General features: G+C 41.9%; 3 protein-coding genes across 10 annotated transcripts; 2 read left to right on the top strand and 1 right to left on the bottom strand.

Moving 5' to 3' along the window:
- Positions 1–6,233: 6,233 nt before the first annotated feature.
- LOC104055251 (tropomodulin-2) lies at positions 6,234–41,393 on the bottom strand. Of its 3 annotated transcripts, none has more exons than XM_054077772.1 (10): positions 41,375–41,393; positions 32,214–32,422; positions 30,324–30,480; positions 18,419–18,541; positions 16,212–16,298; positions 13,504–13,634; positions 12,769–12,876; positions 12,357–12,500; positions 11,886–12,030; positions 6,234–9,817 (listed from the first exon to the last, which is right to left on the bottom strand). In XM_054077772.1, the coding sequence occupies exons 2-10, from the start codon at positions 32,337–32,339 to the stop codon at positions 9,783–9,785; spliced, it is 1,056 nt and encodes a 351-aa protein (XP_053933747.1). In that variant the 5' UTR covers positions 32,340–32,422; positions 41,375–41,393; the 3' UTR covers positions 6,234–9,782. The 3 variants fall into 3 exon arrangements, with proteins under 3 accessions (XP_053933747.1, XP_053933746.1, XP_053933745.1); XM_054077771.1 differs by lacking the exon at positions 41,375–41,393 and adding an exon at positions 41,198–41,222; XM_054077770.1 differs by lacking the exon at positions 41,375–41,393 and adding an exon at positions 40,582–40,677.
- A 7,866-nt stretch (positions 41,394–49,259) lies between these two features.
- LOC104055240 (tropomodulin-3) lies at positions 49,260–74,425 on the top strand. Of its 5 annotated transcripts, none has more exons than XR_008451882.1 (11): positions 49,260–49,326; positions 55,681–55,867; positions 57,296–57,452; positions 65,217–65,339; positions 65,903–65,992; positions 66,501–66,631; positions 67,807–67,914; positions 69,341–69,484; positions 69,830–69,974; positions 70,998–71,139; positions 72,128–74,425. XR_008451882.1 is itself a non-coding variant. In XM_009556346.2 (10 exons), the coding sequence occupies exons 2-10, from the start codon at positions 55,742–55,744 to the stop codon at positions 72,157–72,159; spliced, it is 1,056 nt and encodes a 351-aa protein (XP_009554641.1). In that variant the 5' UTR covers positions 49,410–49,596; positions 55,681–55,741; the 3' UTR covers positions 72,160–74,425. The 5 variants fall into 5 exon arrangements, 1 of the variants encoding a protein (XP_009554641.1); XR_008451881.1 differs by lacking the exon at positions 49,260–49,326 and adding an exon at positions 49,408–49,596; XR_008451884.1 differs by lacking the exon at positions 49,260–49,326 and adding an exon at positions 50,034–50,235.
- Positions 74,426–77,043: 2,618 nt separating this feature from the next.
- Positions 77,044–110,626, top strand: LEO1 (LEO1 homolog, Paf1/RNA polymerase II complex component). Of its 2 annotated transcripts, XR_008451880.1 has the most exons (13): positions 77,044–77,149; positions 79,136–79,861; positions 80,123–80,227; positions 80,965–81,059; positions 82,082–82,227; positions 83,672–83,756; positions 84,095–84,189; positions 84,470–84,604; positions 85,201–85,336; positions 85,614–85,800; positions 86,046–86,143; positions 89,142–89,327; positions 109,609–110,626. XR_008451880.1 is itself a non-coding variant. In XM_054077766.1 (12 exons), the coding sequence occupies exons 1-12, from the start codon at positions 77,092–77,094 to the stop codon at positions 89,244–89,246; spliced, it is 1,971 nt and encodes a 656-aa protein (XP_053933741.1). In that variant the 5' UTR covers positions 77,044–77,091; the 3' UTR covers positions 89,247–93,975. The 2 variants fall into 2 exon arrangements, 1 of the variants encoding a protein (XP_053933741.1); XM_054077766.1 differs by lacking the exon at positions 109,609–110,626 and having other exon boundaries at positions 89,142–93,975.
- The last annotated feature ends 11,270 nt before the right edge of the window (positions 110,627–121,896 follow it).

The raw sequence follows: 121,896 nt of genomic DNA, 5'->3' as shown, positions 1-121,896 counted from the left end.
GTCTGAGGAGAAGCAGTTACAAGGTGGTTGCTAACTTGGATGGGGATGAGGTTAAGCTCTGGTTGCACAGTACCACATTCCTCACAGCTGGGAACCTTTTGTGGTATCTAAATTCTTTTGGGGGTAAATTTCTCTTTAATTTCGAAGCAGCTGTATTCAGGGGAGGAGATTCAAAGGGTCATCCAGAGGGGTGATGAGCTTGGCACTGGTTTAAATATTTTCAAGTAAATTAGCCTGCTGAGGTCTGCTTTGTTAAGTTCCAAGCAGAATGAATGATTGGGCTCAATATGAACATCCAGAAAAGGATGGTGCCAATGCACTTTTTTAGTATCTCTGGCAGGTCTTGTGTGTCAGACTGCTTATGTGTCCAGAGGTAAACTTAATCACCAGCTTTGAGCTGATATCCCTCCAACCCAGCTGAGCTGACAGAGACCTTAGGCTTTGCACTTCCTTTGTACTCGGCAGACTTGACTTTCAGCACATGGGAATACCTCAATATATTGTACCGCATTCTTTTTTGCCATTGCATTACTTGTACTCTGGAACACAGTTCTAGTGCCAACTTCCTTCTTTTATTCTAAATGATGCGAGTACTTGGCCTGATTAAATTATAGGCTGGGTACTGGCATGCAGTTTAAGGATATGAGATAAACAAGAGGCCATACTAGGCGGCCCCATCGCCAGTCTTACAGAAAAATGACACTTGATAGGATCACCATTATAAAGCAACAAGCAGTACCAAAGTGGTAGGAGCTGCCAGTAACTCATGGGCAAAGCTGTGACCTGTACCACCAGGGTGATTAAGTTACTTAAGTACGCTGATCTGTGTGGCGTAGCTGGATGCTAAAATGGCTGTGTGCATCACTGGAAAAACAAGAAGCAAACCAACCTTTTGGAAGTCTCCTCCTCAGCACCCAGTTATTCTCCTTGGATATTCTTGCAGTGGTTCATTCTGACCCCAAACTAGCAAGAGAGCCTTGTGAAACCTTCACAGAACTAGCAAGTACTTCTGCTGGTGTCTCTGGGGATTGCTGCTCTTCTCAGACCTGGCTGCTTGCAGGTTTGAGTCCTGGCTGACATCAGGGTATGCAGGATCGTGCCCCTTCTCCTTGGAAACAGTGTGCGTTTTCCATTGTGCAGATATTAAAAGTAACTTGTTCTGACTTGTTCATTTAATTATGGAGTCAGTTCAAAAGCTTCAGAAGAGTGAAGGGAAATCACATTTTTAGTTGGATTTTCTTATTGTTAAAAAAAAATTTAATAGGAAATAACTAGAAGGTATTAAATACCACTGTCTCATTTTAGTGAAAAATGCACAGCAAATGGAAGCCAATGTGTTTTCATTTAAAAGTTATCATATATTTTGTTTAAACCTTCAGTCTTTCTCATGGTGGAAATGGTCTTTCAAAGTCTATGAATCTTTCATGCTGGATGGGATGCCAGCTCTTGGCAGGTGGCATAACCGCTTATATCCCTACTGGCTGGGTTTGTCACAGCTGCTGAGCACTCCTGTCCACTTATGACCATAAAACTTAGATTTCCCTCCTGTCAGGCATTCCGGTTTTTTCTCCACAAATGCATATATGAGATCAGTATGCTGCAAAAATCATGCTAAGGGGAGCAACTTAAATGTCAGGTAACCAGATCCAGGTTCATAAGAAGTGCTCTTGATCTTATTCCAGGCTCAGCAGATATACCGTAAACTTCCTTGTGGTGCATTTAAGAAGCTGTCATAGCAGTTAACTTGGATCAGCCGGTGCATTTGGAGTGTAAAGGAGGGGAGAGCTTAACTGAAGATTTAATCAGACACTGCAGAGCAATCAGTTCTGAAGAGGAAAATTTAAAGGAGATTATTTTTAGGGGCTATCCTTATTTTCTAGTAAGCTTGACACATTTAATGTAACTTTTTTTTTTTTTTTTTTTTTTTTAACCCCAAGCAGCCTAAAAGCATGAAGATAAAAATACAGGAAAGGAAAAGAGCAACTGTGCTGCCTAGTGGGGCTGGGCAGCTGGGGAGGCAGGCTGCTGGGGGAGCCTTGCTAGCAGCTTCTGCTGGTCTCTCTATTTTTTTCTGTTCCTGAATGCAGAGTTAAGTGAACCGCTACAATGACAAGAAAACAGATTTGACCTCGAAGAGTTAATGTAGCTGGCAAACACTGGTGTGTGCCCTGTGCCAGCACTGCTGGAGTACAGACTAACCAAGCATGCCCCGACCTTGTTCACCAGACACTTGAACACAGTGACCTCTTTCACCACCATCATCATCTGAAAGCTTTAAGATTTGGACAGATGATGAATACATAATCTTCTGATGGACAATAGGCAGAATTAATGCCACATTCTCAGATTTGAGGAGTTCTTTCTATGCAGCGTTCACCAATATAAGTTGAGAGTCCAGGCAACTTTTAAGTGACCTGTACCTGCAGTGGCAGCTGGAAAACAAACACTTTGCAAGAATGAAATTTTGCTTTCAGCTTCTCTTCAATATATTATCAGTGTGGTCATTATCAGAAAAGGTCAAGTGAAATAATACATGCAATTGTTTTATCTGACAGCCTTGTTTTCTCCTCCCTTGCTCATTGAACAAGTTTACCTAATGTCAGATTCAATGAAGTCAGGCAGCTGGCTATAAGAAACAAACAGAGCCTCATTAAGGGAGGCCCCTCATGCTGCTTTTGTTTGTGCTTATCTGCTTTACTGGAATGGACAAGAAAAGCATGAATATTTAAAGCGCTGTGCTGTGGCTGGGAACCAGCTGAATACAGTTCTGCTGGTTTTTTTCCCCTCCTCCTCTTCCTCAAAAAGGAAACCTCAAATGCCATTGACCATTCTGCTCCATTCATACATTTGCTATAGCTGGAACAGATTAGAATGGCAGAGATTCCTTGGTGGTTGTTGGTCTTAATTTGCGAATGCTGTCCTCTATTAAAATAACTAAAAAGTTGATTTGAGAGCTACGTGGTGTCGTGATTGCTCTTCAACATCCTCACACCCAGCTGAGTACTTTCCCTATGATTTCTCTTTCCAGCAGTTGGTGCTCTCCATGAGCTGCATTCGGATATCAGCCTTCTGCAAGTCTGGCAGGAGCTCGACAATCGGGCACAGAGTGCGAAGCTCCTGGCTGTGCTGTGGGAAATACACAAACAGGCAGAGCAGAGCTACTGCAATACAGCAGAAAAACTTAATCAGTTTGCACCTCTTTCTTTGTTGTTGTTGTACTCCTTAGAGTCTCTGTATCAGTCAAAATTGAGAAGATATTTTACTTTTGGGTAGAGGCATCAAAAGAACACAAGCAAGGGACCTTCTGTGTGGCAGCAGCAGGAGTTGGATGACCGGTGGTAAGTACCCAGTTCAGGCTGTCACTCCACATTATATTCATGGTCAGGGGAGACTGACCTTGTAGAAAAGGGAGCACCTAGGGCTTGCACTGCTGTTGCTAGGGGTGAAGAGATTGGAATAGAAGAGACGTGAAGATGCATGCAGACAGATGAAGAATAGTATGATCCTTTTTGTAACTAAGTTGTCTTTCTGCCGTTTGTATATTCAACTTTCATTCTGAAAAGAAAGAGGAACAAGAAGAGAACTTGATTCCTAAATAAAGGTTCAGAGTGAGCAGGGAGCGTACAGTGTCTGTGTTTCTTGGAATATGTTGCATTCATAGTTGAAATCCAGAGGGACTTCAATGCAACGTCTGTAATGAAAGGGATGGAGAACCAAAACCAGTCTTTTTGCAAAAGCTATGATGTGTAGAAATAAAGCCATCTCTTGGAGGTAGAAAATGGAGTGCATGACCTCACTAGCTTCTCTGCAGCTGTATGCCGATTACCTTATGACTGAAGACCTGGGAATTGTGCTGTGTGGTTTCCATGAGCACTCGTGTTAGGCCCTGTAAATCCCCGCAGAACCATATACTGGGACACAGATACTTCCCCTTCTTTCACTGTGAGACTTCCTCATTTTCTTGAAGTCACTCATCCATTTCTTGATATGAAAGAGAAGTAGAAAGGTACTGTGAGATTGCAGGGTTAAAGTATTGACACCAGAAAAGGTGGTCACTAAATGGATAGGGAAGATGTTTTGTGTCTCTGGGGCTGAACTGTGAACTTTCCTGGGACTGCAGGAAGCATATTGTTTGTGGTGAGATGTTCTGAGGTTTCTTTTTTAACTGACTTTAGGATTTGTAGTTATGTGTATTTTGCAGGTTGTTTTAATGTGCAGCATAGGCTCCAATGGTCAGCTTAATCATTTCATTAATTTGGTCTGTGCCTTTAGGCACTCTGCAATGCACTTGATTCCCTTGAAGCTTAGAACTGGGTATACCCTGGCAGAAATCAGTGAATGTTCTCAGTGTCAAATTCTAATGAGGTGCCATATGGAAAATTGCTGAGACACTGTGCAGAGAAGAGGGGATAGGAAATACGTGTCTCTACCTGATGCTCATGGAAAGCTCATTTTGCAGTCTTCATGAGTAGAAACTAGCTGAATGAGAGATAATGTGATATAGTGCATTTGCTACATTTTAGATGCAAGTTCATGATCAGACATTAATGACTTTATTAAAAAAAACCCAAATGGTGTGCATAAAACCACATGCAATTGAATTGTATTTTAAATTTTATAGAACAGTGAAATCTTTCTCTTCCCTCAGCTAGTGATGAAGAAAACGTGAAATCTAGTCTTTGCAGTTGCAATGGCAACTGCTTTTTGTAACTGTTCATTTTTCACTTCAATAATGAAAAGCAGCCTGCAGAGATCCATTACTGCTTTGTCACAGAATTTCAGAGCTGCAAAAAGTGAAAACAGAATCACAGAATGACTAGGTTATAAAAGACCTCCAGGATCATCAAGTCCAACAATTCCTATCAACCACTAAAAGGAGCTTAAGAAACTATTAGGTGTTGTAGACTAAGTTCCTGCTTTGCAGTTGTCTTACTTTTCACTGTGTGCTTATTTTTAGAGCTGTGGCATATATTAAAAAAAAAAAAAAAAAACAGAATGCTAGTAAAAAATAATGCTAGGAGATTCTGCCCCTCTTCCTCTCTTGTGAGACCTCATCTGGAGTATTGTGTCCACTTCTGGAATCCTCAACATAAGAAGGAGATGGAGCTGTTGGAACGGGTCCAGAGGAGGCTACAAGGATGATCAGAGGGCTGGAGCACCTCCCATATGAGGACAGGCTGAGTTGGGCTTGTTCAGTCTGGAGAAGAGAAGGCTCCAAGGAGATCTTATAACAACTTTCTAGTACCTAAAGGGTCTACAAGAAAGCTGGGGAGGGACATTTTACAAAGACTTGTAGTGATAGGATGAGGGGCAATGGGTATAAACTGGAGAGGGGCAGATTTAGACTACACATAAGAAGGAATTTCTTCACAGTGAAGGTGGTGAGGCCCTGGCCCAGGTTGCCCAGGGAAGCTGTGGCTGCCCCATCCCTGGAGGTGTTCCAGGCCAGGTTGGATGGGCCTTGGGCAGCTTGGGCTGGTGGGAGGTGACCCTGCCCGTGGCAGGGCGTGGAACTGGATGATCTTTAAGGTCCCTTCCAACCCAAACTATTCTATGATTCTAATACAATCTACTTATGGGATATGGGGCATAATTTTCAAAAGTATGTAAGTCCCCAAAAGGGTGTTGGGTGCCTGGGCCAGGTTCTTACAGTATGTAGCTGTCTAAGGAAAGGAACTAATGTATCTTATGTTTCTAAACTTAAATTGAAGCTGGCAAGAGTGAATACCCAGTCACTCCTGAAAATACCATGGGTTTTCATTTGCAGATGCATCACGGAAATCTGATCCAAAACATCTTGGATAGTGACACATTTTGAAAACTGCCCCATTTATTTCCTTTAGAGAGAAGTGCGTGTCTTGCTGCATCTTCCTCTGAGAAGCACAGAGCATTCACTGAGTTGGGAGGCAGGGAAGTATTAGGCTGATATTAGAGTGTGCAAGCTGAGGCATGGACAAGTATGATGGACTTGCTTTAAATCTGAGAGGTCTAAACCTAGGAGGCGAATGCAAGTTTCTCTGTTCCCAGTCCTGGTTCTGAGCACCTAACCATCATTCACAAAGCTCCAACCCAGTGCATGTAATGTGGGGTGAAGAGAAGGTGAAAACTGGCAGATAATCCAGATGAGTGAAACCTGCAAGAGCCACAGTGGCAAAAGCTGCTTAATTTGATGTCAGAGCATCAAGGGAGGCTTGACTGAAGTCACAAAATCATGAGAAACTGCAAAAGCCAAATCATTTAAGATTATTTATTTAGAAAAAACAAAATGCTGGGGAGTCACTGTTACATAGCGTGGTAATTCCCTTCCTCTTGAGTAATATGCACCAAACCGTGCGCATGCAATTGCTTTTTGTTCCAGAAATAACATCTTCATCTAGAGTTATACATGTACACATACGGTCCTTAGTGCACGCTACAATTCACACATATGTTAGGATGCACACAAAATTGAGCTTTTGAATGAAAAAACTGTATAAAAAATACAAACCAAACTGAAGCTGTCAACACAAGAAGCGATGTGCAAAAATAGACAGTTACTCCTGAATGTTTGCTTAAGAAAAAAGGACTCTTCTGTCCCTGTTCCCCATTCAGCACTGAGTATGCCAGATGTTGTTTGAAAATAATATTTAAAATCTAGTCACATCCTGCCCCCCGTCATGTTAGTTGCAGAGATTTTAACCATCTAAATAATCCTATATTAATATGAAAATCCGCCTTCAAGCATCACCATCATGTGCTGTTGTTGTATTGAACAGCATTTCATATTGTTGCAGTATTGATTTGTGGTGCTGCAGGTCAGGTGACAACCAAGCCCTGTGTGGAGCACACAGAAGAGGCAGGACAGATGTTACTGGTCACCCAGCTCCCAGGCAGCAGCTGCCTGGAGAAGATGGCAAGGGATTAGGAGTTCTCCTCATGCTGGAAGGAGCCAGAGCTCCCAGGTTCCCACCACGTAGTGCACAGCTCCAGGCGCTGTCTGCTAGCGCACGGTGGGGATGGTGTTCGAGGTGATCCTCTCAAGCGCCTGAGGAATCCTCCCTTCAGAGGAAATGTGCCTGTGCAAAAAAGCACGGCAGATGAAGGGACAGAGAGCCCGCTGGGCCTTCCCCAACCACATACCTTGGTCCACGATGCAAACTAGAGCTGATAGGAATGGAGCCACCTGACTGTACAACCACTTATGTGGCTCTGAGCAAAGCTGTACAGGATGAAATGCTGCAGACATCATGAAGCAGCCAGAACAATCCATCCTTGTAAAAGCACTGCATGCAAATACCAACACTTGAAATGGCAATTAAGACTAGAAATGGATTGCACTTGTTTCCCTTAAACACAAATATGTACCACTCTTTCAAAAACAAAAAGTAACCAATAATAATTAAAAAAAAAAATCTTCAAAATATATTTTAAAAAAATTGATTGATAGTTGAGATTCCCTTGGTTGGATCAAAGGAAAAGAAGAAAAGAGGGGCAGCGTGATTCTAATCACTGAAGTTTGTCAGCAACTATAATCTTTTGGTTCTGTGGACGAGGATTCTTCCTGCCCATGAGATTTGATGCTGCAAAGCCCAGTATCCCTCTGGTAATCCACATGTTTTTTAAGGATTGTTTATTTAAGCCCATGCAGAGTTATGGCTGCATTACAGAACTGGTCATTTTTTTAAATAGGATATCAAAGTTTTTCATAGCAAATCTTGCATGGATCCAGGGAAAATCTCAGCAAGACTCCCCTGTGTGTTTTGTTTCTTACTTGCAAAGCGAATGTTTCAGCTTTATTCTGAGGAAGGGAAGGAGAAGTGGAAATGCTAAAGACTGGGAACTCTCCAAGGAAGTAAACTGGGGATACTGTGCTTCAGATCCCAGCTCAGCAGACCACTTAGCAAACTATATTTTGAGTGGGATTTAAGTGTACATTATTCAGTTTGCACCCCAATATGAAGACCAGTATCCAACTTGAAGAGTGTTGCCTTGGACCTACTCATTTCCATTATAAAAGGCACGGAGGGAGGGTTCATCCTGTTAGTTTGCACTCCAACTCTGGCTGTGAAAACATCACTCAGACAAGTATGTCAAACATTTACTGATTGGTCCCGGGGCTCCCCCAGTTTCTAATCCCTGGATGCCCAGTTGCACAGTGGCTCACAGCTTCCCCCCTGGGTCAGGAGTATGCTGCAGTGACTGTGACCTCCAGTGTTGTCCCATCACCAGGGTGAAGGCAACAGTGCTTTATTCCTGTTCTGAAGGAGCTCTCGGAGGAGAGGCTGGTGTTTCCTGGGTAGCAGTGCTAGCCCTAGGTGTGTTTCTGCACATGTGAGAGACACATTGGTATGTGTGAGACACATTGGTACGTGTGACACACCTAACCCCAGCCTCCCTGAGCTCCTACGACATGCAGACATGTAACCAAAATGAACCTCTGGCTGTTAGTCAGAGGCAGCTGTTGGCAGTGATAAAACGGTGGTAAAGAATAATTTCAGACTGCAAAATAGACAAAATGAAACATTGGAATGAATTCTTGCTAAAATTTTGATGCTGTTGAGCATTGGGGTTAGCTGCTGCTTCACAAGTGTCTTGCACCAGGTTAAGATTATGTCCAGCATCTGAGTTAAGGCCCTGATTTAGCAAAGCATTTGTGCATATGCTTAAATCTGCCCTTGTTCAGCTACGCACCGATGCGAGTAACTACACGCCTTATGATACAGGGACAAACTTGAACTGGAGCCTGTATAAGTTATGTAGCTGTGACAATTACCCTCTTAATGTACTTTCCTGGTAGCAGAGCTGCGCTCCTGGAATAACTATTTAATTAATCTTCATCTAAAATGTCCTGAGAACAGTTCTATAATACTAACAAATGTACATAAACACCAGAAATAAAAAAAGTCAAACACATGGCTCAAAGCAAAACAAATATTGCTCAGAATACTTGTTTAGATTAAGATTAATAGCTGTAAACTGTGCATTCTAGTAGCAAATAAAAACCTGTTGGCCTAGGAAAAAACTCAAAACATTCAAAGTCTATAGGATTGGCAGCACTAACATTAATTTACAATGTGGAGTAAGGATAACAAATACCAGTGTAACATTGCGAAATGATCCACCTAACCTAAGCTTATGTAAACAAGTAGGCTTTGACAATGTTTATACGTCTAGGCGTGATCCTGCACTTGGACCTGGACGGGTGGAGACCAAAGAAGGTAGAAGGGCACTGTGCCTCTTCAGTTCCAGCTGCCCAGATCTTGCTGCAGAAGAGAGGCTCAAGGGTGTGATCCTGCAAACCTGTACCAGCATTACTAGTTCTACTTCTGGGAGCATCCCATTGCAGGATTCAGTTCAGCAGGACTATATCCATATAAGTAAGGAATATTCACAAACATAAGGCATTGCAGAACGTAGGCCTAAAATTTCTATTTTCAGCAGAGAATCCCTTATCCATACACAAGACCATATTTTAACATATCAAAAAGTGTTTAAAATAAGGGTCAGAGTCACTATATGTTGTGTTCAGTAGCACAGTAAGATTCTGCATATTAGCTTCAGGTACTGCAAAACATTTTTTCCATTATAAGCAAACCAACTATGAATCTTTCCCACAAAATTAAATTAACTGTGAAAGTTAAAAAAAGAACAGGTTGTGTTTTCACAGTTAAAAAGAGGCATTGACAGAAATGAGCAGCTCTCATTGTAATGGTTTTCCAGTGCCTTCCCTTCTGACCAGTGAACACTCTGAGGCTACAGTTGGTGGTGGCTTCCAATCTTGCCTTGCATCCTCTATGGCGTGGCTACTGCCGCTCTCCTTCCACCCGCTTTTTACGAACTAGACCGATAAAACAAGAAAAGAGCAGTTATTATTGCTTTCCTGAGAGTCTAAGCACTTTTCTTAACTGACACATTGCCTTCCCAGTAATATGAACAGGAAGGAAGGAACTTCCAAGAAATACTCAGCAGGAGTATGTCTATAAATGCTGTAATTAACAGTCCTTAATGCTAAACAATTCTATCTAAACTGCACTCTTCTATATCAGACTGTAGAATTTCAACAAGGTTTCATATCAATACATTTTCTATAAAAGTCAGACTCTGAGCTAAAGGTTTTAGATGATAAAGAAATCACCATTTCCAGTGCTTCCTCCCAGTGGCTCTGTTTAGATTTTTGTTACAGTTTTATTGTTCTTTTAAAAGCCACTGTATTTCACCTAAGTTGACACTGGTCTTCCCTAGTCTGTATGGCAGTGCTCTGGATTATTTAAGAATTAGGCATCAAAAATCAATAACTTTTGTAATTGCATAAGTGTATATCACAGGTAAGCAATAATCATAGAAAATAATCGGAAGTGCTGTAAAGTACTGATATCAGTGAGTACTGGCAAGAAGGAAAATATCATATCGGACCTTAAATTACCCATTTAAACTTCACATACTCTGATTGCATCAACCATCTGACAGCAGGTTAATTAACTTTGGATTCTCACTAGAAATCAAGTAGGTTGAAATTGCTACTTGGCAAAGCAGAGAGTGATGAGCTTTGTGTTATGGGCAGGATTATTCTGACAAGCAGCTCCATGCGAATTTTTACAGGACTTGGGATACATTACAGCCTGATACACAGCAAGTCTACTTGGGCAGCATTTACTACTCCACACCCTAACAAAAATGCATTGAGTCTTCTCTAACGTGGCCAGTTAAGATTACTGAGGTTCTATTCATGTGATAGGAAATTTGGCGTTACATCATACTGTCATGTCCCATTTCTGATCTCGAACTGCTGAAGCACAGAACAAAAGCAGAAAAACTGGATGAATGAATGCTTTTCACTACAGAAAGTCAATAGAAACAATATACTACTACAAACATCCCATTACTTTAGTATCAGGAGGTTTGTTCCGTAGTGCTTTCTTGGCAAACAGACTGCATTGTTCTAAAGCCTATGGTGTAACATCAGTCATTTATGTCTACCTTCAGTGTTTTGCTGCTTCATTTATTTCATTTTATTGAATTCTTTTAGGTATTCTTTCCTACTATATCTTGAACAGAACCATACGATAGAAAAGCAGGGAAATGAAGATTAGGTATAGGACATATAAATAGTGGGGAAAAAGGTCTTTTTCTCTTGGGTGGTGGGATGTTTCTAATGCCATTCCAGGACACTAACAGTTTCAGGATCAATACTACATCATTGGAATGCTTAGGTACTGCTAAAAACTAAAATTGCAAAAAAAAAAAGATAAGTTCTAACTCAGCTACTATCTTACTTTTCACAGAGAGAAACCCAAGCTGAAACCAGCAAAGGCATCATGGTTTGACACCCCTCTTTGAAGTAGAATTGATTAAAAACACATAGTTAATCTTCTTGGGATTTTTTTCCTTCTTACTGTAAACCACCCCCACCCTCCTCCTTATTCTGTGTACTGAGACCACACGGCAGAGCATCAGGTAAAACTGGCAAAGCTTTATTGCCTTTGCCTGTACTTGGTCACGCCAGCAGGGAAGTCTTTTTCATTCCCTTGGTTGGATGGGCTTGGTCTGTCATGGGCAGAGCAAAGAATTGAGGACTTCTGTGTCCAAAACAGGATGAGTTTGACTCTCTACTCACTGGCCAGAATAGTTGATAAGGCAGCAGGAAATCCAGGGTGCTGTATGGAAAAGGCTGAAGTAACTGCCTTCCCCAGAAGGAGTGGGAGAAGGAGAATAATGGCTTCTAGTCACAAAAAGATCTTTGCTGTTGTCTACTCTAGAGTCTGTGGAGCTGTGCTTTGCCCCTCACAAATAGATTGAATGTTATGGAGTTAAAATTCAATCTTATGTACAGACAGGAAGAGTTGTGTCTAGGAGGGTTAGGGCTTCAGTCGCACAAGCAAATGATGAATAATGTAGTAGTATCTTACCCAGATCATTGTTTTTAGTGATAGCTGCTGCTACCCTGGTTCTCGGACCTTGCTTTGTGAACTGGTAACCAAACTTGAGAATCCTGAAGTTCTCCTCCAGCATCTTGGCAATCTCCATCTCTACAGCTGTCCCAAGCTGCTGCCTCTGTTGGTGGCGTGGTGAAGCGTCCCCAAAAGAAAAGAAATTTATTTTTTCATATGAGAGAGAAATAAGTGGTTCTATTTCAGCATCATGCTGCAACTACAAAGAGAATCCCAGCCCTGATGATTTTACTCTGGGTTTTGTATTTGGCTTTGACTAGTTTTAATTAGAAGTTTTCTACTGTTTGGTTGCATGGGCATGGGACATGATCTGCAGAATGACTGAGCCACAGAGGCAGCCTTGACTTTGCCAGAGCTTTCTAGGAGAACCCTCTATGTATCCATACAGAAGGGAAACATAAGTGGACTCACTCAGAGGTCTCTCTTTACCTGGTTGTCAATTTTAATCTCTGTCAGGGATTCATTCTGTTTCAGTGCATCAATCAATGCCAAAATACCCGTCCCAGTGATGAAGTTGGATTCTACATTCAGACTCTTCAGCGTTTTGTTCACTTTCAACATCTCTGCAAATGCCTGAGGGGTCAAAAAGAAGGAATATGAAATAACATCTTGAGAATTTCAGGGAATAGCTGGGAATTTGTGAAACATAGCTTAGTACCTACAAAGATATAAAACATAAATAGGCTTAGAAGAACATGGAGGTAGATCAGAAGAAATTACAATTCTGCTTTGCATAGTTACAGGGAAATTCTGTGAGGGAAAATGAAGAATGCATTCTAAAGCAGACACAGACCTATTTAAAAACTGTTGTGTTATTTTTCCAAACAGTGTTTAAACTTACAATAGCTACAGGGTCATTGCTTCGAGTGGCTGCAAGGCTGAACGTCTTCACATGTGTGTTGCTTTCCAAAGCTTTTGCAAATTCTTTCAGTGTTGGAATAGGAATATTCTACATTAAGAAGATAAATCCAGTAATTAGGAAAGCCAGTCACATCGCTAGATGCTGATTTTAATTATTATCAAACTGCGCGATTAATAGCCACAGTCTATGCAATTTAAGCATTTTAAATGTATCTCAGAATGGACAAAGCATCTTCTGCTTATAGTGGCCTACAGAGACCTGAGGAGGTCTGCACTAGGATGCGATGTCAGCACTGCCTTTAATTGGGTCAGGCCAACATGAGCACGTGACCCATCTCTGAGTTACTTTCCTATTTTGCTGCCAGTTTTTCAACCTCCACATGCCAGCTCTTCCTCTATTTGCATGTGGGTTTTTTGCAACTGAATTTGGCTGCTGATGATTACATATTACACATGAGATATGTTGCTTTACAGTCTCCTAAAGAAAGGCAGCCAGAGAGAGTCCCCCCCTTTGGACTTCTAGTTGGCATCTAATTCAATATCAAGCATTGATGACCTTGGAGTCTCTACAACAGCAACCTCCACACCTCTTTCCTGTGTGTCCTGCTTTTCCTGAACAGTAGAAAGAGATAAAATTTAAAGATAAAAGGCAAGGGCTTTGGATATACTTGAATAAACTCTCCTATGATGACATAAAGAAAACCACAGCATCTACCTTTATGTTGTTGAGATTAACTTCTATGAGACTAGGATCATTTGCTTTTATCCTTTGTAAACTTGCTTCCACATTGGTTGGATTAGGTGGCTCCTCAAAGATGGGCTTGACCTTCTCTCCTTTTACGACATCTGCAACACAAGATCTCATGAACTGTTGATGTGAGGAACAGACATCATCAATAACAGTCTGGCCTTTCAATTCCCATCTAGGTTTGTACTGTAGCATTCAAGAAAGGGTTCAGATGAACCATAAAACTTAGAAACAGGAGATTTGGTCCTGTTATTCCTATCATGTCCTTTGCACCTTTTGTCAGTGGAGGCTGAGGTCACAGCAGCCAGGCAGTATCCTCACGGGCAAATGCGTCCTTTCTGTACAGAAGTCCCAAAGCAGCTTTAAACAGTATTGCACAGAACATAATATACTGCAAGGGCTGTTTTGTCCTTTGTTTAACACCTGTAAAGGAAGATGTGCTCTGAACTTGACCGTTATGTTAGTGAGAAAATGACATTAAATCTTTGTATAAAGACTGTGCTAACATAAAGGAATGTGATCTGGAGGCCTCTCCGTTTCCTTCTCTAGGATGATGCTATCCGCCTCACTATAAACTCAATTACCTCTTATAAAACTGCAACATCTGCTCTTTCTAAATAATAAAGCTATCAAACCAGGAAAAGCAAGTCTGTTTACCAACGCTAAGATTTATGAAGTCTTTGAACATTCATGCTCAAAGAGATAGTTTTTAATGTTGGCAGCTATAAGCTATAAATATTGTGAGATGCATAAAAACCATAGCTTCGAACACAATTAGTACTTCTAATTCCCACACATATAGTTGTGGAGATAAATTTATAATCCCTGACCACCCAAGCCGGTAGAGGAAAGAAGGGAATACGTTACTGACCACAAGTATGTTTAAACCCTTTTATTTTATGTCACAGACAGGGAGTTATTTTGAAGACTTGTGCTCAAGTCTCAATGGTCTACGTATTTCTGTTCAGTGCAATGGGCAAAGTTCATGCCATCATCATGGGCCAAAAGAAAAATAGTTTTTAGGACTCATACTTCTAGTGGAAATGAAGTCACACAAACCTTAAGCTGGTTTTCACTCTGTCTCCCTTTTGCCCTGAACTTTTTTATTGACTAATTCTCTAAGAGCCCTCACATGTGCCTGAATAACACTCCAGCCTTCCTAGAGAGTAGGAAATTGAGAACTACTGGTAAAACGCATACAGAGAATTCACTCCATCTTGGATGTGAGGATGGAAAGTAAACAAAAAGCAGCAAAGCATTTGTGGCAACATCCTGCAAGCTGCGAGCTGAGGAGAGACTTAAACCTGCTCTCAGGTTAGACATCCCAATGTACTCAGTATTTTTCCCTTTCTACTTCTTTTTGATTTCCATGAGTTTTATCTTGTTTCTTTAATAATGGTGCTGTTTGCCACACTGATGGGCATCTTTTGAGATGTCTCTTTCTTTTGCTGAAGTATTTCACTTGGCTAAGGAAAGGTATTGCTTTTGGACCAAAGAATAAAGCGTTCTGATGGTGATTTTCTGGGTCTTAAGTTCGTGATTGGAGCATAGTTTAGCTGACTCACATAGCTGACATTTTGACTTAGTACAACAAAAATAATCTGAAATCTATGTGGATTAGTAATGCATGCAGTTGCCTGTTATGACATACACGGCAGCTCTCACAGGCCCCACTGGAGAGGCTTGCAGAGCAGTCTTAGTCCTGAGAAAAATTAAGTAACACGGTGTCCTGTCTACTTTTCCACCTCCTCTTTAGTAAAGAAGGACGGAAATGAAGTCCTTGGTAAAGACAGCTGCTGCTTTTATGGCCTTACAAGAAGAAAAAATATTTCTTTAATATTGATTCCCTAGAAAAAAACATTTAATAATTTTGACTTAAAAAGCAAAATTTAATTCACTTGATATCCTAGAGCCTGGAGGTGATGAGTTCTGGATCGAGGCTTGGCAGCTCTCAATAAAAATTTGGATTCAGATGTACGCATTTCTCCCCCCATCCAGCCTCTTGTCAGCTGCTGACTTGATTCACCAAAGGTCTGTTTATTTAGTGCAAACATTTTTAAGTTTATTTTCAGTAACTATAGATGTTTCTGCTGGGGGATTTCCTGAATGATTACACTTCCCATGTACCTAAGGAGCCATATAATAGAAAAGTTTAAACATGCTGCCACAGGACTAAGGTGGAGGTAGTAAATTAGAGTAAGTAGCCAGGGCAGGAGCACATTCATGCGGTCTTTGCCCCCCTGTGAACGCAACTTGATGAAACTCCGATCACAGATGTGACTTTGCCAGGGATTCTGCCATGTTCGAGCCCCATTTTGGGGTGAGATAGCCTGACCTGTGCTGTGGCCACCTCTTAGCTACAAGTTACTACTTTATGTTCTGGAATGAATATATTTATGTCTTGGCTTCTTAAATACTCTCATCCTTTCAAGCACCTCTGCGGAGCCAGATATTGCTCTCTAGGAAAACAAAGTTCCTTAGGAATGATTTATTTGCATAGTAATTAAAGATAATGAATTTTAAGATTCTATTTACTTTAAGAGCTCCCCTTCATGATTAATTAGATCAGTCAAGGTAAGGCCCAGTTACTTTACACTAAATTAGAGCAATGCACCCATCCTATAGGTGTACAAGTCCCTAAAGACGACACACAGCCCACAAATCTGCTTTCTTACTTCTCACGGTTCCTTTTCCATCCTTACTGTGGGCTCCTCCTTCATCAAATTTTGGGTTGTTGACCATGTTGTGCACTCCAAGAACAGCTGAAATATGTAAATACCAGCAAGAGGATACAATGTTATTGGCAGGAACAACAACTGCAGAAAAATATCTAGGTTAGATCCCCAAACAAAACCCCCTTTATAAAATGTTAACTCTGAAACATGCTTGTTTGTAGGGACCAAATACTGGAGATACAGACACTCTTAGTAGAAGTTTTTGAACAACTGAGTCAATGTAGTATGCACATCACAGAAATGCCAGCTGGAAGGAACCACTGCGGGTCAGCTTGTCCAGCGTCCCCGTCAAGCAGGAGTGTTGCCAACATTAACCAGGTCAGCCATGGCTTTATCTAGCTGGAACCTGAGAACAGCCAGGGATGGAAATCCCACAATCTCTTCGGGTAACTTGTTTCAGCACTACATTCCTAATGATTTCTCCCCCAATATACAACCTGAACCTGTCATTGCATTGTTGTATTATTTGGCATATCCAAGAAAAATTAGACTGTATGTGTAGTTAGCTTAATAAACAGACATTCACACTGGGGTTTCCTATAGAAGCATATGGATGCTAATGTGCTTAGGTATAAAAAATAATATACTCCTGGACTTCAAAGTAAATAGTGAGGATATAAACTATTATCAGAGAAATGACAAAAGAAACCAAAACTCTGTAAAAGAAGCTGCCGACAAAGTTATCTTTTGTGCAAATGAACTGCCATAGTGTCAGCGAATAAGCTGTGCAGTGTTTGCTGGTCTTTCTCCCATAAACTACTTGGACTTTATAAAATCATGCATGAAATAAAAGTTATTAACTTAATGTAGATATCTACTTTATCATCAGGTTTTTCTTATGGAAAATGGTCTTTGTTCTGTAATCAAATTTCTCTTTAGTTGCTGTTAGAGACTACTTTCAGAACTGTCAGCAGTAATTGTGCTATTTGCTGTTTTTCATTAGACTTTGATACATACAAATTCTGTCATGAATGGCTGAGCACTGACCAGGGCAGAGCAAGACTTGGAACTTTATTCAGTGAGCTTCCCGAGAAGTGCTAGCTGTGATTTCTGTGATACATCACACTTCACTCAGAGCCAAGGCTAATGCATCTAGAAATGTGGGGTGTAGCCAAGAAGTATAGAAGATACTCTATACATCCTTCAATAGGGTTGCGTAGTATCTACAAGAGTTTTGATTTTAATTTTGATTTAAGCCAGATTCTGATTAATCTAATATGTTGAAATATTTCATTTAGATTTTCCTAATGAAAACCAAAAAATTGTCTTCCACCAGAATTTCTTGATAGACTAAAGGCCCAGGAAAGGATAGGATTCACTCTGAAGTGGGTGGAAAAGGCAGAAGATGTCAATGGTTCCATAGGGATGTCTTGACACTAGGTTCAGTAGGGTCTTAAGATGACCCATTGACATTAACCACACCAGCTCTGGCTAGTTTGCATCTTCCCAAATTAAGAATTCAGATTACAATCTTTTACCATAATAAACATGTGATATACCCATGATAGAAATTGCTTGAAAGTCTCAGGTAGCTCAAGAACTACAGATTGTTCTTTGTTTTACTATAGGTTCAAATGTTTCTTAGGCAAGCAGATACATGTTAAAATTATTTCCCTTGTGCACTCTCCAGAACACGAGGTTATACTCTGGATTAAAAGAAAAGAATTAAAAGTGAAGATAGCCAGGTCTAATCAGATGGCAACCAATTTTCTGATTCAAGGGATTAGATTCCAAATTTCGCCCTGGATGCAGGATCTTCATCCACTGCATTCTCTAACCACTTCCTCCTACCGTTTGAGATGTCAGAGTTGAGAGGGGTAGCAATAGTATGCTATAAACAACATGGATGCAGTAAGATCAGTGGTCTCCACTGCAATGCAAACACTCTAGCCTGCAGTCTACCATCTATGCTTCCTTTCCTCCAGTAATGTTAGCTGGATCATCTTTTCCCCTTGCCTGCCACATCAATTAGAAGTAGATGAGGCAAGCCGAAAATGCATGCTTGAAGTCCTCATGGGCAATGCGTGGCCCACAGGCTGCCCACTTGTCTGTATAGTGAAACAGCAGTACTGGAGAGACGAGACAGTCCTCATCTAGGCAGAGAAGTACTGGACATGTAGGGGGATTATACCCATATATTATCTAACCTGCAAGGTCATAGAGCTCAGTATCTGAAGCGCTGGCCAAGGCTTCTTCTAGTTCTGGATCCAGGGTCACTTTCTCTTCTGTATGGGTTTCTATGGGCTTTTCTTTCGGGATAAATATTTTTCCTGAAAGAAGAAAAAAGCCAAAGTGAGTAATGACTTAGAGGAACAACTGTCTGCCTCCTGGCAGGAGAGGAATAGATCTGCTGGGAAATATATCAAGTGTATGTTTTCATCTTTCTTATTCGATGCTACGTATACTCCATGCTAGGATCTTTAAATTAGAGTCCAAAAATAAAAGGTGCAGACTTCTGTTCTTGTTAATATGGAAGCAAATTTCCTAAAATAAATCCCAAGGAGTAGTAACAGCTGGGATTTTTCTGGAGTTCCTGTGACCTTCAGAAGAAGGCAGAAACAGGTCTACACAAAAAGCTCAAACCATATTTAAATGAGACACCAGAAGCAGTTACAACCATCCTACTGCAAGAACCTTTCCGTCTACCAAATTCCACGCAAGAGCCTGAAAAGTCTGAACTGAACTGAACCACATGTTCCCCAAGAAAGACTCCTGACCTATTTGTCTCTGCTTCTATACAGCTGTTCCACTGAGGTTAGCAGGTGTGTCTTTCCATGAGATATTCCCCCAAGACTGATATCATCAGCCCATCTGCTGTTAATGAGAAAACTGTAGGATAAATCCAGAAACAACACAACAATTCAGACGGCGTCTTCAGCCTGCCGTTACAGTTAACCGCATCATTAGGGTGATGATGTAGCTGTGAATTCTGGGAGAGAGGCCCTTTAGATTAGAGTTGGGTCTGCGCTTTAGTCGCCAGCAGGGCTGGGGGCTTTCTCCCACTCAACACTGTCATGTACCAAACCCGTACAGTCAGTAAAACATTAGATGATGCCACATGACACAAACGGCGTCATTGCTTTGAGAATTCTGTGAATTGCCATGATCCACTGCAGAGCGTTTCCCCTCACCTTGTCTGTAACAACTATTTCTTAAGCAGGCTTTAATCTCATTGTCATGAAGCTGTGATGACCTTTGGATGCAGGTGGCTTTGGCCCACTGTCAACTTCAAATTATCTTATTGGTACATTCCAGATGTAATGCTTGAAGCACATTGTGTGGCTTTCTGAAAAGTCTCATTAATTTAAACTGTCTCAGTGGTGTTATTTTGTTACCATTTATAACTACAGTTCTGATATCTGGTGTTCAATTACAGACGCTTTGCCTCTGGTGTTTCGACATGGCATCCTTCTGTGATTTAATTTTTTCCGATTATGGTCCAAAGTATCAGTTTCATGTAGACACTACCCAATTCATTTATCTCTTTCAGACAAGTTTGTCTACTGCAATTTCTATATCATCAGCTTCCATGACTGAGATCACTGAGTAGGCTAAGAAAATAAATTAATGGAAATTTCTGACACATTGGCAAGGTTTACTGATACAGGATTTGAATTATTTACCCTAGAGATATTTGCACTAAGGCTAAATAACTTCCAAGTACAAAACTGGACAGAGGGTTATGTAAAAAGAGAAAGTATTATCATATTATGATTCATTTTTCATGTAATATTTTAAGTCAGTCATTTTTTAAGAAGAGGCGTCTAGAAGATAAAAGCTTTTGTGGGCCAAAGGTGAGAATAATTTTCACTTTCACCGTGCATTGGGTGACATGAATCAGAGACAGCCACCAGCAACATCAAACAAACGTCAAGGGGAAATCTCGGGGGAGAAATACTCTGTGAAGAGTGACTAGTCATGCTCTCCAGATTTCATAACAGCAGAGGTGCTAAGGTTTCAGACTGTCCCTGTGCTATCACCTAATTGGAAGTGTTGGATGGCAGCTTTTAGACACCACTGACCAAGACCAGACTTGATGCCAGCTTGGCCGTTAAGGATAACACATAAGGAGAAGCAATCATGCCTATGTTGGAAGCTAGAAGACCAAAATTACTCAGAATATCTGTGTAACCAATCAATAGCGAGGAGTATTGCCCACAAAATATTTTCCTTTCAGAACACTGGTGGCTCAGCATTATTTTCAAGTAATCAGTAGGCTGTTTGAGATCACGAGGGAATCCTACTTATCGTTATCCCAACAGTTAAGACTATCCCCTAACAGCTCCGCTCCACAGAGCCATAGCTCAAATGAAGCATCACACAATATGTGATTCCTTGCGGACCCAAAGCCCAGCCAGGCGGTTAACAAACACCGACGGAGTCTAGACGTTCACACATAATATTGTAAGTGGACACAGGACCTTCAGTCTCGTGGAAACTGGACACCATATGTATTAGTGTTAGTCCTTCTCTGTGGACTTTGGATGTGGGTAGAACAAGTGCCTTGTGTAGCAAGAAATCGAGGGGTAATGGAAACCAGTACAGGCTCATATTTTTTCGGTGCAGCTCACATATGTAGGAATACAATTTTTTAAGCATTTGTTTCAGGCATACGTAATTCTTGGATGGCAGCCCAAATCTTTTAAAATGTGTATATGACTCCCAATGATAGTTTCGTTTAAAGCACTCTTGGCAATTGTTTTAGGAAAAAATTCTATTACTGGTTATATGAAATATTTAAAGGGACAAGGTCATGTCAAAGATGGTAATACATATCTTTAATATATGTGGGCCTTGCTGGCACCCAGTGGAGTTTTAAAAATATGCTTTTTTTCTGCTATCTAGACAAGAACATTCTTTTGCATTATCCCACTGAGCAGAGATGATGTAACACAGCAGATAGAGGTTAGAAGAGCATGTTATTAGCAATTCATTACCTGTCCACCACCAACAGAACTGAGTTTATAAGCTGTCAACCAGTTTTCCTTCATTATTTTAAGGACAGAATTTAAAGATTCAAGAGGTCCCTCCTAGTCCCACATCTGTACTCTATAAATTCATTACACGGTGCCATCATGGAATTTGCTGACAAAATAAAATATGCGTTGTGGATTGCTTGTTTCAGTGGTCCAGCTTAAATTTAGAATTTATTATTTGGAAAAAGCCTTGGGAGAATAGTATTGTTTTATTGTTTTAAAGTGAGATTTATGAAGAAAAGCTGCTGCTTTTGATGTTCTTTATATTCATGTTGTATTTTAGAAGCTACTTTATTGTAACATTCCATGTGGTATAATTAATACTATCTATATTACATTTTGCCTCCAGAATATGCTAATATTCTGTGCTAAATCTTAATAGTAATAGCTTATCTTTCTACCAATGAAAAACACAGTGAGAAAAGCTGTGATTACACATATCATGCTTGAGCTACACCAGTATTAATAACACTAAGAGAACCACATTCATATACGAATATTATATATTCTTGTGTTCAACTGCAAAACTAAATTCAATTCCAGTAAAAAAAATAGTAAGCATTAAAATATAATTTTACTTTCACACATACACGGAAATCCAAAATGTCTGGAATTCAAAGTGGCTTTTTTTCAACATGAAATTTTAAGTGTAAATCTATACAATTCTTCCTTTCTTTGTGTCAAAATGGAATAAAAGTGCCTGGGGTGACCTAGATGATGACTGAGGTGGTTTATTATAACCCAGGGGACTTTCTGACTGTGAGCACAGTGAGTAGAGATTTGTCCTGGCTCAGTTTAGCAGCAGACCTACTCCTCTTCACACACTGCAAAACTTCTGTTCACACTGAAATGTGATATGGTTGATGTTTTGCTCAAAAGAGGTTCAGGGAAAAAATCCATTGAAAACCAGAAAGAAGGATTCAGAACAAAGGACTACAGAGAGACATAGAAATGCAGGCTGAGATAAAAGGAAAACAAATTCTATGGAAAAAAAAGGAATACACTGGGTATAGTCATAAAGCGATAGACGTAGTATTGCCGCTTGGTTTCAAACTTCCCGTGTTATGCAAATCCTGCCATAAAAGCAATGTCAAAGCAAGGAAATGAGACACATCCCTACCTCCATCTCCCTGTACGGTAACAGTCACCTACATAACCGAATATGCACATCTATAGACAGTGTATTAATTCAGCAGGGAACTTCAAGTAGTTTATTTGTTTAGTATTATACAAGGGAAAAAAATGGGATTTGAATACCACAGTTTGCAGGATTTTATTTGTGTATCCGATCTAAAAAACATTTTGAGGATTTCACTTTCATTTAGAGTTTACAGCATTCAGAACATCATTTCTGGTATGTCTTCTCTCTTTTCCTTCTTACATCATTAGAGTTTTGTGAATAACTATAAATCGCCACCATTTTTATTTAGTACAAATACTTAGTATTTATTCATGTCTTGTACAAGCCAAAATTGTACAAGCCAAAAATCAACAAATCACAGAGCAATGGGAAATAAGCTATTTTATACTAGCTTTAAAAACATCCTTCTATTTAAAATCAGTTTTATTAAGGATAGTTACTTAATTTTAAATACAAACGTATTTTCTGCCCTGACTGTAAAACAATAATGTACTTTGTTTGCCTATAAACTGTAGTTTACACCACCGTATTTCCAAGAAAAAATCTGGTTACACTTATTACTTCTTACTTTTCAGTGAATCACTGACTACAGCGAGCGCCTGTTTATTCTCAGTTACAGAATGCTACACTGACCTTAGGAGTGAAATTCAATAATCTTGGAAATCTGCCTTGTGTAAATCACAGGCACCTGATTCACTTTTTCCATTTTGCACTATTCTTTCCTTTTGAGGCTTCCTTAATCTCCTTTATGGGGTTCTATGAAAATGCAACTAAATTAGGTCTTACCAGGAATAAATTTGTATTATGAAGAAGAAAACAGGCCAAGTTCAAATAAGTGTGGAGCTGAAAGCTAGCAGTAATAAAAATGCAGTATCGTAATTACTCTTGGATTACTGTCTGCATATTCTATTCCTTAAAAATTATGATAATGGAAAAGGAAGGTTGCAAAGTTAAGCTTTCCAAAGTTATTAAATCTATTGTGCATATACACAAAGAGTGAAGTTAAATTGCAAAAGCATCTTTGGCTTTGACTGAGTGTGCTGTGATTCTACCACTTTAGTGGTACCTTTTAAAGAATTCTTCTGAAAAGTACACCTTCTCAAATGAAAATAAACAAAACACAACCTATAATCTTTGAAACAGAAGGAAGCCCAGAATTTCACGAGACACTCAAATAGATTATCACAACAGTCAGGATCCCTGTAGTCCTACAGCAGTCCACTAGATTGCCACCTGGATTAACCTGCTTCACCAACGGCAGCAGAAAGCTCTTATGTCTGGCGTGGAATGAAAGCAGAGGAGGAAAAGAGTCAATCTGCTGCCGGGCTTCATGTTCTCAAGGGTATCAAAAAACCCTGAAACTTAGGCAAAGCTAAATGCCACACTAGTTATGTTCCCCTCTGGCCTCTTTTCTCCCATCTTGCATATCATAGAATGATAGAATAGTTTGGGTTGGAAGGGACCTTAAAGATCATCCAGCTCCATCCCCCCTACGATGGGCAGGGACACCTCCCACTGGCTCAGGCTGCCCAAGGCCCATCCAACCTGGCCTGGAACCCCTCCAGGGATGGGGCAGCCACAGCTTCCCTGGGCAGCCTGGGCCAGGGACTCACCACTCTCATAATAAAGAAATTCTTCCTTATGTCTAGTCTAAATCCTTCTCTGTTCCTTTACACATTGTCCTCCATGCCTTCCTCATCCCGTCTCCTGGTCCTCCTCCTCTTTGAATCTTGATGCTTCCCACCACCTCTTTGCCCTCTCTGTCCTACCACTGCTCTCTTCTGCAGCTCCTTTCCCCACAGCTGCCACATCTAGTCCTTCATCCTGAACATAAAGCTCCTCAAACAAACAATCACTCAGCCTCTCTGCACTGTTCTCTCTGCTGGCTGTGTACTATTTTTTTTCCTCCTTCAGAATGCCCTTCCAAAGGGAGGGGAGCATTGCCAGAGCAGGAGAGTCTCCCTGCCCTTGATTGTGGCGTGACAGTGACCTCTCAGATGAGCAACTTCCAAAAGCATCCTGCACAGCCCACAGCCTCCAGCTGGTGCCTCTGGACACGTGCTGCCTGCACACGCCGGCAGAACCTCCGAGGACAGATCTAACACCAACTGCAGGGGGAATGTTTGGAGAAAGCTATAACAAACTGGATGTACAAGAAAGTACAGTGTTTTGAAGATGCCAAATTCAAATGTATCTCCCCAGGCACTGCAGAGGGCATACATTTCAAGACCCCTCTTCAAAGCATGGAGGAACTGTAGCTCATAAAAAACACAGCTGGAAAAATTTACTTTAGATGGCTAAAACAATGTGTTTTCTCCTAATCTTGTTCTTGGAAACAGCTGAGTCCTTTTTGCTGACACTTTCCAAAAATTCAGCCCGAGGCAGACTCTCAGCATGGGAAATTTCAGTGTGAACTGTGCAAGTTTGGCAAAGTCAGAAGGAACTAAAACAGGGCCTTACAAAAGCAAGCAGTGAAAGGCACTGGCCAGAGGCACTACTGTCAGCAACTGCAGCGCTTTCAGTGCTTTAAGAGACAAACATTAGTTCTAAATTTAAGCCTTAAAGGACAGGAAGAAGGTGGCAAAAAAATTTAAACAAAACATTTCAGCTTTGGGAGTGAAAAGACTGCCTTTGTCAATCTAAGAAAAACAGCATGTCTCTAAAATAAACCCTAACATAAAGTCTGTTAGAGAAAGTGGAACTGGAACTCATTAGCATCTACTCTAATCCTCTGACCTTCTGAAAATGACTGTCATTATTACTAGCACTGCATATTGATACTCTGCTTGGCACAGCAGAACATGCAAGATAGATGGTCTCTGCCAGAGCAACTGAAAACAAGGGCTTGGCCAACAGTTCTCTAGTTTAATCATCCTTATTTTCTTCATATTCCCTTTTATCAGTTGGCTAAAACTGTTAGGATTTAATCACATGCAAGCATGTTCCTCTTCCCTTTCCAGCCACAAATGATAATAGCCTGATTCACTGGAGTTTTTCCATGACTCTGATGAGAACTGGATCAGATCCAAAATGAAATGGTTTGGCAAGGAGTGGAAGACCTTACAGAAAAGGGGGATAGCGGTGAAGGGCTGCAACAGCAATCCTTATAGCAATTAAAAACGGCATGGCCAACTTCTCATACCTAATGATATTTCACAACAACAGAGCGTTTGTCAATTACGTTTCATTAGTATCATGCAGTTAAGAATCACTGCAACAAAGCAGAAACAGAAACGTTGCTAATGATTTCTCTCTGTATTACAGTAGTACTCAGATCTTAACTGAGATAAGATGTAAACACCACAATCAGTAACAGAAACCATGCAGCATCAACATTGCTCTTGAATATTTTGTGCCCGCATTGCCTGATACATTCTCCACCTTTTCCTTTTATTTCCGGACCTTTCATGAACTTGAAAATGATACAGAAAAGGCTTCACAGTGATCTAAGTATGATAACCGGCTGCTGCTGCTGGATGTGTTAAATGCAGTGAGTCAGTCTAAGTGACTTCTGTAGCTCATCAGGATCTACATAAGGATTTCTGGAATATTTGTTCTAAGCAGGAACTAATCCAAAACTACATAAAGTAAACACGTGCAAACTTCCAATTACTATGGCTACAGTTATCCGCTCTAACTCCCTATACCTCCGTTGCTCATTAGTAATGAGCCCTCTGTGAGAACGGTTGACGAACAGCCGTGTCGCACGCACAACAGTTCCTGAAAGCCACTGGATTGTCTGCATACCACAATGGGAGCAAACGCTCGCCGTGAGGTCATTCAAACTAAGTACCTTTCCCTGCGTTATTCCCTGACTTGTGTTAGGAAGGATGTTGGGTAAAGTGGTCTGAAAAAATAGCTTGGTGGCCACATCGGGTGTGCAGCAGTCAGGCTGTGACTGTTCTGGTCCTGGTTCAGAGCAAAACTTGGGTTCCCATTGAAATTTGAGAGCTATCCCATACAGGCTTTAAACCTTTTTTCTTTGTACAGCAATTAATGCAGTACATTAACAAGCTGAAATATGGCAGAAGGCCAAAACCCTAATGCACACCATACGTTCCATTGGTTTTGCCAAACATTTCCAACCTCTCAAAACCACAATTACAATCAAAACCAAGACAATTCCCTGTATGACCAGCTTCCCACCTTGAGCTCATATTAACTTTTCCTGTGTTTTAACCACTCTGAATATCCCATTAGCTCTGGAAATTGTTTTGGCTTGTTTTCTAGCACAAGCAAAACCTGATGGTTGTTTTCAGCATACAGAGATCGACAAAGGTAACTGAATTTTCTCCTTCAGCAGCTGTTTGGTATGGATTTTTGGTCAAGAACTCTACAACAAGACTGTAACACAGAAAAAGGAGAGGCGGAGACAGTAGATAAACCATAACGATGTATCACAAACTGTTCTGGAAGGAGGATATTTAAAATGCCACCTTCTTTTTGGCTCATCACTGAATTTTCAAGTATCGACTTTGCATGATAAACATAGGAACTGGAAGAAATGCCAATTAACATTTGGTAGGAGCATCCCACTTCCTAAATTTGAAACAAATATGCTTTCCCAGTGGTAGAAAAATATCAAAGTACAAAACAGTGACAAAAGCTTTAACAACACTTGACAAATTTGAATCCTACTGACACACAAATATTCTCAGGTGATAATAGTACCAAATGGTACCCTGACATCAACATCTCCCTTTTCTAATTATACGCAACTGGATGTACTTTGGATCTGCCACTGAACTTAATTTTTAACTAGCAGAAATAATGTAAAATTAATTGGGGGCTATTTACAGTACAGCTCTATTACAGCACTGCTACAACGTAAAGAATTCATTTAACAGGTATCTATATAATATAATGCAAATATTTACCAATCCGTAAATACACCTTAGAGACCATCAATATGTAGAAGGTGAAGAATAAGCTTTTCCTCAAGAGATAGTCTTCTTTATTTTCTTTTAGGTCACATTTTAGAAATCTAAATTACTCTTCGTGAACTAATTACCAAGCTTTGAAAGAATACTAATTATTCTCTAATTAAAGTGACTTTAAATCTAGCATGTAGCATCATATCTTGGAAATGTCTTTGCAGGACTGCTTTATTTCCTTGCACAGAAAATATCTTAGTGTAACTGAAAATCAAATTGTTAAAATTTGAATACAGTCATTCTGTTATTGTCTCTTCAATCAAGCTCGTCAAAATAAGTAAAGCTGCAGTTAACAAGCACGGCTTCTCTGATCCAGAGCCAGCCACACATGGCCTTTATGTGACACTCATCATGTTTCACCAGATTCACCCAATTAGCAGAATTATTATACAATTCATAGGCAGATTTCAGTACATTTGGCAGATGGAGATCTCAATCCTATGTTTTATAAAGCTCAGTCTTTGCAGTACACTGAAGGGGGAAGGAGAACAAGAAAAGGAGGCAGAGAAGCCCCGTGCTTGAAGTCTGGTGGGAGGTATCCTGCCAAGCAAGCCAGAAGCAGCAGAAGAGACTCAAATACCAATATGCAACCAAGCTTGAAACAAACAGATTCTTTCTCAAAGCCAGTTCCCTTAAAGCAGCACAAAAATGACACTGTGCTGTTCATCCAGTTCTCAGTTCTCAAGGTACTGGGACGCATCAGCTGTACAGATCTCTTAATTCAGTTACTGCTAATATTAATGAAGAAAAAGGGGTATTTTCATGGCATCTGGCCTTTGAATTAAAGGAAAACTTAGAATTCTTTGTGTTTAGATTAGAATTGTAAAATTACTGCAAAAATCACAGAACATGTAGTTGTTTTCATTTGAGTTGATCTGCTAAAGTTGATACTGAGGATTTTGTCAGAAACTGGTGTACAAGAACAGGAGAAATTAAGGGAATAATTCCCTTAGACTAAAATGCTGCCACAACGTTGTAATTATCATCATTCTTAAAATTATCATTTTGAAGTAAATGATCACAGCACACCGAAAAACAAAATAAGAATAACTTTAAATGCTAGCATGGCTGAATTCACTCTGTGCTGAGGGAAAACTGCTGTGTGGTTACTTGTGTTTGTAAAGCAGTGGCATTTCCACACCAGAGACACCAAGAATTAATAAGCAGCACTAAAAAGCACTTTAAGGGCATCTGGAAGCAAATACAGGAATAAATACTGCTTTAGCTTCATCACAAGATAACTGAAACACAATAAATGGGACTGTCAGGGACGATGGAGGGACTAGTTTTGCACAGATCAAGTGCCAGTCCCATACGTGATTCCATGCACCGCTGGGTTTTTTGTGTACTTATGTATCAGGCATGTCTGGATATCTGAGGTGTGGCTACAGCGCAGAGTGCAAAGTCTTAGTCATGAAATATCAGTAAAGTGAGACCTCACTGAAGGTGTTGGTATAAATATGCAGAGATCTGCGAGAAGGAGAATCATAGAACATAATTTGGGTTGGAAGGGACTTTAAAGACCATTTAGTTCCACCCCCCCTGCCATGGGCAGGGACACCTCCCACTGGCTCAGGCTGCCCAAGGCCCATCCAACCTGGCCTGGAACACCTCCAGGGATGGGGCAGCCACAGCTTCCCTGGGCAACCTGGGCCAGGGCCTCACCACCCTCATGGTGAAGAAATTCCTCCCCATGTCCAGTCTAAATCTGCCCCTCTCCAGTTTATACCCATTGCCACTCATCCCGTCACTAAGGGCGTAACTTGTAGCACTTTAATACAGTGGTGTATGCAAGACTGGAAAAGGGAAACAATTGGTAACAAATCCATGCTAAAATAAATGGTTTTCCTTTCCGTACAGTACTCGATCACTCCTGCTACCAAGAGGATCACTGCAGTGTCACTGCATTTCAGTGGGCTCAGAGATAACCTTGCGAACAGCTCTAAGCACAAGTTATGATGGAAGAAAAAGTAGGCTGAAGAACAAGCTGCATGATAAAATAACATACCAATCAGATTGAGCTGAAAAATGGCTCATTTGTATTAAACCATTGTTTCATAGAATAGGAATGCAAGGATAGTAACAACTCTTGGCCCACAAATAATTTATATCTTTGGTAACGATACATAAAGTAAAAAAAAAGTTGCATTTGACCTTCTTGAGATATTAGCTTTCCCTTAAGCAGGTCTGATTGAAATAGTGGAAAATTCACTAGATGGTCAGGAACGGACTCAGACATGACAAGATTCTTCTTGAATGAAGGGGTGGCCTGAGGCAGGCATTTTTATTCACTGTATATAAATGAGGAAAAGGAGATAATGGTGTTAAAGGAACACTATTTGCTTAAAAATATGACTGTTCTTGCCCTAAGGTTATCCTACCAATGTTTGAGTGAATAGAATTAGGTTTTCCTGTTTTTCTCTTTTTTTCCTGTAGCTGTAGGACAAGGGGAAGCAGAGATACTGTCGGCATGAACAGCTTTGCCAGATGTGCTAGTAAACAAGTGGAAAAATGCTTATATTTTGTAAGTGTATTCCCTGAGCTATAACTTAAGAATACTGTAGGCAATACCTCCTTGCAAAGGCATTTGATACGTTTCCTGCTAAACGCCCCCCGGTACAGTGTCCTTGCATGAGCCTAACGTGCGAATAGTCTTAGAGAATTTAGTGAGGCCACCCTTGTCCATCCTTGACTGCAAATAGAGGTGTTTTCTGATCTGGGAGCTGTTGATTGCGTTGGCCTGGCACGCCTGTGTTCCCTCACCCACCAATGGGCATAACTAAAAGTCGGAGCAGCAAGGAAGACCACTTCGCAGCGGATAAAACCACCACTTCATCATCACCTGCTACAACTGCTCTAGAATTGACTCCTGAGCTTCACCCTGCACAGAAACAGCCTCCATCTCTGTTGTCTTAGCATGTTCCACAAAAAGGACAGGCAGTGGTGGGTGCCTGTGCTCAGGCAGTCCATTACTCAACACCAACACGCAGATGGAAGGTACCTTTCTTTTCCCCTGTATACGGTACAAAGTCTTCTCTGTCTTTGTGCTCAAGCGCTTGCTTCTCCAAGTACGACAGCAGGCGTTCTCTGTCGAAAGGGCCCGTGGCTTGTTTAGTGGTCTGGTCCTTTTGCCGAAATCCCGCTGGAAGCAAGGCGTTCTGTGAAAGGGAGGGAGGCGCGTAAAGGAGATCAGGCCATTTCATACAGTGTTCCAGATTTCATTTAAATGTAATTGTTTTCTAAGCGAAACCATTCTTTGAATGTTACTTCACATAATGCTCTTTGGGGACAGCAAGAACCCACATTACTGAAATATAACCACTAAACCCAGTACATCTTCCAGGCATCCTGATTGTACTACCGATTAATGTTTTTATTAACTATATTTACAATCACAGCACCAAAGACTTGAGCAAGATCAGAGCCCTTTGTGTTACACATACTATAACCACAGAATATGCAGTCCTAGTAAATAGACCAGGATGTTCTTCTCTTCTTCTACTGTTTTTCCTTCCCATTTTTCTCTCTCTTTTCATTTTTTCGAAAACTCCTTTCATTCTAATGGAGATGTCTCTTGGCCTTCAGAAATGAATGGCACGCACGGAAGGCAATTGGTGAATTATGTGGACTTCAGCTATTTAGAGGATGCAGAAAGCAAGCAGATGAAGCCCCATTTTAAACATATAGCTGTGTGACCATGTGATTGTGTTTCCATCCCATAATATAGGATGATGCATAAGGCTATACAATCCAGGAGGTCCCAGTAAGGAACACAGGTACATGGACCTTGCAGTGCACATGAAGTAACACCAACATATTGAAGATCCCTCAGAGTACTGCAGGAACACTTCATCGCTAGCCAGAACACGCACGGTAAAAACCACCCAATTAATCCTGAGCGCATCCAGTGAACTCATGTCACAGGACACTTTAGTTGTGCCCGCACAAATGTGCCTGGAGCGCTACAAAGTTCCTGCACAAATGTTACCTGACTACAGATGCACCATGGCCTGATTTTTGGTTTGGTTTGATGTTCTGTGTCTCTATTTAAGACGCCAGATACTTGAAAATACCAGAAAATGCACCGTAGAAGTGGTAGTAGAAAGGGAAGCGGCAGCATGGAAGGAGAGAACAGTAAAGGCTACCGTGAATTTCCAGATAAATTTGTGCTATAAAACCAGAAGCTTTAAATTACTGTGATTTTTTTCAAATTGTCTCCAGAGTGAATGGATGTTCTCTGCCAGTTTACCTGCCAGTTCTCGAATTCCTACATCAGTTTGGAAGCTTTTGGGGTAGTTACAGTCCGAATTCCCAACGAGCACGCTTGTGACTATACCCTCATTACTGTAGGACCCAGTTTGGGCTCCCGGGCCTGAGATCTTTAAATTCTTTGTGAGAGTCTCTATCCAAATTATCCTCACTTTCCAGCAAATAACAGTTGTGTAGCTGATTCTTATTTTTCTTAATCATGCCTAAATATATTCTCTTCAGCTAAAAATATCCGTGCTGAATGACATAGTCAACATATTTCAAAGTTCCAAAGATGTGCTCTTCACAGACACACATCATGTTTGTCTGTTTTGGTTTTTCTGATGTGCTCAGAAATAGCAGCCCTAAAAAGCTTCTCCTCGTGCTGCAGTACAAACATGATTAAAGATTTAGATTGCAGACAAGCTTGTGTCTAAATAGACAAGGGATAGAGAAAGGGGATGTGTACAAAAGCAAGCAGCACATAACAGGAGGGATAAAAGCAAAACGTCCCTAGCTGAGCTGTTCGTCCTTTAGAGTACGCTGCCTCTCCTGTGACAGAATACAAACATAAAATGGTGCAGTGTGTGGCATTTATAATAGGCAGCTTTAGAACTATGTTCCCCTGGTCCCCATTACCAACCTCAGGATCAAGGTCATCGAGAACATTCTCTAGCTGTTTCAATTCATCTTCTGAGAGTTTGCTGAGTATTTCATCTTCATTGATATTCTTATATTTCTCCAACTCTTTTCGGAAAGGCAGAGACATGGCTCCTGCTGCACTGCTCGACTGATGCTGCTGTTCAAGATTTCAACCATCCAGCAGTACTAAGCCTCTTGTGGCTTCTCTCCCTGTTAAAAATAAAGCATTATGAGTATCTCCATTTAGCTGATATAGTCTTAAAGAGCCCACCTTCTAACAGTCACATTTACACTTTATTAATGAAAACAAAGCAGATGTGCTGGCTCAGCGGAGGGGATGTAGGAAGCACTGGGGCTGCCTGTGCAGCAGGGAAGGGTAAAGCACGCTTAGGAACCTCACGGGAACAGCAGGAAAGTGAAGCTTTGAGATATACATAGGAAAAAAAACATGGACAACTTATCCTTTTCCATAGAGATAAATCTACTTTTTTTTTTTTTTTTAGTTTGCTTCGAAACAGCAGTATCTACTTATTCTTTTGGCTGAAGGCAAGAGAAAGTGGTAGAGTCACTGAAAAGAATCCAATTCTGCCAAACAAGAAACAAAACGTTATGCCTTGAGGTGTTCTACCTTATCCCAGCTTTGCCGATGACTGAAAGTTCCCCACATCATCTTAGCTGGCTCTTCAGTACATCCTGGTTACCTAAGCAGCTTTAAAGTATGCTGGTGGGTAGTCTTATTTCAAAAATTTTGGATACAAATGATAGCACTTACCCTCAAAACAATTCTTGCAGTGGGGATACGCTACTTATAGCTTAAAAGATCATCTCTAAATTTGACTGCTGAATGGGTCACCTGCAAGTGTTCAAAACACCGTCACAAAAAGAAATATGGAATACTTAGTATTCCACAAACTCTTTAAGATTTAAAACCTGAACGTGGTTCCTTGTTGGACAATCACAATTGATCAGTAATGAGAAAGTGTCATTTGCATAGCCACAGCAGTCATTGTCACATGATTTGTCATATGATGAAGGACTCTTTGTCTTTACTTGCTCTTTTTTTCTGTCCAGAACCAATTCTAGAGCCACAATCTGCCCGTAAATGGATGGAGTGAAAGAGAATTAATGCGTGATCAGAAACAGCATTAACTGAAGACTTTAATTGTGCTCCAGGCCCTCCCAAGTCTGCCCGGTTCCTTACAGCAGCACCAGAGCTCTCCAAAGGACACAGCCAGCTGTGCCGTTTTACAGCTGAGGTTATTCATTCACAAATTTCAAACTTATAGTTGATATAGGAACCGGCCAACTGGCACCTATATCTGGCTGACGTATCAACCCTATCTCTGATTTCCCTTGGCCGGGTCCCAACTCATCAGAAGCATTCATGCGGGTTCTGTTGCTCTTCATAGGAGCTGGTAGCCTGATCTTTATTTTTCTTTTATTCAAAATCCAGGTGAAAATATGATGTGCTTGAGAGATATTTTGGGGGAAAAAAGCCCAAAAGGGCTAATGTTTTTAGTGTACTTGGTCCTTAAAGACAACATTAGTTCTATGTATGTTTAACTGAAAAAATCTGTTACCAAAACAACTTCTTAAATAATGAAATAATGAAAGCACCTTATTTAAAAAGTAAGTATATTTGTTTAAACTGTAAAACCAAATTCAGCTGCAGCACAACATTTCTGTACTAAGACATGCCTTCTCTAAGTTTCTTTGGATAAACTCATTAAACGTGTTAAGATTTCAGCGAGCAGTCATTAACGGGGCTGAAAAAACTTCTTTGAGGGAATTAGAGCTTTTTAAAACTCTATTTAACAGTTTAAATGGTTATTCTGTTAGAGTTTAATCGCATCTCTGGAAAAGACAGAAATGTAATCCCAAGGTTAGGTTAATTAAATATTGCTGGAAAAGTAACCAGGAAGAGTACAGAACAGTTTCCCTGGCTGAGGTTCAGGATGTACCAGCGCCACTCCCAGATACTAAAGACATATCAGTCTGATTTCTCTCATGGCATGAAGCACTGTCGTATAATCCTTGCTAGATTAGTGATGCGTGGAAGAGGCTGAAATCATGCTTTTCTTGCACATATACATTTGTAATAAAAATTCCCTTGATATTTTCCCTTTCAGAGCTCTCCTGTGACTGCACAAAAGCAAAAGACATTGTTCAGGGAATTTCTTTGTCTGCAATCCTTGTAAGTAGTAAAGCTTTTCTGGAGCTTGTGCCCTGCCCTACAGGCTCGTAAAAGCTCCATTGAAATGCCTATCATTCATGCCCTGCTTTTATGTTCTCTGCTGACCTTTCACCACAATCACATTATCAGAAACTAAGGGAATGAGATAAATCTAACAATTTATTCAGTCTGGAAAGGAAATGCTGAAGTCTTGAGTTCACATACTTTAGAGACTGCTGTCTAACGTGGTGATTATGATCTCCACCTTCCTAATTGGATTTCATACTGATAATTTTGTGTATGTAAACAGGGCCATATGCTGTCTGTGCCCCTTCTTATTGTGATTTTACTTTTCCCAGCGTGTATATTGCTGTTTACTTTTTACAGATTATATCCACTAGGCTTCCTTTATTATGATTACTGGATGAAACACAGTCCAATCATTATCCAGTTAAAATAAAGCAATCAGAAGTAAACAACAGCCCCTCGCTACTGTTACTTTGAGCAGACGTCACACAGTGGAGAGATGTTCAATCTAATCGCAGAAGCAATGTGCTGTTGAATGTTAGAGTGCATTGGGGACATTAAGGGAAGCAGAATGAGGGACCGTGGATAAGGCTATGGAGTTTCCCTTCCAGCTTGCTAGGAAGAGTGCATAAGGGGGAATAGAGGAGCAGAAAGCCCATTTGTTTTTTCCATTTAGTTTCAATATGAAGCATGGCAGTTTACCCTGGGCTCAAAGCACGCTGCTAGATGCCCAGCAGGTAACATCTATGCCGATCTGGGATAGTGCAGAACTACAAAAAATAGCATTTCTGCTAACCATGTGCTACTTTTAAATCTTTGTGGAGCACAGATGTTTCACAGTGAGCTTCAAAAACTCCATTGCTCTATTTTTATCTCTGATTACATCTAAGGAAATAAATACATCCTTCTGTCTTATTTGGGGCAGCCTTTCACCCATGCCTGTCAACGTCAGGATTCAAAACACGTTTTCAAAGACAAAAGGGGTGTTATTAGACAGCCTGCAACAAATCATTATTGCTCTATGAAGTCAACATCTGCTGTGCTACAAATTCCTTATACTTTGATGTGTTCCATAGTACTTTTTGGTTATAATCCTTAGACACTACTGAAAGGGTTGACTGGAGTAGGTGGGCTGTAGTTTCTGCTGATACTACGGTCCTGTGGTAATTTTCTACTGCTGATACAGGTAAATTTCTTTCTGAGATGGAATAGGTCCTCTGCTGAATTAATGTCAGAGAGGTGCCATTTGCATCAGCCTGGATTTCTTGAGAGGTGTTGGAACAACCTGAGCTGTAGGACCACCTAAGGACTGGAAGCTACAAAGGCACATCAAGTCATTCACCCTCTCTAAAGGACAAGCTATATACTTAGATAAAAATAATGTCTCTGAGGTCCTGTAGAGATGAGAATACTGTGATACAGATGATTTGAATTTCTAGCTTTTAACAGTGCGTACAACCTAAGAATGAAGCTGCATGACAATGTGCATTTATTATGCAAAGAGATGCACTGAATGGAAAATAATCCGATAGAGTCTGCATTCTTATTGAAAAAAATAATCTTTTTTTATAATTGGAATCGAGAAATCATTCTCATTTTTGCAAATCATGGCAACTGATGTTTATTAAGGATATCTGATGCACAATCTATTCTAAACTATCTCCATATCCACGGTGGTGGATATTTGTGTTTTGAAAAATAGCTGTGAAACTGATCTGTAAATGTGGGAAAATTCTCTTTCTTTAAATAGGCTTAAGTAGTGAAACATGAAAATAAGAAACAGGCAGAATAAATCCCAAGTTAAACTGATACTGGACCAAATAAATAGGATTGGGGCCATTATGATTAAGAACAGTGTTTGTGCAACACAAGCAGATGCTCTGCGGAAAGATGATTGTCCCACACCTTCCAGGCAATGGATTGTTCCCAAGCATACACTTAATCCAATACCAGACAGGGGACCTTTCTGCCGTCCAGGAACTGCTACTACAAATAACGCTGGGTTGTTTGACAGCTCAAATTTTAAAAAATACATTAAAATTGATAAGTAATCCATTATTCAATACATGAACAAGGTTCCTCTTTTAAAAGGCTTAAAAAGTAAGATGAATATGAACATAGGGAAGATCACGTTTTGCGGTACAACGTTTCTCCTTGGTTTTGAACTGGGAGGTTCACAAATCTCAGCAAAGCAAAAAGGATGCATTAGGGCCAGCACAGCACAGAGTATGACAGGAACATACGGTGAAGCATTATGAAACTGGGTATTTTTGTGCGCATCATGAATAGTATTAGCTACAGGTCCTTAGGTAAATAAGGACAGCAGATACGTGAAAGAAACCCACATAGGTAGAAAATAGCAGAGATCTGTAGAAAACGATTTGGCCTTCTAGAATCCCCTAACTTTTCTGCCGGTTTCCCCCAAATAAAGCAAATAACCTCTTTAAAGAATTGTAGAACTGAGTCCATTGACAGGGTTTCTGAGCTGGCTCTGGGTGAGTAACAACGTGGCCAAACCTCTTCTATTCCCAGCTCAGTTTGCCATCTTTTGTCATACTGTAGCAAAGAACCCCTAAAAATCTCTATATATTCAAAACACTGCTTTTCCCCAGGGCTAATGTAAGGTTATTTCATGATCTATTCCCAGCAACTGATTTCATCCCATATAGAGACCCCCAATTCTTCTTGTGTCGGCTTGAGAAACGCCCTGCTGAGCTGCACAAGTGGTGGCTGAATCATGGCCCCTGCGATAAAACTCACAACTGAGACTATCTGCAATGATGCTGATCGGTGTTTTAAGTTACCGTATAACAGTTTAAGTACCCATTTGATAGCAACCGGCAGATTATTTTCTAAGAGGCACCAATGCTATTTTAACCTCTTTTGATAACTACCAGACTCAGCAGGTTTGATTCTGCAACAGGTAGGTGCTAATTCACCTTGGAACAAGAGGTTGTACCGCCCCTGGTGAGTACCACACCCAAGTATATATGGTCCCAGTCTGGTGATGCAGCAGCCTATGGCTCTGTGGTCCCCAGATGACCATGGATTAATCAGTCCCTATATCATGCATGTTCCAGTAATAGCTGTGATGTGGTGTCTTCATCCAGTTCAGTCTCCCAGATTTTGTGTTGTGTAAAGATCTGTAATTCTGAATCTACCAAGAATGCAAAGCAAAGCATACATTGGGATATGAATTATCTGCAGCTCTGTAGAAAGGCATCCTAAGGAAGCTAAAGGCCAGGTTCTGGTATCCTCATTGATGGGTCACGTTTATATAGAACCAGCTGTTGTGGTGGCTTAAACACTACCGACCACAGAAGAGCCTCTCTACTTCACTGCCCTGTCTGAGGAAAGAAATGCTTTGTTCAAAGTCAAATGGAAAGTCTGTGCTAAGGCAATGAACTGAACCATCTTCCAGCTATCAAGCATTGGACAGCTTTGCCTTTAGTTCTGGGTCCCTTCTTCCATGGACAGTATCATTCCTTTAAGTGCATCTTTTAAATGAAAAATATACACCAAATGAAAAAAAAACAGAAGAGAGAGAACCAAAGGCTGGGTTAAGAACATATACTACTGATGTCACAACTGTGATCATTAATAATTATTAATATTTAAGAATGATTAATAATGATCACTGTTAAAAAAAAATCCCCTTTTTGCATGTTTCCTAAGCTGTTTTTTTCTCCTTATAAAGTATGGAGACAACATAACTACCTACATTTTTTTCCATTTTAGCTGTAAACCAAAGCCAGAAATCATCCATGATGTGCACATCCTGATAGCTGAAACAATAAATAGGAGAAGAAAATGTACCTGGAAATAGACTTTTTATTTTTAAAACAAAACGTATCAGATCAGCCCTGGAAAAAAACACCACTAGTGTTTGTTTTTCACATGTTGGAAGCAATGACAGGAAAAATGGACACTGGGTAATATTAACAAAACCATTGGTCCACCTGTGCTGCCAACAGATCACAAGCAGTATGCTGCCTTTTTGTCACTACTGTTTGCAGATTTCCCTATTTTTGAGCGGCAGATGGACCTTCAGACGCAGGTGTTGCTTGAAATAATCCTAATAAGGAAGGACCTGGGAAAAAATTGAGTTTACAAATTTCTGTGGCCTCAAATAACCATGAACTAACCCCACTGTTAAACAGAAGCCACTGCTACACTTGTGTGTTATGGTCAGTAAACACAACGTATGCCTTCCCCTGGTATCAATCATGCGTGTGCAAATACCCAGGGCTGCAGGATGCTACCTGCTGCCTCACAAAGCAAAACCCTGCAGCCGCCACAGCCTCCGTCAAAAGGATCCTCAGGCACAGGATGACATCAAATTATGAGATTCAATAATGTAGGAATGCTACAACAAAATCCTACAGCAGATTAATAATGACAGAAATGCATAAGCGTTGCTTACTACAAGTTGTAAAATACTGGAAATAATAATTTGGGGAAGGAAGAAAAGTTCTGCAAGGGGAGAGCAAAGCACAGCACTTTGAACAAAATTATTTAGATTGTCAAGATGAAAGATGCCACTGGCTAAGTTCAAACAGATCCAACCCAGCTAGATAAATGGGAGAAAATATACAGAATGGAAATTAGGTTGGCAAAGTCATTAAAATGACTCACATAACCTTCTTCATTTTGTACACATTTTAAATTTATATATATAGTGGAAGCCAGTTAAGAGCTGCACAGCATAGGCAGACTGTCTATCAGATAGAAAATGGGTGCAGAACAATGCAGAATAATAAAAGATCTGTGTAATTCAATGAGACACCTCAATACATCTCTGCATTTGAATTCATTTTTCTAACAATTGTATCCCTCGCAAGGAATTAGAGGATGGGAATTCTGCAGTATTAGGCCAGTTGGTCCCAGGTGTTTCTTTCCCATTACATGTTCTTTCCCTCCTCCAGAAAAGGAGGGCAGAACAGAAGAAGCTCAAGGACAATTCCGAGAATAATAAGCTAAAGGAAAACTTTTCTATGATAAGAAATTGAAAGACTGCGCCTATTTACTACAAATACGTGACTCAATAACTTAGTGAAGACTTCCTCTACTAAGTGTTTTCAAAAGCATAGATTTACACAGTGAGTCAGTCATGGTATAAAAATATCATCACCTGTTCCAATTATTTTTAATTCATACATCATAATTATTGATGCATCTCTGGCTTTGTTTCACCACTAGTGATGTTACAATGTTTTTTCCACACATCTCTTACTCCTAAGCTCGGAGTCTAACCCATTTTCATTTCTTTTTCAGCATTACAGTCCTCAGATTTCTCTGCATATTTCCCATCGATCAGCTGTGGATTTTTACTCTGGCGACAGAAATTGCCTCAAAGCTTCCATCAAACCAAACCCCCTTGAATTAGCGGAGGGCTAATCAGAAGATGACAATCAGAAGATGACAAAATAGAGCACATGTGATATCTAATGCCACTATGCAGGTTTTGAGGCCCCATTTTGCTCGTTGAGAGCTTGGAAATGTTATTTAATGTTACTGAATCTGCCTCCTATTCCTCAAGCTGCCACTGCTCCATTTATTCTGACCCTCCCCACGGCAGCGGAGTGCAACCCCCCTCCATCAATCCTGCTGCATCTCCCACACGCAGAAGGCATAAGATCCCAAGGAGAGACACAGCTCCTCTTTATTTACTAAACCACCTTCTTTTCGTATCTCGTTGAATCGCTTCACCTCATCGTTGCCATTTAACGCCCGATATAAAGGATGCGACCACACCGACACGAATCCAGACGCAGTTCCTCGCACAAGGGACGGAAAGGTGGAAAAGGGAACGCATCCCCGGGAGCCCCGGGCCGCCCGGGCGAGCCCCGCCGGTCCCTCCCCACCGAGGACCATGGGCTCCCCCCCAGGATGCTCCCCCGAGGACCCTTTCCAGAGGCTTTCCCCACAGGATGCTCCCCCAAGCATCCTTGCCAGCGGCTCCCCCGCCCCGCGTTGGGATGCCAAGGACCCCTTCCAGCAGCTTCCCCACTAGGATGCTCCCCCGAGGACCCTTTCCAGCAGCTTCTCCCCCGGGGATGCTCCGCCGAGTCTCCCTCCCCGCCGTGCGCGCAGCCCCGCGGAGCCGCTGCCCGCCCGGGGGCCGCGGTTGACGCCCCGGGGGCCGCACGTCCCCGTCCCGCAGCCTTACCCCGCCCTGCGGCCGCTGCGCGCCCCTCCGCGCCCGAGCCCAGCGCCGCCGGCCGCAGGTGGGTGCCCGGCGCGGCGGCTGCGCACCGGATCCGCGCTGCCGGGCACGCTGGGACTCGTAGTCCGGCAGCAGCCAGAGCTGCCAGCTCCGGCCAGCATCCCCCTCCAGCTCGGGCCAGCATCCCCTCCAGCTCGGGCCAGCATCCCCTCCAGCTCCGGCCAGCATCCCCCTCCAGCTCCGGCCAGCATCCCCCTCCAGCTCCGGCCAGCATCCCCTCCAGCTCTGGCCAGCATCCCCCTCCAGCTCCGGCCAGCATCCCCCTCCAGCTCGGGCCAGCATCCCCCTCCAGCTCGGGCCAGCATCCCCTCCAGCTCCGGCCAGCATCCCCCTCCAGCTCCGGCCAGCATCCCCCTCCAGCTCGGGCCAGCATCCTCGCCATCTCCGGCCGGCATCCCCTCCATCTCCGGCCAGCATCCCCCTCCAGCTCCGGCCGGCATCCCCTCCATCTCCGGCCAGCATCCCCCTCCAGGTCCAGCCAGCATCCCCTCCATCTCCGGCCAGCATCCCCCTCCAGCTCCGGCCAACATTCCTCCCATCTCTACCCAGCATCTCCTACCACCAGCGGCAGCAGCATCCCTCCCACCCGCACCTGACCAGCTATACCATCCTCCCTACACCAGCCCTTCCCATTTCTTCCTGTCCCAAGCGTGCGCGTGAAGTCTCACCTAACCCTCACCCAGACTGCGTTTATTCCCCCTCGCCTGTGCCTCGGCATGACCCAGCCCAGCCTCACCCCTCTCCTGCGTGAATCCTTTATATGGAAACAATGAGAATCGCCCCCACTGTGGCTTGGATGCCCTGCTGGCTGCAGCCACCGCCCCTGCCCTACGCACCTCTCCAAAGAGCTGAGCGTGCGCTCAATGCGAGTGGACGCATCGCCTTTGCAGATGCACTGGACAGTTCTGTGCCAGCCCTACAGAGCACAGTTTGCTCCTCTCACATCCCCCCCTGCAAACCCCCCAAACAGGTCCTGCAGCAGAAGCCTGCTGGCCCTCACCCTTTGTCTGTCAGAGCCAGTTCTGGAGTGGAGGATGCTGGCTCCTGCCCCAAACCAGCCCGCCTGGGCTGCAGCCAGGATGCAGGACACAGGCTGGAGGAGAAGGACTCTCTAATAAATGGCCTTCCATCTCCGTAAGGATTCAGAGGGATCTCCGTAGGTCTCATCTGGAGGCCTAAAAGACAGGAGCATCTCAGGGTGCCGCTTTCCATTTGAGAAGGACAGGTCACTACTTTGATGCTTTCTGAAAGCTTGGTGGCTTTTTCCAAGGAGTCTGCTGGCTGTAGCATATTGTGGTGAGGTTACGGTGTAACAGTGAGGTCAAAACTTCCCAGAAGAACATGCTAATTTTAATGAGGGATATAGGAAGAGACCATCTTTATGCTTTTCCTCTCTTCTTTTAATTAGTTTTGACAATTCGATTTATATTTGTGCTTTTATTCAATACCAAAGTTAACTGTTGGTTCAAATGACATATAATATGCAATACGATTTGAATGTACCCCCTGTAACTATGGCCATAGTTTAATTTACCAGATTATCTTCACTAGGTACTGCAGTTTAGCTGAACTGAGGTCCTTGGTTTTGAGCACTAAGTGGTGAGTCACTAGCAGCAGAAAAGCTATTCCCATGATTAAAATATCTTTAAGTTTCATGACGTGTTGGCAGGAAAACAAGACATTGCTTTGTTAAGAAGCAGCTGCTGCACCAGAGACAAATTTTCCTATAGAAATAAAAGTACTATTAAGAAATACAATGCCTTCAGCTTCACTCTATACGCTGCCAAACACCTCAGGCATCTGTAGCAAGACTTACAGCAGAAAACTCAGATTAAAATCAGGGACTGAAGGATCACCTTGGGCATTGTGCCACTGCTGCTCAGAAAAACACCTGTGTCCACAATAATGTGCAGAGTGCACCAAGATGGTCCAAAGCTGCGATTATCTGCTTGAAGCCTCCTTGCCTCAAACTTCTTATGAAATGGGATATTCAGCCATACGTTAACAAAGCTTTTGCCAAACATAAAAAAGTTATTAGATCAACAAAAATGGGAAAGAAACAGATCTGTTTATTTCCCACTCTCCCCCCGTCTCCCTTGGCCTTGGAGCATTCAGAGAAAACAGTGTTTGCATCCATAGTTTTACTTATTCAGTACCAGACACGTCAGGGAAGCCGAATCGAATTGCTTTGAACTCTGCTTCTTTGTAACTTGGTGGCTCAGGCTGAAGATGAAGCTATTGGTTTGATGTTGGTGTTGAAGCTTCGCTGCAAACAGGGCTGATTCAGACATGAAGCAGAGAAATGTGTATTTGATTCTTAACATGGATTAAACCCTCTTTGGGGCTTTAATCTTGATCTGTAGGATCAGGGGTTATATATGTTACTCATAATTACTGGGAAAGGGAATATGTCATCAGCAAAGAGCAACGTGTAGCTTTGGGGAGTTTGTTTTTTGATAAACTTCAGCAAGTTTTTCACATGAATTTTCCTGTCACGCCTTGCAATATGTTTGTTAAGCTGAAACTCTTTCTCAGTCGACACGGATAGGAAGAACCCCTCCCATGCTGACTTCTGCATTTGTTGCCTTGTATCTGCTGATAAATTAACTTCATATTAGTTTCTGTTAGGAATGTAATGATCTAAGACCTCTGCAAGCAGTGCAGAGTTTGGCTAAAGTCAAGGTTCTTCACTTTGTTGGCTGTGGTTTCACATTTCTTTCTCCCTTTTACCTCATGCTTAGCATTCGCAATCAAAAAATTAGAAATATGATCATTTTTTTCCTAAGAAAAGATACCATTTGCCTGCATTCATGAGACAGGCAGACAAAAATATACATGGTAAATATATTAAATGCAGGTGTACATACAGTATACTTATACATATAGGAATAACATTCTCCTGAAAACCACAGCGTACTGTTAGACATATGAGCCTTATGTACAGTGTGTGTTCTAAATAATTTTTCATCCTTCTCAAACCACAAAATTAAAAGACAAAAGTATTGAACATGATTCACAAACCTGAGCTATATCCCATGTATGGGAAACACAATATCCCATTTACGGGCAATACCTGCTATGATACATTTATATCAAATGACTGCACTGACTGTATTTCCAATGTGTGGGATTTCATAGAGCAGCACCCTGAAAACACATCTAAAAGTACAGGATACGACTCCCAAACAGTCCTTGTTCCATGTTAGGAAACTGCAAAACGTTCTGCCCATCTAGGCTTTTTGTGTATTTGCCTTGTTGCCAGCAGGCTGCACCGGTAAATCGTTAACTGGGGCACCCAAAATCAAGTTTTATGTTGCTGATACAAATATCACTATTTGTAGCCAAACTGTGATCAGTTGTTTTAAATTTTTTCTCATATTATTTTACTAGAAAAAGTAGAGAGGCTCTTGTGGTCTTTCATCTGTTTTCCTTATTACACATCTTGTAAGACTTTGCTTAATTAATTCCTGCTTGAGCTGGATCTTGTCTTTTAGACAAACATCTGGTCTCGATTAGTGTGTTGTGCATGTTCTGATTTCTTCCCTTAAAGTCCAGCTGTTGATCAGATTCAGTGACCTGTATATAAACCCCCTTGATTCAATGCCTGATTAGCGAATCTTGGACCTAGGTAGAGAAAAAATTTGACTCTTTCTCACATGTAAAATTACTGAGTTGCGGTGATACTTCTGAACAGCTTTGAAAGGGAACCAATGTATGTAGTCAGCCTCAGTTCATAAAAGCCTGTTGGTTTGGGCCTTCAAATGCTAACCAGCAGCATCTCAAGTGGTCAAACACTGAATATATTTAGGCTGGGTTTTTAATTGCACTGGTTTGATAGATAATAGGGTTTTCTTGGACTGTTTTGTAAGGCAGTATACAGTAATACAGTAAATAGCACTAACTTCAAGTCATCAGCTGTTTCACCCAAGCCTGATTTCTGTGAACCCTTCTGTATCCATAATACACTAAATCCTGAAGAAAAGCACTTAGATTTGGACACTGCACTTGCCATGTTAGTAACAGTAATAATAAAAAAAAACCCCATCCGTACAAGTTAATTTGTAGCAGTAGATCCCAAACTGATTTACCATTTCCATTTTCCAGCTTAGGAAAGTGAGGTACTGTAGCTCTTCCACCTGCTCCAGCTCTGCAGTCTGTGCTGGTATAAGAAGTACGAGGCTTTGGAGATACAGGCCAGCTCTCCACCTCCTTTAAACTGCCCTGTTTTAAGTGGCTCCTCAGAAAGGAGAAGGAGCTAACAGATACTGTCCTACTCTCTTTACAAGGTCTGCTGATGGTGAAGAACTTTCTTCTCCGTCTCTGCCTCCATGAGTGGATCTGCAGGACAGCTTGTTCAGTGTTGGATTCCCAAGGTCAGCAGGCTGGCCCCAGGCTGGCCCCAAGGCAGACACTGCAAGAAGAGGGAAAAATTCCAAAACACGTGTAGGTAGCTACCCCTGTGATCTCCTACCAAAAGCTGTGTAAGCCAGTCTGCTCATGGGAATGTGCTCGTCTTAACCCTTCATATCAGAACACAAAATTCCCAGAGCATTAGGGGTGTGTCTCAGGACAACCAGGATTAAGCTACGTCCTTCTTTGCTGCCACTGGAAGGAATACGATTTCCTCAGGCATAATTTCTTTCAATCTGAGTTTGGATATTCTCATTAAAAGCTCATGTAGGATAAAGGGACCAGGCATCAATTTTTATTATCATCTCATTTACTGACAATATTCTTCCTGTATGTATCCTGTGTGAATTCTCCAGCCAGGAAGATATTTCTGCCTCAGCCCACATGTGCTGAACCCACATTCTTCATTTGTACCACATCAGCATTGTAGGCAGTAAATATACTATGATTTAATCAGTTTAGGATTATGTCTGGGGCTTTGGACATTCCTTTCCTCCAGTCTGCAGCTCAGCTCAGTGGATGGCAGTGAGGATGCTTCAGGCTGCGTCAGCTCTTGCTTTGCACGTGCATTGTTTCCACACTACGGGAAGTTCCACTACTGTCCAGGTTTTCTATGTCCTTTGAGGTTTCAGACATGCAACACTTCCTTCACCCGTGTATGACTGTCTTACATTGTACTGCAGCCTTTGAAAAAGAAATTCCTCTACTAATCCTTTTGAGAACATTATGTTTGCCCTCTAATCATACATAGGTCTGTCAGCTTGGAAAACACCAGCCTTCTGATGACTGGAGGATTATGAATCTATCCATTTGCAGAAGTGCTCTTGTGGTTATAAAAGTCTCTCTTCATTCATCCATGGGCTCGGTGCCAGAAGGACTCAGTGTGGCTTTGTGGGTCTCTTGCCTCGGTCACTGAACAAGTGAGAATCTCACAGCAGTCAGAAGTCCAGCTCCATCACCCTCTGACTGCTTCCAGCCTCCTCCTTTGCACATACTGGAAGTTTCTTTCTTTGAAGCAAAACACTCCTGGATGGTTCAACCCAACACATTGGACTGCTCCATTTTAAGTTTGCACAATGTTGATTTTAATGTGATTTATCAGATTAATATCTGTCTCTATTAAAGATCGTAGGAGTGTCACTAATGTCTTCAGCACAGCCAGGACTTTGCAAAATATCTTTAATTAATGTATTAGTCATAAGTTACTAGAATTTAAAATATTTTAAATTACCTCCATATTAAATAAGATGGATTATGTTTGATGCCTTACACTCAAAGTCTTAAGGAGGTGAAATCCTGGCACTGCTGAAGCAGACTGTAGAACTCCCACAGGGCCAACATTTCACCCCCAGTTTCTTTTCCCAAATCTGTCAAGAGTTTCCACTGATTCTCTGAATAAATCAGCATCTTGGTATTACTTACTGTCTAAGACTGGGAATCATTTATCTTTAGGTCACAGCAGTATCACAGGGCCCTTAATATATGGAAAATGCTTGTTCAAACTGCTGTAGCTGTACTACTGATTATTAGTTTTTATTGTAATGCTACAAGTGCTTTATCCTGAAGACAGAAAGGAATCCAACATCTACAAAGAAGGCGGCTCAACAGTTTCTATTACAACGCCCCTATTTTCCATTATTTTCTGTTGCCAGAAATTAGCCACTCAAATGGCACATGCCAGACAACAGCCTGAATTTTAATCGTTTGTTTTATTTTGAGGTGTGGAAAATTTAACTGTTTCCAGTGTTGAGATAAGAAGAGAATAAACCCATAGAGGAGAAAAAACCCACCTCTGAAGGCTGCTGTCTTTAAGCAGCTCCAGCTTTCACATACACTGAAATTTGAGAGAGAACATGCCTAAATTGAGTAAGACCTTTCACTGTTTTGAATTCAAGACAGTCTGACAGGATTTCTTTCATGTTATAAATCTATTAAAAATTGTACATACATAGTGTTTACTAGCACACAGTTTTCACTGGTACATGATATTTGGTGGCTGAAAAGCCCAAAAATTCATGCTCATTAAGCACACAAAAGGGAAGGTTGGTGTTTGGGCTCCACCAGCCTCACACCACCAAAGGAGCTCTGTCCTAGTGCTTCGCAGGAGAAGTCGCTGTGTCCCTGTCATTGTTCCTCTTGTTGGGTGAGGAGGAACATGACATCGGACACAAATGTGAGGGACTTGTCTGTCTCCCTGGTGCCCTGCCCAACAGCCCGCAGTGGGAAGCTGCACATTTTAAATAGAGAAGAAACAAAATGTAGGCAGATATGTCTGTGAATGGTCTGGATGAGAGGATTGAGTGCGCCCTAAATAAGTCTGCAGATGACATCAAGTTAGTGGGAGTGCTGATCTGCTTGAGGGAAGGAAGGCTCTACAAAGGGGTCTGTATTGATGGGCCGAGGCCAGCTCTATGGGGTTCAGCAAAGCCAAGTGTTCGGTCCTGCGCTTAGGTCACAACAATTCCATGCAACACTACAAACTTGGCCACAAGTGGCTGGAAGGCTGCTCAGTGGAAGAGGACCCGGGGATGCTGGTGAACAGCCAACTGAACATGAGCGAGTAGTGGCCCAGGTGGGCAAGAAGGCTGACAGCATCCTGGGCTTGTATCACAAATGGTGTGGCCAGCAGGACCAGGGAAGTGATCATTCCCCTGTACTCAGCACTGGCGAGGCTGCACTGTGTTCAGTTTTGGGCCTTTTGGGGCAAGAAAGACATTGAGGTCCTGGAGCACGTCCAGAAGAGGGTGATGAAGCTGGTGGAGCAGATGACATCAAGCTGAGTGGTACAGTTGCCACATTGGAAGGACGGGATGTCATATAGAGGGTCCTGGACAGGCTGGAGAAGTGGGACTGTGAGAACCTCATGACTTCCAATAAGGCCGAGCGCAAGATCCTACACCTGGGTCAGAAAAATGTGTGGTTTTGATACAGGATGGGGAATAATGTGGTTGAAAGCTGCCCTACAGAGAAGGACTTGGGGTGCTCATTGATGAGAAGCTTGATGTGAGCCGGCAATGCGCGCTCTCAGCCCAGAAGGCCAACTGTGTCCTGGGCTGCATCAAAAGAAGCGTGGCCAGCATGTTGAGGGAAGGGATTCTGCCCCTCTATTCCTCTCTGGTGAGACCCCATCTGGAGTATTGTCTCAAATTCTGGAATTCTCAACATAAGAAGGATATGGAACTGTTGGAACGGGTTCAGAGGAGGCTACAAAGGTGATCCGAGGGCTGGAGCACCTCCCATACCTCCCAGGACAGGCTGAGAGGTGGGCTTGTTCAGCCTGGAGAAGAAAAGGCTCCAAGAAGATCTTATAGCAACTTTCTAGTACCTGAAGGGGCTACAAGAAAGGTGGGGAGGGAGAGTTTACAAAGGCTCGTGGTAATAGGACTAAGGGCAATGGGTATGAATTGGAGAGGGGCAGATTTAGACTAAACATAAGGAGGAATTTCTACACCATGAGGGTGGTGAGGCCCTGGCCCAGGTTGCCCAGGGAAGCTGTGGCTGCCCCATCCCTGGAGGGGTTCCAGGCCAGGTTGGATGGGCCTTGGGCAGCCTGAGCCGGTGGGAGGTGTCCCTGCCCATGGCAGGGGGTTAGAACTGGGTGATCTTTGAGGTCCCTTTCAACCCAAACTATTCTATGATTCTTTGAAGGGTCTGGAGAACAAGTCCTGTGAGGAGCAGCCGAGGGAACTGGAGTTACTCAGCCTGGAAAAAAGGAGACTGAGGGGAGACATTATCACTCTCCACAACTGCCTGAAAGGAGGCTGTGCTGAGGTGGGTGTCGGCCTCTTCCCCCAAGTAACAAGTGACAGGACAAGAGGGAGTGGCCTCAGGTTGCACCAGGGGAGGTTTAGACTGGGTGTTGAATGCCTGGGACCACAATTCAGCGCTGGACTTGGCAGTGCTGCGTTTACAGTTGGACTCGATGATCTTAAATGTCTTTCCCAATCTAAACAATTCTGTGATTCTATTGAGGACAAGGAGCCCGGAGAGGCTAAAGGAAGGAAAACGCCACAGGAGGGATGCGCAAGGGTGCGGGGAGATTTGGAAGCACGAAGGGGCCGTCAGGGACTCGAACTCGCGTTCCCCCGTGCCTCGATACCCGGCAGGCGGGGTGCCCTGTAGCAGGACTACAACTCCCATCATGCTCAGCGGCGGCGCGCAGGCGTGGTGCAGACCCGATGCCTCGCGGCCGGACTACAACTCCCGTCATGCTCAGCGCCTGCGCAGTCGGGGCGCGGCGCTGCTGGGCGCGGCTGAGAGTGCTGGGTCGCTGCCGGAGTGAGTGAGGAGCGGTCGCGGGAACCGGGACCGGAGAGCGGCCCTCGGGCTGTGCGGGGCTGCCGGTGGGAGGACTAGGGAAGATATAGGAGAGCGGGCGCAGCCCTGTGTGTCGTGCCATAACGCGGCGGGAGGAGGAGGAGGAAGGAAGAAGGGGCCGGGCCGGGCGGCTCGGGGGCCCCGACCTCTTGGCCGGCTTTCCGAGCTCCTCAGTGCCGGGCTGAGCCGTGTTTGCCTTGGGAAGCGGCTCCCCAGAGCGGGGCCGCCCAGGTAAAGGGGGGTCGTGGCCCCGGAGAGCCGGGGGGGCGTTTGCTGGCAGCGGGGCAGGGGGGCGGCTGGGTTTTCAGGCAGCATCAGGCTTTGCCGTGGCGTCTGGGATTTGGAACTTTAAAAACGCTTCCTGTAGATCCGCTTAGCGTAGCTCTTGCAGCTCGCTGGGTGTGTTTTCTACAGCTTACGAAGCCTACACCCTGCTGACAGTCGGGGTGGGCAGAGCTCGTTCCCGGTGCAGCCGGGGCTGGCGGTCCCTGCTGGGCTGGCCGGTACCGGGCCCCGCTGCCGGGCCCTCCCGGCGGGAGCGGGTTTCGGATTTCCGCCTTTCCTGCGAATGTTATGCCTAAACCCTCAGTAGAAACCTCTGAAAGCTTATCTGCTTGCTGCTTTGCAGACAGGGGCAAGTTGGGTTCAAATTAAGTGCTGTTCAAGAGAGGTTACTGTATGCTTTAAATTTCCTGCGATATATTGAATGTATTCTTAAGATTAATGTTTTGCTGCTGTGTAAAGTGTACAGAGCTTGAAAGACAGCCTGTGATGTAGGGGAGAACCTGAAATGGGCTCGTACTCAGAAGTTTTCCCTAAGTAATGGAATGGGAATAAAGTGAATTTCTTCAGCTGTCCCCTTCTGGGCTTGTAAGTTTTGCCACTTTTCTGTAATGGCTACAAATATCTGAATGTTTCTATAACTGTTCAGATAGCTTGCATCTGATGTTTCTTTTTTGACTGAAAGCCTGTAGGAGGAGATACTGTTTATCAGTGTCCATGGGAAGTACATCTCTGTTGAAGAAAATCCAGGTGTTGTGTGAAAAAAGAAATGCCAAAACATCAATCATCCTGCCTGGTCAGTAACTCCCAATGCAGTGGTGCTGCCCTGTGTGTTGGGAAGAGGGAATGGACAGCTGGAGTGGTGATTTTCGCCAGAGGAGCTTCTCAGGGCAGCCAATACCCATGATACTTGTGATTTTTAGCTTGTCCCAGTCTTGTATTTATTTGGGATCATAACACCGTCCCTGCAGCTGGTTTGATGAGTGTGCCTAAAAGTGATGTTGAGATGGGTGCTGAAATCCCACCTCCTGCGCTGCTCCTGTGCCCTGTTCACCTTGCCGAATCTTTCACTTTGGGGCTCCTGCCTCAGTTGCCTCTGCAATTGCCTGTTGTGGATGGATATGTCCATGCAGCCCGGCAGCGGGTGACTGATTTTTCAAGAACAGGCACACAGGAGTAAGTTTTTATGGGACAATACCAGCTTGGCAGCTTAGCCATCACTCAGAGCACCCTGCCTGCAAAATAGCCACGTTCTAGTTCTGTGTATGTCCGTAAATAGGACATATAAAAAGCAGAGTGGGCTTTACCTGGTTCCAGGTGCCCTCTGACACAGAGGAGGAGCCGGCAGGAACTGGAAATGTGGGTGTTTTCTGATTTCCTTCATCATGAAAGAACCTTATATGGTCCATACGTTTACTCTGCAGTAGCTGTCTGTCCTACTCCACTCCCCAGGTTACTGTATGGACAAAAGTGAAGTTGGGGAAGCTCCACTTGCCATCAGTAAAACTTAATGAATTGTTTCCTTGAACAGAATGAACCCTTGGGATTGTTTTTATAAGAAGATAGCCCAGAATGGCTTTTCCTTACTTCCTGAAGACTTCCTTACTTCCTGAAGACTTTCGTACTTCCTGAAAAACACCATTTACCCTGACAAAAAGCATAGGCAAAGATGAGCTGCCACCTGCTGGCTCTGTAAAGCTTTGGGCTAGGGAATGCCTGCTGCTTCCCTGGACAGGAGAACCTGCTGGGTATACCCTACCTCAGGCAGGAAATTCGGAGGGCTCGGGTGGCCCTTGAGAGTTTTCTGCTAAAGAAAGCAGCATTGAGCTGTTCAGCAGAGCTGTTATGTGAGGCGTTATGAAACCATCCTAAGATACCTGCTGGGATTAGGGTAATATTTATATTTGCTCATTTCCCCCCTAGCTTTGGTAAATAAGGATAGCTCTTTCAAGTGCACCACATAAACAGTTCTGTATAATCTTGCATAGTGGAATATAGAATTGTTTCCATTGTAGGGGGTCCCTGGGGAAACGCTCAGATTAGGCTCCCCCAAGCAGCTGGGATGGTCTGGGGCTCTGCCTGGTGCAGGAGTGTTGACAGCCCTGTGGAACCCCTGCTCTGGACCCCCTCCTACTCTGGGCTGGGCTCACCCAGAGGTTGAGTGGAAGGAGGCTCCAAAGGAACAAATGAGATTAAAGTGAACTCTGCAAACGTGCTGGCCAAAACCGGCTTGGTTTGTTTTTCATGATGTCACTTCTATTTTAAAATCCAAGTTATGGAAACCATTTACAGTGGACTTCAACAAGACTGTAGTTTCCTGTGGGCAAGATATTTCTAAAGAGTTCCTGCTCCTAAGGCCCCAAGAAATTGTGTTCTTAAGTGTAATAGAAATTTTTGAAAGAAATTTGGAAGGTAGAAGACTGTTAGAATATTTGATTTTTAAAAATACGCTTGCAGAGAGGAGAAAACAAAAATATTTTAATTTGTAGATAAGAGGTGTGTGAAAGTTGCTTGGTAGTGTTTCAGGGGATGATTCAGGCAATTATAAAATGGCAGAAGTAGAGTTACTGCTGTCTCCTAATTTCTGTAGTTGTTCATTGACTTCTCAGTTGAAGGAATAATGGCAAGATATTTTTCTCTGTGATGTCCAGCAGACTATTTTAATTTCTGATTTTTCTTGTCTTCTGCTTAACAGAGAATTGAATTTTGATCAATTTGAAATGATAGTTCTATTTCCATTTCCCCAAATGTTTCTCATGCGACTATGAAGTTGCTAGATTGAAGAACTTACTTTGCCTCATAGTTATATACCTGAAAAAAAGAATGCTATCCCCTTTGAATTTTAATTTAGCTTTACCATGAAAACATTACATAAGGAAGATACTAAGAAGGAAACTAGCTCTGCTCATCAAAAAAAGTGCAAAGTTATTTGCAAAGCCAAAATTGATGGTTACAGTTTTGCCTACAATTTTGCAGAAAGATGTGCCACAAATATTTGCAGTCTTAATAACTGCTCCTTCTAAAAATGTGTAATTTGTTACGCACGTATCTTTCTCGGTTCTGCCCTCCTAAATGAGTGATGGAAAGCAAACAGAGTACCAAGTGTGTATAAGGGGTTTGTTTGATTAGATTAGGGCTTTAGCTGGCCTTCATGCCCTTTTTAGGCAATAAAAATTCCTGACACCATGTTTTAAAACCTGATTTTTAGCATGTTATATGTGAGTGTTGTATATGCTGTGGTTTCTTCAGTAGGGAGTGTTTCTGGAAGTTGTTAGCAAGCAATCTCTATGTAGTACAAACATGCTAACCAGTGCTACCATTGTAACTTTTTAAAGGTGTCTCAAGTTAAGTCTCTTTTATATTTTAAGTAATACTTTTGATTGATAGGGATTAGAAAATGTGCCCAAAACTCTTCAAATTTAAATTTGTAAGGCTTTCTGTGATTTTTCTCTGCTGAAGTGAAGACTCATTTACAGAAATAGTGGAGGTTTTTGCTCTGCTGCTTTATTTTTCAGTTTTGTGTGTGTGTGAACGCTATAGCTTAGGATTTAAAATGACTGCTTTGATCATATTATAAAAGCAAGTGAGGCTAAGGGCTATGAACTCAACATTAATTAATGTATTATAAAGGATGAGTAGTTTTCCAGTGTAAAGCATACCAATGCAGTAAATAAAAGGTAATTAATTCTGGGTGACAGCAGTTTACAGCGATTCCATGAAGAGGAAATGTCACTTAGATGAGTGTAATGTGTGGCTAGGCAGCTCTGCTCTCTGTCAGAGTAAGGGGAGCACTATTGTACAGTATGCTAACTATTCTGCTCCTTATAATTACCTGCTAAATCTACACCGTTTAGTATTTGAATGCAAATGGACATGCAGAAATGTGGGATTTAGCAGTGTGTTGATGTGGAATTCAGAAGGTGCAGCCTAGTCACAAACAATGCTGTGTAATTGGCTGCAGGAAATGTTTTTCTCCTATGATAGCATGTAATGTCTTAAATTATAAGGAAGGGGAAAACATTAAGTCTCTAGGAATGAGGTTTGCATGGAGGTTGTGAGGCATCTGCTGCAGCTATCAGCTAATTGTCCTTCAGCTGTTGTGCACCTGGAGAAACAAATACCAGGAGACTATGACAACTGTAGGAGATGGTGCGCTAGACAGTAGAGCCACTCCTTTGGTTACTTTTGGAACATGGCTTTGAAAAATTTAGGTATGCTACCCTCTGCATTTTCTGCACCCACTAAATCTGATGTTCTCAGCTCCGTGGCCTCTTGCAAAGGTCTTCCAGCATGATGGGTTACAGTTCATAGGAAGCCAGACACCCATCTTTTGACATAATTTACCGTGAAATTAAGAATTCCCCTTGGATTTTATGTTCGAGAGAACTTTACTTGAGTTGGCACTATATCCTAGCGATTTCAACTGTGGTTTACAAGTAAGCTCTGGTGTTTAGATCGGTGATTTTTTTTTTTTTTTAAAAGCAAACATCCTGAAAATAGTTGTAAATGTATTTCCTCATTCGGGTGTAGATATTGATAGGAACTGAAAATCTGCCATTCTTTCAAAGGCAATTATTAAAACTGCATTTACTTTACAAGGTAAACTTGGCTGAATTGTGTGAATGAGCCTTTATGTGCTCGTGTCTGTCTGTTCAGTGTCTCTGAATTAAAATATCGCCATATGTAACCGTGATATCCAGGGAGACCTTTCTTGATGTAAACAACTGAGGTGAAGGAAATCTGTAAGCAAGTTTCCATGGTGTAGTGTGCGTATATGGCCCTTCTTTTCCTGTTACTTAAGAGGCAATAACTTTAAATTGGTCTGTGTTTTAGGTACGACATAACTATGTTTCAAGTAATGCAGTTAGTATAACTAGTGTGAGCATCTGAACTGCAGTGTGGCTGTTAGAGAACAAATAACATTTGTTGTATGTCTGATCTCTGTGTTGAGTATTTCTACAGATCAGAGGAAGGGGTTAGGGAGGCAAATGAGCCTGAAAGTCTGCGTCTAGCTTCTGCTCCCCAAATAAGTTACAGACACTCTTGCTCACTTGCAGAAAGTCATTCAAGTTGCATTTTGTGTCTATGTGCTCAACCTTATGCAAGAATTTGACTGAACAAAAGAATACTAGAACTCTACAGAAAATTGCGAGAAACTGACTTGTCTGCTTCCACACTGTACTGATGAACTGTTTTCCTCTAAGCTGTATGCTCAAAAATTGTGACTGTTAGGAAAAAGGTTCCCTGAGTTCTCTTTGTCCGAGATAAGTAGTACGTAGACTGTACATCTTTTGAAGGACACCAGTTTTCTCTGAGTATAGTATTTCATGATCAGTTGTGCAGTCTGTTCTCTATTTTAAATTTTTTTTTGGGGGGGAGTGGGATTGACTGGAGTGCTGCTACTTAGGAGCTGTATTCCCGAAGCCTTCCATCAAAGTATTCTAATTTTCTTCAGACAGAGCAGAATGTTACTTCAATGCTAGTGCTGTAATAGTGGAAGTAAACTTCCTTTGTTCCCTTGGTAGGTAATACGCAGGGATATGAGTCAGTAATAACCAATTAACTTGTTTGTAGTGACGTTCTGCTTTACTGATCTCAGACAGCAGTAGCAATAATAAACATAAAGCATCTTAACTCTTCTTTTGACTGCAATGTCTGTGAAAACTGATGGTGTGAATTTGACTTACCAATTATATCTAATATTTATATCTCCTCCATCCCACCCCGCAGCCTGCCCTACTCTGTAGGTGTTATGGCTTTGAGTTCTCATCAAGAAAAATAAGTACTGGCATACTTCTGGAAGAAAAATATATCGCTAATTGATGATTGAAAAGGGCACAGCAGATGGGTTTCTTATCAGTGAAGAAGGAAGGTGTAGATGGCTTCCAGGCACTTGTTGCCTGTCATGGAATAACAGATAGATATGAATGCTGAAAAGCCTTCCTTTCTGAGGTGTGTTTGGAATTTGAAGATGCTTTGTAGTTGGCATATTTACCCTATCTATGATTATTTCTTTCCAACTTTTTTTTATAGATCTGGTGAAGAGTAAGACTTGGTTTTTGCTGTGTTTGAGCAACTTGCTACTGCCCAAGTCATGACACTCCCATTTCGAAAGGACTTAGACAAGTACAAAGATCTTGATGAAGATGAAATTCTTGGCAAACTTTCAGAAGAAGAACTGAAACAACTGGAAACTGTTTTGGATGACCTTGACCCTGAAGTAGGTATCAGCCAAGAGAAGTTTTATTTTTTCATTTGTTCAGAAACTTGTCTGAAATAAATTGGGACACTTTTTTTTCCACTTGAATGTACTTTTGAACAGAGCTTTTCCCTAGTCAGTTAATGATATTTACAGATACATATGTGTACATAATGTTCCAACTGTTTATTTCCTGTTTGCAACGTGAATGAAACTGCAGTAGAGGAAAATGGAAGAAGGGATTATCAGGAGGACCTTTCTGGCATTTATTTATAAATAAAAATCAGTCTTAATCATGTTCTTGAAAAGTTTATTTAGAAAGGTCTGTTTAGCTTTCCTGTTGCCGGTATTATCTGGTAAACAGCCTTTTTGCACCCATTTTTCTTTTATTCCTTTTCTGTTGGAGTTTGATGGGTGAGGAAGGATGCCAACCTCTTCTAAAGATTCCTGGTCCTGTGTCTGGTAGCCTATATCTATTCCTGTCCTTATGCTAACTTTGCAAAGAGGAAACAAATAATTACTTGGCTTCTGAAAAACTATGTCAGCATGGGGTATTGAATAAGGAATATTTTAGCTTTCTCTTATAAAGATCTGACTTGTCCTCTACTGATATTATGTTACAGTCCAAGACCTGTGTTTTCATCTCCCAATTCTCTGTTCTTGATTTAACAGGGCAAGGATTAAGTTTAATCTTGATGTTCAGGCATCTCTTAAGAACATTATGATCACCTGTTTTGTTGCACTGCAAGATATTATTGGTATTTTAATTGGCTTTGGCTTTATAGACATTTTAACAGAGGAGAACTGGCAAAAGTGATTAGTTGTCTTTTGGGATAGTCTGAATTTCTATTTGTTCTATTCTTTCCATATTAATATCTTCCATTTTTTTCTGAGTTATGGGGGTTTGTTTTTGGTTTTTTTCTTTAGCTGAAGTATGTTGATGATAGCAAAAAAAAAAACCACCCCACTTTGAGCCAGGAGAAAAGCAGCCATGCTGTGTTAAATTTCAGATGGTAATATAGGCAGTTGTCTTAAAGACACATGTATGTAAGTGATGGAGGAAGAAGTTGTCTTGCTGTATGTCTAAATTGTAAATGTCTTTTACTTGCTACTACTCATTTCAATAGTGTTCATTCTAGAAGAGAATTGCAAAGTAACTGACAAGTTTAGTGCTGGGAGCTATTGTTCTTAAAGAATTGGTTCGATGCTATTCAGAGTGCAGCGTGCTCTATTTTTAATTATATTCTTGGTATCTAAAGAATAGATTACTTTGCGTCCTTCCCTGCTCCCCCCCGAAAAGGAAGTTGGCAAGGGATCAAAGAGTGCCAAAAGAACGATGATATATTAGGTTTTAACCTTGGGGAGAGGGAGTAGGAAGAGGCAAATGAAACTGAACAGGTGCTCACTCAGACTTGAAGCTGTACTTGTTTATTCCATTTTGTTTTGCAGAATGCCCTTCTGCCTGCAGGCTTCCGACAGAAAGACCAGACTACTAAAAAGGCTTCAGGTCCTTTCGACAGGGAAAGACTCCTTGCATATTTGGAGAAGCAGGCTCTTGAGCACAAAGACAGGGAAGACTATGTGCCTTTTACAAGAGAAAAGAAAGGTAACACCGCCCTTTCCAGTGGAAGTGGTTATGAAATCTCTGAAGTGGACTAGCCAGAAGTACTGCGAGTTAAAGTTATTGAAGCTCTAAAGCTTTTTAACTTGCAGTGTTTCCAAATGAGTGCTACTGTGCAGAGGCAGGATGCTTCCTGTTCAAGCATTTTGTGGTGCTAGGGCTGGTGTGCTGTTTACACGTAGCACAGGAAGGAAATAAGACTCAAAGATTTCATCAAAGATTGCGAAGATCTGATGGAGATGTTATCCTCAAAGTAAGAGCTAATTTGTGTCAGTAATAACAAATGCTGTTGTTGTGCCTCTGGCATATGCCTTGTGGTGCTGAGTACAGACAGTGACATTTGTAATACTACACTGAATTTTAAAAAAATAGCAGTGGAATGATGCCCTAGTAGATAATTGGTCATATTCAAAGATGTCATAGGCTAACAAGGTGAGGTCAGTAGTGTATACAATCCTGTTGTCTTTCTAGTATCCTTACTGGGAGGTTTAATAGTTAACGTTGCAAGAAGCTTTAAAATCTGGCAGTGATTTGTGTTGTGAAAACCATGAAAACATTGATGCAATGAGTGAATACGTTATTAAAGCCTGGAGTTTTAAACTTTTGGTTTGGATCTAGTCTTCTTGTTGAATTGATGGGCAGCGTTTTCTTTTTCAGGAGAAGATTTAAGAAGAATATGCGTTGTAAATATTCTAAGAATAGATTAATTTTTTTCTCCCACAAAACAAGAGTTCCAAAATTTGTTGTGCCTTACTGTGCGCTATTGGTAGGAACAGAATCTTGCAGTACTGTCCTCTGTGTGTGTGCTTAAGAGGTGGCTTTTAGCTGTTTTCACAGTGTTTGTACACTGTTTGTGAATCCTAGCTTGCCTGAGCCTTCCCCAGCAGTAGGGTAGATATGCTGCAGTCAAGCTTCAGTAAATTGTTTGATATGTTGTATTCCAACTGCCCAAGATGAATAGGCTCCGCTTTTAGAGGTTTAAACCTTTCTACTTAATTCTCTGATATGAATCATTGCTTATTTCAGACTTGAATCTTCATTCATCTACTGAATTTGTATATGTGATTTTGCTGGTGGTGTACATTCAGTGAAAATTTTGTTGTGGGTATCTGCATTTTCTCTGCCTGTACCAGATGTCTGTTACTTGACAATGTTGATATCTTTCTTTCCCTCAAAGGAGTAGAGAGCTTGTGATGTTATAATGTGCTGTACAGCATATGTTGCACTGCTTTCTTAATGCACTATTTTTGCCGTGTTTGTGTAGTTTAACACCACTTCTGCTGAGAGATAACTGTGGCACTCCTTTTCTGACAGGAGAATGATATTTTGCTGACTGAGTCTGTAAGAGTAACCAAGTTAAGAATAATGCAACGCATTGTACGTAGAAGGCAGTCAAAGCACCTGTAGCAGCAGTACTCTTATAGTACCTCTGCTGCTGGCAAGTACCTGTTGATTCTGTGTTTGGCTGTGCAGTGTGTTGCTGCTTCCTCCCCTGCTCTGCGAGTTGCCTGACATATTTGCTAGTGTGTGTTGGACACAGCCTAATGGTTTACTGTCATTGAGTTTAAGTATGTTTGGAACTCGTAGCTGGTTTGGGGAAACCTTTGCAGCCTGACTAGCTTGTACACTGCTCCTTCAGGACATGAGGCTGGGCATGGAGGGTTTGGTCTAGTTAGTACTTCTTTTTCTGCTGAGTACTAGTTCTTCATTCAGATGAGTGGTTCTTTAAAGTCAGCGTATACGTGCACACAGCAAAACTATTTTTTGAGTAGATAAAATCTGTGAGAATCATGCAGAAAAACAGAAGGGTCCAGCTGTAATGCAGATCCTGGTTAAGAAAGATCAAATGTCATTTCCTTTATGTAATTAAGTATTGCTAAATAACAGTCTGTCTGGATGTTGCAATATGTCATACCAATTTAGTTAGTAAAATTTACCCTATCTCTTAAAAACCACGTTGCTATTTAATAACTCTTTCTAGTATTTATTTCAGTACCACAGAGGAAGAGAAAATAATATAAAAAATTAAATGTAGCTTACTTTCATCAAAACTAAAATGTTGAAACAAATGTTCAGTATGGAACTTCCTGCCCTGTTAAATGGACAGAAGGAGGCAAGAAGACTAAGCCCATTTTGTTGTAGGTGAGGTATTACCTTTTCCCCTCACAATAATGTTGTGATTCAGCTTTGGTTTGCTGCCACGTTTGTGGCCATTTTGCACAAAAATGGCAAACCTATATAACAATCTTTCAAATCAAGAAATCACGATCCTTATCTAGATATAAAACTTGGAAAGGGAGTGGAGAGCAAAACTTAGTACTTGTGTGGGATATTTTATTATCTAAAGGGGGCTTTTATCTTAATGTGCTTTTTGTTTTAATATTAAAAACACAAATGACTAAGCTAGCTTATATTTTTTTTCTCTTTGTCTGGACAACTGTATTATGGAGAAAATAACTGTGAAACAGGGGCAGGTGAAAATCTTGCTTGATTATCCTGTTAATTCAGAAGAAAATTGGTAATCGTAACGATTGGATGTGGAGGTTTTGGGGGGCAAGAGGCAAATGGGAATTGGCAGCTATTTTCTTGGTGTCATTTTTGTGGGTCAGGCTTTACTAGAATATTTTTGTGTTCCTCACTGCTCTCATTGCTCCAGCTTGGTCTAATTACTCATTTTATAGAGTAAAAAGTGGAAAAATCTCTCTCTTTCCTTTTCTTATTTAGTAGAACTGATGTCCTGTGTAGCAATTTGGCCTGCAGGTTTATCAAAGAAGCTTACCCTGGGTTAATTTTCCATATCCTGGCTTGCTACTCATTCTGATAACATTGCTTCCCTACTACAGTGTAAAGGAATATCCACTCTTCCAGTTGTCCTAAATACTCTGTATTGGGGTAACATTATTAAAACCATGTTGCATCTCTTTCAGTGATAGATAATGTGATTTTGCCAAATCTTTGAAAACTTTTTTTGCTACGTGCTATGAAATGTGGAAGATCTGAAATCACCTGAAGTATTCTGATGTAGGGAGATGGATGGTGCTAGAGAAATGTGAAGCTTAGCAGTCCCTAAAATGTTTTCTAATTTGCACTTTTCTAGTGCCTGATCTTGTTTCTAAAAGCATTGTTAAAAACATACTTTGTTTCTAAACACGATTTAATGACTTAAGTTACATTCTGTTCCAATTAAATGTTGAACCATACAGTAAACCATTGTTCAAGAGAGTCATGAGAGCAATGTGGTAATAGTTTCAACAAAACCAGCTCTGTCTCAATCTCTGTACCTAAGTATGTCATAAAGATTTTACAAAGCATATGGCACGGAGAGGGCTCTCATCTAAATGGGGCAGCAAAGCTTCAGTGCTGGAGTATGTTGCCCTCAAGTGTGTTCCATGCATCTGACCAACGCTTCTCATTTCTCTTGAAACAGCGAAAGACAAGAATTGTTGCACCTGAGATAAAAACACATCTAATATCAATAATGTACTTTGTGCGGTACAGTAGAAGGTATTAGCAAATTAATATGTAAACTAAGGTTTGCATTTCTAGCCTTTGCACTCTCCTAATCCTAGCTTTCGCATCCAGCTCTCCCTCTGCAGTGCTGCTGGGTATGTTTGTTCTGTGTAGATTTGCATTTCAGTAACTTCTGCTTTAGTGTTGAGTTTCTGTGTTGGTTTTTTTGGGTGTTTTTTCCCACTGCTCTGTCACACAGAAAATATTGGTGACTGAAACTGTAGTCATCTGCTAGAGCTCTTTTGGTGGTGCTCTGCTCAGTTGTTGCTCTAGATCACCATTTGCTTCTGTTGCAGTGGGATTTGGGATGCTGTGTTCTGTGTTAACCTTTACACCACTGGTCTTTAAAGGAAGTGTGGTACATAATTTAAAATGGAGATAATATCCTGTAGGAGCTTCAGAGAAACATCTGGTCAAATTGACACTCTATACACAAGACTGCTAGAGCAAAATAGCCTGTGATACACTAGCCTTAATGTAAAACAGTTTTCTAACTCACTGCTGTGCTCTGTAATGGGCTAATGATTAACAGTACCGTTTCTACAGTAAGACATTGAGGGAAGTCACTTGTAAGTTGAATTAAAAAAATTAATATTAAATTGTGCTTACAAGAGAATTGATGAACCCAGGTTTATCACAAGGTAAGAACCTAGTGACTGGTGAATTGCATATAAATGTATGGATTGATGAAGCTTTAAGGAACATAAGCCATAAGGAATATACCAGGTGTTGCTTACTTTTCTTCATGAAGTCACTGATGAGACAAGCTTGTATCTGATTGTCATTAGATGACACTTGATTCCTTTCCTGCAAACAGAGTACTGCAAAGTGGAATTTAAACTTTCTTCTGATCTGGAAGTCATGGCTGCTTGCTGCCTATTAGCACAGGAATAGGACTGTGGGATATGTGAGAACAGTACCAGCAATATGCAGTGTGTGGCCACGCTGAACAGACCTAATTTCCGTGAGCTTGTCAGTCCCACTTTAGGTACTGTGAGTCTGCATATGAAATGTCTAGAGTGCTTCAACAGACATGTCCAATGTTCCTGCCTTTTGAGCAGTGCAATTGTGTAGAACTTGGAACTGAAAGTTCGTTCTGTAGCAAGGAAAGCCTGTGAATGAATCCTGGGATGTACATCACTTAAAGTTAGCTAAAGGCATAGAAGACTAGAATATATAATTATTACAGAAATTACATGAACATCTCTGAAATTTGCCTCTGCATGTCATGCTTAATCTTTGCAGTATCCTTGTTGGCAGCAGAGGAGGATGTCATGTTCTTTCATGTTGATCAAATCTTTGCTATTTGGAAACGTTCCATTTGAGGGCTGCGAAAACTGTTCCTCTTATGGGCTGTACAGATGTGTAGTCTTTCTGCAAAAAAAAGAAAAGAAAAAAGCTCACATTGGTAAGGAGGGAAGGGAATTGCTAAATTGTCTTGGCAGCAGGCCTTGAGTTTTCCTGAGAGACGATCATTTTCCCAAGAGACGTTGTCCGCTTACTTCAAAAAGGATAAGTTTGTAACTGGAAGAGAGAAGTGGAGAAGAGAAGAACTTGCTTTCGTATATGCATCGTGACCTCTGAACTCTGGGCTAGGATGAGGTGAGGCCAATGAATGAGAGATTCTAAACACAAGGGTGTGACCTCCTTTATAAAAACATTTGCTCCTGGCCCAGTTCATATGACTGGAGTTGGCTGCAATGAACATTTCTGGAGGGGAGCAGCTTTTAACATTTTTGCTTTAATAAAAACTGAATATACTCTTTTTATGTTATCCTAAGTCAGACATGTATGGATAAATTTAGTTTTACTTGTAGGAAGCAAATGTTTAGAACCAGAAGTTCATAAGCTATGAATTTAAGAATTAATTAAAGTAACATCAGGAAAAATAGTTCATTTTTGTGGGTGCTGTGCAAAAAAACAGACAGGAGGCAGATGTGGTTTGAAATACATTTTTACAGAGTTGCTTTTAATTGAGACCAATTTCCTCCTACTTGCTGCCCACTGCACTGATGCTGCAAATAGGATGACGTGAACAAAGGCTCAGGTGCTCAAATTGCACTTTCCTTCTCCTCTCCTTTCTTGTACTCTGAAATCCTTACTTTTTTTACTAGCCTATCTCACTGAGGGAAAACAATGCAAACATAACTAATTAAAGGCTTTAGATCAATGTGTGCTGTTCAGCATGTTCCATGGGTTAATGAAAACCTCATCAAACGTTCTCATGTCTCTTTTGAAAATTACAGTTAAGCTGCAACTTAATGTCTCACCAGTAGGTGATGCTGGTAAAATCAAATGGGAGTAGAAGTGTACTGTATCGATTGCATCAAAATAATCTTAAATATTTACTACCCAAGCTTGCAATTTAAATTCTGTATCATCACAAACATGCACTGTTCCTCAAACCTGAGGTGTAGGTGGCAACACATGTCAGCTGCTTTTCAGTTTGTAGTCAGTACACTTATGTAAGGAGATTTATTTTTTGCATCTCAATATGGATAATGACCATTTACACAGCTTTCCAAAGAGATAGCAACCCAGGAACAAAAATTCTGTGTTGCTAGCCACAGATCTTGGTCATCTGACTGTGTTGTCAGAGAAAATCCTGATACACTTCTTTGTAATCTGTACTAGTGGTAATGCAGTAAGTTCCTTTAAAAAGAAAACAAACCACAGCCTATTGTTATCTAGGATGGGAATTTGGAGAGAAAGAGGAGAGATGGATGGATTTTGTTATGCCCATCCATGCCTGCTGTGGGGCACAAGAGCTGACTTCGGGCATTGCTTCCCACAAGTGGTAGAACCAAAATCCCACTTCGTTGGAATTTCCCAGAAGTAAAACTGAAACATCCCTATAATGCTGCTTGTTGCTGGAAGGTATTTAAAAATGCTAAACTTAGTCTTAGTCCAAACATGTAACAAGATATGCTTGAGGAAAAATTCTTAGTCTCTGCCCAGCTGGTCCAGTTCTGGCACGTGGTGGGTTGTCATCATGTACTTGAGATGAGTTAGTATGATTTGTGTAAATGGTTCTTAGCTATGAATATGGAAGAGGGTGGGTTCCTGAATTAGCACTGCGTCTTCATAGGAGGATTATCAACCCCACTTCCCTACCCTGGGAAATAATTAAAGGAAGTTGAAACCCTTTTCTCACAGCTCTGTCTGCTTGGAGCTCAGGCAACTGGGAAAGTTACTTTGAATGACTGTTAAGATTGGATTTTAAGTTTTCTAGTTGTGAATTACTTCTATCAAATGCATGAGTATTGTTCTCTTTTGTTTACCATATTAATTTGTCCTGAACCTAAGCACCTCTCCTGGGTTCTTCCCTAGTGGTAGACATCTTTGTTCTGAAAGGCTGATTATAAATCATTAAAATTGGAGTTGTTTTCAGAGTAACTGTTAGAATAGCTTTCTCATATTCTAATTTGTTACCATAATTTGTCACCATAATTTGTCAGCTGAAGATATGTGCTGAGATGCTAACCACACAGACCTCTAATTATAGTGCATGTCTCTTGAAATAACTTTTTCCGTTACCTCTCTCTAATGACTAAGAAGTTGGTGCAGAATGTGGTATTACTACTGCTCGTTATCCTATTGAATCTTCTGTGACCTTTCTAAGTATCTTTTTAGAAAAGTGTCTTTGGCAGAGAAATTTCTTTTCTTGTTTTATGCTGTTCACAAAGCATGGTTTTCTGAAGCAGCTCAGGCATCCACTCTTGTACTTCAAAACTGAGTTAACATCTGAAATCAGAAATAGCATGCATGCTGTAAAACTGCAGTGGATATTCAGGTCCATGATTTCATGATTATTTGATGTTCTATTTCTGACACGTTCAGATTACAATTCTGCCTGGGTCCCTTCCTCTCTTGAGAGGATATCAGTCATGGTTCTTCAGCAATACTAAGTTTTCCTTACAGGCACTTTTTCTAGGCTGTTTAAAATGTATAATACAGGCTTATGTTTTGCTTTCTAATACTTAGGAGAAACAAATAAGATTGGAGGCATGATACAGACTCCTGAAAACCTGCAATAAGTAATGTTACATTCCTGCTTATGCTCTTTCCTCATCTCTGACTTTCAAGAACAAACAGAAGAAGCTTAATTCATTTATATTATCCTTGGTGCTCTTCTCAGGATTTACTAAATGTAATAGTTATTCCTTAAGTACAGAAAAGTTTTAAGATAAGTAACTATAATACAAAGTAACATCAGACTTTTAATTGTCTTTTCTCCAGGAAAGATATTTATCCCCAAGCAGAAGCCTGTACAGTCTTACACAGAAGAAAAATTCTCTCTGGATCCAGAACTAGAGGAAGCCTTGACCAGTGCCACAGACACAGAATTAGGTGACCTTGCAGGTTAGTTTTTTTGAAGTATGAATGAGCTGATGCCTATTTAGATGAAAAAGATCTATAATTAATGTGGTAGTGTATTTATTATCCAGTACGTGACTATACGAAACTGTGGTTGTGACAGAAACTAGAACGTGTTGTAGGCCAATTTGCTTGTGACCTATCAGCTTGGTTGATGTGTTGTAGTTTATGGGAGGGTAGATTACTTTGACCTGTATAAGATTTTCAAACACAAACCCCTTAAGTTCATTCTTTAGCTGTTTTTTGTTGTGCATACTCTGCTTTTTCTTGCATGTAAGAATGTGTTGCTAAGTGCCTATATTCCTAAATCTTCGGTCAAGAATTCTGTGACTGAACTTTGACCTCACCAAGTTCAAGCATCAAATCTTTCTAAGATGTGAAAACCAACTATAAGTCTACAATCAATTTTTTTCCTACTTTTCTTTAAATTATTGATAGAGAGAATATCACACTGGTAACTGGGTGTTTTACAAACATTAGTTGTTATCTAGAAGAACTCTGCATCTCAGCAGGAAGAGTAATTTCTTTTTCTTTTTTTCCTTTTACAGCCATACTGGGAATGTCCAACTTGATAACAAATAATCAGTTCTGTGATGTAGTAGGAAGCAGTAATGGGATTGACAAAGACAGTTTCTCAAGTAAGTATGTATGCAAGTGCTCGATAAATGTGTTCTTTATTCTGCGCAGTTGCTATAGCATTAACTATTTTCTATTCCACTAACATTCTTTATAGACTATTCAGTCTTGAATTGGTAATGTGCTCTTCTGCAGCTCTGCTAGCTGAGTGCTGGCAAGGGTGGACTTAAAATATATCTATCCACACTAAAATATATTCTGCAGTTAATGCAGTTTTGGGGAAATAAAAGTAGGCATAAACATACATTTGTGTGTTGGCTTTTGTGTTTGTAATTCAACTCAGTTTTTGAAAAAAAAACTGATATGCAAGAAAAGCAGCAAGGCTGTGAGGGCCTTTGGAAAAGAATTGAACTTGATGAAAATATGGTCGGGAGAGGGTAGTATTCTTTTTGGGGTGGGAGAGAGATGTAGGCCTGATGATCTTTAAATACAGTAAGTATTTAGTATGTGAATAATTTATTCACAGTGAATGTATGTGACCTGTTTGATTACAATTAAATGCCTTTTCAGATATAGTAAAAGGTGAAAAAATGTTGCCTGTTTTTGATGAACCTCCAAATCCCACAAATGTTGAGGAGACACTGCAAAGGATTAAAGATAATGATCCCCGTCTTGTTGAAGTTAACCTAAATAACATTAAGGTAATCACCTGAAAGCCTGCAGTAAATATGCTGCTTTTTCTCAGTAGAAGACATTGAGCTGTAAAACTACAAGAGAGCAGGATAGGCTTATTTTAAGTACAGCAGCCTTTCTGGTAAGTGTTGCAGTATGTGTAATCTGAGAAACCTGGAGCTAAACCGATAAGCCATCTTGGTTTCTTTAGCCAAATGTGCATTTAAAAAGTCTTTGATTTTCTTACTGCCAGCCTAGATTTCTGTTGCTGCCAAGTTGGCGACAGTTCCAGGAGATCACCATTGTGCAGTTCACTAATACTTCGAATGCTTTGTCCTCAATGAAGCAGTGTGTTCTCAGTTACTGCTATTGCAAACAAAACCTGACATCCTTCTGATTCTTGTACAAAGGAGCTGTTGGCAACTACGGCAGTTTCTGCTTATAAGCGTTACAGTTGTGTTTTTAAACATGACTAAAACTTTCATTTGTGTGAAAGAAAACAGAACTATGGCATTCCTGACTTACAGCGCAGGCAGCAGTGAACGGCTGCTAGCTGCAACCTTGCTAGCAGTCTAAGCTGTTTGTTACCCTTACTAAAGGAAGAAAATAAATTACGTGGCTTAAGAATACTGTACAGTAGAGAAATAGTAGCCAAAGTAAATGCTTGGAAAGGCAACAGAATAAGGCTTCTGATATAGTAAACTGAGAAATTTGCTAGCTTAATTATCTAAAATGATTTCATTTAAGCTTGGTTGCTACTGCACTGTAAAAATTATCGAACTATTAATTGGCAAATTCTAGAATTATTATTAGTAGAACACAGAGAATTAAATGCTAGTGGTTCCACAGTTGAAAGCTCTAAATCTCTTTATATTTGCAAAAGGTTAATTTGAGGCTGATAGTTAGCTGGATGTTGAGTTCATGTAAATTTTGCTTAGTAACAGTTCAAGTCATCTAACTATTTTTTAACACTTCTGTTGTGACAGTGGCATCAATGTGATAAAGATGACTTTGTGTTATACTGTTGGTGATTCGAATAGCTTTTGCATCTTACATATAGTTTTGCTGCACATGTAGGCCTTTACTTTGAGACTGCTGGAGATCAGTGATAGCTAATATTTTAGTATGATAATGGAAGAAGTTGGTGGGGAGGGAATAAACTTATGTATATCTCAAGAGACTGAAATGCTATTTTTAATTTAAGAACATACCAATTCCAACGCTGAAGGAATTTGCAAAAGCATTAGAAACCAACACGCATGTAAAGAATTTTAGCCTTGCAGCCACCCGCAGCAATGATCCCGTCGCTATTGTAAGTACTCTTGCTAACAAGCTTAAGTGGGGTGCAGGGGAAGTTAGGATGGAAAGACAATGGTAAGGGATTCAATTTAATCCTGTTGAAATATATAGGGATGAAAATTATCAAATTCCATCTGCTGTAAAGTATGTTTTCAATAACAAACCTTTGTTGTATCAAAGTTGGTAAATTACTAGTTGACTAATATGCAGCAATGGATCTGACGTATGAGTGAGAATTTTTTTTTCTAGTCCCTTCACCCTGATTTTTCATTTTGCTAACCTCCTTCCTGTTTTTCTTTTTTTCCTAATTGTTTAGTTCCCGATGCTCATTCCATGAGCCAATGCTATTTGCAAAATTAACTTTAAGAAGCATATTTGAGGACTGAAAAAGCTCATAATCTTTTTCAACTAATTGGAGTTTTAGTTGAAGAAATTTGTAAAATACCTGTTTCTCTGGTGTCCCTGCTACCATAGATAGGCTTGAAGCATTGACATATGAAGTATAATATTAGTCAAGGTATTTAGTTTGACACAGTTGAAACTTAACTTATGTATTATTAGCTCCTGTTTTTCCTACAATGAATCAAACATGGTGACTTATTTATTTGCAAATAAAGAAGTAAGAGAACAGCATTAGCTATTTTGCCAGGACAATCCTTTGCCTTTATTTTAATTTCAAATTAGACAGAAAACCAGTTTGAAAGACTCCATTAAATGAACAAATGAACATGGGAAAGCTTTGTTTAGAGTCAATTCAAAAGTTTCTTTTCACTAAAACTGAAAACCTTTTTAATAAACTGTAAAGGTTTGTGGGTTTGTTGCATTTTTTTACTTTGTGACAAACACTGAAGGCTATTTTATTTATCATATTAAACCTCAGCAGTTACCTAGATCTTTGTTTTCTTATTTTAACAGAAGTAAGATTAGGTATGTGCCATTTCCATAAAAACGGGTTTGGTTACATGCTGGTACTGTGCTTAGAGCTTTGAATTTTACCTCTGCATACCAAATCTGTAACACAAGCATTTTGAAAGTCAAATCTCCTGTTTACAAATTAACCATATCTAATTCTCCTTTCAGTTGACTAACACCCTTTCTTTGGCTTTTACTCAGCAGCTTTGCATTACTCATTGTATGCTGTGAGGGCTTACAAAGTGGAACTGGTCCAACATGGTAATTTTGGACAATTTGTATTCTGTGTAGCTTTTTACTTTGTAACAAGAGGCCTTTCCTTGACTAAACTCTACTCAAAAAAGGGATGCAGATAATGCCTAGATGAAGACTCACTTCAAATGAGAAATGAGAACTTGCGAAGTTGCAACACACACCCATCGACTTGTTGTTCCTCTTTAACTAGTTAGTGGAAATGGTTATCACTGTGTCCTGTGTTGTAGTGTGGCAAAACTCAAAAGTTCAATGATGCTTTCTTGCATTCAAAGGCTCTTGCAGAGATGCTGAGAGTAAACACAAAATTGAAAAGTTTAAACATAGAATCAAACTTCATCACTGGAGTTGGAATTTTGGCACTGGTCGATGCACTGAAAGACAATGAAACACTGACAGAGATAAAAATTGACAATCAGGTAAGCGAGGCAGTAGTAATATCATAATTAAAATCAGTCCATCCTAGTTGACTGAATATTTTTAGAAGGCAGCTTGTGATAAACTTCCCAAAATATTTTGCTTTTAAATACATTAACTCCATAAATGATTGTCCTTAAGACTCTAAGAAGCATCCAGTTGATTCCTGGTCACTTCTGTGCTTGCTTATGTTTTAAAGTGCACAAACATATTTTATGAACTTCTGCCTTTGAGATTAATCAAAAGGAAATTAAGTGTTTGCTTATTGATTGATACAGTAAAGTGATCTCTTTTAGGGTGCGTACACATTAAGTTCTGTTGCCTTTGTATACCTCTTATTTTAACAGAGGCAGCAGCTGGGCACAGTTGCAGAAGTAGAAATTGCCAAGATGCTTGAAGAAAACACCATGATCCTCAAATTTGGATACCATTTCACACAACAGGGACCTCGAGCCAGGGCAGCTGCAGCTATTACAAAAAATAATGATTTGGGTAAGACCTGTCAGTAGAGAGTGACTCCAAAAGGAATGTGTGCGTAAAGGTGTCTTTTTTCTGCTTTTCTGTTGACATAACTGGGATATCAAAATATGAGTAATCGGCTTCAAATTTCTCCTCTGCTTTACTCCTAGTCTTCTGATGCTGCTTGATGTTCTCCTTTTATTCTGTTACAGTGTGTTCAGGTGTACGTGTTCAGGATTTTTAGCATAGTCTAGAACAATAACATTCAAATTCCATGTGAGTTGTGGCAAAGGAAGAGGAAATAATGGTTTTGACTGATTAGTTTTATTCAGACAAGGTTCATGGTTTCTTTAAAAGCAGTGTTTGAAATAAATAGTGCTGGATGCCTCTTTAGTGTCAGTGCACCCAGTCTCTTTGGATTTCTCTTGCAAGGAAACTGAATGTACTGTCATGTGCAGAGACTGGGACTGGGTCATCTCTTCCCTTATCGTTTTGTTCACGCACAGATATCTTCCCTACCTCCCTTAAAGGCAGCTGGTAGCAGTAGTGTCTTCATTTGCTGCAGTAAGTTTTGTTGGAGCTTATCTGCTAGAATCCTAACTAAATGGACCAGCAGGAAATTAGTTAATAGCATAGCATGTGAACGGAAATTGTTTCTATAGTAATGTCAAATACTTGAAGCTCTCAAATACAATAAGATAATTCTCATCAGCGTGAAAATGAACCAGGCAGTCTAGAAGTAGTTCAGAAATACATTGGATGGAATTCAGTTAAAAGATCTGCTTCTCTGAGTAAAGTTTAATGTGGAAGAAAACAGTTCTGGACAAGATGGAGGAGGAGTAACAGAATTGAGCATAGAGAGAGAAGAAAGGCACTCAGACAGTGCATAACTGTCAAAATAGATTCTAAACCAGTTATTTTTATATTTTTGTCATAATGCTTCAGGTGTCTTTCTACTCTTTTAAGATTTCTCTTTTCACTGGTTCTTATTTTAGTGTTTGACTGTTGGAAATCTGTTTCTATTGACATCTTGCCTCTTTTTCTTTGCTTTCTTAGTCTGGAGTATGCAAGTAAAAGTTTCCGCAAATACTTTTTCATCTCTTCAGCCCTGAAGCTACAGAGACAGGTTATCCTGAATACCCAGTTGGGCTTTGAGTACTGAAAACTGACATGTTCGAAGTCTCTCATTTCTGTCTTTGTACGTTTCTTCCAAAAAAGTAGCTTAGATCTTCTTTTTCCCTTGTTTACACTGCTTTATACTACTCCCTTTTTCTTTGCCTGCAACTGTGTTCATGTTGCTTTTAACTGCATGATTGGAGCAGTCTAAGGTTGGAAACTCTTCCATCTGTTCTTGCGATTTGAGGAAAGCAGGTATGCATAACTTCTGTGACTGATGGAAACAATTCTGATTCAAATGGACATAAGTCTATGGGTTACTCTCAAAGTCAGCAATACGTTGGCTTCGTAAAGAGTATATAGATGTACTTGCTTCACTTTTCTAAACAAAGTGGAGATGCCCTATGTAGTTTCCAAGACCTTTAGCTTCATTTGTTGTGTTGGCACAGAAAAGGAAAACACCATTTAATAAGGGAAAAAAGAAAATATAAATTAAAAATACTACAAATATTGAGCAAAGCTCCAGTCATTCAGTCAGTCTTGCATATTCTTAAGTCTAAACAGCATGTGAGTGAATTTTATTCACCAATTTTTGTTGCTCTTTCATTTTCTGATAAATTAATATTTTTATTACTAAATGGAATGTTTTAAGCTATTGAACATAACATCAAATCTTTTGCAAAGTGTATAAATCATATTAAGTATACCGTGGAACTCATGTACTGCTTCTTTTGAAGCTGTGTACTCTTAATTCTCCACCACTAGAAAACTGCAATGTGAAAAGAATGTAATCTAAGTCTGTTTACCAAACATAAAATGATTAATGTTCCCAGCAAGTCTCTCCTCAGAAGTATATGAAGCTCTTCACGAATTACATAATAAGCACTCCTAAAGCATAAGCTTAAAATCATGGATAATATTAAGTGTTAAATACCGTAAGTTGTAATATGTGAAACTTAGTGGCAAAGTAGGGAAGGACTAGTATGGTTCCTTTAACTGTTGATGTTGTAGAAATACAAACAGTAGTTACAATGATAAAATAGTGAAACATGTTTTTTTGTCTCTTACAGTTCGCAAGAGAAGGGTTGAAGGAGACAACTAATAAGTCTTGTTGTTGTCAAAACTGCGTGGAGATTTCAAGAGTCAAGGCATGCTCCTCACCATGGGCTTTGACCATCTTGAACTACAGTTACCTGGGTTAGAAGGGAAAAGACTGGAAACTCCATTCCATTTAAAGTAAAGCTTTATTAATAATCTGCTGGTATGCGTCACATTTTTCAGATTGAGGCACAGAAACCGCACCAGTGTCTGTACTACGTTTTTTGATTGTTTTTTTAAGAACATTTTTGTATTTCGAGACTTTGGCTGTGCTTTCTACTAAAATTATAATTGCCAATTAATGGTATACTTGTCTGTAATCAAAGAATGGGACATTCAAGATTACTGGGCAGATAATAACGCAATTGAAATGCTTGTTAGAAAATCTGGGGGTGCTTATTTACGTGAAGGGGTGTGTATAATCTTGAAAACAATGCATTAGTGATAAGGGATTCTTCACACAACAGTGGGACTCATTGTGTAGAGCAGTTCAACCCTGTTCATATGCACTGAAAAGAAATCTTTCACAGCTATCTGATTTGTAATTCTTTTTTATTTTTGATTCATTCTTGATACTGTGATTATCTAAGCTTAAAGACATCCCTTTAAACCAAACAAAAATAAATTGGCTAACGATGTCTTCCAAGCAATTTGAGGGACTAATAAAAGAGTGGAAATCAAAAGAAAAAGCAGGAGGCTTGCAAAATGACAGTGTTTCCATTACACCTAAGTCCTTAATATGCGTTTCAAAATGTTCAATAACTGTATCTAAACTGGATTTAGATACTGATAAACACTGATTTTGTGTGCTCATCATCATTATTTAGTTTATATTGGCTTCTTTAAGTAACTTTATCTGCATTCTTAAGTATGAGTTTCTCTAGAAGTAGTAGACATGCATTTGTTAAATTCTGAATGATTCTGTACAGAAGAATCACAGAATAGTTTGGGTTGGAAGGGACCTTAAAGATCATCTAGTTCCAACCCCCCTGCCATGGGCAGGATCAATCCTACTGGATCAGGCTGCCCAAGACCCATCCAAACTGGTCTTGAACACCTCCAGGGATGAGGCAGCCACAACTTCCCTGGGCAACCTGTTGCAGTGCCTCAGCACCCTCATTGTGAAGAAATTCCTTCATGAAGAAGCAGCCTTAACTGTAAAACCACTGTCCTAAGTTGCTGGCAAATGGAAAAAATCCTTTGTTTCAAGCTGTTGCATTGAGCTATTAGTACTTCATATATATCTTTAGTTTTTTAATAAAGCAATGAAGTAACATTTTTAAGAAAGGATTTTTCTATGCTACTTATGTATTGATGCTGAAACACTACATAAGACAAGTAGAAATTAACCAATATGCGGTGTCAAATCACTATGGCATAGTAATTATTAAAGTATTTCAAGTCTATATCTAAGCAAACTAATAAGGCAATAAGAATTACTTCAACTTCTGTACGTAATCACAGTAGGCTTAATTGAAATAATATGAAAATTTAGAGGCTTTTTGGTGTAGGTCTGTTTGGACTGTACCATACTGGTTTGGTCAATGAGATCATAAACTCACAAAAATGTTCTGAAGAACTGCTCAGTTATATTTATAGCAACAGAGAATTCAACTGACAATTGTTTTCATCAGGGGACCGTTATATGGTGAGCATTTTATGCATAGAAAACATATTGGACTGAGATTTTTACATCAGGTTGTACATACTATAAAAATGAGAGTGACTCTGACACTGTGCCCATGTTGTTCTTTGCTGCAAATCGTGTTTTGGATCTTCAAAGACAGACTGTATTCTGGACTTTAAATTCTATTGCAACTGTACAGAGTGTATTAAACTATAGTGCCTTCAAAGAGGATGTACATAACTTGTGGAAGAACATTTATTTTCCTGTTTCAAAATCAGCCTTTTATTATAATTACAAATAAATATGTGCTCTGAAAAGAAAGTTGGAATTAGTTCTGTTAAAACTGAAGACTATATATGCTATAGCTTCAGAACAACTCGAAGTAATCAGACTAGTTAAAAAAGCGCTTCTTTTGGGTTTGGCTTCTGTTAATTTTCAATAACTTTTTCATTTTGAAATTGAAGTTCTGAGATAACGTGTGAGTTAAGTGACTTTTTACAGACAGTGCTGTAAACACAGCCAAAGCACATCACGTGCCGAGTTGCCTAAAGCCGTTCTTTACTTTGTATTTGCTAGGCACCATAATCATTTTGTGTCAAAAAAAGCTGTAATGCCTTCCTTCATTTGTTGAAGGGCTGCATGTTCATGTGTTGTGATTCTATGATGACTTATTTTATCATTATTTAACAAGATTAGGCAGTTATCTCCTACTTGAAGACGGAAGAGAGAAATGAAAGTCTGGATTATGGAAATGATAGCCCAAATCCCTTCATTACTTTATTAAATAAAATCAAGCTGCTTAATGGTTTATATTCCAATCAAAGGTGGGGCTTTTAAGATGCAACTCTTGGGTGTCCTGTCACAGATGATGATAATAGTGAACCCTGATAGTTTGTTTAGCTCTGTAGAGAGCAGCTAAGTATCTGACTGCTTGTTGGCACTCTCAGAACAGGTGTCTGACAGGCTAGGCATAGAAAACAGGTACTTTTCAACCAGGAAGGTTTGGTTGGTCCTACAAATTGTTGCAAGGCAATTGTCATGGTGCATGGAACAGCTGCAACAATCTCCTTTGTGCCTAGGATGTGTATCCTTTTTGGAATAAATGAAGGAATTCAGTCTGTAGCCAGTCTCAACAAGGAAAGTGAACATTCTGATGTAATGCTATCAACTGTAGTGAGATCTTGTGTACGACTTCATTATTTTTGAGTGCAAAAGTCGTATTACTTTGATAACCAGCTACCATAAAATCGAAGTCTTTTTTTCCGAAAGAGGTGATACTTTTTTTCTTCCTGATAATTTTTCAGGCTTAATGCGGAAGTCAAACGACCAAATATGTTGATTCTACTAGTTCCAAGCTAAGGATGGAAACATAGCCTATATTCCAAAGCAATTATCTGTTTACTGTTATGTTTTAAAGAAATAGCCTGCTTCTCTCTACAGCTTGAGTAATACTGTTTGTAAGCTACAAACGAGCAAGTGTTCAATTTAAATTTCCATTGAGGAAACATGCATTGAGTGTTTTAGCATATCAGCACTGTATGCTGTCAGATTGTAAACCAGTAAAAGTTTTGAATTATTAAAGTACTGTATTCTTTTGTTGTGGGCTTGTGTGTGGTTTTTGTGTGTGTGTGTGTGTGATGTGGTGTGGCTTTGCTTTAGTTTTGTGTTTAAATAGTACTGTGACTTGCTTAAAGTCAACATACTCGTTTATGTCAAGCTGTTCTTTTTCTTCTCCAGTAGGCGAGTGGCTGAAGGGTTCTTCTGGAAGTAAAGGGCTACCGCTGTGGAACATGATTTTCACACGGCTGGCAGCTAAGAGCCCACAGGAGGAGTGACAGCATATTTGCTGTCATGCCTGCTCAATCCGTACGAGCAAGTGAAGAAGGAATGGGGTGGGTTGTTAGGTGGCTTTGGGCAGCATTATTTCAGGCACATTTGCCATTGTAAAGGCAACGTACATTTTTTAGACACAAGGGATAAGATTTCACCTCTCTCAGCTGACTGTGCCGTGCCTCACGTGTAGAAACAGGAATGGGTTTAGCTTACACGCCTTAAACATCAGTGGTGGAGAAAGAGTGGGAGTTTAGAGGGAGCCTTTGAATGGAGCTGTGCTGTGTGGTGGTGGGTGGCACCACCCATGGCTCCTGGTTTCAGTTCTGCCCGGCCATGCCCGATGCTTCTGCGTGCTGCCTGTGTGCAGCAGTGTCTGCAACCGCCTGCGCTGTTGCCTGCAGCATCACTCTCCATTAATGGTTCTGCTGCCCCCACCACGGCCCCGATACCGAGACAAAACCTGGTTGCAGAATATATTTCCCACTTATGTGCATATGTATAAATTTTTCAGGAAGTCTTGTGCCCCTGTACTCAGCACCTCAAATATTGTGTTCAGGTTTTGGCCCCTCACTAAAAGAAAGACATTGAGGTCCTGGAGGGCGTTCAGGGAAGAGCAACAAAGCTGAAGAAGGGGCTGGAGGGAGCTGGGGTTTCTTTGCCCAGGGAAAAGGAGGCTGAGGGGAGACCTGAGCACTGCCTACAACTGCCTGAAAGGAGGTTGTGGAGATGGTGCTGGGCTCTTTGCCCAAGTGACAGGGGAGAGGACAAGAGGGAACAGCCTTAGCTGCACCAGGGGAGGGTCAGATTGGACAGTAGGAAAAATTTCTTCACCGAAAGGGATATCTGGCACTCAAACAGCTGCCTGGGGAGGCGGTGGAGTTGCTATCCCTGGAGAGGTTTAAAAGATAGGGAGATGAAGCGCTTAGGGATATGATTTAGCACTGGACAGGTATGGTTGGGCTTGATGATCTCCAAGGTTTTTTCCATCCTAGTGATTCTATGAATATTCTATCAATTTCCAAGGACTGATGTTATGAACTTCACAACAGCGGAAACTCCTGCTCTTTTGGAGCGAGCTCCAGCTCTCCTGCATTTGAGATACAGTTTCAACAGAGGCGATTCCAGAAGAGACATCTGCTCAGCACAGGTCAGACCGCGCACGAGGCGTTATTGTCTTCAAGGAATGAACAGTCTCTGGAAAAGCACTGCTTGAAAGAAAACGTGCCGTTAGAGGAGCACTTTGTGTAGCTTTCAAAGAAATGAAATTACTTAGAGGAAACTTTAGCTTAGATAGAGAATAGTCCATTTTCTTTGGTAATAGCGACCCCACCCCCCACCCCGTACCCCCTCAGGGCCGCGGAAGGCCCCGCGCGGCGCCGCCGGCGGTACCGCCCAATCCCCGCCCCGTTCCCGCCCTCAGGGGGCGGAGCCCTCGCGCGTCACCGCGCGGCGCCGGCGCTGCCGGGAGCGTCCGCCATGGCCGACATGGAGGAGCTGTTCGGCAGCGACGCCGAGTCCGAGGCCGAGCGCAAGGGTGAGGCGGGGAGCGGAGCGGAGCCAGGGTGGGGGGAAAGCGGAGCGGACGGGGATTGGGGGGAAGGCGAAGCGGGCGGTGGGGAACCCACCGGGCGGTGGGAGCGAGAGCCAAGCGGGCAGTGGGGAGGGAAAGCGGAGCGGGTGATGGAGGAGAAAGCGGAGCGGGCGGTGGGGAACCCACCGGGAGATGGGAGTGAGGACCGAGCAGGTGGTGAGGAAGGAAATCGGACCGGGTAATGGTTGGAGGGAAAGCGAAATAGGCGATGGTTGGAGAAATTGGAGCGAGAGATAAGGGGAGAAAGCAGAGCGAGAGATGGAGGGAAGGCGAAGCAGGTGATGGGGAGACCACCAGGAGATGGGAGCGAGAGCCAAGCAGGTGTTGGGGAAGGAAATCGGAGCGGGTGATGGTTGGAGGGGAAGGGAAGCAGGTGATGGAGGGGAAGGGAAGCAGGTGATGGTTGGAGGGGAAGCGAAGCAGGCGATGGGGAGCCCACCGGGTGATGGGAGTGAGAACCGAGCAGGTGGTGAGGAAGGAAAGTGAAGCGGGTATTGGGGAGGGAAAGTGAAGTAGGCGATGGTTGGAGAAATTGGAGCGAGAGACAGGGGAGAAAGCGGAGCAGGTGATGGAGGGAAAGCGGAGCGGGTGATGGAGGGAAAGTGGAGCGGGTGATGGAGGGAAAGCGGAGCAGGTGATGGTTGGAGAAAGCGGAGTGGACGATGCGGAGGGAGAGTGAAGGGACAATGGTTGGAGAAAGTGAAGTGGGAGATGGGAGGGCAAGAGGAGCGGGCGGTGGGGAAGGAAAGCAGAGCAGGCGATGGGTGGAGAAAATGAGTGGGCAATGGGAGGGAAAGCGGAGCTGGCAGTGGGGAGAAAGTGGAGCGGGCTATGGTTGGTGAAAGCGAAGTGGGCAATGGGGAGAAAGCAGAGGGAGCGGTGGTTGGAGAGAAAGTGGAGCAGGCAGTAGGGGGCAAAAGCCAAGTGCGCCATGGGGAATGGAAGGGAAGCGTGGTCCTGCACGGGATAACACTTAACTGTGTGCTCTCCTGAGCTGCTGGGATCGGAGGCAGTGGGAGTACAGCTCATTCCCTCTTTGTCCCTTGTTCACTGGAAAAGTTTTAGCTGTCATCAGCATCTAGAGAAAAATGATGGAATATCTCCTGGTTGAAGGAATTACAATGGCTGCCTCAGTTTCTGGAAATAATCTCTCAAGCAGATGTTCCTTTTTCACCTGCTCTGAACGGCGGTGCTCAGCATCCTCAGCTTGGGTGGCTCATGGGGGTTGAAGACACAATGACCCTTTAGATTTGTAGGATCTCCTAAGCCCTAGACAGATATTTACTTACTTATTGTAAGCCCTAACTATTTTGAAGTTTATGTTTTTTACGCTTGGATAATTGCTTATTCTTTCTAGAATCTTAGACAAAATGTTGTGCTTGAAACTTTGTGGCATTCGTCACTTTCTTTGCCTTTCATTGGCTCTGCCTTTATTAGTAGATTTTTACTTTGTTGTTCTAGGCACCCTTAGGTTGGAAAAGACCTTTGAGATCCTCTAGCCCAATCATACCTGTTCACAACTAAATCACATCCCTAAGTACTTCATCCACCTGTCTTTTAAACACCTCCAGGGATGGGAACTCAATCACCTGCCTGGGCAGCTGTTCCAGTGCCTGAGAACCCTTTCAGTGAAGAAATTTTTCCTATTGTCCAAACTGAACCTCCTCTGGTGTAACTTGAGGCAATTCCCTCTTGTCCTATCACCTGTCACTTGAGAGAACAGACCAACACCCAGCTTGATACAGCCTCCTTTCAGCTGTAGACAGGGATAAGGTCTCCCTGAGAAACTTGTATAGTTTTTTCTTACAGTTCTTTGTAAGTTCTTTTTCTGAGTTTTAGCAGCCTATTTTTATTTTTTAATGCCCATCATCTTATGTGCATCCTTGTAGGGACGTTTAGACTCTTGAAACAGTGGTGTTTGTTTTGCAGATTCCGATTCTGGATCTGAATCCGATTCCGATCAGGAGAATGCTGGCTCTGGTAGTAATGCTTCTGGAAGTGACAGTGACCAGGATGATGACAGGGAGGCAATGAAGCCTAGTAACAAGGAGTTATTTGGAGATGACAGTGAGGATGAAGGAGCATCCCATCACACAGGGAGTGACAACCACTCTGAAAGATCCTACAACCGCTCTGAAGCTTCTGGACATTCTGAGCATGAAGATAATGATCAGTCAGACGTGGACCAGCACAGTGTTTCAGAAGCAGCTCATGATGATGATGAGGATGATCGCGGGCATGGGTCGGATGAAGGCAGTCATCGTTCTGAGGGAGAGGCTTCTGAAAAAGCACATTCAGAGGATGAGAAGTGGGGCAAGGAGGATAAAAGCGATCAGTCGGACGATGAGGAGAGACAGCAAAACTCTGATGATGAAGAAAGACAGCAGAACTCTGATGATGAGGAGAAAGTACAGAACTCTGAAGAAGATGAAAGGCCACAGATGTCTGATGATGAGGAAAGACTCCAGAACTCGGATGAGGAGAAAATGCAGAACTCTGATGATGAGGAGAGGCCACAGGTCTCAGATGAGGAGAAGATGCAGAATTCAGATGATGATGAAAGGGCCCAGCATTCTGATGAGGAGAAGATGCAGAACTCTGACGATGACGAAAGGGCCCAGCGCTCTGATGAGGAGGACCCAGAGCATAAATCTGGTAGGACTGAATACGGTGGTAATGATTTGCTGCTAATTTGATCTCTCTTTATTGTTTCTTTTATATCAGCCTGAAATGATTCAGACCTCAATGTAAAGGCATTAATCACTTAGTTTTCAACTCTGGTCATACCTGTAATGTTTTTTTTATGCCACACTTTCAAGTTCATTTTCATCTGAATCAAGTTATTAATACAAAGGAATTTTAAAATATGTGGAACAAGGTTTTTAATTTGCTGACAATAATTATGCTGCTTAATAGAATCTGCAAGGGGCAGTGATAGCGAAGATGAAGTTCTGCGAATGAAGCGGAAGAAACCAATTGCATCAGATTCAGAAGCAGACAGTGATACAGAAGGACAGAAAGGTAATTGGTGACATTGTTTTGTGGAGACTTTGTTCATTTAATCCTCACCTTAAGCATTTGTCTGCTAGAGAACTTGATAAAATTGATAGTGCTTGCTATGTAGCGCAGTTACAGTGCCATGAAAATTACAAAACAGCACAGCAAGAATTCTGTGTGAGGCTGTGCACGGTGTCTGTTAATTATCGCTACTTAGCTTTCATTTTTTCAGTTTTCTCCATGAGAAACAGCTTTTCTTTTACAAAGATTGTTTCGCACATTTTTACTGAAGGATGTTAGGAAATGGTACCTCTAATGAGAGTAGCACAGAGTACCTGTCCTGGGTTTTGTGATGTTTAGCTGGCTGACAAAGAGGTGGTGATTCTTCTGAGAAGTAGAATCTCCAAAATGTGTCATGAACTTGCTGCTTACATATAAACAAGATATTTGTTTATATGAGTAAAGGATGATGTTGTACTCTTAATTCTTCTGTTGCCATTTCTCAACTGGCTTCTCTTATTTGGTGGAGCCTTTCCAAGAAAACATATCTCAGGTTCTTAGCCTAAAAATACATGGGGAACACTGTTTTTCAGGATAAGAGAATAATGTGTGCTTCATAAATATAACCTTTGTAGGTGATTTTAATTGGTAATAAAAGTGAAGGGATGTGTTAATCTTTATTTTTTCTGTGACTGTGATTGCATGTAGAAGGGTCTGTGTGCTTAAGTGTTTATTTCAAAGTAGTAATTTTTCTGTTCAAGAGCATGCAGATGTCATGGATCTGTTTGGAGGGGCAGATGACATTTCCTCAGGGAGTGATGGAGAAGAGAAGCCACCAACTCCAGGACAGCCCATTGTGAGTAGACTTGACTTGAAATTATTAACATGCCATTCCACTCTGAAATGTATAACACTGAGTCTGATAATATTTTAGGGAGAAAAAAATCTAATGGCATTAATTAACTGTTACAGATAATTTGAGAGCTTGTAGCAACCTTTCAATAGCTGAAGGGGCTGCAAGAAAGCTGGAGAGGGGCTGTTTACAAAGGCTTGTCGTGATAGGATGAGGGGCAATGGGGATAAACTGGAGAGGGGCAAATTTAGGCTGGACATAAGGAGGAATTTCTTCACGCTGAGAGTGGTGAGGCCCTGGCCCAGGTTGCCCAGGGAAGCTGTGGCTGCCCCATCCCTGGAGGTGTTCAAGGCCAGGTTGGATGGGCCTTGGGCAGCCTGAGCCAGTGGGAGGTGTCCCTGCCTATGGCAGAGGCGTTGGAACTAGATGTTCTTTAAGGTCCCTTCGAACCCAAACTATTCTGTGATCCTATGGTTTTGTCTTAGCTAAAAGAATTATTGAAGTTTTAAACATGGCAATATCAGATAGATTAATTTATGTGCCTTTTCCCATCCTTGCTCTACTTTTTTACTTGTAAGAAATATACTGGTTAGTTCTGATTGTCATCAAGTAAAATACCAACCCATAGCTGTCTTTTGTACCTTAGTAAACTGTTTGACGAATATTTTCATTTTTGGTCTTGACAATAATACAGAAAAATATTTTTTTTTTTTAATCTGGGAAAAGTTGTCCCCATTTAGTTTACAGTGCTTTGCTGAAAAGGGTATGTCAGCTCCCTTGCTGTTTCCTTACTGTCTTTGGTCTCTTGAGTTTGCACCGGTATTTGAAATAACTTTAAGTGGCATATAAAATGCTGAATTGGTTTACTTTCACTGAAAATTTGCAGATTCCTTTACCCAAAGCTTCCTGATCTCTGTGTATATGGATGATGCTTCTTCAAGCAAAGTGCAAGTGCGTGTTAGAGCATCGGTAGCTAGATAGAATTTTTCCACTTACACTCCTGTTATTTATTTTTTTTTTATTAGGATGAGAATGGACTGAGTCAAGAACAGCAGGAAGAAGAACCCATTCCAGAGACTAGAATAGAGGTAGAAATACCAAAAGTTAACACAGACTTGGGTAACGATTTGTATTTTGTGAAGCTGCCCAACTTCCTTAGCGTGGAACCCAGGTAATTGCACATTAAATATGTAATTGATAAAGTTTTTTGGTGTTTCCCTATATTGCTTTTGTTTCAATAATACAATTAAATATATTGGTGCTATTTAAAATGGTTGACATTAAGATGCACGCTTTTGGTTGTAGTCAGTAGTAATGTCTATTAGTGTTACATATCCAGGGCTGAGTAGTTTTCTTAAAAGCATGGATTTCAGCTTAATTTAATAACTTTTTGTCTTTTAAACCAACCAGCGAACCAATCAAAAAATATGATTTAATTGAAAGCACGTGCTATCAGTTGAGTTTCAAACATAGGTAAAGGCCTCAGAGGTATGAAAACAAAGTGCACAGGATCTTTGTGCACTTTTTAGTGATAAAATCATATTTTTTTTATTTTAGAATAAGTCCTTCTTTATTTGTGTGTGTGCTTAGTGTACTGTCTAACTATGATGTGGCTGACTACTTTTTTCCTATTTATCTAAACAGAGCTAAAGATTTTTTTTCTGTAATTCATAAGAAGAAACAAAACAAATTATTAGACTTGTTTGTAGTGATAGGTTTGGCCCTAAAGCCTACCTCCAGCACTTCTAGTAAGTTGCTGTTAAATCCATCTCTTTGAGTGTTTTGTTAACTAACTTTATTGTAGTGTTTAATCGGTGCCTTGTTAGCTGGCAGTGTGGCATTGTTTCTGCTATACATTAGTTAAATCATTGTTCCTGGCATTCGTGCTTTAGACGCTTTCAGGAGAGAACTATTAAGAATGCAGTTAGTGGCTGTAATCAGTGAGAGAGATTCTGAGGATCTTTGGGTGTCAGAGAGGACTGAAAATAGAATTGCACAGTAGCAGTCTGTTTATCACTTCTTCCCCCTGCAGCAGCCTGGAAACTATTAGGAAAGAGGCTAAGGGAATGGCCTTCCCCCACTCATTCCCACTCCTCTTGTCAGATTTTTTGAAAGAAGAGAGGAAAAACAACCTCATCTTCCTTTCCCTTTGGTTGGTTTTGAGAGTAAAATAAAAAAAATGACAAAGATTGTGCTCTTGTAAAATCCCTAATTCACGAGATTTATGAGATGATGATTTTTCTTTTCTCTGTATAATATTGCATATGTATTTTGTTCCAGACTTAACCCTGACCTCATCATCCTGGTACTAAGGAAACAGTATATTTTAAGGCAGATTTGCTTTCTTTAGCTAGAAGAAAAAAATAGACCTATTTAGAGGGTCTGAATGTTAAAGTGCCTGTAATTGATGGTGGTGAAGACGCTTGGGAAGGCCTCCTGCGGTGTAGAATCAATGCAGGAAATTAAATGGCTGCAGGAATGGCTGTCTCACAGCTGCAGTGCCTGCTTTTGGGCGTAATTTAAACCTTTGGAAGACCTGTTATTTTTACACAGTTCTAAAATAATCTGGATTAATTTTTAGAAGAATAAAGACTGTATTATATAATTTATTGCAGACCTTTTGATCCCCAGTATTACGAAGATGAATTTGAAGATGAGGAGATGCTTGACGAAGAGGGTAGAACTAGGTTAAAACTCAAGGTATAATGTTAATTATCCTTTTTTACGCTCATCTAGCCACATTTCTTTGCAGTTTATTTCAGGTATTTCAGAATGGTGTTTTGAGTTATGTCTCAGATTATGAAAGTGTGGAGCAGTTCAGCACTGAGAAAAGTCAATCTATTTCAATAATAAATTTCTAAAAAAGCTTGACACCTGTCTTGCTTATAAAAGTGATACCTTTCACTTTAATTTCTTTGCATCTTGCAACAAATTATCTAGCCTTTCTAACTGTAATTCTTGACCTATATAGAATATATTGTACCACTATTCCATACTGTGAGTTAGAAAAAAATGATTTTGCTTTTTTTTCCCCACAGGTAGAAAACACAATACGGTGGCGGATGCGACGAGATGATGAAGGGAACGAGATCAGAGAAAGTAATGCACGCATAGTCAAATGGTCAGATGGAAGGTTAGTTTGGACTTTTTATTATTGAGGAATACCAATGTTCTTACAGTGAAATGCCATGGTATGCAAAATTGGAAAGTCAATAAACTTTGATGTCAGTTCTGCACAGCAGAAATTTATTTCGATCTCGGTGCTTTGAATGTTTTATGCTCTGCTTAGTTTGGATTGAAATATCATTGGTTCTATATAAAATGAAACATGAACGCTTTCTCCATTTTTAAATGAGACAAAAAATAGACTGTAGTGGCTTTATCAAGTAACTGATATATGCTTCTCTTTTAAGCATGTCTCTCCACTTGGGCAATGAGGTCTTTGACGTGTACAAGGCACCGCTACAGGGAGATCACAACCATTTGTTCATCAGACAAGGGACAGGTCTACAAGGACAGGCTGTTTTCAAGACAAAGTTAACCTTCAGGTAACCATACTATTCTGTATTGAATGTTGATGCCACTTTTGCAAATAAGTGTTTTAACTAGTATATAACAAGTAGAGATACCAGTTTGTAAGCCTTCAGAGCTTAAGTGTTTAATAAGAATGTGCTGTTTTCCAAAGTCAGTATTCCAATAAGGTTTTTTCCTAAATTAGATGTCCCACTTTGGAAGGTTAATATGACATTCACTGTGATATGTAGGCTACAAGTATTTTTTATATATATTTTAATATGCATTTTTAAGTGCAAGTTCTCATCTGAATCAGAAAGAATGTTCCCTGAAATTAATCTTTCTTGTAATGCACAGTTGCTATGAAGGTGATGATTATGTCTTGGGACATTAAAGTGAAATGTGAGGGTGATTATTTAGGCAGGTAATGGACTGCATGTGGTTTGCTGAGAGAGGAAATTACGCCTCCAGTAACTGTTACAATGCACATAAATAAATAATTTTTAAAAAGGATGATGTTTTTACTTTTGTGCAGATGAGCCTATGAAATCTTAAGTATGCTAGCCCTACCACTGTCCCTTAAATACATCCCTATAAAAAGTATTTAACCCACGGTATTATTTTGTAACAGGCCACACTCTACGGACAGCGCCACTCACAGGAAGATGACCCTGTCTCTGGCAGATAGATGTTCAAAGACCCAGAAAATTCGTATTTTGCCGATGGCAGGTCGTGATCCAGAGTCTCAGCGCACAGAAATGATTAAGGTATTGTGGCACAAAACTTTATCTGCTGATTTAATAAAAAAAATTGCAGCTGTAACATAGCCGAGTGTTTCTGAACATTTTATGACTTTATAAAAACCAGAATGTATTTTTGAGTTGCAGCCGAGAGTTGTTAGCTTAACTGTAGAGGTTATGAAAACACCAGAGTGAGTACAGTCTTTACACTGCCGTGAGATTATGTCAGAAGATACAGTGGAATACAAGGTGCTTCCGAGTATTTTTTTCCTCTTCAATCTTTATATTTTGCTTCTTTGGACAGAAAGAAGAGGAGAGATTAAGAGCTTCCATTCGTAGAGAATCTCAGCAACGAAGAATGCGGGAGAAGCAACATCAGCGTGGCTTGAGTGCAAATTATTTAGAACCTGATCGCTATGATGAAGAGGATGAGGGAGATGATTCGATCAGCCTAGCAGCTATCAAAAACAGATACAAAGGTGGCATCAGAGGTAATAAAACCTTACCAGCATGTAAGTAGGGTCTGTGTTAATCAGGAAGATTCATTACACCGGAGAGTCCTGGTAAGATTGCATTTTGCCAGGTAATTTGATACATGAGGAGACGTGAATTCAGTTGCTATCAGATTATTTTATTTATGCTAGGGTTAGATTCTGCCAAGCTTTTAGTAGGACTAAATAATAAAGAACTATTTTTAAAGAACTCTCTTTCTCACCCATTTCATTTTTCTCTGTAGAGGAACGTGCTAGGATCTACTCTTCTGATAGTGATGAGGGCTCAGATGATGATAAAACACAAAGACTACTCAAGGCAAAGAAACTTACTAGTGATGAGGTAAGAAAAAGATTTTGCTCTAAGGCTATTATTTTTCAGTCAGGAACATTTCCTGCACTAAATCTAGTTTTTAAAGCAGAGACTTCTGTAGTTTCATCAATGCTGTAATTAATGTATTATTTGACTTGGCATGCTTTCCATGGTAATTAATCACCAGTTTCTTATACATTGCATTAGTTCATAGACCTGAGTGATTCCCAGAGGAGGTCATTGTTGTGATTTCCGATTTAAAGATGGAAAAATTTATGCAGAGTAATGTAAAATGACTTTACCACAATTATGCAAGGAGTAAGAAGAATTAATATCAGAATCCTATTGCAGTGTTGTCTCCTAAGCTTCCATGTTCCTCTTCTATTCAGTATGGAAAAAACAGAAGCATTTTCACGTAGTGTTTCTTCCCTTTTTAAATAGAGGAGTTACAAAAATGAGTTAAAAAGAGTTAACATCCATTGCTAAATAGATATTATCCTTTGCCCAAGTATCATCCTAAACATTAGACTGTGATAAAGTAGCTACAGCAGCAGTGCTGTTCTCTCTTCTAAAATCAGGTTTTAGCTGTTTGTAGTTTGTCACTGCTGGGTATAAGCAAATGAATCTTTGTGTACGTCATGGGTTGAGGTTTAGCTCCTTTCAAGTAAAGTCGCTCCTTCTAGAGCACTGCAGTGAAACACTTTCCAAAATTGACAGATATTGTTTCTGGGACTAAAATAACTTTTAATTCAGTGGTAGAAGTGGAACCAAGAAGTATATGGACTCTGTCCTGTATCAGCTATACCTGTAGTCTGTTTTCCTGACCCTCGCTCCTCATTGTAAAACGCTCCTGTAGCAAAGAGCCATAGGACATTTATTGTGTACCTTGGGATGCTGAGAGGAAGGACTACTGGAATTAATGACAAGGGCAGTTGACGCTGTTCCCCTGGCTTCCCAATGCCCTGTTCAAGAGGGAATTGGGTTTGAGCAGGTGTTTGGTCTGCTTGCGTTTAGTAGCTCATTAGTTTGCTTTCTTTTAGACCCCACCAGTTGTGTATGACTGTAACCTTGATGTTGATTGATACCATGCAGTCCTGACTTGCAGCTATGCATTTCTCTTGAGCCAAGCGTGGCTTAGGAGTGGTGGTGTGGACACACCTGAGCACTGCTGATACCTTCGCTTACGTGGCAGAATAATGAATACAAACTAACTTAGCTCTGTAGGTTCTTACTACTTTGTAGGTTGAGAACTCTTTTTACACAGGCATGCTAGTTTGATTAATCTTCCTGTCTTGTTTTACTGCAAATTATGTTTTATTTTAAAGTTTATGCATAGAATGTCATGTAGAAGTTTAAAAAAGGGAGTTTGAGTAGATCAGTGTAAGCTTATGGAATGTTTTTTAACGCTTTATGTCACGATTTCCTTTAGCTGTTTAAGTCACTTTAACTTATTGCCCTGAGGTCAAGAGCAATGTCAGGGCTTTGTAATTCCAGTCTTTCAGAGGAAAATATCTATCCATAGAATTGTAGAATGGTTTGGGTTGGAAGGGACCTTAAAGACCATCCAGTTCCAACCCCCCTTCCATGGGCAGAGACACCTCCCACTGGCTCAGGCTGCCCAAGGCCCATCCAACCTGGCCTGGAACCCCTCCAGGGATGGGGCACAACTTCCCTGGGCAACCTGGGCCAGGGCCTCACCACTCTCATTGTGAAGAAATTCTTCCTTATGTTCAGTCTAAATCTATTTCTCTCCAGTTTATACCCATTACCCCTCATCCTACCACTCCATGCCTCTGTAAAAAGTGCCTCCCCAGCTTTCTTGTAACCCCTTTCAGGTGCTGGAAGGTCTCTATAAGGACTCGTTGGAGCTTTCTCTTCTCCAGGCTTAACAACCACAACTCTTTCAGCTTGTCCTGGTGTGGGAGGCGCTCCAGCCACCCAAAGTCAACAGCATTTCTTTGCTGCTTGAGGAACAATAGTCTCCATTTTAAAACTGAATGACTTGAAGGTAATAACTCCCATCAGGGCCACAGAGGGGTGCTGCAGTATTGCAGGAAAAGCCCAGTGATGCATAACTAGTTACTTTCAGTCACCAGATAGGAAGTGTGGTACTTGTAATACATATCCACATATGTGAAACTCTTGACCTCGTTGTGCACAGCCTTGTTGGAACGAGTCCAGAGGAGGCTACAAGGATGATCAGAGGGCTGGAGCACCTCCAGTACAAGGACAGGCTAAGAGAGTTGGAGTTGTTCAGCCTGGAGAAGATGAGGCTCCAAGGAGATCTTATAGTGATCTTCCAGTACCTGAAGGGGCTACAAGAAAGCTGGAGAGGGACTGTTCACAAAGGCTTGTGGTGATAGGATGAGGGGGAACGGGTGTAAAATGGAGAGGGGCAGATTTAGACTGGACATAAGGAGGAATTTCTTCACTATGAGGGTGGTGAGGCCCTGGCCCAGGCTGCCCAGGGAAGCTGTGGCTGCCCCATCCCTGGAGGGGTTCAAGGCCAGGTTGGATGGGCCTTGGGCAGCCTGATCTAGTGGGATGTCTCTGCCCATGGCAGGGGGTTGGAACTGGATGGGCTTTAAGGTCCCTTCCAACCCAAACTATTCTATGATTCTATGAAAGCTTCTGCATGTCAAAAAACCCACTACAAATTCTAGGAATTACCCGTGCTCATAAGACTTACTGAGAATGATATTGCACACGCTATAAATCCAGACTGTGGCACAAATTACTTCTATGCCATAGTTCATTTTGAAGCAGATGTGGTTGCATGTCCATGGAGGTGAAGGGAGCTGCAGCTGTATTGTGGACCCTCTCAGGTGGGGGTTGAGACTGGTGGCAATGTTGACTGAACTTCAAGTGCTAACACATGAGCAGTCCTGCATCACAGTAGCACGATATGGAAAAGCTAGAACTAATAATTTTGCTTTTCTTACAAGAAAAACTTCGAGGTCTTGTTGTTTTGAGTTTTATATTTTAGCTTAAAGTGTGTTGGTTTATTTTTGTCCTGTTTTGCTTTTAGGAAGGTGAGCCTTCTGGAAAGAGAAAAGCAGAGGATGATGACAAAGCAAGTAAGAAGCATAAGAAATATGTCATCAGCGATGAAGAGGAAGAAGATGATGATTAAGAAAGCACAGAAGTTGATTTTTTTTTTAATATATATATTTATATATATATATATCTTGTACAGTTCTCTTACCGCAAAGATGTAAGTAACCATAATGGGGTTATTTTGATAAAGGAAAATTCCATTGAAGTCTACGTTTTTGGTGTGAATAAAGTTTTTTGACTTCCTTTTACCTTTTAAGATTTTTCTCTTATTGCAGAAATTGCTGCACCAGGGATCATCGCAGTGCCGTTTCTTAATCTTGCACAGTACATTTCAATTTTGAGAACTGTAGTAACTGATTATCCAAGTGAATTAATCCGTGAATTTTACTGAGTTCATTAGGAGAAATCATTCTAATCTTTACAGATTGCTTAAATGATAAGTTTGCCTGACAAGGGTATGGCAATGTAGCTTACCGTTAGTATGGAAGGGGTGAAAGAACATTTGAGTCGTATGGTACAGTTCTATCTTTTTCCTAAATATTTCTTATTTCCTGTTTACTGTGAACAAAACACTATGTGCTGGTATGTTTTGGCGACTGAAAATATTTTTTGTCATATCTGAGTAAACTCTGGAGTTCCTGCGGTTAGAACAGTTAACTGATCATCATATATGACATTTGGTTTTTATGCGTTGAAGTCCAGAATGAAAATCCATGTTTTGACTGAGCCTTGATAATAACAATAATTGGCACATGCTAGTGATGTAATAGAGTAAGAAACACCTATTTCAACAAAACTAAGAAATATCTGCAAGCAGAGATGAAAGTCTCCTTTAAAAGGTGAAATGAACCACAATGCACAAACATATCCTAAAAATAGTGTCTTATAATCTCATATAATCCTTACGGTGCTATTTTCTGTTGTTCCTGGTTGGTTTTATAAATAGTTTTGCTTAGCAGGGAAGTCACTGAAGGAGAGTATTCTGGACAGGATCAGTGCTGCTTTTATACTATTTCTATATACCGTATTTGGTGATGTAATACTAGTTGTAAAGTGGGGAAAGGGTAGAAGAAATACATGAACTTCTCCACACTTTCTTTCCAGGATGAAATATGCCATATTTAGTTTCGCTTATTGGTGAGAGAGCATTCAGATGTTCTCTGTGTTACTTTTTTACCTGACTCTGGATGTTCTTTGAGATACAGATTTCAACCTCGACATCTTGCTTTTGTCGTCTTTAACTGGGCCAGAAGTTTGCCAAAATAATATACCTCCATTTGTCATGTCTGGAAGGTACGGGGAGCGTTCTAGCTGCAGTAGGACGGAGCTCTGCATGTGTTAATATATTCTGCTGAGCAGCTGACTGCAGTGTAGACGTTTGCAAGAACGAAAACAAAGTGAAAAAATTTAACTTGGAGGTCTGAGTGCCTGAGAAACTGTTCTTTATTTTTATGATTAAATTGTTATCTAAGAGTTTCTGCGCCTCTTTAATGTGTGGATAAAATCTTTCTCCATCTGCTGGCATTCTGACCCTGTAATCCTCTTAGTTTAGACCTCTGCTGGGAGACTGGCTCCTTACATGAGGTTACCTGCTCTCTGTAACCTCAGGAAGAAGCCAGCTGTTTAGAAAGGGACTCATTCTGTGTGGATGTAACATGCTGTACTTTCACGTAAAAGCCTCCCAGATACTTCTTAAACAACAAATTTAGTGCATGTAAACACACCACCCTTTCACTGGTTTGCTTTCATGTCGGTTTAATTAGTGCTGGCTATTTTTATTTTTACTACACTCCTATGAGTGAAAATGTTTTAATTACTTTTGTAGGTTTGATGCTGACTAAGCCTTTACTAAGTGGTCCGCATTAGCTTCCAAAAATGAGGCTTTTTGTGGATTACAAAGATGAAAAGAAGTAATTTTTTACACTATCTTCTTTTGTAAATTGCTCTTTTAAAGTCTTACTTGAACATGGAACTTCAGAAAGTGTTTTCTCAGTTTAAATTGATTTAACAATCATCCTGTAATTAAAGTCACTTGAATGAACTTAGCCTTATCCATGGTATTTTTTTAATTGTGAGTCTAATATATAGTTTTATTTAACTGAAGACATTTTATTGCTGTCCCTTTTCCCAGCCTCCAAGTATGACAGAATTACTTGGAATAGTTTCATTTTATTAGAATTAAAACTATTAAGCCAAAGGAAAGAGAATCTGGATTGAACTGTGTTTACTCCTGTACTAACTAGTCAGAATGGTTCTTCCAGGAAGAACATTTGAACAACTTCCAGCAAATAAAAATTTCTTTGAAGAGCTGATATTAAGCTGTGTAAGTACTAGATTTCCTGGCTTGTGGCAGGACATAGGATAAATTCTTTTTAAGCAGTCACCTGTTCTTATTGTATATATTTTTGTTGTTTCAAAAATATCCTTCAACTGTGTCCTGGTTTCCAGTTTATCTAGAGTTTTCTTTCTGGTACCTGCCACTTTTCTCCATCCTAGCCATGCAACTTGGCATGAATCTCCTGTTGTGGCACACAGGATGGATCAAGGAGTGCCCACTGAAAGGAGGAGCTGCCCACACAGTCCTTGACTCTTCCTAGCGGCAGGTTTGGCAATAACTAGCCCAGGACAGTGAGTCAACTTGCTGAACTGTTAGGAAATTTTCTTTCTGCTGAGTTTGTGTGTTTTCTGCCAGGCTTGCCTGCAGAGCTGCCTTGCAGGCCACGTGAGCATCACAGCCAGCTCAGTTCAGTTGATGTGGTCTTGACTTGGAGGACATCAGCGAAGGGTCATCTCTTTGGCAGAGTCTGTAAATGTTGATTTACAAGGGGAAGCAGAGGTGGAGCAGGATAGATCCCGTATATGGCAGCAAGTTTCAGCTCGGCTCTGATAGGAAGCTGCAGCCTGAGGAATGTGATGAACATGAGATGGTGACTTTCCTATGAAGTCATGGGTATTTATTTCTCAGCCAGTAGGCATGGCTGTCCTTGGTGTCAGGCCATTCTAGTAGAATGCTGTTGTTTGACAACATTAGACTGCTAATCAAGCTCTCTGGGTGTTGTTGAATGCATAGAGACTGTTACATGAGAATGATTAAGAAGTTGATTTGTTGCAGATGAATGTTCTTTTGATTTTTTCCTATAAGAGGTATAATATCTTAGACTTGTGAAACTTAGGCTATTCTAAGGCTCAGGAACTTGTCTGTGGCTTGACTTGGAAGTGCTTCTCAGAGGGCAATGTGACTAATACCTGCTGTTGCTTAGTGATTCCCTTTGACTTGAGCTGGGTTTTTTTAATCCTTGCCTGGACATGAAAGACTTGCAAAAAGGCTGCAAACTGGTATTGATTACTAGCTCGTATCTCTAATTGCTTCGAAACTCCTGGGCATTTTGAGGAATTATGTATGCTAAGTAGTTAAGAAAATACCATGAAATAAGGTAAATCTATGCTGAAATGATTGTCACAAAGACTTTTTTTCTTAAGGGTTTTGGAGATTGTTTTTAACGGGTATTTTTATGCTTTAAAAGCCTATGAATCTTAGCATATGGGTTGATATTCGGAATAAATCAGTTATAAAAGTGGGAGCTTAACTTTAGAAAGTGTTTTTTGGTTTGGGGTTTTTTTCCATTAAGACTTAGTCTTGAAGAAACGAGAGGTGGTAGAACCAGTTTACCAACAAATGTAACTTCACGTTTCTGTGTTATGTTGAAATTTTCTGGGAAGCACTAGTTTATTGTTAGTCATGGAGTCATAACGACTTTGTGTTCGTTATTGTAAATGAAAGATAAATAAAATCTTATAAAACAGTGGAAGTATTAACTAACATACCCTCTTTTTTATATCCTTTGACTGAGTCAGATATCTCATCTTATATTGTTTGGTGCTTTTTTTGTTCTTTGCAAAACACTTCAGAATATAACTGTGGAAGTGAGGTGCTAATCTTAGCCTGGTAACTTGGCAATTTTCTTAGGGCTTTTTTATCGAGCTTAAAGATGTATGGTAAACATTTTGTGTAGGACAGGTTCTCACAATAAGACTCATTATTGATTTTAGGATAAAACCTTTTTTAGAAAATTTACATGGATACTGAAGGAGCGCTCTCATTTTCATATGTAAAGGAAATAAACATTAGGGGTTTGGTAGCAGTAGTACCAGCCTTTCCATTCAGGTGTTTAGCAGGCTTGTACGTAGCGTTCATGTGCTTGGTTGAGGCGTGGAGCTTTAATCTCTAGAATCCTGCTCCAGCTGTTGTTCCAGTGTTGGTTCTGATCGTGTTTGCCACCAGCAGTTTTGAGGTTTGTTAACTGGTATAGAATAAGGTTACTGCAATTACTGTCTCCTAGTCTTAGTTTTCAGCTTAAAATAAGCTGCTGCTTGGACTGTGCTGTGTTTGGGTATGGAGGAGGATATCCCAGAGTAGATAAGGAAGGGTCAGGCCAAAGTGGTGTGGCTAAGACATGATCTCTTTATTCTTTTCTTTTCCTTTTGCGTTTCCTTTTTTTCCTTCCCCCTCACCCCTCCAGAAAAGTAAATGGAAACAGCTCAAAAGCCAAAATCACAGTTGTGAAATCTAAAATTGATGCTGGACAACTGGTACACTTCCAACTTCACACCTGATAATGTTTCTTGCAACCGAGTTAAGCTGTGTTGATTTCAGGGGAGCTGTTAATTTAGCTCTGAAAGGTATCTTTCTTTAAGTAAAGGTAGATCTTTCACATTTTTATTAAAGGATACCTCATTTTATCTCAGCATTAACACATCTTGAGTTATTATCCCTTTTCCATACCCACCTTGCTATACTATGTATGTCCAATTGGTAATTTGTCTTTTGGATTGAATTTTCTATGTTGTTTCTCTCAGTACACGTTTTTGTGGTGAATAGTGAAGGAAAGGAGAATATTCTTCCTTTGGAAAAAAGCAAAATACTACTGTCATTTTGAGAAGCACTGCTGATCACTTACAGCTTCAAGTCTGATGATGAAACAGGAGGCTTAAATAACAGGGACAGAAATAGTGGAGTGTTAGCTTACTGACTAAAAATGTTTGCCTGTTTTTCTTCCCATGAGTTCTGTGAATTGCCTTGGGACATAGATGGTGTTCCTCTTTTCTTCTTGGAACTTCCACCAACGCTTTATTGAACAGAGAGTCTTCATCTAGTGTAAAAAGCTTGTAGCTTCATAGAACTGCAGATTTTGGTCCAAATATGTTTGGATTCATAAATCAGTCTTCTGAAAATGACCCGGACGCATTCTTGTGTCGGGACTAACTGCATTTCAATCAGCCTAATAGGGGACCATAGGATACAGATCAAACTCTTAGTGTACCTGCAGCAAAAACATTTAATCCCATAGCAACCTCCTGTGTTTTAGTACGAGTTAAATTGTTGAAGGCTAAATTTTCAAATTATAGTTTCAGGAAAGTAAGTTTTTTAACAGTCCAGCTTGTATAAACGGTCTGATATACTTTGCAGTGGTCTCTATATAACAATGAATGGAAAACGATTTAGAGGGGAACAATCTTCAAGTCCGCAAGGTGTCTTGACAGGCCAGCGGTTTTTAAGGAGGTTTAATACTTTCAGAAGTGTTTGGGCTTGTGGTGAAGGATGGCCAACCCAAGCTGAAGTATTGTAGAGATAAAATGGTCAACTACCAGAATAAACACCCAGGATCATTAACCCAGTGAGCTATAGGCATTCAGTCTAGGACGTGAAAGCTGTCTGGAGGAGAAAAATCTGTCTATTAATCTAATAGGGGTGTATAAAGCCCATTATGGTCCCTGGTGAGTGTTTATGGTAGGTTTGTAAAAGATTCAAGAAATACATTGTGCAGTGAAAACGCTCACTCAGCCTTGACCTGTTGCTGTGTGACTTGGCATCGCTAGAAAAACCAAAAGATTAATTTATTTCAAGTAATAGAGGGGCATCAGATTCACTAAGAAAATAAGTTGGATGTGCAAATAAAGCATGCTTGGGAAGAAAAAGACAAGTATATTCATTATAAAATGCAGGCATTTGTTAGTAGCTGTTCTCTAAAGTTGTCAAGAGAAATTGGTACTCATTTCAGCACCCAGTGTGCTGAGTCATTACAGGATGTGCCTGATCACTGTCAGTTTGAATTTCAGGTCTGTACTGAAAGGTTTCCAAAGATTTACAGAACAAACCTGCAAGCAACAATACAGCTGCTGTACGGGCAGGGTTTGAACAGAGCCCAGAGTAAGGAATGCAGCATTATAACAGGTAGCGAGTTCTGCCACTCAGTCAGGTTCTATGAGCTTTTTTCAACATTCAGTTTAAGAAAGAGGAGTCCAGCCGAGCCCAGCACCCTTAAAGGGTGCTATCCCATATATCCCATTCCTATATGGGATAGTATCTTTGGCTAAACTCGAGCACTTTCTACTGTTGCAGTCAGGTTTAGTCATGGGTAGTGGGATATACATAGAAAATATAGATTTATTTTTATCTTGAGAGCCAGCTGACTTGATCTGACTGCCCCTATTTGAGAGACGTGTTGGACTGGATGTTGCTGTAAATAAGAAAAGCTTTATAGGTTTTAAAATATCCATGTTTGAGTTTAGAAATACTTACTTGCAATGGGATGAGAAAATTGGTCAGGGGAGTGTATGTTCAAGGATAACAGGAGTGGCTGAATGAGATCGAGAGCTTTCTGAAGCTCTGACTGGCCCTGTTCTTATCTCAGAAGTAACATCTGTGCATCTGTTTGTGTTATTTATGGTGCTTGTCTGGTTGATAATTAGGTTTGTGTGTGCTGTAGCCATTTAGATAATGTTTTCCTAGGATCTCCACTGGCAGGTGGCTGGTCGTCTGCTTTTGGCATCGTGGCAGAAAGCCCCTGCAGAAGGGTCCCTTTCTGCCCTTCAGGTCACATTGGTGGTTTGATGCTGGAAACAGTTAACTCAGTCTACCGAGCTGTATTTTCTTGTGTTCTAAGTGGACTGCATTTTCTTTCAGAAGCAGTTCATTCACAACTGCCTTGGGTGGAGGCTTTTCTGTTGTGAGCTGAATGATGCTGCTGTTGTCATAGTAGGCAGACCACAAAGGATTAAGAGCTAAGACGTGAAAGTGTCCCATCTAAGCTATTGTTAAGGACCTTGTCGACAATGAGCTCTAGGAGGCTCTTCAGAACTGTTAATTGCTGTAATTACAGGTGTAGTTAGGCATATAGCTGTGTGCTGGGTTGTAAGATGCTTCCATTACAGCATCATTTTGGATTCACTATGAATTAATTGTTGACAAGATCAGCATGAACTTTGCTTAAACAACTGGTATTTTGGTAGTATCTTTAAATACTTTCTTCCTTCTGAAGAAAACCTTGTTTAGAGAAGTTGATTGTTAGATGATATTGATGGGCTTTTCTTTGCTAAGAAAGAGATGCTGTGTTTTGTTGACGTGTTCCCTTTGTTGATAGTAAATACGGCTGTCGAAGAACCTTCCTGAATCAGTAAGTGATTCCAAATTTGTATGAGGGGTAAATAAGAGGGGATTGGTGTTTTATGAACACCATTCCCAGGAATTGTCATATATATTCATACGTATGAGTGTATATTTTTCATGTAATTCTAATGTCTCTGGACATAGTAAAAAAATTCTACATCTACACATGAGAATGCTTTCTGAACATGATTATAAAGTGACCACACTTAAACTGGAAACATTTGAGTAATCTGTGGATACGTTACCCTTTTACAAATCCTGTTTGATCTCTCGGTACTAAATAGGATTATTTTGGTTCTCAGGCTTTCTCAGACACTAAATCTGGAGTAGCTGCTGGCATGTAGCAGGCAGCACCATGTATGTGGTTGTCTGTCTTAAGATGTAGTCTATCCATAGCATGACATTACTCGATACTGGGGAAAACTAAATCTGTGAGTGCTGTGCTGCCCTTTTGAAGACTTGGGTCACCTTGTAATTAAGCACTTTACTGGACTTCAGGGCTGCCTTAGTTATTTACTGTCTCTGCTCCTGTATTTTTAAACTTTCCCTTCAGTTAGGTAGCAAAGTTTTGAATAAGCAGGATTATCTGAGCTTTTTCAAGTTGTTTAAATGTTCTTAATCCATGTGACAATGGCATTTGTTAAAGTAAATTCTGGATTTATATCATGAATTATATAAACGTGTAATGCATTGTGGTTGCAACTTGTTTATTAGAAGTTACACCTCTGCATGAGTCACATACCTGTGTAACGTAGCGTTTTTAAATCTGATTTCTATCTCTGAACTTTTATTTGCAAGTTCACAAAGTAGTGTGTGGATCCACACCATGTAACTAAGAAAAGCTGGCTGGTTGTGAATAAACTTATGCCAGATATGCAGAAGAGCTAATATTACTGTTAAGACTTGAAGCTGTGAATTGGAAATGGTTGAGAGCACTGATCTGGACATTTGGGACGGTTCATAGTTTTGTATGGAGTACTGGATATGACCGTAGTTTTGCATCTGAAATATACTTCGCTGCATAGAAGGAACAATTCTGAGATAAGCTGGAAGGAAGTTTTTTTTAGGGGAAGAAGTTATTTTGAGGCATGTTTTGTAAACTCCTTTTGATCCTATCTTTATCCCCCTTTTTGTGCCTTCCTTTCACAACGTTTTTTTAAATCTCTTCAGACCTTCTGAGGCCAAACAGGTTTGTTGTTACAGAACATCATCCGAAGTGCGCTGGTGGATCAGCTGCTATTGCTGGGGAGCTAGAAAGGAGGGGTCAACTTTGATGCTGCTAAGAAAACGAGGTGTCGCATTTGATTTGGGGATCTCTGGGAGCAGCTTAAGACAGATGCATTTCATGCTGCAGGGCTGAACTCTGAGCAAACATTTTTTTTCAACAGACTAAGCTTGTGAAATTTAAAAGAACTGTAGAGTTTTCAAAAGTTATTAGAGATTTTAGATAAATTTGCTTTCTGAAGGCTTTTGATCTTGAAGGGGCTTTTAGGCGTTCCTTAAGTCAGGTTGTAAAGATGTTTCAAAAACCTGAAAAAAAATTTAAAATTAAAGGAAGTCTGAAATAGGATAAATGAAAGAAATCTATTGTTTTGGAAGGAGAGAAATGCCAGAACTCTTAGCAGGTGTTTGATCTAGCTGAGGAGCTTTGTTGGATGAAGCTGCTGTCTGCCTCTGCAGTGCTTGCAGCCACTCTGCCTGTCCATGGAAGCCACCAGCCCTGGGACAGAGCCCTGCAGGACCACACGAGAACAAGGGCAGAGGAGATGGGAGGGGGAACGAAGGCGCAAGTCAGTCATTTGTTGAATATATTTTATCATGGCCTTGTACACGGGTTTGTTGCAGCTGAGTTTGAGAAGGGCCCAATGTTATTTCTCACTCTTTGGAAAATGTGGTAATTAATGAAAAGTGGGCTCAAAAATAAAATACCCAAGCATGCCTTATCTTTCTATAAATGCACACTAATTACGTGGAAGTACACAAGTTGTCTGCCAGAAGGATGTGTTTTTCCAGGACGTGATTCCAAATGGTTCTTTCTAAACCATGTAAATATATGTATTTAAAAACTGGTAACAAAGATGACTGTCGAATGAACTGAAAACTTACATTAAAAAAAAAATCTAGCGCACATATCAATGCAATTTAGGCTGAAAAATTATTTAGATTCAAACCCAAAAGCACGTGGTACTTCACATAGACACACACACATGGATTCTGTGCCTTTGTGCCCCGCCGGTTCAACCAAGCTGTGTATCTCCACCTGTGCTGGGGTGCAGAGCACACTAACCCAAACGGAGCCTTCTGCTCGTGCCTGGCGCTCCTCGTGCCCTGCCATCCTGTGCAGGCCTGCCACATGCCTGTCTTCTCCTGTTAGTCATTTGTTTATTGTTCCGTCTTGATGCTTCTTTGGTGGCGCTTCTGCTCCTGCATGGCAGGGCTGCACTTTTCTATGTGTGAAATGTTTGGCTGTTGTGAACACTGTTAAGTGTTTTACAGACAAGGTGCAATTTTATTCTGCTCCAAGACTTGTCAGTTGGTGGGAAGGATCCTGTGAGCGTGTGGCTGTTGATAGCACAGGGGTTTCAGTCTGCGTGTGAAGCCTCTTTGAGGCTTGGGTTGTGAGTTCATAGAATCACTAGTTTGAAAAGACCTGTTAGATCATCGAGTCCAACCATTCCTATCTGCCACTAAACCGTGGTGTAACATGGCAGGGGAAGACCAGCTCTAGGTCCTAGTGTTGGATGGATGGGGGCATAGCTTACAAATCCCATAAAAAGTTTACTGAAATCTTTAGAAAGCAGGAAAATGTTTGCTGAGATGTATAGAGTAGCAAATATCTAAAGCCCGAATTCTGCAGTGCAGAATACAGAGTGCTTTAGTTCTTCGGTTTCTTGGCATGAAACATTAGTGGGTTTAGGTTCATAGAAAAATAGATTTGGATGGGAACTTCCATGACCTGAGACAGCAAAAACTATGTAAACTGTCCTGACACATTTTAACCTGTAAATTCCCAGTGATGGTTGTGCTGCTTATCTGTCTCTAGTTTTTCAAAGGTTTTCCGAGTCTCAGCTCACATTTTGCTACAGTTTCAGTCCATACATTTTCTACTCTTAGTAGACAAGGATGAGCTGGAATTTTCATAGCTGATTTTTGAGCATTTCCTAAATGTGGTGGTTTCTCTCTCATTGATTTGACCATTGAGCTTTTCCCAGCTTCCCTTTGCTTGGACTTCTGGATTATTCCTGCTTCTGCAAGAAAGAATGTGTGTTACGTTTTTACATATTAAAGGTCTGTTGTCTGTGTATGTGGGGGGTCCGTTTTGTGAAGATGCAGCAAGGTCGAACATTGCAGGAGGTCATTTGGAGGTGGCAGGCAACCCTTGATAACGCGTTGGCAGAGCTTTGATGTGAAAAGCTTAGATTGCTGCTTTGGGCCAGCTGTAACCAGTCCATGTCACCATTCATCAGTTTTAGAGTTTCAGAAGGGAACAGGGCAGATTAGGAGAGAGCAGCACATGAAATTCTTGTCTTTGGGCAGCTTTTTTGTTCTTGTGACTGGTTTCCATAGCAGGAAAATACTCAGCTTTGGTTAAACCGGTTACGTGTGACTTTGTTGTTATGCTGTAATATGGTTCCTGTATTTAACAGCAGTGTTGAGCAGTGTAAAATCTACTGTCGCCAGATAGCAAGTGGGTGTTTTGCCAGTGTGCTTGTACAGATAGGAACTGCTCCGGCAGCTGAAGGGCAGCTGGCAGCTTTCCTGCCTCGTCATGCACACTGGCATGCTTTCCGCTGCCTGGTGAACTGATTTGCCGCACCAAAATAATTTGCTGGTCCGGGACGCTCTTGTGAATCCTACTGACATCTTGGCACGCTCAAGAGTAGGAAATGAGATTATTCGGCACTCAACTGGTAGTTAGGAGTTTGTGTGTTATTATTACCGAATATGAACTGGTGTTTTGAGCTGAAGATCCCAGCGTATGCTGGGATTCCTCTTGTCCAAAGCCACCCACCTTTGGGAAAATGAGTTAAGCAGAGATTTGGCTGCCGAATCTATCCAGGTGATCCCACAGATGATTCCATGGAGTGTGGTGCAAGCATGGATGCTTGCATGCCATGTGTGCCCTTTCATTAGCATTTTGCTCTTGTAATCCCAGTGCTGATCAAATTATCTGTGCAGCAACAATGCCTCATGGCAGTTTTTCTTTCTTTATCCAAAACTCTATGTCTATACAACAAGGAGAATGGTTCACAGCTGCCACATGAGGCAAGGTCGTGGCAAGGAAGGATTTAAGATTTTGTAGGAGTGAGGGATATCCCTCGGGAATGTTTGTAGTGAAAATCTGGTGATTACTCCTCATCAAATCCCAGGAGCTACTTTCTGAAGTAAAGGAGAGCTCACATGAGTTCTTCTCCTGTGCTGGATGTGGGCAGCCTGTTGCGTTAGGGGAGCTCTCTGAGCAGCCTCAGGAAGGTGTCGGGGCACTTTCTGTGCACTGGGTTCCCTAATTTCTCTACAGAAGTCAATACTGTGGTCACCTCTGCTTGTGCTAAATTCTGAATCTAAGCGCATATTCAGCAATGCTTTAATCTCTTTAAAAAACACCCAACCTGTTGTCATGTTTGTTTCTGTTTTCAAGGGCAGCTGATCACTTAGTTTCTCTCCAACCTCCTTCCATGTCCCCAGCCCTCTGCAGGCCACTGAGGTGCAGAATCGCTCCATCCTCGCCTGCTTTTAACTGATAATAGTTGATCACCGCCTTTTGCAAAATGGCCTGCAGTACATTTTCTTTTTCTTGCCCTTCTGCTGGCTTGCTCTGTTCGCTTTCATTTTGATTTATAGCTCTACATGTGAGTATGTTAATGGAAAAACCTTGAAGGGACAGATTGTGTATGCTCAGACAGCCACTTCAGGAAAGAGCATGCATTTAGCTGCTTAGACCTCCATGTATGTACAGCATTAGGGCTCAGTGGAGCAAGTGGGGTGTGCATTTTATTTAGTAAATGTCTTTCCTAACCTGTCACAGTTCGCCTTTTTTTTCACTTGAGCATATGCTCTGATGGAGGCTGTTGATTCAGCAAAAATAATGACACCCAGTAGAGCTGATCAAATGCTCCAGAAATAGTTTATCGCATAAATTATTCAGTGACTGTTGCTGATTCTTATCACATAATGTGTTTGATCACTTGGAGGTTGGTGTGCTGCTGTGCAGAAGTTTGCTGAGGGGGTTTTTCGGCTTCACTCACCTTTAGTGCAGGGTACAAAGGTTCCCTGTGCTTCTTACAGGCAGTACAGGTGGGGAGGTGAGAGCTTGGGGGGGTCTATTAAAGGCTTGAAGTCCTCTTAAAACAGTTCCAGCTCCGTTGGAGCCCTCCAGTTAGTGAAGTCACAGAGAGTCCCTGTGAGGCGCATGTTAAAGATGTCACCACTCCTTTTTACCCACTGGCTGGACACTGCCACAGTTGTGCCAGTGGAAGAGAGCACTGAACGTGCACTGCGTGGAGGCTTCAGGTCACCCGGCTGGCTGTGCTGAAGCTGAGCTTGCACAACCTCTGGGGCTGATGGAGCCGTGGGAATGGTAGGGAACCCCCAGCAGAAGGCAGCAGGTCCACTGGTTGTTCAGGGAGTGGGCATCTGGCCGTGTTACAGCGTAGGGCTGCTCTGCCAGTCTGCCAGCAGCAAACCAGTTTAATAAGTTCTCATGCACTTCAGTAATTCATATGTGCCCGTTGCCAAGGCAGCTATAGAGTCAGGAAATTTAGGTTCAAAAGTGTGTGGCAGGTCTTTTTTTGGGTGAAGAGAGAATGTGTCTCATGTTTTTCTAGGGAAAGCTCGTTTGCTGCCTGATGTGACACATTATTATTTGTGTCAGGGCTTGTGGGCTTCACTATTCTTCTGTTTTCTGGGCCAAGTAAGTTGTTCATTTAATGCTTAGGGTAATTATACACGCATAAACCTATGATACTGATAAATGGATTATATATCAGATACTGAGGGAAGTGTGTAAAACTGCACTTGTGAAAGATAATGAAAGATCTTTCTTCTGTCACCTGCCCAGTTTGACATGGTCTGCCCGTGGGAACAGCCTTTTCCCTTCCCCAGCGCTGGAGTGGCTTGCTGGGGATTGTAACATCAAAACGCTTTCTGATGCCAGTGGGTGGCTTGGGTGTTCATCTTGGTAAAGGCAGGCGGTAACAGGGATGGGCACGTTGGGAGTGGCAGGGAGACCCTCAAGACTTGGGAGGTTTTTTTCTAGAGAAATCTTTCATAGAATCATAAGATGGTTTGAGTTAGAAGGAACCTTAAAGATCATCCAGTTCCAACCCCCCTGCCACGGTCGGGGACATCTCCCACTGGATCAGACTGCCCAAGGCCCATCCAACCTGGCCTGGAACACCTCCAGGGATGGGGCAGCCACAGCTTCCCTGGGCAACCTGGGCCAGGGCCTCACCACCCTCATGGTAAGAAATTCCTCCTTATGTCTAATCTAAATCTGCCCCTCTCCAGTTTATCCCCATTGCCCCTCGTCCTATCACCACAGGCCTTTGTAAGCACTCCCTCTCCAGCTTTCTTGTAGCCCCTTCAGGTACTGGAAGGTCTCTATAAGGTCTCCTTGGAGCCTTCTCTTTTCCAGGTTGAACAACCCTGACTCTCTCAACCTGTCCTCCTATGGGAGGTGCTCCAGCCCAGTTGAATTGCGTTTGAAATATCTGGCTTACGTCTCGTCTAGTAGCTGGCTGCTAAGCAATGCTTTGACTGTGTGAACATCTATGGTGAAAATCGCAGTTTCGGAAGTGGAAGAGGATCAGGCCTACAAATCTGTCTAGGATGATAACTTGCCTGCGCTTGGTCAATTTGCATTGCAGATGTGGTTTCCTCCCGAGCCAGGGGCTGGGAGGCAGGCTGTTCTCCACAGTCACCCTGCAGTCCTCACACCCATCTTTGCCTGTTGTGCACCACCTTGTCCCTCGAGCACTACAGCTTCTCAGAGCAGCCTCTTCAGTATTTTAACCCAGTGCTTCTTGGGATTGTGAGTGGCCAAAGCAGCCCCTGCTGTGCCATCCCACCACTGTTTCCTTGGTGTTGAGATGCTTCCGAGTTGGTGTCTGGTGAAAATGTTGGTTTCTGCAGTATTTTAGATACATCCACTCTTGCGTGCTTTTTGAAACCTTCATTAGAGAGATATGGGCTCCCTTAGGTCCATGAAGAAAGGTTGTGGGGAGCAGAGAACGTGAAGCTGTGATCCTGGCCCTACTCCAGTATGTCATTGCTGTGTGGAGCTTAGGAGGCACCACAGACAGGATCACCTCCCCTAATGCTGTTCTTTTCCGTGGCCACCTATTTCACATGGAAGAAGAGGGAACAGGAGGCTTCCCTGGAAGGGGTTTGCAATTCGCTGTGGTCTGAAGGCTCTGTTTCACTGCCTGGCTCAGGAGGAGCCTTGGGGGACTTGTTCATCTGGGGACCTGGGAAGAAGCCTGCTTCTCAGCCTGGTCAGTACTTCTGGTGCCGTTGTGGCTCGTTGGGAAGCTGTGGGGTGAAGGACAGGGCTGTCCTTGCAGTGGGTTGGTGTGGGTGTAGTTTCATAGTGTGGGCACTTGCGTTCCCCACTCCACCCTTGGCTTATTGTCCCAGCTTCTGGAAGTGAGAGAACTTCCCCTCATGGTGATGCAACTGCATGCGAGACTCTGCTAAGCAGGTCTGCATTTAAAGCAAACATGAAACTGATTTTATCTTTCTTGCTTTTAATATTAAGATCTAGATCTGTTCCTCAGTTAATGAAGCCCCATAAAATGTTCTGTCACTGGTGCCCAAGGGGTAGCCTGGTGAGAGGGAGATGTCACCTGCTGCTGCTGCCCAAGTGGAGTGAACTCTACCTTGCTGCAGAACCAGGCAGGGGTTTTTTTATCTTCTTGGTGATGGATCATCCCTAGATTAGGTGGACCTTGTGGCAGGTGAGAGCTGCTGTGGCAGTTTGTGCTGCTCATACCATCTTGTGCACCAAGAAAACAGCAAATTATTTGCAGAAGGAAGGATTTAAAAGTTGCAAGCCATGACCTACATTTCTTCTAGTGTTACCTCAGTGCCTGTAACCACCACCCCTCACCTGTCTCTTGCCTCTTAGAAAGGTAGGTTTCAGCCTGCTCTTAATAGAGTCATAGAATCATAGAATAGTTTGGGTTGGAAGGGATCTTAAAGACCATCCAGTTCCACCCCCTGCCATGGGCAGGGACACCTCCCACTGGCTCAGGCTGCCCAAGGCCCATCCAACCTGGCCTGGAACCCCTCCAGGGATGGGGCAGCCACAGCTTCCCTGGGCAGCCCGGGCCAGGGCATCACCATTCTCATGGTGAAGAAATTCTTCCCAATGTCCATCTAAATCTGCTCCTCTCCACTTTATACCCGTTCCCCCTCATCCTATTCATCTGATAACGTTGTAAAGCAGTAGGGAGTGTTACTGTCCTTGCACGCATGTGCCAAGGAATGTGTCTCCACCCTAAAACCAGGGAGAGGAGTGTAAGAGAAAGGAAGCGCTATATTTTTGGTAGAGCTTCCTCCATGCAATTACATTTTCTGCTGAGACAAATTACCTGTAATGGTAGAATCTGAGCAATTCAGTCAGTTTGGGGTTTTTTTGTTGTTTTTTTTTCCCTCTAGTCTTGTGGTCCTGCACGGAAGCAGATCTGAGGCTGTTTCAATATTGCTTACTTTGGCACTTTATAATGATTCTTCTTGATCCTTCCTCCTGCCGGTGAAGCAATGCATAAATATCTGTCACGTGGTGAGCATTCAAGTTAGTTGTTAGAATCAAGTTGTTAATAGCTGAGGAGACTATGCTAGACCACCTCAGCATCCTCAGGGCAGTGGTTGGTCATACTATAGTTGGGAACCACCCCTCTAGAGGCCAGCAGTGATAGCAGTCTGTCCTTGAGACTGATAAATGGCAGATGAGCTTAGAGGAGCACCACAGTAACTCACTGTGGGGCTGATGCCCTGCTTCCTCAGGCAGATGTTTTGGAGATGCTGTTGAACTTTTCCCCTGCAGTTCCAGGTCTCCCTTTCTGAACGTAGCAGCGTGTGTGGAGTAAGCACAGTAGCTGGAGCAGTGCTTCTCCTCCGGTTCTGCTGGCTTCTCCCAGAGCCTTTATGTTAGCGTGGCTCTCTCAGTCCCAAACGCTGCCTGAAATGAAATGCTTGGGACCAAACATGATGGTTGGAGTGGAGCAGCACACTGTGCCGATAATCAATGTGCCGTGGTGAGTTAAAATAGCTGCTGGTCTGGGCGTGTTTGAAGGATGGTGCTAGGAACCTGGGCCACCTTCCCGCTGCACAGATGTGCCAGGCGAGCTGCTGCAGAGGGATCCGGCATCCATTGAGAAACCTTCGCCTCAGTAGGGAGCTGCTTGTGAGACTGAATTTTACAGGAGAAGGTGTGAAGTAGGTAGGCAGACATCATTGTAAACCTCCAAAGACAAAGCTCACGCTCCAGAAGGTATGTTGTTCTGTGCAATTTACTTCCAAGATGTTAATCCAAACAGGATTTTATTTTTCTTCTCTTTTAGTAGTAGAATGAACATCATTCTTTCATGAGAAGGTTCTATACTGGGCAAAAAGGAGTTACCTTTGTGGAGTGATATCCATTTGGGCACTGACAGGCTTTTCATTGTCATGGTAGGGTCTTATGTGGCATGAAGGGATCTGAACAGGCTGGACCGCTGGGCTGAGGCCGATGGCATGAGGTTCAACAAGGCCAAATGCCGGGTCCTGCACTTGGGGCACAACAACCCTATGCAGTGCTACAGACTGGGGGAAGAGTGGCTGGAGAGCTGCACGGAGGAGAAGGACCTGGGGGTAATGATTGACAGCGAATGAACATGAGCCAGCAGTGTGCCCAGGTGGCCAAGAAGGCCAATGGCATCTTGGCTTGGATCAGAAACGGTGTGACCAGCAGGTCCAGGGAGGGGATTCTCCCTCTGTACTCAGCACTGGTGAGACCGCACCTTGAGTACCGTGTTCAGTTCTGGGCCCCTCATCACAAGAAGGATGTTGAGGCTCTGGAGTGTGTCCAGAGAAGAGCAACGAAGCTGGTGAGGGGCTGGAGAACAAGTCTGACGAGGAGCGGCTGAGAGAGCTGGGGTTGTTTAGCCTGGAGAAGAGGAGGCTGAGGGGAGACCTTATTGCTCTCTACAACTACCTGAAAGGAGGTTGTGGAGAGGAGGGAGCTGGGCTCTTCTCCCAAGTGACAGGGGACAGGACAAGGGGGAATGGCCTGAAGCTCCACCAGGGGAGGTTCAGGCTGGATATCAGGAAAAAATTCTTCACTGAAAGAGTCATCGGGCACTGGCAGAGGCTGCCCAGGGAGGGGGTCGAGTCACCTTCCCTGGAGGTGTTTAAGGGATGGGTGGATGAGGTGCTGAGGGACATGGTTTAGGGAGTGTTAGGAATGGTTGGACTCGATGATCCAGTGGGTCCTTTCCAACCTGGTGATTCTATGATTCTATGAAAATAAGATGCTATTCTTCATCATTGACTCGGACAGCCTGATCCAGTGGGATGTCCCTGCCCAGGGCAGGGGGGTTGGAACTGGATGATCTTTAAGGTCCCTTCCAACCCAAACTATTCTATGATTCTGTGACTTCAGCAACAATTGCAGCACCCACCAAGGACTGCAACTCCTGGCATTCATCTGCAAAAAGTAGTGACGCTGCAAGGCCATACCAGATAGGTTACGCACAGGTAACTTGACCCGGTGATAGAAAGGGGAAACTAACTTGAACCTTAGAAGGTCACATTGTGTTGCTTCTTTGGTTTCTCAATCTAAAGCCCACTACGTACCCCTGGAAGGCCTAGGGGAAGCTAAAATTAAGTCAGTCAGATAAATATTTATAGTAGATATGTTAGGATGTAATCCTCAAGGGGTCTGATTGCTCTCTCTGTTCTCCAACACATACTAAAGGGGAAATAATAGCACTATAAATACAGTCACGTGTAGCTAGGTCATTGCGTTAGGGAAGTTTATGGTTGTTCTCTAGGGACTAGAGTTGCAGCAGTGAAAAAATTAACAGGGAACTGTAAAACCAGTGGAGAGTGATCCCTTTGCAAATGATACTTCAGTTGTGAGGCTTCAGTTACACGATGATTCATCATTACAGTAGCAATCGGGTTTAAAGTCCCTGTATGTGCAAGTCATGTCAGTTACCAGTGCAGCATTTTTACAGGCTGATCAGACCATTTTGTTGCAGATTTCTTTGGAGAAGCCAAGGCCGTCAGCTCTTTTGAGTAATTTCTGGTGGGTTTTATTTAAGTTCTTTTTCCTTACATTAGCAAATAGAACAGTGCACAAGAATTTGAGGATTCAGATGAAAATACTAAAATTATGTTATTTTTCAAGTGTCAGCGATCCACACCAGACATCTTCCAAAGTACTTAATAGCTATACACAAAGGGCAACATTGTGTAGTAAATTAGTTTCTTCAGTTTGGTTTTGCTCTTCCCTTTTTAGGGGCAAAATGGTGAGCTGCTATGTGCTTCCTCCGGAACAGTCTGCTCTGATTCAGTAATAAAGTGGATCGAGTTTGCATGAATTAAAAATGGCTTCCATAGAAAGTAGAAGGACCTAACTTTCATAAAACCATGATCCCCAGCTGCTGTGGGGAAAATCTTGGAGGTTAATGTTCTGCTTCTTTGACCAGGAAGTTCCTGGTATTTCAAATTCTTCCTGGGAGATATTTAGTTTTTAATTTAATCCAGTGATGCCCTCATGGAGGGATGGAGGGTGACTCCCTGAGCTGGGGATGTTGGGGTGCGTGTGCCTCCAGCCTGCAGCTGTATGGGCCTTTCTGCTTGTTTATTGGGAAGCCAGAAGAGTCAGAAGGGAGTTGTGCAAAACAATGCTTGCTTTCTTTTCCAAAGGGGAAGGCAGCATATATGCAGGGACTCTTTATCTGTCCTCTTTCCAGCCTGGGAACTTGAACCTTAGTATCTCCTTAATGTCATTCAGTCTCTACTTGTTAGACCCTAGCAACCTTGCTACTTTATTTCCTATTTCTCTGCAGTTAACTCTGAAATTAAGTTTCTACTGTCTAGGAGTTTTGGATAAGCATGTATTGTTTATCCTACACGTGACACCAATACCGAAATACATCTGTCTAGCTGCTCCATGTATAGTGTTTTAATCTATGCAGGCAGTACCTGGGGTATATTTAGGGTCATGACTATATTTAGTATATTGTACTGACAGCCAAAAGGTCTGGGTTGTGGGGACTGGCTCAGGGACATGGGTTGGTGGCAGATAGGAATGGTTGGACTCGATGATCTAAGAGGTCTTTTCCAACCTGGTGGTTCTATGATTTTAAGGCTTTGGCTTTTGAGTACCAACAGCAAGCTGAAACTTTCTCCTAAGTCCCTGGTGTTTGGGCTACATAAACAGCAAGTAATTGGTTCCGCTAGAATTTATATTATCACTCTGTTGTTGATTTTCAGCTTCTCTGTGACAATGGGAGCTCTGGAAGAGAATGAATAAAATCTCTTTGCTTTGCTCAAAGTAGTTACAAATATGTGAAAGGAGTGGGCTAAGTGTGCTGTATTCTGGTCTGGGATTCCTGCAGCCTTAACTGTTTGTCCCAGTGTCTCTGAATATGCGTGTGATTGTTAGCATGATGGAGAAGGACCTTGTAACAGGAACCATTCAACTTGTCCTCACCCCGAACCAGATTTCATTTCTCTGCTGTAAATTATGTTTGGCACAAGTTTTATCTAGTTCCATCGTTCATCTTCTCACCTAACTTCCTACACTCTTTTTACTTTGACCTTTGTTTTGGATCTTTCTCTTGTGGTTGTGTATTGTGTTGAACAGGCTGCTGCAGTCACTCCCCAAACACCTGCTGAGCCTGGAAATTTTATCATAGATCAGTCAGCATCACGTGGTGGGACTAGTTTATGCTGAAACAAAATCCTCTTTAGTTATCTTTCTTTTTTTTTTTTCCCCCAGGTGGATAGCTGAAAATAGCCTTGTTCAAACAGACCTCCCACAGAAGCCTGTGTGAGACTGGCAGACACGAGAGATTGAATAAGTGCTTCATGATTTGGTTTTGACTTAATAGTTCATCTCAGCAGTTGAAAAGAGAAAAAAAAAAGAAACAAAACCCACTACCCTTTATTCACTGAAGAGCTTTCAACTTTGTGCTTGACAACTGCATTTATCTGATCATTTAGAAGAAAACTGATTTTCATGCAATTGCCTTCTAATATCAAGCCATAAAGCAGAGTCTGATCTGGAGTCTGATCCCAGAAGACCTCACCTAGCACTGTCTGCTGGCTGCAGCAAACAGCGATTTCTCGTGAATAATTAAGTCCCTGAGGAGCATCAATAGCTGTGTTGCCAATATCACGTTTAGATAAGAAGGAGGAACTGTAGGTGATGTGGAAGGATTACTTTGAAGAATCTGCTGTGTCTTTAAAGCACTTTCTAACTGAGGGCTGATGTCTATCAAATCCTCCTCTTGACAATTAAAATCAGGGCTGAAATTGCTGCAACTGTAGAGCAGCAGAGCTTCAGGAGGTCCAAGCCTTCCTGAGCACATCAGCTTGTTGCTCCAGTCATCTTCTGGATTGGTGCAGGCTAAGGCTGTGTTCAGATATGTCCCAAAGTACCTCAGACCTGAAATGCTCTCCCCACTCCCGGCTGCCTTTAACTACAGCTACCAGGGAAAGAGCTGGAGTCGATCTTTTTTCGGCAAGTGCAGCCTATTCCCATTCCTTCTCTGGGCAGCCCCATGCTCAGTGCCCATGGACACAATGTTTAACAGGCTTTCCAGAGTGTGTACTCACAGGGAGTGCTTAGCCCCCCTTCCCACATCAAACCGTTGAGTTTCAGGAGAGCTAAACACTCACGGCTTTTGCCACAGCTAATGGGAGCTGCAGTAAGAGCTCAGCAATCATGGAAATCAAGCCTTTAATTGCACTCTCGGGATGGAAAGGAGATGGCTTATCCTACCGTGAACCTTTAAAAGCCCTGGTACTGCAGTGGAAATGGTTTGTAATAGCAGGAATAAATTCATTACTAAATTTCTCCTTTCTTGTCCAATCACTAATTTAGTACGGTTCCAGCGTTAGCCTCTGCTGCGTGTGGCTGGTGCTCGAGCTGGGGGAAAGCAGCTCAGTGCTTCATGGATCTTGGTAGTATCACATTTCTGGGAAAAAAAAAAGCTTCCTAGCTCATTTTGATATAGACGGAGTAACAGATGTTCCTATTTACTAGCTTGATTAGCAACTTGTTTCCTTCTGGAGTATAGGCTGTACATAAAGAATAGCAGCTGTAATGTTTTAGGAAAGTAAGTCTAAAGGAAATACATAGGAAAGAGGGATTGACCGTATGGAACACTAACAGGCAAGAGCTTTGTACTGCCAGGGTGAAGACAAATGTTTTAATGGATTTCCCTGATTACTAAGGAAATTCCCAAATTGTGTGTTTTGCTATTTTATATGTAAAAAATTACAAAGGCATGGATCTGGAAGGCAGAGGGCTATTGGCATTTTCAGCCTCGGGCAGGTCTCATGCTGCCGGGAAGAGTGCTGGTTGCTGCTGCAGCCTGATGTGCAGTGGCAGTGTCCAAAGCATGTCCCTGTCACTCCGCACGGCTTCCCAGGGCTTTAGGGCTCCAGCTCTGTCTGATGGCACAAGCAGCTGCACAGTGTTACCTCAAGCCATCCCTTGGGCTACACGGAGAAGCAGAGGATGTGTGTCCATGTCTCAGGGACTTCAGTTCCCAGTCTAGCATCTTAGTGCAAACCTGTCTTTGGTGGTTGCTGAATGGAGAACCGAGCTGGCCCAAATGTGGACCAGGAGTGGCATTTTCCAGGAGGGACCGGGGAGGAGGAGGGTAACACGCCTTTGCAGGGCTGCACCCAGCTCTGCTGGAGATCATCAGCTGGAGCCCAGAGTCAGGCTCACTTCTAGCTCCTGCTGCTGCCCTTTCTGTTTTCGAGTATTCCCATAATTTGTCTCTCTTGCCTATTCTTGGTCTCTCTATCTTTTGCTGCAATCCCACTGCAGCCTCACTTAACCATCACCGGGGTTATTATAGAATTTGCTCTGGCAGGAGGCAGAATTTGCTGTTTGGTCTGTCACGGTGGTGAGGTTTGTGCAGCATGAATGATGACCAGCCTTCCTGCTTCACTACACAGCACGGGGTAGACTGGAAGTTGTTCTATAATTAAGCTGTAAGACAAGACACGCTATGTGTTTCTGAAACTGTCGAACTGAAATATGCTGCAGGTCATGGTAGATGTGAGGCAAAAGGATAAAGTGACTTCAATATAGTGCTCACCTGCCTGCAGTGTTTTTATAATATTCACACTTATTACTGAGTACTTAGCACTCTTCCTCTTCAAAGGACCTTGCAAACATCAGTACTGGGTCCAGCCCTGTTCGATGTCTTTATCAATGACCTGGATGAAGGCATTGAGTGCACCCTAAGCAAGTTTGCAGATGGCACTAAGCTGGGTGGAAGTGTGGATCTGCTGGAGGGTAGGGAGGCTCTGCAGAGGGATCTGAACAGGCTGGACCGCTGGGCTGAGACCAGTGGCATGAGGTTCAACAAGGCCAAATGCCGGGTCCTGCACTTGGGGCACAACAACCCTATGCAGTGCTACAGACCAGGAGAAGTCTGGCTGGAGAGCTGCGTGGAGAAGGACCTGGGGGTGTTGGTTAACAGCCGACTGAACATGAGCCAGCAGTGTGCCCAGGTGGCCAAGAAGGCCAATGGCATCTTGGCTTGGATCAGAAACGGTGTGACCAGCAGGTCCAGGGAGGTGATTCTCCCTCTGTACTCGGCACTGGTGAGACCACACCTTGAGTACTGCGCTCTGTTCTGGGCCCCTCACCACAAGAAGGATGTTGAGGCTCTGGAGTGTGTCCAGAGGAGAGCAATGCAGCTGGTGAGGGGCTGGAGAACAAGTCTGACGAGGAGCGGCTGAGAGAGCTGGGGTTGTTTAGCCTGGAGAAGAGGAGGCTGAGGGGAGACCTTATTGCTCTCTACAACTGCCTGAAAGGAGGTTGTAGAGAGGAGGGAGCTGGGCTCTGCTCCCAAGTGACAGGGGACAGGACAAGGGGGAATGGCCTGAAGCTCCACCAGGGGAGGGTCAGGCTGGATATCAGAAAAAAATTCTTCACGGAAAGAGTCATCGGGCACTGGCAGAGGCTGCCCAGGGAGGTGGTGGAGTCGCCTTCCCTGGAGGTGTTTAAGGAACGGGTGGATGAGGTGCTTAGGGACATGGTTTAAGGGAGTGTTATGAATGGTTGGACTCGATGATCCAATGGGTCCTTTCCAACCTGGTGATTCTATGATTCTGTGATTAACTAATTGATCAGCTCAGCAGTCCAGTGAGGGAGGTGAGACCAGGGAGAGAACGTTTAACGCAGAGTGGGCCCTCAGGGGAGAGTTAAGTGGGTAAGATAGGTAGTGCTTTGTTGCACGACCATTTTTGCACAAGACAAAAACGCAAAGTGAAATGTGTGATTTGGATGAATACATTTCTCGTGTTTTACCTAGGTTGGGAGGAGAGGACTCCTGTTCCAGGAGGCCCAGCTGTGCCCTGGGTGCAGAACCATCGAGGACACTGTAGCACCACCTTCCCAGGCTGTTACTGCAGGGCACTTTGTGCACTTCAGGGATGTATTTTGCAACGTACATCTAGGAAAGCCACAATGTACACAGGTCTGTTTGAAAAACAAGGCTGCAACTTCCATTGAATTTTGTAGCTTTTCTGACTTAGTAGAACACTCTGCTTTCACTTTATGAGAAACAGCTAAGTCTCCTGACTTTAGGAGCGACCTATGCATGATATCTTACCTTGAGGTGGGAGTATTCAGTTATTTATGGTTAAGTCTTTTGAAAGAAATTAAACAGTACTGTACCAGAATACTCATTATGTCTCGCCTGGTTTTTACCCTCTCCTGAAAAAAAGTTGAATGTATAATCAGGAATGTCAGAGGAGGTGTTTCTTTTGTTAGCTTGTTTTTAGTAGGTCTTGCTTTTAAAAACTAGAGAGAGATAGGAGGTTGGTGGTGTTTTCAGAATGGCTTGTCCTTTTGAAATATGGAAAGATGCTGTAGAGCCTCTCCAAGAGGCAACGGATCCCTCTGGGAAAGGGTGGCAGAGCTTCACTGGCACTGAAGCCTTGTGCTGTGTCATGTTCACAAGTGGAAATCAGCTCCGAAGCAAAGTAGTTTCCCCTTAATGGTTTCTGTTTGTGCTGAATTAGTGCCCACGCAGTAGGGCCAGGGCTCTGCCACACGTAGCGCTGCAGGCATGACTACAGGGCTTTGGCCAAGAAGAGCTGCTAGCTCTGCCCGATTCAGGTGCACCTCCTTTTCACAATCCATGTTTGAGAGAAAGGCATCGACATCTCTTTTTTTTGTGTGTGTGTGTGCTGCAATTGGACTGCTGCCACGTCCTTTGTTGGGACTGACTTTAAATTCAGCTTCACACAGCACCTTGTATACCGCACTGCCGGTGCCTGCGGGGCTGGGGGTAACGCAGGGAGCACGGCAAAGAGTTCTCTGCTGCTGGCTGAAGGCTGAGGATGGTGTAGCTTGGCCCTGCCAGTCCTGGCACTGTGGCTGATCTGCTCCGTACTGGTGGAGTGATTTCTCCAAAAGGCGTTGATGTGGGAATGCACAATTCTTGGGTGGGAAATATGAGCAACCTCCTGATATGAGGAAAGATCTGAAAAAGTCACCTCTGGTGGGGAAAAGAAGAGAGGGAGCAAGGACAGGTGTACACGGGAGAGAACTCTCTGTTTCACCGTTGATGCTGTCACTCAGGTTTATGCTCTTAACTTCCTGTGTGGGCATAATTATTAGTGAGTATTTACAGTTAAACATTGAAGAGGTGGCTCATACAGTCAAATAAAATCGAGATCTACAGGCCCTTATCATGCCCAACACTTAACAAGCCCTTTAGCCCTGGGTTCCTTACAAAAGTGAAGGAAGGTCACCTCCCACGTCCCTCGCGGTCAGACTTGCGGTTGGAGGGAAATGCCAGCATGGTTTGTCTGTGCGGTCATAGGAAGTCCAAAGCTTCTCACCTTGGAGTAGATCCAAGAGTTCTTGTGCTTTATACACAAGCCCACCCTTGGAAGGATGTGCTGTTTCCTGATACTCCTGGAAAAGTTTCCTGCCCTGAGATAACCAGAAGTTGTTAAGCTTAGCTAGGATTTACCCAGACATCCAATTTACTACCAGTGCCCACACGGGAGTTGTGGGAACAGATGAGGCTGGCTGTGCCAAATTCTTCCATGGAGCTCTTCAAGCCAAGGTAGGAGATGCAGTCTCTGCTTAGCTCATGTGATTTGAGGGAAGAAGGGGAAGACAGAATGCAAAGTCTGTCTTTTCCTTTCTTTCATTTGCATGTATTTTCTGGACAGATTTTCCTGCTCTGACTCACCATTAGTAAGCCCTTGTTTCCCAATGTGTGATTGTTCTCTGCTGATAGAGGAGGAAGGCGGCTGTCGTCATGTGCAGTTGGTGAAATGGCCTCTGACATTTCTGTTAACTTGTTTAAACAAATACTTCTCAAAACCAGTTCTGTTTGAGGACAGTGCACAGAACTTAACTCTGTGCGTGCCAGTAAGTACTTGTACATAACATTCTACTTTTTCAAGGAGACATAGGTACGTTTTCATAGAGCTCGAGCTCTGGGAAGCAGAGCTCTGTGTTGTTTAGCAAGATGTAGCTCCATTGCAAGTAAGTTCGCAGCCAGCAAAAAATGCATTCACACAGAGTTTGCCATGCTCTTTGGCTTAATATAATAAAAACATTCTGTTCTTTTATCCAGACCTTTGGGTATTTTTGTGAGTGTGGGCTTGTTTGGGAAAACGGTAAGATTACGTTGCGATAATCTTTTCTGGTTTTTAAGAGAGCTACAACACAGAGCTATTATGAATAGACAAAAATTACCAACGAAGCCAGTGACGGTGTTTAGTAGTGATCTCTTTGTCCTTCATTACTGCAGGTGCGTAGTCTGCTTTCTCCCAGCAAATTTGTGGCATCCTTTGATTAATCCCTTAGACTGCACATGTTTTAGTCTCATGTTCATGCATGTCTCGGAGGGTGAATGAACTGTAGCCTGTGAAGAAACAGCTGGAAATCAGGAGGGATTTTATAAGTTGTTTTCTGTCATTTTTGTTTCCCTGACCGGTTCCAACCTACCCAAGGGAGCCACTGCCACCTCTCCAGGACCACGTATAGCCTGGATGTGAGGAGCAGTGCACTCTGCCTGAAGCCCCCTGCTTTCCATGCTCCTGGAACAACCTGATAAGTTTCCAAATGACTGGCAAAAGGTTTTAAAGTGAAATAATGCCCAGGCTTGTTCTGTTCCTGACATCCAACACCCCCAGCCTCCTCCCCCAGTGCTCACTCTGGTGTCTCAGAGGTTTTGTGATATTCCGAAGCCTGCACTGTACCCTGTGTGCAGCAGGTTTGCCGAGGGCTTTTGGAAAGTCCCTGACAAAGACCTTCCTTGGTGCGCAGAGATAGAGAAGTCTTTCAAGGATTTGGGTTAGCTAAATTGTGATAAGCTGCCGGAAGAGATTTTTTAGGTTGTGTTGAGCTCAAGGGAAAAGATTTTAATCCACGAATCAGACCTCGCTGAAGGAGGTTTTGTTTTGCACAACTGGTCAAATGGCAGTTTGTCTGTGTTTTCATTTCTGTTTAGAGCTTAGGAAAAACACTGGCTTACTTGAACCCTGTAAAGCACTGTACAGCAGCTGATGAAAGGAAAGACCTTCTTCCTTAGCAAAAGGAGTCACCAGACTTGGAGCTGTGTTGTGTGAAGGACAAAAAACGACCCAGTAAGGAAATGAATTCAGCCGCGAATTAGGAGATGGAAAAGAGGAGAGCGCAGAGAGAAGCTGGTGACAGCTGGTGGTCCAAGAGGAGATTCCTGTCCAGGTTTACGCTTGCTCGTGGACTAAGAGAAATCTCACTTGTGTTTCCACTGAAGTTTCTGTCCTCACTACTCCACCCTCAGGGGAAACCCACAGAGATGTGGGCAGCAGCTGTAAATATCCCAGTGTTAGAAGAGACACTGCAGGGAAACATTCTCCTGAAGCACATCAGACAGTGCAGACGTCCTTAGCCTGTCACCCCTCTGCTGAGACCACCATCACAAATCCAGTTTGTAAGCCCAGCGTGCCAGTGGCCGTGAGGCTCACAGAGGAGGTCTTGGACAGGTTGTAGTCAGCCTATAGACTTTAGAGAGCTCTGGCTTGCATTTTTGCAGATGTTTGCCTTTTAGTAGCTGTGTTTGTGCCCATAGGATCAGTTTACGTAAAGTTCAGCAGTCAGCATGCTTTGCTCCTGTAGGAATCTCTCTCTTTGATTCCCTCTCTTTGATTCCTCGCCAGTGCCCAATGGCATAACTGGAGAATCTCTCCAAGAACCTCTTTGTGTTACCATTATTTTTAGTGCTAAATTGCACTTTCTCCTCTGCCAGTTCAGTAATCCTTCCCAGAATGCATTGTCATTCTTGTTTCTTTTTTTTCCCCTCATGCCAACATGAACAGCAACTGTTCCAGCTAATGGATGGGATCTGTGTGGCTTCAGATGACCTTGACATCAGAAAGGGAGGCTTGTGTTGCTGATTGTCTTGCACATAGGTGTTTGACGCAGTTAGTTGTTCAGATGTTTGAAATTAGAAGAAATGCTGAGTGTGGAGCCTTTGCAGATACAGTTTGTATTAACTCCGGTCTCTCCAGGGAATTTCCTAGGGGGAGCCAAGCACTCTGGCAAAGATCTCCTCCCCCATCAGTGACGCACCCGAGGTGGCTCACTGATGAGCATCAGGCAGGAGTGACGCTCCTGTGCCTGCATCTGACTGCACAGTGTCACACAGACACTTGAAGCTGACGATGTTTCACCACCTGAGTGCATTTCACAGTCTAAACCTCAGCTGATGTGAACCCGCTTCCGTTACACACACGTCTTTCCATCCCCAACATGACCTCTCTGCTAGGGTTGGGAGAACCGCCCTTGGAAAAATGCTTGTTGGCTGACAATCCTCCTTGCAAACTGCTGTTGAAGATCAACGCTTCTCAGAAGCAACATGAGCTCCGTGGAGATTTTGATGAGGAACAGATGGCCAGTGGGAGCACGGCAATCTGCTCCTCGTGGACACTGTGAGGAGCTGTGCTCCTGTCAAGGCTGTGCCTGTGGGAAACAGAAGTTGTGGGTATCTAAAGGAGCTTGAAAAGCCCTGGGTACAGTTGGATAAGCTGGTGTGGAGATGTAGGTGCCAGCTGTACTCCAAGGGTTCCTTGAATGTCCTGATAACAGGAATAAGGCCACAGAACTTTAGTGATTAGGAGTACCATCTTCCTTGTGAGAACAGCACGGTGCTGTAAATCCCAGTTTCCTGGCTTTTCAGGTGAACCTGCACGTCAGAAATATTTTTTTCTGAGGCTTGACCTGCAAACAGCTTTCTACCAGTGTAGCTGAAGAAATGGCTTTAAACCAATATAGCACTCATCTATTGAGATCTGGTATAGAATCATAGAATCACCAGGTTGGAAAGGACCCACTGGATCATCGAGTCCAACCATTCCTAACACTCCCTTAAACCATGTCCCCAAGCACTTCATCCACCCATTCCTTAAACACCTCCAGGGAAGGCGACTCGACCCCCTCCCTGAGCAGCCTCTGCCAGTGCCCAATGACCCTTTCTGTGAAGAATGTTTTTCTGATATCCAGCCTGAACCTTCTGTTTGTCCTGGGCTGAGAGAGGCTTAGATCTGACTCATGGACAAAAGCCTTCTTCCAGCTACCGCCTTCTTTACAGAACCATTTGCTTTTACAGAGGTTTCCTGAGACCTGCCACTGAGGGTGCCCAGCCTCCTCCAGTCGGAATGAACTGGTGTTGGAACTACTGTTTATATATTTATATATATAGTTTCTGTGTACAGCTGGACTTAGAAAGTTTACAGGGATAGTTTTCCTATAATATTGCTTGTGGACTTCTCTAACGAAGACTAATCCTTAACAAATGTCTCACAGCCTCCTAATAATAAAACTGCTTGAAGGGCCACACATTGGAGGCCTTTCCTGAGGTAAGAGGTTTTGAAATTTGTGCTTTAACATCTCGCTTTTGGTTGATGGAGGGAGGTGTCCTGCTCAGTGCTGCAGGAAAAGTCGTGGCTTGCATTTGATCCACACTTCAAGGTAAGTCTTGTGGTGCAAGCTCTGCCGGTGCAACAGTACCCACTCGAGAGCCCACAGTGCCAGCACTGATCTCCATCCAAGAGCAGTGGTTCCACCTGCTGCAAGCATCTGCAGTGAGGCGTCTTCAAGGGTAATACATGGTAGTGAGGTCTCCTGAAAAAAATGTTCTTTAAAGGATTCATCCAGTTAGCAGGGAGGGTTGGCAGCATGTCTTTTATTGTCTTTGGGACTCAGCATGTGCTTCGAGTGCCACACTTGCCAGGAGAACGGTCACTGGTTTCAACAGATGGCCTTGAGGAAGAGACCTTGTGACTCTGTATTTTAGTTTCCTTTTTCTGTAAAACAGGGTTACGATGCCTCCCTCACTGTCATACTGAATCCATCTTGTAGGTAATGACATACTTCGACCTGACAGTTGGGTACAGACTGTCACTGTGGGATGAAGTCACATGAAGCTCTTTAAACTATTCCCCCTTTCTTTCTATTTCTAATCTCTGATTTCTCCATTGTGAAAGATCTTTTTAGACAATGTATCAAATCGGGACCATTGCACTGAGATTACACAGTCCTCTCTAGTCCTGGGTATTACTAAGATCTTTCTTTTGCTCTTATAGCTCCACCTGAAGTGGTATGAAATGCAGCAAATCACTTATAATATTTCTGGTAGGCAAAAGAAAGAAAAGGACTGGTATTCTGATAAGTCAGCAGAGGTAAAGTCCGGCAGTTAAGTATGTCCGGCATACCTCAAACAGCTCTCCGCTGGTTACTTCGGGTAAGACAGCACTCCAGTTTGACAGGACAATAAGGCATTCAACACAGGGTACGGGAATTGGCTAAATAAATGCATACACACTGAGTCCATGGTAAGACCTTAGGCTGCTGCAAGCAGATTTCTGCTGTAACCCCAGCAGCAGTGTGAGCCCTAGCGCAACATGTCCTGTAAAACATTGCTATTTTGAGATTTCTGCTCTTGCAGTTGCCTTTGCATTAAGTCATACTGGTGCCATAGAATTTTCTCCAGCAACTCTGATTTATTCACTGTGTTTTCTTCTGGTAGCTGTTTCAATTTTTTTGTTTCTCCTAATTTTAACCACGTTTAAGCAGAAAACTTAAGTGAGTAGACATATTGTTTAGACACTGTGAGAAATAAAAGGATGAAATAAAGCAGTTTATTTTTCCTGCCCTAGCCAGCCAGCCGTTAACCTGCTCAGTCACCCATCCCAGCCATGGCTGAACCCAGCCCAGCGCTGCCACTCCAGACTGCTGGTACAGAACATACCCATTGTTCCCAGTTTATTGCTTTCTTTTGTGCAGAATCTCTCTTCCTTTGAACTGCAGAACGATGTGACACCAAGTGTCACATTGCCTTCTACCTCACTCCTCTGTGGTGTGTAGCAACCTGATATTGCTATGACCAAGATAAATGCTGTGACTTCCATGTTTTATGAGAGTACTGAACAGAGAAATGCTGATGTGATGTGGTCTTGCACGAGCTTTCACTGTTGTTTGAATTAAGTAGACTGGTTGTCTTCTCTGCTTTCAGACAAGCTAAGATGTGTTAATCACTCTGTGAAGAAATAACTGTGCAATGGGGTAAACTTTCTGTAGACTCAGAAACGTGTATTTTTACAAAGTCTTGCGGTGTTAGGACTAAGGACAATGTGTATAAACTGGAGAGGGGCAGAGTTAGACTGGACATAAGGAGGAATTTCTTCACGCTGAGGGTGGTGAGGCCCTGGCCCAGGTTGCCCAGGGAAGCTGTGGCTGCCCCATCCCTGGAGGGGTTCCAGGCCAGGTTGGATGGGCCTTGGGCAGCCTGAGCCAGTGGGAGGTGTCCCTGCCCATGGCAGGAGGGTGGAACTGTATGATCATTAAGGTCCCTTCCAACCCAAACTGTTCTATGATTCTAAGATTCTATGATTCTGTGATTAAAGAAAGTCCTAGTTTTGTGGGTTTTGAAGGATTATAAGTCAGGGCTATTACGTGGTTGCAGTGTGAGTTCTCCCAAGCAGAAGAACAAACACTGCTGCTGCAGTTCACTCCCTCCACAGGTAAATAAATAACTCACAGATGGGCCCTTTGAGATTCATTTGCATCTCAGAGCTCATATGACATGCATCAATACTTGGTATTCATTCAAGTGAAAGAGGGAGTGTTTCTTTTTAGCTTGAGTCGCTTTTGTGTGTCTGTATGCAAATCCATGATTATTATACTGTCTAATGAAAGAGATTCTGGGGTTTCCCTGGTGCACTTTAGGTGACTCACAGCTAATTTTTCATTTTGGTATTGCTTTGTTTTTAGTGTGGGATTGTGGAGTTTTTTGTGTTTGTTTTTAAAAGCAGAAATAAATTTGCACCATTTTCTGTGAAATGACAGTAGCGATGGAAGTTCCATACATGAAAAACTTGTTCCAGCTTCTTCATACTACGAATGAATTTGGGTGCACAGAATAATGTTTCACCATCGGATAGGGAGTCATTGGACAATACTTTTGCAGCAAACACAAGTGACAATCATCTTTAACCTTGTGAATGAAATTGAAAATGCGAGAAGGAATCTGTGCGTCTGTAGCACCACCAGACAGCCATTAGGTCCGGGCAGTGGTTTTCTCTCCACCCTCTACGAGATGACCTGGCTCCATGGCTTCAGGTCTCCACTCTTCTGAGGCTGGTTGTGAGGAAGTTCTCAGTCAGCTGAATGTGCCAAGTATTAAGATGTGCTGAGCTAGGGACTGGTGTTGCTGGTGCTTTCAGATATTACCAGATTAACGTTGGGTTCCTCATGCTGTATTCTAGTATGTACACCTGCTACTATTCAGCATTTACACTCTGTTAAATTAATTTAATCATTAATTATTCCCAAGTGCCTCAATATCTCCCACGAAAGTTGATTTGAAAGCAAAAATGAATCGAGATCTTCAGAGGGACAGGAGTTAAGGCGAGTAACTTGTTGATTTTAATTATTTACTGAGGAACCAAGATACAAAGGTGCTAATCTTGTTTGACGTCAATTTGTTGTGTCACTTTACCTAAATTGGGTTTCCCATATATCTGTTTCTTT

The sequence above is a fragment of the Cuculus canorus genome, chromosome 12 (assembly GCF_017976375.1).
Source record: "Cuculus canorus isolate bCucCan1 chromosome 12, bCucCan1.pri, whole genome shotgun sequence".
Taxonomy (NCBI): Eukaryota; Metazoa; Chordata; class Aves; order Cuculiformes; family Cuculidae; genus Cuculus; species Cuculus canorus.
This window is presented reverse-complemented; position numbering and strand designations above follow the sequence as displayed.

Bases quoted from the DNA above. Each gene is read 5' to 3' on its own strand.
- LOC104055251 (XM_054077772.1), bottom strand. From the start codon at position 32,339: ATGTCTCTGCCTTTCCGAAAAGAGTTGGAGAAATATAAGAATATCAAT. The intron at 16,299-18,418 runs GTTAGATAATAT...TACATATTTCAG, and splicing joins TGAGCTCTATGACCTTGCAG to CTGTTCTTGGAGTGCACAAC. The intron at 13,635-16,211 runs GTAAGAAAGCAG...CTTGTGTTGCAG, and splicing joins TGGAAAAGGAACCGTGAGAA to ATGTCGTAAAAGGAGAGAAG.
- LOC104055240 (XM_009556346.2), top strand. From the start codon at position 55,742: ATGACACTCCCATTTCGAAAGGACTTAGACAAGTACAAAGATCTTGAT. The intron at 66,632-67,806 runs GTAATCACCTGA...TTTTAATTTAAG, and splicing joins TTAACCTAAATAACATTAAG to AACATACCAATTCCAACGCT. The intron at 67,915-69,340 runs GTAAGTACTCTT...TTGCATTCAAAG, and splicing joins GCAATGATCCCGTCGCTATT to GCTCTTGCAGAGATGCTGAG.
- LEO1 (XM_054077766.1), top strand. From the start codon at position 77,092: ATGGCCGACATGGAGGAGCTGTTCGGCAGCGACGCCGAGTCCGAGGCC. The intron at 83,757-84,094 runs GTATAATGTTAA...TTTTCCCCACAG, and splicing joins GAACTAGGTTAAAACTCAAG to GTAGAAAACACAATACGGTG. The intron at 85,337-85,613 runs GTATTGTGGCAC...TTCTTTGGACAG, and splicing joins AGCGCACAGAAATGATTAAG to AAAGAAGAGGAGAGATTAAG.